This window comes from Ranitomeya imitator, chromosome 1, assembly GCF_032444005.1.
Source record: "Ranitomeya imitator isolate aRanImi1 chromosome 1, aRanImi1.pri, whole genome shotgun sequence".
Classification (NCBI taxonomy): Eukaryota; Metazoa; Chordata; class Amphibia; order Anura; family Dendrobatidae; genus Ranitomeya; species Ranitomeya imitator.
The window spans coordinates 586,621,979-586,766,157 of NC_091282.1; positions in this window are offsets into that span (position 1 = coordinate 586,621,979).

Consider the following 144,179-nt stretch of genomic DNA (forward strand, 5'->3'; position numbering starts at 1 on the left):
ATAGAGTGTAGGGTGTAGAGTGTATGGTATAGAGTGTATGGTATAGATTGTAGGGTATAGAGTGTAGGGTATAGAGTGTAGAGTGTAGGGTATAGAGTGTAGAGTGTAGGGTATAGAGTGTAGGGTATAGAGTGTAGAGTGTAGGGTATAGAGTGTAGGGTATAGAGTGTAGAGAGTGTGGTATAGAGTGCAGGGGATAGAGTGTAGAATGTGAGGTATAGAGTGTAGGGTATAGAGTGTATGGTATGGAGTGTATGGTATAGATTGTAGGGTATAGAGTGTAGGGTATAGAGTGCAGAGTGTAGGGTATAGAGTGTATGGTATAGAGTGTATGGTATAGATTGTAGGGTATAGAGTGTAGGGTATAGAGTGTAGAGTGTAGGGTATAGAGTGTAGAGTGTAGGGTATTGAGTGTAGGGTATAGAGTGTAGAGTGTATGGTATAGAGTGCAGGGGATAGAGTGTAGAGTGTGAGGTATAGAGTGTAGGGTATAGAGTGTATGGTATAGAGTGTATGGTATAGATTGTAGGGTATAGAGTGTAGGGTATAGACTGTAGAGTGTAGGGTATAGAGTGTAGAGTGTAGGGTTTAGAGTGTAGTTTATAGAGTGTAGGGTATAGAGTGTAGAGTGTAGGGTATAGAGTGTAGGGTGTAGAGTGTATGGTATAGAGTGTATGGTATAGATTGTAGGGTATAGAGTGTAGGGTATAGAGTGTAGAGTGTAGGGTATAGAGTGTAGAGTGTAGGGTATAGAGTGTAGGGTATAGAGTGTAGAGTGTGGATGCTGTGGTGGACAGGTTGCAGCAGATTTGGACTCATGTCATGTCTATTGTTGGTAAAATATTTGAAGGGTTTCTGAGGGATGTTATTCTGGATTATCTCAATGAGAATAACTGTTTAACTCCATATCAGCATGGGTTTATGAGAAATCGCTCCTGTCAAACCAATCTAATCAGTTTTTATGAAGAGGTAAGCTATCAGCTGGACCACGGTGAGTCATTGGACGTGGTATATCTCGATTTTTCCAAAGCGTTTGATACCGTGCCGCACAAGAGGTTGGTACACAAAATGAGAATGCTTGGTCTGGGGGAAAATGTGTGTAAATGGGTTAGTAACTGGCTTAGTGATAGAAAGCAGAGGGTGGTTATAAATGGTATAGTCTCTAACTGGGTCGCTGTGACCAGTGGGGTACCGCAGGGGTCAGTATTGGGACCTGTTCTCTTCAACATATTCATTAATGATCTGGTAGAAGGTTTACACAGTAAAATATGAATATTTGCAGATGATACAAAACTATTTAAAGCAGTTAATACAAGAGAAGATAGTATTCTGCTACAGATGGATCTGGATAAGTTGGAAACTTGGGCTGAAAGGTGGCAGATGAGGTTTAACAATGATAAATGTAAGGTTATACACATGGGAAGAAGGAATCAATATCACCATTACACACTGAATGGGAAACCACTGGGTAAATCTGACAGGGAGAAGGACTTGGGGATCCTAGTTAATGATAAACTTACCTGGAGCAGCCAGTGCCAGGCAGCAGCTGCCAAGGCAAACAGGATCATGGGGTGCATTAAAAGAGGTCTGGATACACATGATGAGAGCATTATACTGCCTCTGTACAAATACCTAGTTAGACCGCACATGGAGTACTGTGTCCAGTTTTGGGCACCGGTGCTCAGGAAGGATATAATGGAACTAGAGAGAGTACAAAGGAGGGCAACAAAATTAATAAAGGGGATGGGAGAACTACAATACCCAGATAGATTAGCGAAATTAGGATTATTTAGTCTAGAAAAAAGACGACTGAGGGGCGATCTAATAACCATGTATAAGTATATAAGGGGACAATACAAATATCTCGCTGAGGATCTGTTTATACCAAGGAAGGTGACGGGCACAAGGGGGCATTCTTTGCGTCTGGAGGAGAGAAGGTTTTTCCACCAACATAGAAGAGGATTCTTTACTGTTAGGGCAGTGAGAATCTGGAATTGCTTGCCTGAGGAGGTGGTGATGGCGAACTCAGTCGAGGGGTTCAAGAGAGGCCTGGATGTCTTCCTGGAGCAGAACAATATTGTATCATACAATTATTAGGTTCTGTAGAAGGACGTAGATCTCGGGATTTATTATGATGGAATATAGGCTGAACTGGATGGACAAATGTCTTTTTTCGGCCTTACTAACTATGTTACTATGTTACTATGTATAGAGTGTAGGGTATAGAGTGTAGAGTGTAGGGTATAGAGTGTAGGGTATAGAGTGTAGAGAGTGTGGTATAGAGTGCAGGGGATAGAGTGTAGAGTGTGAGGTATAGAGTGTAGGGTATAGAGTGTATGGTATGGAGTGTATGGTATAGATTGTAGGGTATAGAGTGTAGGGTATAGAGTGCAGAGTGTAGGGTATAGAGTGTATGGTATAGAGTGTATGGTATAGATTGTAGGGTATAGAGTGTAGGGTATAGAGTGTAGAATGTAGGGTATAGAGTGTAGAGTGTAGGGTATTGAGTGTAGGGTATAGAGTGTAGAGTGTATGGTATAGAGTGCAGGGGATAGAGTGTAGAGTGTGAGGTATAGAGTGTAGGGTATAGAGTGTATGGTATAGAGTGTATGGTATGGAGATTAGAGTGTAGGGCATAGAGTGTAGGGTATAGAGTGTATGGTATAGAGTGTAGGGTATAGAGTGTAGAGTGTAGGGTATAGAGTGTAGGGTATAGAGTGTAGGATATAGAGTGTATGGTATAGAGTGTAGGTTATAGAGTGTAGAGTGTAGGGTATAGAGTGTAGGGTAAAGAGTGTAAGGTATAGATTGTAAGGTATAGAATGTATAGCGTAGAGTATAGAGTGTAGGGTATAGTGTGTATGGTGTAGAGTGTAGGGTATAGAGTGTATAGTGTAGGGTATAGAGTGTAGGGTATAGAGTGTATAGTATAGAGTGTAGGGTATAGAGTGTAGGGTATAGAGTGTAGAGTGTGGGGTGTAGAGTGTATGGTATAGAGTGTATGGTGTAGAGTGTATGGTATAGAGTGTAGGGTATAGAGTGTATGGTATAGAGTGTAGGGTATAGAGTGTAGATTGTAGGGTATAGAGTGTAGGGTGTAGGGTATAGAGTGTAGGGTATAGATTGTAGGGTATAGAGTGTAGAGTGTAGGGTATAGAGTGTAGGGTATAGAGTGTATGGTATAGAGTGTAGAGTGTAGGGTATAGAGTGTATAGTGTAGGGTATAGAGTGTAGGGTATAGAGTGTATGGTATAGAGTGTAGGGAATAGAGTGTAGAGTGTATGGTATAGAGTGTAGGGTATAGAGTGTAGAGTGTAGGGTATAGAGTGTAGGGTATAGAGTGTAGGGTATAGAGTGTAGAGTGTAGGGTATAGAGTGTAGGGTATAGAGTGTAGGGTATAGAGTGTAGAGTGTAGGGATTAGAGTGTAGGGTATAAAGTGTAGGGTATAGAGTGTAGAATGTACGGTATAGAGTGTAGGGTATAGAGTATAGAGTGTAGGGTATAGAGTGTAAAGTGTAGAGTGTAGGGTATAGAGTGTAGAGTGTAGGGTATATAGTGTAGGGTATAGAGTGTATGAAATAGAGTGTTGGGTATAGAGTGTAGAGTGTAGGGTATAGAGTGTAGGGTATAGAGCGTAGGGTGTAGGGTATAGAGTGTAGGGTATAGAGTGTAGGGTATAGAGTGTAGAGTGTAGGGTATAGAGTGTATGGTATAGAGTGTAGGGTGTAGAGTGTAGGGTATAGAGTGTAGAGTGTAGGGTATAGAGTGTAGAGTGTAGGGTATAGAGTGTAGGGTATAGAGTGTAGAGTGTAGGGTATAGAAAGTAGGGTATAGAGTGTAAAGTGTATGGTATAGAGTGTAGGGGATAGAGTGTATGGTATAGAGTGTATGGTATAGAGTGTAGGGTAGAGAATGTAGGGTATAGAGTGTAGAGTGTAGGGTATATAGTGTAGGGTGTAGAGTGTAGGGTATAGAGTGTAGAGTGTATGGTATAGAGTGTATGGTGTAGAGTGTATGGTATAGAGTGTAGGGTATAGAGTGTATGGTATAGAGTGTAGGGTATAGAGTGTAGATTGTAGGGTATAGAGTGTAGGGTGTAGGGTATAGAGTGTAGGGTATAGATTGTAGGGTATAGAGTGTAGAGTGTAGGGTATAGAGTGTAGGGTATAGAGTGTATGGTATAGAGTGTAGAGTGTAGGGTATAGAGTGTATAGTGTAGGGTATAGAGTGTAGGGTATAGAGTGTATGGTATAGAGTGTAGGGAATAGAGTGTAGAGTGTATGGTATAGAGTGTAGGGTATAGAGTGTAGAGTGTAGGGTATAGAGTGTAGGGTATAGAGTGTAGGGTATAGAGTGTAGAATGTAGGGTATAGAGTGTAGGGTATAGAGTGTAGGGTATAGAGTGTAGAGTGTAGGGATTAGAGTGTAGGGTATAAAGTGTAGGGTATAGAGTGTAGAATGTATGGTATAGAGTGTAGGGTATAGAGTATAGAGTGTAGGGTATAGAGTGTAAAGTGTAGAGTGTAGGGTATAGAGTGTAGAGTGTAGGGTATAGAGTGTAGGGTATAGAGTGTATGGAATAGAGTGTTGGGTATAGAGTGTAGAGTGTAGGGTATAGAGTGTAGGGTATAGAGTGTAGAGTGTAGGGTATAGAGTGTATGGTATAGAGTGTAGGGTGTAGAGTGTAGGGTATAGAGTGTAGAGTGTAGGGTATAGAGTGTAGAGTGTAGGGTATAGAGTGTAGGGTATAGAGTGTAGAGTGTAGGGTATAGAAAGTAGGGTATAGAGTGTAAAGTGTATGGTATAGAGTGTAGGGGATAGAGTGTATGGTATAGAGTGTATGGTATAGAGTGTAGGGTAGAGAATGTAGGGTATAGAGTGTAGAGTGTAGGGTATATAGTGTAGGGTGTAGAGTGTAGGGTATAGAGTGTAGAGTGTATGGTATAGAGTGTAGGGGATAGAGTGTATGGTATAGAGTGTATGGTATAGAGTGTATGGTATAGATTGTAGGGTATAGAGTGTAGGGTATCGAGTGTAGAGTGTAGGGTATAGAGTGTAGGGTATAGAGTGTAGGGTATAGAGTGTAGGGTATAGAGTGTAGGGTGTTGAGTGTAGGGTATAGAGTGTAGGGTATAGGGTGTAGGGTATAAAGTGTAGGGTGTAGAGTGTAGGGTATAGAGTGTAGGGTATAGAGTGTAGGGTATAGAGTGTAGGGTATAGCGTGTATGGTATAGAGTGAAGGGTATAGAGTGTAGAGTGTAGGGTATAGAGTGTAGAGTGTAGGGTATAGAGTGTAGGGTATAGAGCGTAGGGTGTAGGGTATAGAGTGTAGGGTATAGAGTGTATGGAATAGAGTGTAGGGTATAGAGTGTAGAGTGTAGGGTATAGAGTGTAGGGTATAGAGTGTATGGAATAGAGTGTTGGGTATAGAGTGTAGAGTGTAGATTATAGAGTGTAGGGTATAGAGTGTATGGAATAGAGTGTTGGGTATAGAGTGTAGAGTGTAGGGTATAGAGTGTAGGGTATAGAGTGTAGGGTATAGAGTGTAGAGTGTAGGGTATAGAGTGTAGGGTATAGAGGGTATGGTATAGAGTGTATGGTATAGATTGTAGGGTATAGAGTGTAGGGTATAGAGTGTAGAGTGTAGGGTATAGAGTGTAGAGTGTAGGGTATAGAGTGTAGGGTATAGAGTGTAGAGTGTAGGGTATAGAGTGTAGGGTATAGAGTGTAGGATATAGAGTGTAGGGTATAGAGTGTAGAGTGTGTGGTATAGAGTGCAGGGGATAGAGTGTAGAGTGTGAGGTATAGAGTGTAGGGTATAGAGTGTATGGTATAGAGTGTATGGTATAGATTGTAGGGTATAGAGTGTAGGGTATAGAGTGTAAAGTGTAGGGTATAGAGTGTAGAGTGTAGGGTATAGAGTGTATGGTATAGAGTGTATGGTATAGATTGTAGGTTATAGAGTGTAGGGTATAGAGTGTAGAGTGTAGGGTATAGAGTGTAGAGTGTAGGGTATAGAGTGTAGGGTATAGAGTGTAGAGTGTAGGGTATAGAGTGTAGAGTATAGAGTGTAGAGTGTATGGTATAGAGTGCAGGGGATAGAGTGTAGAGTGTAGGGTATAGAGTGTAGGGTATAGAGTGTAGAGTGTAGGGTATAGAGTGTAGGGTTTAGAGAGTAGGGTATAGAGTGTAGAGTGTAGGGTATAGAGTGTAGGGTATAGAGTATAGGGTATAGAGTGTAGGGTATAGAGTGTAGGGTGTAGAGTGTAGGGTATAGAGTGTAGGGTATAGGGTGTAGGGTATGGAGTGTAGGGTGTAGAATGTAGGGTATAGAGTGTAGGGTATAGAGTGTAGGGTATAGAGTGTAGGGTATAGCGTGTAGGGTATATAGTGTAGGGTATAGAGTGTAGGGTATAGAGTGTAGGGGATAAAGTGTAGAGTGTAGGGTATAGAGTGTAGGGTATAGAGTGTAGAGTATAGAGTGTAAAGTGTAGAGTGTAGGGTGTAGAGTGTAGGGTATAGAGTGTAGAGTGTAGGGTATAGAGTGTAGGGTATAGAGTGTATGGTATAGAGTGTAGGGTATAGAGTGTAGAGTGTAGGGTATATAGTGTAGGGTATAATGTGTAGAGTGTAGGGTATAGAGTGTAAGGTATAGAGGGTAGGGTATAGAGTGTATGGTGTATGGTGTAGAGTGTAGGGTATAGAGTGTAGGGTATAGAGTGTAGGGTATAGAGTGAATGGTATAGAGTGTAGGGTATAGAGTGTAAGCTATAAAGTGTAGGGTGAAGAGTGTAGGGTATAGAGTGTAGGGTATAGAGTGTAGGGTATAGAATGTAGGGTATATAGTGTAGAGTTTAGGGTATAGAGTGTAGGGTATAGAGTGTAGAGTGTAGGGTATAGAGTGTAGGGTTTAAAGAGTAGGGTATAGAGTGTAGAGTGTAGGGTATAGAGTGTAGAGTGTAGGGTATAGAGTGTAGGGTATAGAGTGTAGAGTGTAGGGTATAGAGTGAAGGGTATAGAGTGTAGAGTGTAGGGTATAAAGTGTAGAGAGTAGGGTATAGAGTGTAGGGTATAGAGTGTAGGTTATATAGTGTAGGGTATAGAGTGTAGAGTGTAGGGTGTAGAGTATAGGGTATAGTGTGTAGGGTATAGAGTGTAGGTTATAGAGTGTAGGGTATAGAGTGTGGAGTGTAGGGTGTAGATTGTAGGTTATAGAGTGTAGAGTGTAAGGTATAAAGTGTAGAGAGTAGGGTATAGAGTGTAGGTTATATAGTGTAGGGTATAGAGTGTAGAGTGTAGGGTGTAGAGTATAGGGTATAGAGTGTAGGGTATAGAGTGTAGAGTGTAGGGTATAAAGTGTAGAGAGTAGGGTATAGAGTGTAGGGTATAGAGTGTAGGTTATAGAGTGTAGGGTATAGAGTGTGGAGTGTAGGGTGTAGATTGTAGGTTATAGAACGTAGATTGTAGGGTATAAAGTGTAGAGAGTAGGGTATAGAGTGTAGGGTATAGAGTGTAGGTTATAGAGTGTAGGGTATAGAGTGTAGAGTGTAGGGTGTAGATTGTAGGGTATAGAGTGTAAGGTATAGAGTGTAGGGTATAAAGTGTATGTTATAGAGTGTAGGGTATAGAGTGTAGAGTGTAGGGTATAGAGTGTAGGGTATAGAGTGTAGGGTATAGAGTGTATGGTATAGAGTGTAGGGTATAGATTGTAGATTGTAGGGTATAGAGTGTAGGGTGTAGGGTATACAGTGTAGGGTATAGATTGTAGGGTATAGAGTGTAGAGTGTAGGGTATAGAGTGTTTGGTATAGAGTGTAGAGTGTAGGGTATAGAGTGTATAGTGTAGGGAATAGAGTGTAGGGTATAGAGTGTATGGTATAGAGTGTAGAGTGTAGGGTATAGAGTGTAGGGTATAGAGTGTAGGGTATAGAGTGTAGAGTGTAGGGTATAGAGTGTAGGGTATAGAGTGTTGGGTATAGAGTGTAGAGTGTAGGGATTAGAGTGTAGGGTATAGAGTGTAGGGTATAGAGTTTAGAATGTACGGTATAGAGTGTAGGGTATAGAGTATAGAGTGTAGGGTATAGAGTGTAAAGTGTAGAGTGTAGGGTATAGAGTGTAGAGTGTAGGGTATAGAGTGTAGGGTATAGAGTGTATGGAATAGAGTGTTGGGTATAGAGTGTAGAGTGTAGGGTATAGAGTGTAGGGTATAGAGCGTAGGGTGTAGGGTATAGAGTGTAGGGTATAGAGTGTAGGGTATAGAGTGTAGAGTGTAGGGTATAGAGTGTATGGTATAGAGTGTAGGGTGTAGAGTGTAGGGTATAGAGTGTAGAGTGTAGGGTATAGAGTGTAGAGTGTAGGGTATAGAGTGTAGGGTATAGAGTGTAGAGCATAGGGTATAGAAAGTAGGGTATAGAGTGTAAAGTGTATGGTATAGAGTGTAGGGGATAGAGTGTATGGTATAGAGTGTATGGTATAGAGTGTAGGGTAGAGAATGTAGGGTATAGAGTGTAGAGTGTAGGGTATATAGTGTAGGGTGTAGAGTGTAGGGTATAGATTGTAGGGTATAGAGTGTAGGATATCGAGTGTAGAGTGTAGGGTATAGAGTGTAGGGTATAGAGTGTAGGGTATAGAGTGTAGGGTGTTGAGTGTAGGGTATAGAGTGTAGGGTATAGGGTGTAGGGTATAGAGTGTAGGGTGTAGAGTGTAGGGTATAGAGTGTAGGGTATAGAGTGTAGGGTATAGAGTGTATGGTATAGAGTGTATGGTATAGATTGTAGGGTATAGAGTGTAGGATATCGAGTGTAGAGTGTAGGGTATAGAGTGTAGGGTATAGAGTGTAGGGTATAGAGTGTAGGGTGTTGAGTGTAGGGTATAGAGTGTAGGGTATAGGGTGTAGGGTATAGAGTGTAGGGTGTAGAGTGTAGGGTATAGAGTGTAGGGTATAGAGTGTAGGGTATAGAGTGTAGGGTATAGCGTGTAGGGTATAGAGTGAAGGGTATAGAGTGTAGAGTGTAGGGTATAGAGTGTAGAGTGTAGGGTATAGAGTGTAGGGTATAGAGCGTAGGGTGTAGGGTATAGAGTGTAGTGTATAGAGTGTATGGAATAGAGTGTAGGGTATAGAGTGTAGAGTGTAGGGTATAGAGTGTAGGGTATAGAGGGTATGGAATAGAGTGTTGGGTATAGAGTGTAGAGTGTAGAGTATAGAGTGTAGGGTATAGAGTGTATGGAATAGAGTGTTGGGTATAGAGTGTAGAGTGTAGGGTATAGAGTGTAGGGTATAGAGTGTAGGGTATAGAGTGTAGAGTGTAGGGTATAGAGTGTAGGGTATAGAGTGTATGGTATAGAGTGTATGGTATAGATTGTAGGGTATAGAGTGTAGGGTATAGAGTGTAGAGTGTAGGGTATAGAGTGTAGAGTGTAGGGTATAGAGTGTAGGGTATAGAGTGTAGAGTGTAGGGTATAGAGTGTAGGGTATAGAGTGTAGAGTGTATGGTATAGAGTGCAGGGGATATAGTGTAGAGTGTGAGGTATAGAGTGTAGGGTACAGAGTGTATGGAATAAAGTGTAGGGTATAGAGTGTAGGGTACAGAGTGTAGTGTATAGAGTGTAGAGTGTAGGGTATAGAGTGTAGGGTGTAGAGTGTATGGTATACAGTGTAGGGTATAGAGTGTAGAGTGTAGGGTATAGAGTGTAGGGTATAGAGTGTAGAGTGTAGGATATAGAGTGTAGGGTATAGAGTGTAGAGTGTGTGGTATAGAGTGCAGGGGATAGAGTGTAGAGTGTGAGGTATAGAGTGTAGGGTATAGAGTGTATGGTATAGAGTGAATGGTATAGATTGTAGGGTATAGAGTGTAGGGTATAGAGTGTAGAGTGTAGGGTATAGAGTGTAGAGTGTAGGGTATAGAGTGTATGGTATAGAGTGTATGGTATAAATTGTAGGGTATAGAGTGTAGGGTATAGAGTGTAGAGTGTAGGGTATAGAGTGTAGAGTGTAGGGTATAGAGTGTAGGGTATAGAGTGTAGAGTGTAGGGTATAGAGTGTAGAGTATAGAGTGTAGAGTGTATGGTATAGAGTGCAGGGGATAGAGTGTAGAGTGTAGGGTATAGAGTGTAGGGTATAGAGTGTAGGGTTTAGAGAGTAGGGTATAGAGTGTAGAGTGTAGGGTATAGAGTGTAGAGTGTAGGGTATAGAGTGTAGGGTATAGAGTGTAGAGTGTAGGGTATAGAGTGTAGTGTTTAGAGAGTTGGGTATTGAGTGTAGAGTATAGAGTGTAGGGTATAGAGTGTAGGGTATAGAGTGTAGAGTGTAGGGTATAAAGTGTAGAGAGTAGGGTGTAGAGTGTAGGGTATAGAGTGTAGGTTATAGAGTGTAGGGTATAGATTGTAGATTGTAGGGTGTAGAGTGTAGGGTATAGAGTGTAAGGTATAGAGTGTAGGGTATAAAGTGTATGTTTTAGAGTGTAGGGTATAGAGTGTAGAGTGTAGGGTATAGAGTGTACGGTATAGAGTGTAGCGTATAGAGTGTTTGGTACAGTGTGTAGGGTAAAGAGTGTAGAGTGTAGGCTATAGAGTGTAGGGTATAGAGTGTAGGGTAAAGAGTGTATGGTATAGAGTGTAGAGTGTAGGGTATAGAGTGTATAGTGTAGGGTATAGAGTGTATAGTGTAGGGTATAGAGTGTAGGGTATAGAGTGTATGGTATAGAGTGTAGGGAATAGAGTGTAGGCTATAGAGTGTATGATATAGAGTGTAGGGTATAGAGTGTATGGTATAGAGTGTAGGGTATAGAGTGTAGGGTATAGAGTGTATGGTATAGAGTGTATGGTATAGATTGTAGGGTATAGAGTGTAGGGTATAGAGTGTAGAGTGTAGGGTATAGAGTGTAGGGTATAGAGTGTAGATTGTATGGTATAAAGTGCAGGGGATAGAGTGTAGAGTGTGAGGTATAGAGTGTAGGGTATAGAGTGTATGGTATAGAGTGTATGGTATAGATTGTAGGGTATAGAGTGTAGGGTATAGAGTGTAGAGTATAGAGTGTAGAGTGTAGGGTATAGAGTGTAGGGTATAGAGTGTAGGGTATAGAGTGTAGAGTGTAGGGTATAGAGTGTAGGGTATAGAGTGTATGGTATAGAGAGTATGGTATAGATTGTAGGGTATAAAGTGTAGGGTATAGAGTGTAGAGTGTAGGGTATAGAGTGTAGAGTGTAGGGTATAGAGTGTAGGGTATAGAGTGTAGAGTGTAGGGTATAGAGTGTAGGGAATAGAGTGTAGAGTGTATGGTATAGAATGCAGGGGATATAGTGTATAGTGTGAGGTATAGAGTGTAGGGTATAGAGTGTAGGGTATAGAGTGTAGGGTATAGAGTGTAGGGTATAGAGTGTAGAGTGTAGGGTATAGAGTGTAGGGTGTAGAGTGTATGGTATAGAGTGTATGGTATAGATTGTAGGGTATAGAGTGTAGGGTATAGAGTGTAGAGTGTAGGGTATAGAGTGTAGAGTGTAGGGTATAGAGTGTAGGGTATAGAGTGTAGAGTGTAGGGTATAGAGTGTAGGGTATAGAGTGTAGAGAGTGTGGTATAGAGTGCATGGGATAGAGTGTAGAGTGTGAGGTATAGAGTGTAGGGTATAGAGTGTATGGTATGGAGTGTATGGTATAGATTGTAGGGTATAGAGTGTAGGGTATAGAGTGCAGAGTGTAGGGTATAGAGTGTATGGTATAGAGTGTATGGTATAGATTGTAGGGTATAGAGTGTAGGGTATAGACTGTAGAGTGTAGGGTATAGAGTGTAGAGTGTAGGGTTTAGAGTGTAGTTTATAGAGTGTAGGGTATAGAGTGTAGAGTGTAGGGTATAGAGTGTAGGGTGTAGAGTGTATGGTATAGAGTGTATGGTATAGATTGTAGGGTATAGAGTGTAGGGTATAGAGTGTAGAGTGTAGGGTATAGAGTGTAGGGTATAGAGTGTAGAGTGTAGGGTATAGAGTGTAGGGTATAGAGTGTAGAGAGTGTGGTATAGAGTGCAGGGGATAGAGTGTAGAGTGTGAGGTATAGAGTGTAGGGTATAGAGTGTATGGTATGGAGTGTATGGTATAGATTGTAGGGTATAGAGTGTAGGGTATAGAGTGCAGAGTGTAGGGTATAGAGTGTATGGTATAGAGTGTATGGTATAGATTGTAGGGTATAGAGTGTAGGGTATAGAGTGTAGAGTGTAGGGTATAGAGTGTAGAGTGTAGGGTATTGAGTGTAGGGTATAGAGTGTAGAGTGTATGGTATAGAGTGCAGGGGATAGAGTGTAGAGTGTGAGGTATAGAGTGTAGGGTATAGAGTGTATGGTATAGAGTGTATGGTATAGATTGTAGGGTATAGAGTGTAGGGTATAGACTGTAGAGTGTAGGGTATAGAGTGTAGAGTGTAGGGTTTAGAGTGTAGTTTATAGAGTGTAGGGTATAGAGTGTAGAGTGTAGGGTATAGAGTGTAGGGTGTAGATTGTATGGTATAGAGTGTATGGTATAGATTGTAGGGTATAGAGTGTAGGGTATAGAGTGTAGAGTGTAGGGTATAGAGTGTAAAGTGTAGGGTATAGAGTGTAGAGTGTAGGGTATAGAGTGTAGGGAATAGAGTGTAGAGAGTGTGGTATAGAGTGCAGGGGATAGAGTGTAGAGTGTGAGGTATAGAGTGTAGGGTATAGAGTGTATGGTATGGAGTGTATGGTATAGATTGTAGGGTATAGAGTGTAGGGTATAGATTGCAGAGTGTAGGGTATAGAGTGTATGGTATAGAGTGTATGGTATAGATTGTAGGGTATAGAGTGTAGGGTATAGAGTGTAGAGTGTAGGGTATAGAGTGTAGAGTGTAGGGTATTGAGTGTAGGGTATAGAGTGTAGAGTGTATGGTATAGAGTGCAGGGGATAGAGTGTAGAGTGTGAGGTATAGAGTGTAGGGTATAGAGTGTATGGTATAGAGTGTATGGTATAGATTGTAGGGTATAGAGTGTAGGGTATAGACTGTAGAGTGTAGGGTATAGAGTGTAGAGTGTAGGGTATAGAGTGTAGGGTATAGAGTGTAGGGTATAGAGTGTAGAGTGTAGGGTATAGAGTGTAGGGTATAGAGTGTATGGTATAGAGTGTATGGTATAGATTGTAGGGTATAGAGTGTAGGGTATAGAGTGTAGAGTGTAGGGTATAGAGTGTAGAGTGTAGGGTATAGAGTGTAGGGTATAGAGTGTAGAGTGTAGGGTATAGAGTGTAGGGTATAGAGTGTAGAGTGTATGGTATAGAGTGCAGGGGATATAGTGTAGAGTGTGAGGTATAGAGTGTAGGGTACAGAGTGTATGGAATAAAGTGTAGGGTATAGAGTGTAGGGTACAGAGTGTAGTGTATAGAGTGTAGAGTGTAGGGTATAGAGTGTAGAGTGTAGGATATAGAGTGTAGGGTATAGAGTGTAGAGTGTGTGGTATAGAGTGCAGGGGATAGAGTGTAGAGTGTGAGGTATAGAGTGTAGGGTATAGAGTGTATGGTATAGAGTGAATGGTATAGATTGTAGGGTATATTGTGTAGGGTATAGAGTGTAGAGTGTAGGGTATAGAGTGTAGAGTGTAGGGTATAGAGTGTATGGTATAGAGTGTATGGTATAGATTGTAGGGTATAGAGTGTAGAGTGTAGGGTATAGAGTGTAGAGTGTAGGGTATAGAGTGTAGGGTATAGAGTGTAGAGTGTAGGGTATAGAGTGTAGAGTATAGAGTGTAGAGTGTATGGTATAGAGTGCAGGGGATAGAGTGTAGAGTGTAGGGTATAGAGTGTAGGGTATAGAGTGTAGAGTGTAGGGTATAGAGTGTAGGGTTTAGAGAGTAGGGTATAGAGTGTAGAGTGTAGGGTATAGAGTGTAGAGTGTAGGGTATAGAGTGTAGGGTATAGAGTGTAGAGTGTAGGGTATAGAGTGTAGTGTTTAGAGAGTTGGGTATTGAGTGTAGAGTATAGAGTGTAGGGTATAGAGTGTAGGGTATAGAGTGTAGAGTGTAGGGTATAAAGTGTAGAGAGTAGGGTGTAGAGTGTAGGGTATAGAGTGTAGGTTATAGAGTGTAGGGTATAGATTGTAGATTGTAGGGTGTAGAGTGTAGGGTATAGAGTGTAAGGTATAGAGTGTAGGGTATAAAGTGTATGTTTTAGAGTGTAGGGTATAGAGTTTAGAGTGTAGGGTATAAAGTGTACGGTATAGAGTGTAGCGTATAGAGTGTTTGGTACAGTGTGTAGGGTAAAGAGTGTAGAGTGTAGGCTATAGAGTGTAGGGTATAGAGTGTAGGGTAAAGAGTGTATGGTATAGAGTGTAGAGTGTAGGGTATAGAGTGTATAGTGTAGGGTATAGAGTGTATAGTGTAGGGTATAGAGTGTAGGGTATAGAGTGTATGGTATAGAGTGTAGGGAATAGAGTGTAGGCTATAGAGTGTATGATATAGAGTGTAGGGTATAGAGTGTATGGTATAGAGTGTAGGGTATAGAGTGTAGGGTATAGAGTGTATGGTATAGAGTGTATGGTATAGATTGTAGGGTATAGAGTGTAGGGTATAGAGTGCAGAGTGTAGGGTATAGAGTGTAGGGTATAGAGTGTAGAGTGTATGGTATAAAGTGCAGGGGATAGAGTGTAGAGTGTGAGGTATAGAGTGTAGGGTATAGAGTGTATGGTATAGAGTGTATGGTATAGATTGTAGGGTATAGAGTGTAGGGTATAGAGTGTAGAGTATAGAGTGTAGAGTGTAGGGTATAGAGTGTAGGGTATAGAGTGTAGGGTATAGAGTGTAGAGTGTAGGGTATAGAGTGTAGGGTATAGAGTGTATGGTATAGAGAGTATGGTATAGATTGTAGGGTATAAAGTGTAGGGTATAGAGTGTAGAGTGTAGGGTATAGAGTGTAGAGTGTAGGGTATAGAGTGTAGGGTATAGAGTGTAGAGTGTAGGGTATAGAGTGTAGGGAATAGAGTGTAGAGTGTATGGTATAGAATGCAGGGGATATAGTGTATAGTGTGAGGTATAGAGTGTAGGGTATAGAGTGTAGGGTATAGAGTGTAGGGTATAGAGTGTAGGGTGTAGAGTGTAGGGTATAGAGTGTAGGGTGTAGAGTGTATGGTATAGAGTGTATGGTATAGATTGTAGGGTATAGAGTGTAGGGTATAGAGTGTAGAGTGTAGGGTATAGAGTGTAGAGTGTAGGGTATAGAGTGTAGGGTATAGAGTGTAGAGTGTAGGGTATAGAGTGTAGGGTATAGAGTGTAGAGAGTGTGGTATAGAGTGCATGGGATAGAGTGTAGAGTGTGAGGTATAGAGTGTAGGGTATAGAGTGTATGGTATGGAGTGTATGGTATAGATTGTAGGGTATAGAGTGTAGGGTATAGAGTGCAGAGTGTAGGGTATAGAGTGTATGGTAAAGAGTGTATGGTATAGATTGTAGGGTATAGAGTGTAGGGTATAGACTGTAGAGTGTAGGGTATAGAGTGTAGAGTGTAGGGTTTAGAGTGTAGTTTATAGAGTGTAGGGTATAGAGTGTAGAGTGTAGGGTATAGAGTGTAGGGTGTAGAGTGTATGGTATAGAGTGTATGGTATAGATTGTAGGGTATAGAGTGTAGGGTATAGAGTGTAGAGTGTAGGGTATAGAGTGTAGAGTGTAGGGTATAGAGTGTAGGGTATAGAGTGTAGAGTGTAGGGTATAGAGTGTAGGGTATAGAGTGTAGAGAGTGTGGTATAGAGTGAAAGGGATAGAGTGTAGAGTGTGAGGTATAGAGTGTAGGGTATAGAGTGTATGGTATGGAGTGTATGGTATAGATTGTAGGGTATAGAGTGTAGGGTATAGAGTGCAGAGTGTAGGGTATAGAGTGTATGGTATAGAGTGTATGGTATAGATTGTAGGGTATAGAGTGTAGGGTATAGAATGTAGAGTGTAGGGTATAGAGTGTAGAGTGTAGGGTATTGAGTGTGGGGTATAGAGTGTAGAGTGTATGGTATAGAGTGCAGGGGATAGAGTGTAGAGTGTGAGGTATAGAGTGTAGGGTATAGAGTGTATGGTATAGAGTGTATGGTATAGATTGTAGGGTATAGAGTGTAGGGTATAGACTGTAGAGTGTAGGGTATAGAGTGTAGAGTGTAGGGTTTAGAGTGTAGTTTATAGAGTGTAGGGTATAGAGTGTAGAGTGTAGGGTATAGAATGTAGGGTGTAGAGTGTATGGTATAGAGTGTATGGTATAGATTGTAGGGTATAGAGTGTAGGGTATAGAGTGTAGAGTGTAGGGTATAGAGTGTAGAGTGTAGGGTATAGAGTGTAGGGTATAGAGTGTAGAGTGTAGGGTATAGAGTGTAGGGTATAGAGTGTAGAGAGTGTGGTATAGAGTGCAGGGGATAGAGTGTAGAGTGTGAGGTATAGAGTGTAGGGTATAGAGTGTATGGTATGGAGTGTATGGTATAGATTGTAGGGTATAGAGTGTAGGGTATAGAGTGCAGAGTGTAGGGTATAGAGTGTATGGTATAGAGTGTATGGTATAGATTGTAGGGTATAGAGTGTAGGGTATAGAGTGTAGAATGTAGGGTATAGAGTGTAGAGTGTAGGGTATTGAGTGTAGGGTATAGAGTGTAGAGTGTATGGTATAGAGTGCAGGGGATAGAGTGTAGAGTGTGAGGTATAGAGTGTAGGGTATAGAGTGTATGGTATAGAGTGTATGGTATAGATTGTAGGGTATAGAGTGTAGGGTATAGACTGTAGAGTGTAGGGTATAGAGTGTCGAGTGTAGGGTTTAGAGTGTAGTTTATAGAGTGTAGGGTATAGAGTGTAGAGTGTAGGGTATAGAGGGTAGGGTATAGAGTGTATGGTATAGAGTGTATGGTATAGATTGTAGGGTATAGAGTGTAGGGTATAGAGTGTAGAGTGTAGGGAATAGAGTGTAGAGTGTGAGGTATAGAGTGTAGGGTATAGAGTGTATGGTAAGGAGTGTATGGTATAGATTGTAGGGTATAGAGTGTAGGGTATAGAGTGTAGAGTGTAGGGTATAAAGTGTAGAGTGTAGGGTATAGAGTGTAGAGTGTAGGGTATAGAATGTAGGGTATATAGTGTAGAGTGTATGGTATAGAGTGCAGGGGATAGAGTGTAGAGTGTGAGGTATAGAGTGTATGGTATAGATTATAGGGAATAGAGTGTAGGGTATAGAGTGTAGATTGTAGGGTATAGAGTGTAGAGTGTAGGGTATAGAGTGTAGGGTATAGAGTGTAGGGTATAGAGTGTAGAGTGTAGGGTATAGAGGGTAGGGTATAGAGTGTATGGTATAGAGTGTATGGTATAGATTGTAGGGTATAGAGTGTAGGGTATAGAGTGTAGAGTGTAGGGTATAGAGTGTAGAGTGTATGGTATAGAGTGCAGGGGATAGAGTGTAGAGTGTGAGGTATAGAGTGTAGGGTATAGAGTGTATGGTATAGAGTGTAGGGTATAGAGTGTAGGGTATAGAGTGTAGGGTATAGAGTGTAGTGTGTAGAGTGTATGGTATAGAGTGTATGGTATAGATTGTAGGGTATAGAGTGTAGGGTATAGAGTGTAGAGTGTAGGGTGTAGAGTGTAGTGTATAGAGTGTAGGGTATAGAGTGTAGAGTGTAGGGTATAGAGTGTAGGGTATAGAGTGTAGGGTATAGAGTGTAGGGTGTAGAGTGTAGGGTATAGAGTGTAGGGTATAGAGTGTAGAGTGTAGGGTATAGAGTGTAGAGTGTAGGGTATAGAGTGTAGGGTATAGAGTGTAGAGTGTAGGGTATAGAGTGTAGGGTATAGAGTGTAGAGTGTATGGTATAGTGTGTATGGTATAGAGTGTATGATATAGATTGTAGGGTATAGAGTGTAGGGTATAGAGTGTAGGGTATAGAGTGTAGAGTGTAGGGTATAGAGTGTACGGTATAGAGTGTATGGTAAAGAGTGTAGGGTATAGAGTGTAGAGTGTAGGGTATAAAGTGTAGAGAGTAGGGTATAGAGTGTAGGGTATAGAGTGTAGGTTATATAGTGTAGGGTATAGAGTGTAGAGTGTAGGGTGTAGAGTATATGGGTATAGAGTGTAGGGTATAGAGTGTAGAGTGTAGGGTATAAAGTGTAGAGAGTAGGGTATAGAGTGTAGGGTATAGAGTGTAGGTTATAGAGTGTAGGGTATAGAGTGTGGAGTGTAGGGTGTAGATTGTAGGTTATAGAGTGTAGAGTGTAGGGTATAAAGTGTAGAGAGTAGGGTATAGAGTGTATGTTATATAGTGTAGGGTATAGAGTGTAGAGTGTAGGGTGTAGAGTATAGGGTATAGAATGTAGGGTATAGAGTGTAGAATGTAGGGTATAAAGTGTAGAGAGTAGGGTATAGAGTGTAGGGTATAGAGTGTAGGTTATAGAGTGTAGGGTATAGAGTGTGGAGTGTAGGGTGTAGATTGTAGGTTATAGAGTGTAGATTGTAGGGTATGAAGTGTAGAGAGTAGGGTATAGAGTGTAGGGTACAGAGTGTAGGTTATAGAGTGTAGGGTATAGAGTGTAGAGTGTAGGGTGTAGAGTGTAGGGTATAGAGTGTAAGGTATAGAGTGTAGGGTATAAAGTGTATGTTATAGAGTGTAGGGTATAGAGTGTAGAGTGTAGGGTATAGAGTGTAGGGTATAGAGTGTAGGCTATAGAGTGTATGGTATAGAGTGTAGGGTATAGAGTGTAGAGTGTATGGTATAGAGTGTAGGGTTTAGAGTGTAGGGTATGGAGTGTAGGGTATAGATTGTAGGGTATAGAGTGTAGAGTGTAGGGTATAGAGTGTAGGGTATAGAGTGTATGGTATAGAGTGTAGAGTGTAGGGTATAGAGTGTATATTGTAGGGTAAAAAGTGTAGGGTATAGAGAGTATGGTATAGAGTGTAGGGAATAGAGTGTAGAGTGTAGGGTATAGAGTGTAGAGTGTAGGGTATAGAGTGTAGGTTATAGAGTGTAGAGTGTAGGGTATAAAGTGTAGAGAGTAGGGTAAAGAGTGTAGGGTATAGAGTGTAGGTTATAGAGTGTAGGGTATAAAGTGTAGAGTGTAGGGTGTAGAGTGTAGGGTATAGAGTGTAAGGTATAGAGTGTAGGGTGTAAAGTGTATGTTATAGAGTGTAGGTTATAGAGTGTAGAGCGTAGGGTATAGAGTGTAGGGTATAAAGTGTAGGGTATAGAGTGTAGGGTATAAAGTGTAGGGTATAGAGTGTAGATTGTAGGGTATAGAGTCTATAGTATAGAGTGTAGAGTGTAGGGTATAGAGTGTATAGTGTAGGGTAAAGAGTGTAGGGTATAGAGTGTATGGTATAGAGTGTAGGGAATAGAGTGTAGAGTGTAGGGTATAGAGTGTATGGTATAGACTGTAGGGTATAGAGTCTAGAGTGTAGGGTATAGAGTGTAGGGTATAGAGTATAGGGTATAGAGTGTAGAGTGTAGGGATTAGAGTGTAGGGTATAGAGTGTAGGGTATAGAGTGTAGAATGTACGGTATAGAGTGTATGGTATAGAGTATAGAGTGTAGGGTATAGAGTATAGAGTGTAGGGTATAGAGTGTAGGGTATAGAGTGTAAAGTGTAGAGTGTAGGGTATAGAGTGTAAAGTGTAGAGTGTATGGTATAGAGTGTATGGTATAGATTGTAGGGTATAGAGTGTAGAGTGTAGGGTATAGAGTGTAGAGTGTAGGGTATAGAGTGTAGGGTATAGAGTGTAGAGTGTAGGGTATAGAGTGTAGAGTATAGAGTGTAGAGTGTATGGTATAGAGTGCAGGGGATAGAGTGTAGAGTGTAGGGTATAGAGTGTAGGGTATAGAGTGTAGAGTGTAGGGTATAGAGTGTAGGGTTTAGAGAGTAGGGTATAGAGTGTAGAGTGTAGGGTATAGAGTGTAGAGTGTAGGGTATAGAGTGTAGGGTATAGAGTGTAGAGTGTAGGGTATAGAGTGTAGTGTTTAGAGAGTTGGGTATTGAGTGTAGAGTATAGAGTGTAGGGTATAGAGTGTAGGGTATAGAGTGTAGAGTGTAGGGTATAAAGTGTAGAGAGTAGGGTAAAGAGTGTAGGGTATAGAGTGTAGGTTATAGAGTGTAGGGTATAAAGTGTAGAGTGTAGGGTGTAGAGTGTAGGGTATAGAGTGTAAGGTATAGAGTGTAGGGTGTAAAGTGTATGTTATAGAGTGTAGGTTATAGAGTGTAGAGCGTAGGGTATAGAGTGTAGGGTATAAAGTGTAGGGTATAGAGTGTAGGGTATAAAGTGTAGGGTATAGAGTGTAGATTGTAGGGTATAGAGTCTATAGTATAGAGTGTAGAGTGTAGGGTATAGAGTGTATAGTGTAGGGTAAAGAGTGTAGGGTATAGAGTGTATGGTATAGAGTGTAGGGAATAGAGTGTAGAGTGTAGGGTATAGAGTGTATGGTATAGACTGTAGGGTATAGAGTCTAGAGTGTAGGGTATAGAGTGTAGGGTATAGAGTATAGGGTATAGAGTGTAGAGTGTAGGGATTAGAGTGTAGGGTATAGAGTGTAGGGTATAGAGTGTAGAATGTACGGTATAGAGTGTATGGTATAGAGTATAGAGTGTAGGGTATAGAGTATAGAGTGTAGGGTATAGAGTGTAGGGTATAGAGTGTAAAGTGTAGAGTGTATGGTATAGAGTGTATGGTATAGATTGTAGGGTATAGAGTGTAGAGTGTAGGGTATAGAGTGTAGAGTGTAGGGTATAGAGTGTAGGGTATAGAGTGTAGAGTGTAGGGTATAGAGTGTAGAGTATAGAGTGTAGAGTGTATGGTATAGAGTGCAGGGGATAGAGTGTAGAGTGTAGGGTATAGAGTGTAGGGTATAGAGTGTAGAGTGTAGGGTATAGAGTGTAGGGTTTAGAGAGTAGGGTATAGAGTGTAGAGTGTAGGGTATAGAGTGTAGAGTGTAGGGTATAGAGTGTAGGGTATAGAGTGTAGAGTGTAGGGTATAGAGTGTAGTGTTTAGAGAGTTGGGTATTGAGTGTAGAGTATAGAGTGTAGGGTATAGAGTGTAGGGTATAGAGTGCAGAGTGTAGGGTATAAAGTGTAGAGAGTAGGGTGTAGAGTGTAGGGTATAGAGTGTAGGTTATAGAGTGTAGGGTATAGATTGTAGATTGTAGGGTGTAGAGTGTAGGGTATAGAGTGTAAGGTATAGAGTGTAGGGTATAAAGTGTATGTTTTAGAGTGTAGGGTATAGAGTGTAGAGTGTAGGGTACATCATGTGGCAAACCGGTGAGCATGTGGCTCTATTAGTATAGGAGATACCTGAAAACATATCACACTTTTCATCATAGTGCTTTTACCAATGCATAAAATGCATGGAGAAGTCATTTCGAATGACTGGTCCTCAGTGTTGTGAGAACGATGACTGGTTAAAATTTTTGGTGGTTTCTTGTTCAAGTCCATAGGCCTACATCATGTGGCAAACCGGTGAGCATGTGGCTCTATTAGTATAGGAGATACCTGAAAACATATCACACTTTTCATCATAGTGCTTTTACCAATGCATAAAATGCATGGAGAAGTCATTTCGAATGACTGGTCCTCAGTGTTGTGAGAACGATGACTGGTTAAAATTTTTGGTGGTTTCTTGTTCAGTCCATAGGCCTACATCATGTGGCAAACCGGTGAGCATGTGGCTCTATTAGTATAGGAGATACCTGAAAACATATCACACTTTTCATCATAGTGCTTTTACCAATGCATAAAATGCATGGAGAAGTCATTTCGAATGACTGGTCCTCAGTGTTGTGAGAACGATGACTGGTTAAAATTTTTGGTGGTTTCTTGTTCAGTCCATAGGCCTACATCATGTGGCAAACCGGTGAGCATGTGGCTCTATTAGTATAGGAGATACCTGAAAACATATCACACTTTTCATCATAGTGCTTTTACCAATGCATAAAATGCATGGAGAAGTCATTTCGAATGACTGGTCCTCAGTGTTGTGAGAACGATGACTGGTTAAAATTATTGGTGGTTTCTTGTTCAGTCCATAGGCCTACATCATGTGGCAAACCGGTGAGCATGTGGCTCTATTAGTATAGGAGATACCTGAAAACATATCACACTTTTCATCATAGTGCTTTTACCAATGCATAAAATGCATGGAGAAGTCATTTCAAATGACTGGTCCTCAGTGTTGTGAGAACGATGACTGGTTTAAAATTTTTGGTGGTTTCTTGTTCAGTCCATAGGCCTACATCATGTGGCAAACCGGTGAGCATGTGGCTCTATTAGTATAGGAGATACCTGAAAACATATCACACTTTTCATCATAGTGCTTTTACCAATGCATAAAATGCATGGAGAAGTCATTTCGAATGACTGGTCCTCAGTGTTGTGAGAACGATGGCTGGTTAAAATTTTTGGTGGTTTCTTGTTCAGTCCATAGGCCTACATCATGTGGCAAACCGGTGAGCATGTGGCTCTATTAGTATAGGAGATACCTGAAAACATATCACACTTTTCATCATAGTGCTTTTACCAATGCATAAAATGCATGGAGAAGTCATTTCAAATGACTGGTCCTCAGTGTTGTGAGAACGATGACTGGTTAAATTTTTGGTGGTTTCTTGTTCAGTCCATAGGCCTACATCATGTGGCAAACCGGTGAGCATGTGGCTCTATTAGTATAGGAGATACCTGAAAACATATCACACTTTTCATCATAGTGCTTTTACCAATGCATAAAATGCATGGAGAAGTCATTTCGAATGACTGGTCCTCAGTGTTGTGAGAACGATGACTGGTTAAAATTTTTGGTGGTTTCTTGTTCAGTCCATAGGCCTACATCATGTGGCAAACCGGTGAGCATGTGGCTCTATTAGTATAGGAGATACCTGAAAACATATCACACTTTTCATCATAGTGCTTTTACCAATGCATAAAATGCATGGAGAAGTCATTTCGAATGACTGGTCCTCAGTGTTGTGAGAACGATGACTGGTTAAAATTTTTGGTGGTTTCTTGTTCAGTCCATAGGCCTACATCATGTGGCAAACCGGTGAGCATGTGGCTCTATTAGTATAGGAGATACCTGAAAACATATCACACTTTTCATCATAGTGCTTTTACCAATGCATAAAATGCATGGAGAAGTCATTTCGAATGACTGGTCCTCAGTGTTGTGAGAACGATGACTGGTTAAAATTTTTGGTGGTTTCTTGTTCAGTCCATAGGCCTACATCATGTGGCAAACCGGTGAGCATGTGGCTCTATTAGTATAGGAGATACCTGAAAACATATCACACTTTTCATCATAGTGCTTTTACCAATGCATAAAATGCATGGAGAAGTCATTTCGAATGACTGGTCCTCAGTGTTGTGAGAACGATGACTGGTTAAAATTTTTGGTGGTTTCTTGTTCAGTCCATAGGCCTACATCATGTGGCAAACCGATGAGCATGTGGCTCTATTAGTATAGGAGATACCTGAAAACATATCACACTTTTCATCATAGTGCTTTTACCAATGCATAAAATGCATGGAGAAGTCATTTCGAATGACTGGTCCTCAGTGTTGTGAGAACGATGACTGGTTAAAATTTTTGGTGGTTTCTTGTTCAGTCCATAGGCCTACATCATGTGGCAAACCGGTGAGCATGTGGCTCTATTAGTATAGGAGATACCTGAAAACATATCACACTTTTCATCATAGTGCTTTTACCAATGCATAAAATGCATGGAGAAGTCATTTCGAATGACTGGTCCTCAGTGTTGTGAGAACGATGACTGGTTAAAATTTTTGGTGGTTTCTTGTTCAGTCCATAGGCCTACATCATGTGGCAAACCGGTGAGCATGTGGCTCTATTAGTATAGGAGATACCTGAAAACATATCACACTTTTCATCATAGTGCTTTTACCAATGCATAAAATGCATGGAGAAGTCATTTCGAATGACTGGTCCTCAGTGTTGTGAGAACGATGACTGGTTAAAATTTTTGGTGGTTTCTTGTTCAGTCCATAGGCCTACATCATGTGGCAAACCGGTGAGCATGTGGCTCTATTAGTATAGGAGATACCTGAAAACATATCACACTTTTCATCATAGTGCTTTTACCAATGCATAAAATGCATGGAGAAGTCATTTCGAATGACTGGTCCTCAGTGTTGTGAGAACGATGACTGGTTAAAATTTTTGGTGGTTTCTTGTTCAGTCCATAGGCCTACATCATGTGGCAAACCGGTGAGCATGTGGCTCTATTAGTATAGGAGATACCTGAAAACATATCACACTTTTCATCATAGTGCTTTTACCAATGCATAAAATGCATGGAGAAGTCATTTCGAATGACTGGTCCTCAGTGTTGTGAGAACGATGACTGGTTAAAATTTTTGGTGGTTTCTTGTTCAGTCCATAGGCCTACATCATGTGGCAAACCGGTGAGCATGTGGCTCTATTAGTATAGGAGATACCTGAAAACATATCACACTTTTCATCATAGTGCTTTTACCAATGCATAAAATGCATGGAGAAGTCATTTCGAATGACTGGTCCTCAGTGTTGTGAGAACGATGACTGGTTAAAATTTTTGGTGGTTTCTTGTTCAGTCCATAGGCCTACATCATGTGGCAAACCGGTGAGCATGTGGCTCTATTAGTATAGGAGATACCTGAAAACATATCACACTTTTCATCATAGTGCTTTTACCAATGCATAAAATGCATGGAGAAGTCATTTCGAATGACTGGTCCTCAGTGTTGTGAGAACGATGACTGGTTAAAATTTTTGGTGGTTTCTTGTTCAGTCCATAGGCCTACATCATGTGGCAAACCGGTGAGCATGTGGCTCTATTAGTATAGGAGATACCTGAAAACATATCACACTTTTCATCATAGTGCTTTTACCAATGCATAAAATGCATGGAGAAGTCATTTCGAATGACTGGTCCTCAGTGTTGTGAGAACGATGACTGGTTAAAATTTTTGGTGGTTTCTTGTTCAGTCCATAGGCCTACATCATGTGGCAAACCGGTGAGCATGTGGCTCTATTAGTATAGGAGATACCTGAAAACATATCACACTTTTCATCATAGTGCTTTTACCAATGCATAAAATGCATGGAGAAGTCATTTCGAATGACTGGTCCTCAGTGTTGTGAGAACGATGACTGGTTAAAATTTTTGGTGGTTTCTTGTTCAGTCCATAGGCCTACATCATGTGGCAAACCGGTGAGCATGGGGCTCTATCAGTATAGGAGATACCTGAAAACATATCACACTTTTCATCATAGTGCTTTTACCAATGCATAAAATGCATGGAGAAGTCATTTCGAATGACTGGTCCTCAGTGTTGTGAGAACGATGACTGGTTAAAATTTTTGGTGGTTTCTTGTTCAGTCCATAGGCCTACATCATGTGGCAAACCGGTGAAGCATGTGGCTCTATTAGTATAGGAGATACCTGAAAACATATCACACTTTTCATCATAGTGCTTTTACCAATGCATAAAATGCATGGAGAAGTCATTTCGAATGACTGGTCCTCAGTGTTGTGAGAACGATGACTGGTTAAAATTTTTGGTGGTTTCTTGTTCAGTCCATAGGCCTACATCATGTGGCAAACCGGTGAGCATGTGGCTCTATTAGTATAGGAGATACCTGAAAACATATCACACTTTTCATCATAGTGCTTTTACCAATGCATAAAATGCATGGAGAAGTCATTTCGAATGACTGGTCCTCAGTGTTGTGAGAACGATGACTGGTTAAAATTTTTGGTGGTTTCTTGTTCAGTCCATAGGCCTACATCATGTGGCAAACCGGTGAGCATGTGGCTCTATTAGTATAGGAGATACCTGAAAACATATCACACTTTTCATCATAGTGCTTTTACCAATGCATAAAATGCATGGAGAAGTCATTTCGAATGACTGGTCCTCAGTGTTGTGAGAACGATGACTGGTTAAAATTTTTGGTGGTTTCTTGTTCAGTCCATAGGCCTACATCATGTGGCAAACCGGTGAGCATGTGGCTCTATTAGTATAGGAGATACCTGAAAACATATCACACTTTTCATCATAGTGCTTTTACCAATGCATAAAATGCATGGAGAAGTCATTTCGAATGACTGGTCCTCAGTGTTGTGAGAACGATGACTGGTTAAAATTTTTGGTGGTTTCTTGTTCAGTCCATAGGCCTACATCATGTGGCAAACCGGTGAGCATGTGGCTCTATTAGTATAGGAGATACCTGAAAACATATCACACTTTTCATCATAGTGCTTTTACCAATGCATAAAATGCATGGAGAAGTCATTTCGAATGACTGGTCCTCAGTGTTGTGAGAACGATGACTGGTTAAAATTTTTGGTGGTTTCTTGTTCAGTCCATAGGCCTACATCATGTGGCAAACCGGTGAGCATGTGGCTCTATTAGTATAGGAGATACCTGAAAACATATCACACTTTTCATCATAGTGCTTTTACCAATGCATAAAATGCATGGAGAAGTCATTTCGAATGACTGGTCCTCAGTGTTGTGAGAACGATGACTGGTTAAAATTTTTGGTGGTTTCTTGTTCAGTCCATAGGCCTACATCATGTGGCAAACCGGTGAGCATGTGGCTCTATTAGTATAGGAGATACCTGAAAACATATCACACTTTTCATCATAGTGCTTTTACCAATGCATAAAATGCATGGAGAAGTCATTTCGAATGACTGGTCCTCAGTGTTGTGAGAACGATGACTGGTTAAAATTTTTGGTGGTTTCTTGTTCAGTCCATAGGCCTACATCATGTGGCAAACCGGTGAGCATGTGGCTCTATTAGTATAGGAGATACCTGAAAACATATCACACTTTTCATCATAGTGCTTTTACCAATGCATAAAATATGACTGGTCCTCAGTGTTGTGAGAACGATGACTGGTTAAAAATTTTTTGGTGGTTTCTTGTTCAGTCCATAGGCCCTACATCATGTGGCAAACCGGTGAGCATGTGGCTCTATTAGTATAGGAGATACCTGAAAACATATCACACTTTTCATCATAGTGCTTTTACCAATGCATAAAATGCATGGAGAAGTCATTTCGAATGACTGGTCCTCAGTGTTGTAGAGAACGATGACTGGTTAAAATTTTTGGTGGTTTCTTGTTCAGTCCATAGGCCTACATCATGTGGCAAACGCGGTGAGCATGTGGCTCTATTAGTATAGGAGATACCTGAAAACATATCACACTTTTCATCATAGTGCTTTTACCAATGCATAAAATGCATGGAGAAGTCATTTCGAATGACTGGTCCTCAGTGTTGTGAGAACGATGACTGGTTAAAATTTTTGGTGGTTTCATGTTCAGTCCATAGGCCCTACATCATGTGGCAAACCGGTGAGCATGTGGCTCTATTAGTATAGGAGGATACCTGAAAACATATCACACTTTACATCATAGTGCTTTTACCAATGCATAAAATGCATGGAGAAGTCATTTCGAATGACTGGTCCTCAGTGTTGTGAGGACGATGACTGGTTAAAATTTTTGGTGGTTTCTTGTTCAGTCCATAGGCCTACATCATGTGGCAAACCGCGTGAGCATGTGGCTCTATTAGTATAGGAGATACCTGAAAACATATCACACTTTTCATCATAGTGCTTTTTACCAATGCATAAAATGCATGGAGAAGTCATTTCGAATGACTGGTCCTCAGTGTTGTGAGAACGATGACTGGTTAAAATTTTTGGTGGTTTCTTGTTCAGTCCATAGGCCTACATCATGTGGCAAACCGGTGAGCATGTGGCTCTATTAGTATAGGAGATACCTGAAAACATATCACACTTTTCATCATAGTGCTTTTACCAATGCATAAAATGCATGGAGAAGTCATTTCGAATGACTGGTTCTCAGTGTTGTTGAGAACGATGACTGGTTAAAATTTTTTGGTGGTTTCTTGTTCAGTCCATAGGCCTACATCATGTGGCAAACCGGTGAGCATGTGGCTCTATTAGTATAGGAGATACCTGAAAACATATCACACTTTTCATCATAGTGCTTTTACCAATGCATAAAATGCATGGAGAAGTCATTTCGGAATGACTGGTCCTCAGTGTTGTGAGAACGATGACTGGTTAAAATTTTTGGTGGTTTCTTGTTCAGTCCATAGGCCTACATCATGTGGCAAACCGTGTGAGCATGTGGCTCTATTAGTATAGGAGATACCTGAAAACATATCACACTTTTTCATCATAGTGCTTTTACCAAGTATAGGAGATACCTGAAAACATATCACACTTTTCATCATAGTGCTTTTACCAATGCATAAAATGCATGGAGAAGTCATTTCGAATGACTGGTCCTCAGTGTTGTGAGAACGATGACTGGTTAAAATTTTTGGTGGTTTCTTGTTCAGTCCATAGGCCTACATCATGTGGCAAACCGGTGAGCATGTGGCTCTATTAGTATAGGAGATACCTGAAAACATATCACACTTTTCATCATAGTGCTTTTACCAATGCATAAAATGCATGGAGAAGTCATTTCGAATGACTGGTCCTCAGTGTTGTGAGAACGATGACTGGTTAAAATTTTTGGTGGTTTCTTGTTCAGTCCATAGGCCTACATCATGTGGCAAACCGGTGAGCATGTGGCTCTATTAGTATAGGAGATACCTGAAAACATATCACACTTTTCATCATAGTGCTTTTACCAATGCATAAAATGCATGGAGAAGTCATTTCGAATGACTGGTCCTCAGTGTTGTGAGAACGATGACTGGTTAAAATTTTTGGTGGTTTCTTGTTCAGTCCATAGGCCTACATCATGTGGCAAACCGGTGAGCATGTGGCTCTATTAGTATAGGAGATACCTGAAAACATATCACACTTTTCATCATAGTGCTTTTACCAATGCATAAAATGCATGGAGAAGTCATTTCGAATGACTGGTCCTCAGTGTTGTGAGAACGATGACTGGTTAAAATTTTTGGTGGTTTCTTGTTCAGTCCATAGGCCTACATCATGTGGCAAACCGGTGAGCATGTGGCTCTATTAGTATAGGAGATACCTGAAAACATATCACACTTTTCATCATAGTGCTTTTACCAATGCATAAAATGCATGGAGAAGTCATTTCGAATGACTGGTCCTCAGTGTTGTGAGAACGATGACTGGTTAAAATTTTTGGTGGTTTCTTGTTCAGTCCATAGGCCTACATCATGTGGCAAACCGGTGAGCATGTGGCTCTATTAGTATAGGAGATACCTGAAAACATATCACACTTTTCATCATAGTGCTTTTACCAATGCATAAAATGCATGGAGAAGTCATTTCGAATGACTGGTCCTCAGTGTTGTGAGAACGATGACTGGTTAAAATTTTTGGTGGTTTCTTGTTCAGTCCATAGGCCTACATCATGTGGCAAACCGGTGAGCATGTGGCTCTATTAGTATAGGAGATACCTGAAAACATATCACACTTTTCATCATAGTGCTTTTACCAATGCATAAAATGCATGGAGAAGTCATTTCGAATGACTGGTCCTCAGTGTTGTGAGAACGATGACTGGTTAAAATTTTTGGTGGTTTCTTGTTCAGTCCATAGGCCTACATCATGTGGCAAACCGGTGAGCATGTGGCTCTATTAGTATAGGAGATACCTGAAAACATATCACACTTTTCATCATAGTGCTTTTACCAATGCATAAAATGCATGGAGAAGTCATTTCGAATGACTGGTCCTCAGTGTTGTGAGAACGATGACTGGTTAAAATTTTTGGTGGTTTCTTGTTCAGTCCATAGGCCTACATCATGTGGCAAACCGGTGAGCATGTGGCTCTATTAGTATAGGAGATACCTGAAAACATATCACACTTTTCATCATAGTGCTTTTACCAATGCATAAAATGCATGGAGAAGTCATTTCGAATGACTGGTCCTCAGTGTTGTGAGAACGATGACTGGTTAAAATTTTTGGTGGTTTCTTGTTCAGTCCATAGGCCTACATCATGTGGCAAACCGGTGAGCATGTGGCTCTATTAGTATAGGAGATACCTGAAAACATATCACACTTTTCATCATAGTGCTTTTACCAATGCATAAAATGCATGGAGAAGTCATTTCGAATGACTGGTCCTCAGTGTTGTGAGAACGATGACTGGTTAAAATTTTTGGTGGTTTCTTGTTCAGTCCATAGGCCTACATCATGTGGCAAACCGGTGAGCATGTGGCTCTATTAGTATAGGAGATACCTGAAAACATATCACACTTTTCATCATAGTGCTTTTACCAATGCATAAAATGCATGGAGAAGTCATTTCGAATGACTGGTCCTCAGTGTTGTGAGAACGATGACTGGTTAAAATTTTTGGTGGTTTCTTGTTCAGTCCATAGGCCTACATCATGTGGCAAACCGGTGAGCATGTGGCTCTATTAGTATAGGAGATACCTGAAAACATATCACACTTTTCATCATAGTGCTTTTACCAATGCATAAAATGCATGGAGAAGTCATTTCGAATGACTGGTCCTCAGTGTTGTGAGAACGATGACTGGTTAAAATTTTTGGTGGTTTCTTGTTCAGTCCATAGGCCTACATCATGTGGCAAACCGGTGAGCATGTGGCTCTATTAGTATAGGAGATACCTGAAAACATATCACACTTTTCATCATAGTGCTTTTACCAATGCATAAAATGCATGGAGAAGTCATTTCGAATGACTGGTCCTCAGTGTTGTGAGAACGATGACTGGTTAAAATTTTTGGTGGTTTCTTGTTCAGTCCATAGGCCTACATCATGTGGCAAACCGGTGAGCATGTGGCTCTATTAGTATAGGAGATACCTGAAAACATATCACACTTTTCATCATAGTGCTTTTACCAATGCATAAAATGCATGGAGAAGTCATTTCGAATGACTGGTCCTCAGTGTTGTGAGAACGATGACTGGTTAAAATTTTTGGTGGTTTCTTGTTCAGTCCATAGGCCTACATCATGTGGCAAACCGGTGAGCATGTGGCTCTATTAGTATAGGAGATACCTGAAAACATATCACACTTTTCATCATAGTGCTTTTACCAATGCATAAAATGCATGGAGAAGTCATTTCGAATGACTGGTCCTCAGTGTTGTGAGAACGATGACTGGTTAAAATTTTTGGTGGTTTCTTGTTCAGTCCATAGGCCTACATCATGTGGCAAACCGGTGAGCATGTGGCTCTATTAGTATAGGAGATACCTGAAAACATATCACACTTTTCATCATAGTGCTTTTACCAATGCATAAAATGCATGGAGAAGTCATTTCGAATGACTGGTCCTCAGTGTTGTGAGAACGATGACTGGTTAAAATTTTTGGTGGTTTCTTGTTCAGTCCATAGGCCTACATCATGTGGCAAACCGGTGAGCATGTGGCTCTATTAGTATAGGAGATACCTGAAAACATATCACACTTTTCATCATAGTGCTTTTACCAATGCATAAAATGCATGGAGAAGTCATTTCGAATGACTGGTCCTCAGTGTTGTGAGAACGATGACTGGTTAAAATTTTTGGTGGTTTCTTGTTCAGTCCATAGGCCTACATCATGTGGCAAACCGGTGAGCATGTGGCTCTATTAGTATAGGAGATACCTGAAAACATATCACACTTTTCATCATAGTGCTTTTACCAATGCATAAAATGCATGGAGAAGTCATTTCGAATGACTGGTCCTCAGTGTTGTGAGAACGATGACTGGTTAAAATTTTTGGTGGTTTCTTGTTCAGTCCATAGGCCTACATCATGTGGCAAACCGGTGAGCATGTGGCTCTATTAGTATAGGAGATACCTGAAAACATATCACACTTTTCATCATAGTGCTTTTACCAATGCATAAAATGCATGGAGAAGTCATTTCGAATGACTGGTCCTCAGTGTTGTGAGAACGATGACTGGTTAAAATTTTTGGTGGTTTCTTGTTCAGTCCATAGGCCTACATCATGTGGCAAACCGGTGAGCATGTGGCTCTATTAGTATAGGAGATACCTGAAAACATATCACACTTTTCATCATAGTGCTTTTACCAATGCATAAAATGCATGGAGAAGTCATTTCGAATGACTGGTCCTCAGTGTTGTGAGAACGATGACTGGTTAAAATTTTTGGTGGTTTCTTGTTCAGTCCATAGGCCTACATCATGTGGCAAACCGGTGAGCATGTGGCTCTATTAGTATAGGAGATACCTGAAAACATATCACACTTTTCATCATAGTGCTTTTACCAATGCATAAAATGCATGGAGAAGTCATTTCGAATGACTGGTCCTCAGTGTTGTGAGAACGATGACTGGTTAAAATTTTTGGTGGTTTCTTGTTCAGTCCATAGGCCTACATCATGTGGCAAACCGGTGAGCATGTGGCTCTATTAGTCACACTTTCATCATAGTGCTTTTACCAATGCATAAAATGCATGGAGAAGTCATTTCTTAATGACTGGTCCTCAGTGTTGTGAGAACGATGACTGGTTAAAATTTTTGGTGGTTTCTTGTTCAGTCCATAGGCCTACATCATGTGGCAACCCGGTGAGCATGTGGGCTCTATTAGTATAGGAGATACCTGAAAAACATATCACACTTTTCATCATAGTGCTTTTACCAATGCATAAAATGCATGGAGAAGTCATTTTCGAATGACTGGTCCTCAGTGTTGTGAGAACGATGACTGGTTAAATTTTTGGTGGTTTCTTGTTCAGTCCAATAGGCCTACATCCATGTGGCAAATCCGGGTGAGCATGTGGCTCTATTAGTATAGGAGATACCTGAAAACATATCACACTTTTCATCATAGTGCTTTTACCAATGCATAAAATGCATGGAGAAGTCATTTCGATGACTGGTCCTCAGTGTTGTGAGAACGATGACTGGTTAAAATTTTTGGTGGTTTCCTTGTTCAGTCCATAGGCTACATCATGTGGCAAACCGGTGAGCATGTGGCTCTATTAGTATAGGAGATACCTGAAAACATATCACACTTTTCCATCATAGTGCTTTTACCAATGCATAAAATGCATGAGAAGTCATTTCGAATGACTGGTCCTCAGTGTTGTGAGAACGATGCTGGTTAAAATTTTGGTGGTTTCTTGTTCAGTCCATAGGCCTACATCATGTGGCAAACCGGTGAGCATGTGGCTCTATTAGTATAGGAGATACCTGAAAACATATCACACTTTTCATCATAGTGCTTTTACCAATGCATAAAATGCATGGAGAAGTCATTTCGAATGACTGGTCCTCAGTGTTGTGAGAACGATGACTGGTTAAAATTTTTGGTGGTTTCTTGTTCAGTCCATAGGCCTACATCATGTGGCAAACCGGTGAGCATGTGGCTCTAATAGTATAAGGAGATACCTGAAAAACATATCACACTTTTCATCATAGTGCTTTTACCAATGCATAAAATGCATGGAGAAGTCATTTCGAATGACTGGTCCTCAGTGTTGTGAGAAACGATGACTGGTTAAAATTTTTGGTGGTTTCTTGTTCAGTCCATAGGCCTACATCATGTGCAAACGGTGAGCATGTGGCTCTATTAGTATAGGAGATACCTGAAAACATATCACACTTTTCATCATAGTGCTTTTACCAATGCATAAAATGCATGGAGAAGTCATTTCGAATGACTGGTCCTCAGTGTTGTGGAGAACAGATGACTGGTTAAAATTTTTGGTGGTTTTCTTGTTCAGTCCCATAGGCCCTACATCATGTGGCAAACCGGTGAGCATGTGGCTCTATTAGTATAGGAGATACCTGAAAACATATCACACTTTTCATCATAGTGCTTTTACCAATGCATAAAATGCATGGAGAAGTCATTTCGAATGACTGGTCCTCAGTGTTGTGAGAACGATGACTGGTTAAAATTTTTGGTGGTTTCTTGTTCAGTCCATAGGCCCTACATCATGTGGCAAACCTGTGAGCATGTGGCTCTATTAGCTATAGGAGATACCTGAAAACATATCACACTTTTCATCATAGTGCTTTTACCAATGCATAAAATGCATGGAGAAGTCCATTTCGAATGACTGGTCCTCAGTGTTGTGAGAACGATGACTGGTTAAAATTTTTGGTGGTTTCTTGTTCAGTCCATAGGCCTACATCATGTGGCAAAACCGGTGAGCATGTGGCTCTTATTAGTATAGGAGATACCTGAAAACATATCACAACTTTTCATCATAGTGCTTTACCAATGCATAAAATGCATGGAGAAGTCATTTCGAATGACTGGTCCTCAGTGTTGTGAGAACGATGACTGGTTAAAATTTTTGGTGGTTTCTTGTTCAGTCCATAGGCCTACATCATGTGGCAAACCGGTGAGCATGTGGCTCTATTAGTATAGGAGATACCTGAAAACATATCACACTTTTCATCATAGTGCTTTTACCAATGCATAAAATGCATGGAGAAGTCATTTCGAATGACTGTCCTCAGTGTTGTGAGAACGATGACTGGTTAAAATTTTTGGTGGTTTCTTGTTCAGTCCATAGGCCTACATCATGTGGCAAACCGGTGAGCATGTGGCTCTATTAGTATAGGAGATACCTGAAAACATATCACACTTTTCATCATAGTGCTTTTACCAATGCATAAAATGCATGGAGAAGTCATTTCAAATGACTGGTCCTCAGTGTTGTGAGAACGATGACTGGTTAAATTTTTGGTGGTTTCTTGTTCAGTCCATAGGCCTACATCATGTGGCAAACCGGTGAGCATGTGGCTCTATTAGTATAGGAGATACCTGAAAACATATCACACTTTTTCATCATAGTGCTTTTACCAATGCATAAAATGCATGGAGAAGTCATTTCGAATGACTGGTCCTCAGTGTTGTGAGAACGATGACTGGTTAAAATTTTTGGTGGTTTCTTGTTCAGTCCATAGGCCTACATCATGTGGCAAACCTGTGAGCATGTGGCTCTATTAGTATAGGAGATACCTGAAAACATATCACACTTTTCATCATAGTGCTTTTACCAATGCATAAAATGCATGGAGAAGTCATTTCGAATGACTGGTCCTCAGTGTTGTGAGAACGATGACTGGTTTAAAATTTTGGTGGTTTCTTGTTCAGTCATAGGCCTACATCATGTGGCAAACCGGTGAGCATGTGGCTCTAATGTGGCTCTATTAGTATAGGAGATACCTGAAAACATATCACACTTTTCATCATAGTGCTTTTACCAATGCATAAAATGCATGGAGAAGTCATTTCGAATGACTGGTCCTCAGTGTTGTGAGAACGATGACTGGTTAAAATTTTTGGTGGTTTCTTGTTCAGTCCATAGGCCTACATCATGTGGCAAACCTGTGAGCATGTGGCTCTATTAGTATAGGAGATACCTGAAAACATATCACACTTTTCATCATAGTGCTTTTACCAATGCATAAAATGCATGGAGAAGTCATTTCGAATGACTGGTCCTCAGTGTTGTGAGAACGATGACTGGTTAAAATTTTTGGTGGTTTCTTGTTCAGTCCATAGGCCTACATCATGTGGCAAACCGGTGAGCATGTGGCTCTATTAGTATAGGAGATACCTGAAAACATATCACACTTTTCATCATAGTGCTTTTACCAATGCATAAAATGCATGGAGAAGTCATTTCGAATGACTGGTCCTCAGTGTTGTGAGAACGATGACTGGTTAAAATTTTTGGTGGTTTCTTGTTCAGTCCATAGGCCTACATCATGTGGCAAACCGGTGAGCATGTGGCTCTATTAGTATAGGAGATACCTGAAAACATATCACACTTTTCATCATAGTGCTTTTACCAATGCATAAAATGCATGGAGAAGTCATTTCAAATGACTGGTCCTCAGTGTTGTGAGAACGATGACTGGTTAAAATTTTTGGTGGTTTCTTGTTCAGTCCATAGGCCTACATCATGTGGCAAACCGGTGAGCATGTGGCTCTATTAGTATAGGAGATACCTGAAAACATATCACACTTTTCATCATAGTGCTTTTACCAATGCATAAAATGCATGGAGAAGTCATTTCGAATGACTGGTCCTCAGTGTTGTGAGAACGATGACTGGTTAAAATTTTTGGTGGTTTCTTGTTCAGTCCATAGGCCTACATCATGTGGCAAACCTGTGAGCATGTGGCTCTATTAGTATAGGAGATACCTGAAAACATATCACACTTTTCATCATAGTGCTTTTACCAATGCATAAAATGCATGGAGAAGTCATTTCGAATGACTGGTCCTCAGTGTTGTGAGAACGATGACTGGTTAAAATTTTTGGTGGTTTCTTGTTCAGTCCATAGGCCTACATCATGTGGCAAACCGGTGAGCATGTGGTTCTATTAGTATAGGAGATACCTGAAAACATATCACACTTTTCATCATAGTGCTTTTACCAATGCATAAAATGCATGGAGAAGTCATTTCGAATGACTGGTCCTCAGTGTTGTGAGAACGATGACTGGTTAAAATTTTTGGTGGTTTCTTGTTCAGTCCATAGGCCTACATCATGTGGCAAACCGGTGAGCATGTGGCTCTATTAGTATAGGAGATACCTGAAAACATATCACACTTTTCATCATAGTGCTTTTACCAATGCATAAAATGCATGGAGAAGTCATTTCGAATGACTGGTCCTCAGTGTTGTGAGAACGATGACTGGTTAAAATTTTTGGTGGTTTCTTGTTCAGTCCATAGGCCTACATCATGTGGCAAACCGGTGAGCATGTGGCTCTATTAGTATAGGAGATACCTGAAAACATATCACACTTTTCATCATAGTGCTTTTACCAATGCATAAAATGCATGGAGAAGTCATTTCGAATGACTGGTCCTCAGTGTTGTGAGAACGATGACTGGTTAAAATTTTTGGTGGTTTCTTGTTCAGTCCATAGGCCTACATCATGTGGCAAACCGGTGAGCATGTGGCTCTATTAGTATAGGAGATACCTGAAAACATATCACACTTTTCATCATAGTGCTTTTACCAATGCATAAAATGCATGGAGAAGTCATTTCAAATGACTGGTCCTCAGTGTTGTGAGAACGATGACTGGTTAAAATTTTTGGTGGTTTCTTGTTCAGTCCATAGGCCTACATCATGTGGCAAACCGGTGAGCATGTGGCTCTATTAGTATAGGAGATACCTGAAAACATATCACACTTTTCATCATAATGCTTTTACCAATGCATAAAATGCATGGAGAAGTCATTTCGAATGACTGGTCCTCAGTGTTGTGAGAACGATGACTGGTTAAAATTTTTGGTGGTTTCTTGTTCAGTCCATAGGCCTACATCATGTGGCAAACCGGTGAGCATGTGGCTCTATTAGTATAGGAGATACCTGAAAACATATCACACTTTTAATCGTAGTGCTTTTACCAATGCATAAAATGCATGGAGAAGTCATTTCGAATGACTGGTCCTCAGTGTTGTGAGAACGATGACTGGTTAAAATTTTTGGTGGTTTCTTGTTCAGTCCATAGGCCTACATCATGTGGCAAACCGGTGAGCATGTGGCTCTATTAGTATAGGAGATACCTGAAAACATATCACACTTTTCATCATAGTGCTTTTACCAATGCATAAAATGCATGGAGAAGTCATTTCGAATGACTGGTCCTCAGTGTTGTGAGAACGATAACTGGTTAAAATTTTTGGTGGTTTCTTGTTCAGTCCATAGGCCTACATCATGTGGCAAACCGGTGAGCATGTGGCTCTATTAGTATAGGAGATACCTGAAAACATATCACACTTTTCATCATAGTGCTTTTACCAATGCATAAAATGCATGGAGAAGTCATTTCGAATGACTGGTCCTCAGTGTTGTGAGAACGATGACTGGTTAAAATTTTTGGTGGTTTCTTGTTCAGTCCATAGGCCTACATCATATGGCAAACCGGTGAGCATGTGGCTCTATTAGTATAGGAGATACCTGAAAACATATCACACTTTTCATCATAGTGCTTTTACCAATGCATAAAATGCATGGAGAAGTCATTTCGAATGACTGGTCCTCAGTGTTGTGAGAACGATGACTGGTTAAAATTTTTGGTGGTTTCTTGTTCAGTCCATAGGCCTACATCATGTGGCAAACCGGTGAGCATGTGGCTCTATTAGTATAGGAGATACCTGAAAACATATCACACTTTTCATCATAGTGCTTTTACCAATGCATAAAATGCATGGAGAAGTCATTTCGAATGACTGGTCCTCAGTGTTGTGAGAACGATGACTGGTTAAAATTTTTGGTGGTTTCTTGTTCAGTCCATAGGCCTACATCATGTGGCAAACCGGTGAGCATGTGGCTCTATTAGTATAGGAGATACCTGAAAACATATCACACTTTTCATCATAGTGCTTTTACCAATGCATAAAATGCATGGAGAAGTCATTTCGAATGACTGGTCCTCAGTGTTGTGAGAACGATGACTGGTTAAAATTTTTGGTGGTTTCTTGTTCAGTCCATAGGCCTACATCATGTGGCAAACCGGTGAGCATGTGGCTCTATTAGTATAGGAGATACCTGAAAACATATCACAAGTTTCATCATAGTGCTTTTACCAATGCATAAAATGCATGGAGAAGTCATTTCGAATGACTGGTCCTCAGTGTTGTGAGAACGATGACTGGTTAAAATTTTTGGTGGTTTCTTGTTTAGTCCATAGGCCTACATCATGTGGCAAACCGGTGAGCATGTGGCTCTATTAGTATAGGAGATACCTGAAAACATATCACACTTTTCATCATAGTGCTTTTACCAATGCATAAAATGCATGGAGAAGTCATTTCGAATGACTAGTCCTCAGTGTTGTGAGAACGATGACTGGTTAAAATTTTTGGTGGTTTCTTGTTCAATCCATAGGCCTACATCATGTGGCAAACCGGTGAGCATGTGGCTCTTTAAGTATAGGAGATACCTGAAAACATATCACACGTTTCATCATAGTGCTTTTACCAATGCATAAAATGCATGGAGAAGTCATTTCGAATGACTGGTCCTCAGTGTTGTGAGAACGATGACTGGTTAAAATTTTTGGTGGTTTCTTGTTCAGTCCATAGGCCTACATCATGTGGCAAACCGGTGAGCATGTGGCTCTATTAGTATAGGAGATACCTGAAAACATATCACACGTTTCATCATAGTGCTTTTACCAATGCATAAAATGCATGGAGAAGTCATTTCGAATGACTGGTCCTCAGTGTTGTGAGAACGATGACTGGTTAAAATTTTTGGTGGTTTCTTGTTCAGTCCATAGGCCTACATCATGTGGCAAACCGGTGAGCATGTGGCTCTATTAGTATAGGAGATACCTGAAAACATATCACAAGTTTCATCATAGTGCTTTTACCAATGCATAAAATGCATGGAGAAGTCATTTCGAATGACTGGTCCTCAGTGTTGTGAGAACGATGACTGGTTAAAATTTTTGGTGGTTTCTTGTTTAGTCCATAGGCCTACATCATGTGGCAAACCGGTGAGCATGTGGCTCTATTAGTATAGGAGATACCTGAAAACATATCACACTTTTCATCATAGTGCTTTTACCAATGCATAAAATGCATGGAGAAGTCATTTCGAATGACTAGTCCTCAGTGTTGTGAGAACGATGACTGGTTAAAATTTTTCGTGGTTTCTTGTTCAGTCCATAGGCCTACATCATGTGGCAAACCGGTGAGCATGTGGCTCTATTAGTATAGGAGATACCTGAAAACATATCACACTTTTCATCATAGTGCTTTTACCAATGCATAAAATGCATGGAGAAGTCATTTCGAATGACTGGTCCTCAGTGTTGTGAGAACGATGACTGGTTAAAATTTTTGGTGGTTTCTTGTTCAATCCATAGGCCTACATCATGTGGCAAACCGGTGAGCATGTTTCTCTATAAGTATAGGAGATACCTGAAAACATATCACACGTTTCATCATAGTGCTTTTACCAATGCATAAAATGCATGGAGAAGTCATTTCGAATGACTGGTCCTCAGTGTTGTGAGAACGATGACTGGTTAAAATTTTTGGTGGTTTCTTGTTCAGTCCATAGGCCTACATCATGTGGCAAACCGGTGAGCATGTGGCTCTATTAGTATAGGAGATACCTGAAAACATATCACACGTTTCATCATAGTGCTTTTACCAATGCATAAAATGCATGGAGAAGTCATTTCGAATGACTGGTCCTCAGTGTTGTGAGAACGATGACTGGTTAAAATTTTTGGTGGTTTCTTGTTCAGTCCATAGGCCTACATCATGTGGCAAACCGGTGAGCATGTGGCTCTATTAATATAGGAGATACCTGAAAACATATCACACTTTTCATCATAGTGCTTTTACCAATGCATAAAATGCATGGAGAAGTCATTTCGAATGACTGGTCCTCAGTGTTGTGAGAACGATGACTGGTTAAAATTTTTGGTGGTTTCTTGTTCAGTCCATAGGCCTACATCATGTGGAAAACCGGTGAGCCTGTGGCTCTATTAGTATAGGAGATACCTGAAAACATATCACACTTTTCATCATAGTGCTTTTACCAATGCATAAAATGCATGGAGAAGTCATTTCGAATGACTGGTCCTCAGTGTTGTGAGAACGATGACTGGTTAAAATTTTTGGTGGTTTCTTGTTCAGTCCATAGGCCTACATCATGTGGCAAACCGGTGAGCATGTGGCTCTATTAGTATAGGAGATACCTGAAAACATATCACACTTTTCATCATAGTGCTTTTACCAATGCATAAAATGCATGGAGAAGTCATTTCGAATGACTGGTCCTCAGTGTTGTGAGAACGATGACTGGTTAAAATTTTTGGTGGTTTCTTGTTCAGTCCATAGGCCTACATCATGTGGCAAACCTGTGAGCATGTGGCTCTATTAGTATAGGAGATACCTGAAAACATATCACACTTTTCATCATAGTGCTTTTACCAATGCATAAAATGCATGGAGAAGTCATTTCGAATGACTGGTCCTCAGTGTTGTGAGAACGATGACTGGTTAAAATTTTTGGTGGTTTCTTGTTCAGTCCATAGGCCTACATCATGTGGCAAACCGGTGAGCATGTGGCTCTATTAGTATAGGAGATACCTGAAAACATATCACACTTTTCATCATAGTGCTTTTACCAATGCATAAAATGCATGGAGAAGTCATTTCGAATGACTGGTCCTCAGTGTTGTGAGAACGATGACTGGTTAAAATTTTTGGTGGTTTCTTGTTCAGTCCATAGGCCTACATCATGTGGCAAACCGGTGAGCATGTGGCTCTATTAGTATAGGAGATACCTGAAAACATATCACACTTTTCATCATAGTGCTTTTACCAATGCATAAAATGCATGGAGAAGTCATTTCGAATGACTGGTCCTCAGTGTTGTGAGAATGATGACTGGTTAAAATTTTTGGTGGTTTCTTGTTCAGTCCATAGGCCTACATCATGTGGCAAACCGGTGAGCATGTGGCTCTATTAGTATAGGAGATACCTGAAAACATATCACACTTTTCATCATAGTGCTTTTACCAATGCATAAAATGCATGGAGAAGTCATTTCAAATGACTGGTCCTCAGTGTTGTGAGAACGATGACTGGTTAAAATTTTTGGTGGTTTCTTGTTCAGTCCATAGGCCTACATCATGTGGCAAACCGGTGAGCATGTGGCTCTATTAGTATAGGAGATACCTGAAAACATATCACACTTTTCATCATAGTGCTTTTACCAATGCATAAAATGCATGGAGAAGTCATTTCGAATGACTGGTCCTCAGTGTTGTGAGAACGATGACTGGTTAAAATTTTTGGTGGTTTCTTGTTCAGTCCATAGGCCTACATCATGTGGCAAACCGGTGAGCATGTGGCTCTATTAGTATAGGAGATACCTGAAAACATATCACACTTTTCATCATAGTGCTTTTACCAATGCATAAAATGCATGGAGAAGTCATTTCGAATGACTGGTCCTCAGTGTTGTGAGAACGATGACTGGTTAAAATTTTTGGTGGTTTCTTGTTCAGTCCATAGGCCTACATCATGTGGCAAACCGGTGAGCATGTGGCTCTATTAGTATAGGAGATACCTGAAAACATATCACACTTTTCATCATAGTGCTTTTACCAATGCATAAAATGCATGGAGAAGTCATTTCGAATGACTGGTCCTCAGTGTTGTGAGAACGATGACTGGTTAAAATTTTTGGTGGTTTCTTGTTCAGTCCATAGGCCTACATCATGTGGCAAACCGGTGAGCATGTGGCTCTATTAGTATAGGAGATACCTGAAAACATATCACACTTTTCATCATAGTGCTTTTACCAATGCATAAAATGCATGGAGAAGTCATTTCGAATGACTGGTCCTCAGTGTTGTGAGAACGATGACTGGTTAAAATTTTTGGTGGTTTCTTGTTCAGTCCATAGGCCTACATCATGTGGCAAACCGGTGAGCATGTGGCTCTATTAGTATAGGAGATACCTGAAAACATATCACACTTTTCATCATAGTGCTTTTACCAATGCATAAAATGCATGGAGAAGTCATTTCGAATGACTGGTCCTCAGTGTTGTGAGAACGATGACTGGTTAAAATTTTTGGTGGTTTCTTGTTCAGTCCATAGGCCTACATCATGTGGCAAACCGGTGAGCATGTGGCTCTATTAGTATAGGAGATACCTGAAAACATATCACACTTTTCATCATAGTGCTTTTACCAATGCATAAAATGCATGGAGAAGTCATTTCGACTGACTGGTCCTCAGTGTTGTGAGAACGATGACTGGTTAAAATTTTTGGTGGTTTCTTGTTCAGTCCATAGGCCTACATCATGTGGCAAACCGGTGAGCATGTGGCTCTATTAGTATAGGAGATACCTGAAAACATATCACAAGTTTCATCATAGTGCTTTTACCAATGCATAAAATGCATGGAGAAGTCATTTCGAATGACTGGTCCTCAGTGTTGTGAGAACGATGACTGGTTAAAATTTTTGGTGGTTTCTTGTTTAGTCCATAGGCCTACATCATGTGGCAAACCGGTGAGCATGTGGCTCTATTAGTATAGGAGATACCTGAAAACATATCACACTTTTCATCATAGTGCTTTTACCAATGCATAAAATGCATGGAGAAGTCATTTCGAATGACTGGTCCTCAGTGTTGTGAGAACGATGACTGGTTAAAATTTTTGGTGGTTTCTTGTTCAGTCCATAGGCCTACATCATGTGGCAAACCGGTGAGCATGTGGCTCTATTAGTATAGGAGATACCTGAAAACATATCACACTTTTCATCATAGTGCTTTTACCAATGCATAAAATGCATGGAGAAGTCATTTCGAATGACTGGTCCTCAGTGTTGTGAGAACGATGACTGGTTAAAATTTTTGGTGGTTTCTTGTTCAGTCCATAGGCCTACATCATGTGGCAAACCGGTGAGCATGTGGCTCTATTAGTATAGGAGATACCTGAAAACATATCACACTTTTCATCATAGTGCTTTTACCAATGCATAAAATGCATGGAGAAGTCATTTCGAATGACTGGTCCTCAGTGTTGTGAGAACGATGACTGGTTAAAATTTTTGGTGGTTTCTTGTTCAGTCCATAGGCCTACATCATGTGGCAAACCGGTGAGCATGTGGCTCTATTAGTATAGGAGATACCTGAAAACATATCACACTTTTCATCATAGTGCTTTTACCAATGCATAAAATGCATGGAGAAGTCATTTCGAATGACTGGTCCTCAGTGTTGTGAGAACGATGACTGGTTAAAATTTTTGGTGGTTTCTTGTTCAGTCCATAGGCCTACATCATGTGGCAAACCGGTGAGCATGTGGCTCTATTAGTATAGGAGATACCTGAAAACATATCACACTTTTCATCATAGTGCTTTTACCAATGCATAAAATGCATGGAGAAGTCATTTCAAATGACTGGTCCTCAGTGTTGTGAGAACGATGACTGGTTAAAATTTTTGGTGGTTTCTTGTTCAGTCCATAGGCCTACATCATGTGGCAAACCGGTGAGCATGTGGCTCTATTAGTATAGGAGATACCTGAAAACATATCACACTTTTCATCATAGTGCTTTTACCAATGCATAAAATGCATGGAGAAGTCATTTCGAATGACTGGTCCTCAGTGTTGTGAGAACGATGACTGGTTAAAATTTTTGGTGGTTTCTTGTTCAGTCCATAGGCCTACATCATGTGGCAAACCGGTGAGCATGTGGCTCTATTAGTATAGGAGATACCTGAAAACATATCACACTTTTAATCATAGTGCTTTTACCAATGCATAAAATGCATGGAGAAGTCATTTCGAATGACTGGTCCTCAGTGTTGTGAGAACGATGACTGGTTAAAATTTTTGGTGGTTTCTTGTTCAGTCCATAGGCCTACATCATGTGGCAAACCGGTGAGCATGTGGCTCTATTAGTATAGGAGATACCTGAAAACATATCACACTTTTCATCATAGTGCTTTTACCAATGCATAAAATGCATGGAGAAGTCATTTCGAATGACTGGTCCTCAGTGTTGTGAGAACGATGACTGGTTAAAATTTTTGGTGGTTTCTTGTTCAGTCCATAGGCCTACATCATGTGGCAAACCGGTGAGCATGTGGCTCTATTAGTATAGGAGATACCTGAAAACATATCACACTTTTCATCATAGTGCTTTTACCAATGCATAAAATGCATGGAGAAGTCATTTCGAATGACTGGTCCTCAGTGTTGTGAGAACGATGACTGGTTAAAATTTTTGGTGGTTTCTTGTTCAGTCCATAGGCCTACATCATGTGGCAAACCGGTGAGCATGTGGCTCTATTAGTATAGGAGATACCTGAAAACATATCACACTTTTCATCATAGTGCTTTTACCAATGCATAAAATGCATGGAGAAGTCATTTCGAATGACTGGTCCTCAGTGTTGTGAGAACGATGACTGGTTAAAATTTTTGGTGGTTTCTTGTTCAGTCCATAGGCCTACATCATGTGGCAAACCGGTGAGCATGTGGCTCTATTAGTATAGGAGATACCTGAAAACATATCACACTTTTCATCATAGTGCTTTTACCAATGCATAAAATGCATGGAGAAGTCATTTCGAATGACTGGTCCTCAGTGTTGTGAGAACGATGACTGGTTAAAATTTTTGGTGGTTTCTTGTTCAGTCCATAGGCCTACATCATGTGGCAAACCGGTGAGCATGTGGCTCTATTAGTATAGGAGATACCTGAAAACATATCACACTTTTCATCATAGTGCTTTTACCAATGCATAAAATGCATGGAGAAGTCATTTCGAATGACTGGTCCTCAGTGTTGTGAGAACGATGACTGGTTAAAATTTTTGGTGGTTTCTTGTTCAGTCCATAGGCCTACATCATGTGGCAAACCGGTGAGCATGTGGCTCTATTAGTATAGGAGATACCTGAAAACATATCACAAGTTTCATCATAGTGCTTTTACCAATGCATAAAATGCATGGAGAAGTCATTTCGAATGACTGGTCCTCAGTGTTGTGATAACGATGACTGGTTAAAATTTTTGGTGGTTTCTTGTTTAGTCCATAGGCCTACATCATGTGGCAAACCGGTGAGCATGTGGCTCTATTAGTATAGGAGATACCTGAAAACATATCACACTTTTCATCATAGTGCTTTTACCAATGCATAAAATGCATGGAGAAGTCATTTCGAATGACTAGTCCTCAGTGTTGTGAGAACGATGACTGGTTAAAATTTTTGGTGGTTTCTTGTTCAATCCATAGGCCTACATCATGTGGCAAACCGGTGAGCATGTGGCTCTTTAAGTATAGGAGATACCTGAAAACATATCACACGTTTCATCATAGTGCTTTTACCAATGCATAAAATGCATGGAGAAGTCATTTCGAATGACTGGTCCTCAGTGTTGTGAGAACGATGACTGGTTAAAATTTTTGGTGGTTTCTTGTTCAGTCCATAGGCCTACATCATGTGGCAAACCGGTGAGCATGTGGCTCTATTAGTATAGGAGATACCTGAAAACATATCACACTTTTCATCATAGTGCTTTTACCAATGCATAAAATGCATGGAGAAGTCATTTCGAATGACTGGTCCTCAGTGTTGTGAGAACGATGACTGGTTAAAATTTTTGGTGGTTTCTTGTTCAGTCCATAGGCCTACATCATGTGGCAAACCGGTGAGCATGTGGCTCTATTAGTATAGGAGATACCTGAAAACATATCACACTTTTCATCATAGTGCTTTTACCAATGCATAAAATGCATGGAGAAGTCATTTCAAATGACTGGTCCTCAGTGTTGTGAGAACGATGACTGGTTAAAATTTTTGGTGGTTTCTTGTTCAGTCCATAGGCCTACATCATGTGGCAAACCGGTGAGCATGTGGCTCTATTAGTATAGGAGATACCTGAAAACATATCACACTTTTCATCATAGTGCTTTTACCAATGCATAAAATGCATGGAGAAGTCATTTCGAATGACTGGTCCTCAGTGTTGTGAGAACGATGACTGGTTAAAATTTTTGGTGGTTTCTTGTTCAGTCCATAGGCCTACATCATGTGGCAAACCGGTGAGCATGTGGCTCTATTAGTATAGGAGATACCTGAAAACATATCACACTTTTAATCATAGTGCTTTTACCAATGCATAAAATGCATGGAGAAGTCATTTCGAATGACTGGTCCTCAGTGTTGTGAGAACGATGACTGGTTAAAATTTTTGGTGGTTTCTTGTTCAGTCCATAGGCCTACATCATGTGGCAAACCGGTGAGCATGTGGCTCTATTAGTATAGGAGATACCTGAAAACATATCACACTTTTCATCATAGTGCTTTTACCAATGCATAAAATGCATGGAGAAGTCATTTCGAATGACTGGTCCTCAGTGTTGTGAGAACGATGACTGGTTAAAATTTTTGGTGGTTTCTTGTTCAGTCCATAGGCCTACATCATGTGGCAAACCGGTGAGCATGTGGCTCTATTAGTATAGGAGATACCTGAAAACATATCACACTTTTCATCATAGTGCTTTTACCAATGCATAAAATGCATGGAGAAGTCATTTCGAATGACTGGTCCTCAGTGTTGTGAGAACGATGACTGGTTAAAATTTTTGGTGGTTTCTTGTTCAGTCCATAGGCCTACATCATGTGGCAAACCGGTGAGCATGTGGCTCTATTAGTATAGGAGATACCTGAAAACATATCACACTTTTCATCATAGTGCTTTTACCAATGCATAAAATGCATGGAGAAGTCATTTCGAATGACTGGTCCTCAGTGTTGTGAGAACGATGACTGGTTAAAATTTTTGGTGGTTTCTTGTTCAGTCCATAGGCCTACATCATGTGGCAAACCGGTGAGCATGTGGCTCTATTAGTATAGGAGATACCTGAAAACATATCACACTTTTCATCATAGTGCTTTTACCAATGCATAAAATGCATGGAGAAGTCATTTCGAATGACTGGTCCTCAGTGTTGTGAGAACGATGACTGGTTAAAATTTTTGGTGGTTTCTTGTTCAGTCCATAGGCCTACATCATGTGGCAAACCGGTGAGCATGTGGCTCTATTAGTATAGGAGATACCTGAAAACATATCACACTTTTCATCATAGTGCTTTTACCAATGCATAAAATGCATGGAGAAGTCATTTCGAATGACTGGTCCTCAGTGTTGTGAGAACGATGACTGGTTAAAATTTTTGGTGGTTTCTTGTTCAGTCCATAGGCCTACATCATGTGGCAAACCGGTGAGCATGTGGCTCTATTAGTATAGGAGATACCTGAAAACATATCACAAGTTTCATCATAGTGCTTTTACCAATGCATAAAATGCATGGAGAAGTCATTTCGAATGACTGGTCCTCAGTGTTGTGATAACGATGACTGGTTAAAATTTTTGGTGGTTTCTTGTTTAGTCCATAGGCCTACATCATGTGGCAAACCGGTGAGCATGTGGCTCTATTAGTATAGGAGATACCTGAAAACATATCACACTTTTCATCATAGTGCTTTTACCAATGCATAAAATGCATGGAGAAGTCATTTCGAATGACTAGTCCTCAGTGTTGTGAGAACGATGACTGGTTAAAATTTTTGGTGGTTTCTTGTTCAATCCATAGGCCTACATCATGTGGCAAACCGGTGAGCATGTGGCTCTTTAAGTATAGGAGATACCTGAAAACATATCACACGTTTCATCATAGTGCTTTTACCAATGCATAAAATGCATGGAGAAGTCATTTCGAATGACTGGTCCTCAGTGTTGTGAGAACGATGACTGGTTAAAATTTTTGGTGGTTTCTTGTTCAGTCCATAGGCCTACATCATGTGGCAAACCGGTGAGCATGTGGCTCTATTAGTGTAGGAGATACCTGAAAACATATCACACGTTTCATCATAGTGCTTTTACCAATGCATAAAATGCATGGAGAAGTCATTTCGAATGACTGGTCCTCAGTGTTGTGAGAACGATGACTGGTTAAAATTTTTGGTGGTTTCTTGTTCAGTCCATAGGCCTACATCATGTGGCAAACCGGTGAGCATGTGGCTCTATTAGTATAGGAGATACCTGAAAACATATCACAAGTTTCATCATAGTGCTTTTACCAATGCATAAAATGCATGGAGAAGTCATTTCGAATGACTGGTCCTCAGTGTTGTGAGAACGATGACTGGTTAAAATTTTTGGTGGTTTCTTGTTTAGTCCATAGGCCTACATCATGTGGCAAACCGGTGAGCATGTGGCTCTATTAGTATAGGAGATACCTGAAAACATATCACACTTTTCATCATAGTGCTTTTACCAATGCATAAAATGCATGGAGAAGTCATTTCGAATGACTAGTCCTCAGTGTTGTGAGAACGATGACTGGTTAAAATTTTTCGTGGTTTCTTGTTCAGTCCATAGGCCTACATCATGTGGCAAACCGGTGAGCATGTGGCTCTATTAGTATAGGAGATACCTGAAAACATATCACACTTTTCATCATAGTGCTTTTACCAATGCATAAAATGCATGGAGAAGTCATTTCGAATGACTGGTCCTCAGTGTTGTGAGAACGATGACTGGTTAAAATTTTTGGTGGTTTCTTGTTCAGTCCATAGGCCTACATCATGTGGCAAACCGGTGAGCATGTGGCTCTATTAGTATAGGAGATACCTGAAAACATATCACACTTTTCATCATAGTGCTTTTACCAATGCATAAAATGCATGGAGAAGTCATTTCGAATGACTGGTCCTCAGTGTTGTGAGAACGATGACTGGTTAAAATTTTTGGTGGTTTCTTGTTCAATCCATAGGCCTACATCATGTGGCAAACCGGTGAGCATGTGGCTCTATAAGTATAGGAGATACCTGAAAACATATCACACGTTTCATCATAGTGCTTTTACCAATGCATAAAATGCATGGAGAAGTCATTTCGAATGACTGGTCCTCAGTGTTGTGAGAACGATGACTGGTTAAAATTTTTGGTGGTTTCTTGTTCAGTCCATAGGCCTACATCATGTGGCAAACCGGTGAGCATGTGGCTCTATTAGTATAGGAGATACCTGAAAACATATCACACGTTTCATCATAGTGCTTTTACCAATGCATAAAATGCATGGAGAAGTCATTTCGAATGACTGGTCCTCAGTGTTGTGAGAACGATGACTGGTTAAAATTTTTGGTGGTTTCTTGTTCAGTCCATAGGCCTACATCATGTGGCAAACCGGTGAGCATGTGGCTCTATTAATATAGGAGATACCTGAAAACATATCACACTTTTCATCATAGTGCTTTTACCAATGCATAAAATGCATGGAGAAGTCATTTCGAATGACTGGTCCTCAGTGTTGTGAGAACGATGACTGGTTAAAATTTTTGGTGGTTTCTTGTTCAGTCCATAGGCCTACATCATGTGGCAAACCGGTGAGCCTGTGGCTCTATTAGTATAGGAGATACCTGAAAACATATCACACTTTTCATCATAGTGCTTTTACCAATGCATAAAATGCATGGAGAAGTCATTTCGAATGACTGGTCCTCAGTGTTGTGAGAACGATGACTGGTTAAAATTTTTGGTGGTTTCTTGTTCAGTCCATAGGCCTACATCATGTGGCAAACCGGTGAGCATGTGGCTCTATTAGTATAGGAGATACCTGAAAACATATCACACTTTTCATCATAGTGCTTTTACCAATGCATAAAATGCATGGAGATGTCATTTCGAATGACTGGTCCTCAGTGTTGTGAGAACGATGACTGGTTAAAATTTTTGGTGGTTTCTTGTTCAGTCCATAGGCCTACATCATGTGGCAAACCTGTGAGCATGTGGCTCTATTAGTATAGGAGATACCTGAAAACATATCACACTTTTCATCATAGTGCTTTTACCAATGCATAAAATGCATGGAGAAGTCATTTCGAATGACTGGTCCTCAGTGTTGTGAGAACGATGACTGGTTAAAATTTTTGGTGGTTTCTTGTTCAGTCCATAGGCCTACATCATGTGGCAAACCGGTGAGCATGTGGCTCTATTAGTATAGGAGATACCTGAAAACATATCACACTTTTCATCATAGTGCTTTTACCAATGCATAAAATGCATGGAGAAGTCATTTCGAATGACTGGTCCTCAGTGTTGTGAGAACGATGACTGGTTAAAATTTTTGGTGGTTTCTTGTTCAGTCCATAGGCCTACATCATGTGGCAAACCGGTGAGCATGTGGCTCTATTAGTATAGGAGATACCTGAAAACATATCACACTTTTCATCATAGTGCTTTTACCAATGCATAAAATGCATGGAGAAGTCATTTCGAATGACTGGTCCTCAGTGTTGTGAGAACGATGACTGGTTAAAATTTTTGGTGGTTTCTTGTTCAGTCCATAGGCCTACATCATGTGGCAAACCGGTGAGCATGTGGCTCTATTAGTATAGGAGATACCTGAAAACATATCACACTTTTCATCATAGTGCTTTTACCAATGCATAAAATGCATGGAGAAGTCATTTCGAATGACTGGTCCTCAGTGTTGTGAGAACGATGACTGGTTAAAATTTTTGGTGGTTTCTTGTTCAGTCCATAGGCCTACATCATGTGGCAAACCGGTGAGCATGTGGCTCTATTAGTATAGGAGATACCTGAAAACATATCACACGTTTCATCATAGTGCTTTTACCAATGCATAAAATGCATGGAGAAGTCATTTCGAATGACTGGTCCTCAGTGTTGTGAGAACGATGACTGGTTAAAATTTTTGGTGGTTTCTTGTTCAGTCCATAGGCCTACATCATGTGGCAAACCGGTGAGCATGTGGCTCTATTAATATAGGAGATACCTGAAAACATATCACACTTTTCATCATAGTGCTTTTACCAATGCATAAAATGCATGGAGAAGTCATTTCGAATGACTGGTCCTCAGTGTTGTGAGAACGATGACTGGTTAAAATTTTTGGTGGTTTCTTGTTCAGTCCATAGGCCTACATCATGTGGCAAACCGGTGAGCCTGTGGCTCTATTAGTATAGGAGATACCTGAAAACATATCACACTTTTCATCATAGTGCTTTTACCAATGCATAAAATGCATGGAGAAGTCATTTCGAATGACTGGTCCTCAGTGTTGTGAGAACGATGACTGGTTAAAATTTTTGGTGGTTTCTTGTTCAGTCCATAGGCCTACATCATGTGGCAAACCGGTGAGCATGTGGCTCTATTAGTATAGGAGATACCTGAAAACATATCACACTTTTCATCATAGTGCTTTTACCAATGCATAAAATGCATGGAGATGTCATTTCGAATGACTGGTCCTCAGTGTTGTGAGAACGATGACTGGTTAAAATTTTTGGTGGTTTCTTGTTCAGTCCATAGGCCTACATCATGTGGCAAACCTGTGAGCATGTGGCTCTATTAGTATAGGAGATACCTGAAAACATATCACACTTTTCATCATAGTGCTTTTACCAATGCATAAAATGCATGGAGAAGTCATTTCGAATGACTGGTCCTCAGTGTTGTGAGAACGATGACTGGTTAAAATTTTTGGTGGTTTCTTGTTCAGTCCATAGGCCTACATCATGTGGCAAACCGGTGAGCATGTGGCTCTATTAGTATAGGAGATACCTGAAAACATATCACACTTTTCATCATAGTGCTTTTACCAATGCATAAAATGCATGGAGAAGTCATTTCGAATGACTGGTCCTCAGTGTTGTGAGAACGATGACTGGTTAAAATTTTTGGTGGTTTCTTGTTCAGTCCATAGGCCTACATCATGTGGCAAACCGGTGAGCATGTGGCTCTATTAGTATAGGAGATACCTGAAAACATATCACACTTTTCATCATAGTGCTTTTACCAATGCATAAAATGCATGGAGAAGTCATTTCGAATGACTGGTCCTCAGTGTTGTGAGAACGATGACTGGTTAAAATTTTTGGTGGTTTCTTGTTCAGTCCATAGGCCTACATCATGTGGCAAACCGGTGAGCATGTGGCTCTATTAGTATAGGAGATACCTGAAAACATATCACACTTTTCATCATAGTGCTTTTACCAATGCATAAAATGCATGGAGAAGTCATTTCGAATGACTGGTCCTCAGTGTTGTGAGAACGATGACTGGTTAAAATTTTTGGTGGTTTCTTGTTCAGTCCATAGGCCTACATCATGTGGCAAACCGGTGAGCATGTGGCTCTATTAGTATAGGAGATACCTGAAAACATATCACACTTTTCATCATAGTGCTTTTACCAATGCATAAAATGCATGGAGATGTCATTTCGAATGACTGGTCCTCAGTGTTGTGAGAACGATGACTGGTTAAAATTTTTGGTGGTTTCTTGTTCAGTCCATAGGCCTACATCATGTGGCAAACCTGTGAGCATGTGGCTCTATTAGTATAGGAGATACCTGAAAACATATCACACTTTTCATCATAGTGCTTTTACCAATGCATAAAATGCATGGAGAAGTCATTTCGAATGACTGGTCCTCAGTGTTGTGAGAACGATGACTGGTTAAAATTTTTGGTGGTTTCTTGTTCAGTCCATAGGCCTACATCATGTGGCAAACCGGTGAGCATGTGGCTCTATTAGTATAGGAGATACCTGAAAACATATCACACTTTTCATCATAGTGCTTTTACCAATGCATAAAATGCATGGAGAAGTCATTTCGAATGACTGGTCCTCAGTGTTGTGAGAACGATGACTGGTTAAAATTTTTGGTGGTTTCTTGTTCAGTCCATAGGCCTACATCATGTGGCAAACCTGTGAGCATGTGGCTCTATTAGTATAGGAGATACCTGAAAACATATCACACTTTTCATCATAGTGCTTTTACCAATGCATAAAATGCATGGAGAAGTCATTTCGAATGACTGGTCCTCAGTGTTGTGAGAACGATGACTGGTTAAAATTTTTGGTGGTTTCTTGTTCAGTCCATAGGCCTACATCATGTGGCAAACCGGTGAGCATGTGGCTCTATTAGTATAGGAGATACCTGAAAACATATCACACTTTTCATCATAGTGCTTTTACCAATGCATAAAATGCATGGAGAAGTCATTTCGAATGACTGGTCCTCAGTGTTGTGAGAACGATGACTGGTTAAAATTTTTGGTGGTTTCTTGTTCAGTCCATAGGCCTACATCATGTGGCAAACCGGTGAGCATGTGGCTCTATTAGTATAGGAGATACCTGAAAACATATCACACTTTTCATCATAGTGCTTTTACCAATGCATAAAATGCATGGAGAAGTCATTTCGAATGACTGGTCCTCAGTGTTGTGAGAACGATGACTGGTTAAAATTTTTGGTGGTTTCTTGTTCAGTCCATAGGCCTACATCATGTGGCAAACCGGTGAGCATGTGGCTCTATTAGTATAGGAGATACCTGAAAACATATCACACTTTTCATCATAGTGCTTTTACCAATGCATAAAATGCATGGAGAAGTCATTTCGAATGACTGGTCCTCAGTGTTGTGAGAACGATGACTGGTTAAAATTTTTGGTGGTTTCTTGTTCAGTCCATAGGCCTACATCATGTGGCAAACCGGTGAGCATGTGGCTCTATTAGTATAGGAGATACCTGAAAACATATCACACTTTTCATCATAGTGCTTTTACCAATGCATAAAATGCATGGAGAAGTCATTTCGAATGACTGGTCCTCAGTGTTGTGAGAACGATGACTGGTTAAAATTTTTGGTGGTTTCTTGTTCAGTCCATAGGCCTACATCATGTGGCAAACCGGTGAGCATGTGGCTCTATTAGTATAGGAGATACCTGAAAACATATCACACTTTTCATCATAGTGCTTTTACCAATGCATAAAATGCATGGAGAAGTCATTTCGAATGACTGGTCCTCAGTGTTGTGAGAACGATGACTGGTTAAAATTTTTGGTGGTTTCTTGTTCAGTCCATAGGCCTACATCATGTGGCAAACCGGTGAGCATATAGCTCTATTAGTATAGGAGATACCTGAAAACATATCACACTTTTCATCATAGTGCTTTTACCAATGCATAAAATGCATGGAGAAGTCATTTCGAATGACTGGTCCTCAGTGTTGTGAGAACGATGACTGGTTAAAATTTTTGGTGGTTTCTTGTTCAGTCCATAGGCCTACATCATGTGGCAAACCGGTGAGCATGTGGCTCTATTAGTATAGGAGATACCTGAAAACATATCACACTTTTCATCATAGTGCTTTTACCAATGCATAAAATGCATGGAGAAGTCATTTCGAATGACTGGTCCTCAGTGTTGTGAGAACAATGACTGGTTAAAATTTTTGGTGGTTTCTTGTTCAGTCCATAGGCCTACATCATGTGGCAAACCGGTGAGCATGTGGCTCTATTAGTATAGGAGATACCTGAAAACATATCACAAGTTTCATCATAGTGCTTTTACCAATGCATAAAATGCATGGAGAAGTCATTTCGAATGACTGGTCCTCAGTGTTGTGAGAACGATGACTGGTTAAAATTTTTGGTGGTTTCTTGTTTAGTCCATAGGCCTACATCATGTGGCAAACCGGTGAGCATGTGGCTCTATTAGTATAGGAGATACCTGAAAACATATCACACTTTTCATCATAGTGCTTTTACCAATGCATAAAATGCATGGAGAAGTCATTTCGAATGACTAGTCCTCAGTGTTGTGAGAACGATGACTGGTTAAAATTTTTCGTGGTTTCTTGTTCAGTCCATAGGCCTACATCATGTGGCAAACCGGTGAGCATGTGGCTCTATTAGTATAGGAGATACCTGAAAACATATCACACTTTTCATCATAGTGCTTTTACCAATGCATAAAATGCATGGAGAAGTCATTTCGAATGACTGGTCCTCAGTGTTGTGAGAACGATGACTGGTTAAAATTTTTGGTGGTTTCTTGTTCAGTCCATAGGCCTACATCATGTGGCAAACCGGTGAGCATGTGGCTCTGTTAGTATAGGAGATACCTGAAAACATATCACACTTTTCATCATAGTGCTTTTACCAATGCATAAAATGCATGGAGAAGTCATTTCGAATGACTGGTCCTCAGTGTTGTGAGAACGATGACTGGTTAAAATTTTTGGTGGTTTCTTGTTCAATCCATAGGCCTACATCATGTGGCAAACCGGTGAGCATGTGGCTCTATAAGTATAGGAGATACCTGAAAACATATCACACGTTTCATCATAGTGCTTTTACCAATGCATAAAATGCATGGAGAAGTCATTTCGAATGACTGGTCCTCAGTGTTGTGAGAACGATGACTGGTTAAAATTTTTGGTGGTTTCTTGTTCAGTCCATAGGCCTACATCATGTGGCAAACCGGTGAGCATGTGGCTCTATTAGTATAGGAGATACCTGAAAACATATCACACGTTTCATCATAGTGCTTTTACCAATGCATAAAATGCATGGAGAAGTCATTTCGAATGACTGGTCCTCAGTGTTGTGAGAACGATGACTGGTTAAAATTTTTGGTGGTTTCTTGTTCAGTCCATAGGCCTACATCATGTGGCAAACCGGTGAGCATGTGGCTCTATTAATATAGGAGATACCTGAAAACATATCACACTTTTCATCATAGTGCTTTTACCAATGCATAAAATGCATGGAGAAGTCATTTCGAATGACTGGTCCTCAGTGTTGTGAGAACGATGACTGGTTAAAATTTTTGGTGGTTTCTTGTTCAGTCCATAGGCCTACATCATGTGGCAAACCGGTGAGCCTGTGGCTCTATTAGTATAGGAGATACCTGAAAACATATCACACTTTTCATCATAGTGCTTTTACCAATGCATAAAATGCATGGAGAAGTCATTTCGAATGACTGGTCCTCAGTGTTGTGAGAACGATGACTGGTTAAAATTTTTGGTGGTTTCTTGTTCAGTCCATAGGCCTACATCATGTGGCAAACCGGTGAGCATGTGGCTCTATTAGTATAGGAGATACCTGAAAACATATCACACTTTTCATCATAGTGCTTTTACCAATGCATAAAATGCATGGAGAAGTCATTTCGAATGACTGGTCCTCAGTGTTGTGAGAACGATGACTGGTTAAAATTTTTGGTGGTTTCTTGTTCAGTCCATAGGCCTACATCATGTGGCAAACCTGTGAGCATGTGGCTCTATTAGTATAGGAGATACCTGAAAACATATCACACTTTTCATCATAGTGCTTTTACCAATGCATAAAATGCATGGAGAAGTCATTTCGAATGACTGGTCCTCAGTGTTGTGAGAACGATGACTGGTTAAAATTTTTGGTGGTTTCTTGTTCAGTCCATAGGCCTACATCATGTGGCAAACCGGTGAGCATGTGGCTCTACTAGTATAGGAGATACCTGAAAACATATCACACTTTTCATCATAGTGCTTTTACCAATGCATAAAATGCATGGAGAAGTCATTTCGAATGACTGGTCCTCAGTGTTGTGAGAACGATGACTGGTTAAAATTTTTGGTGGTTTCTTGTTCAGTCCATAGGCCTACATCATGTGGCAAACCGGTGAGCATGTGGCTCTATTAGTATAGGAGATACCTGAAAACATATCACACTTTTCATCATAGTGCTTTTACCAATGCATAAAATGCATGGAGAAGTCATTTCGAATGACTGGTCCTCAGTGTTGTGAGAACGATGACTGGTTAAAATTTTTGGTGGTTTCTTGTTCAGTCCATAGGCCTACATCATGTGGCAAACCGGTGAGCATGTGGCTCTATTAGTATAGGAGATACCTGAAAACATATCACACTTTTCATCATAGTGCTTTTACCAATGCATAAAATGCATGGAGAAGTCATTTCAAATGACTGGTCCTCAGTGTTGTGAGAACGATGACTGGTTAAAATTTTTGGTGGTTTCTTGTTCAGTCCATAGGCCTACATCATGTGGCAAACCGGTGAGCATGTGGCTCTATTAGTATAGGAGATACCTGAAAACATATCACACTTTTCATCATAGTGCTTTTACCAATGCATAAAATGCATGGAGAAGTCATTTCGAATGACTGGTCCTCAGTGTTGTGAGAACGATGACTGGTTAAAATTTTTGGTGGTTTCTTGTTCAGTCCATAGGCCTACATCATGTGGCAAACCGGTGAGCATGTGGCTCTATTAGTATAGGAGATACCTGAAAACATATCACACTTTTCATCATAGTGCTTTTACCAATGCATAAAATGCATGGAGAAGTCATTTCGAATGACTGGTCCTCAGTGTTGTGAGAACGATGACTGGTTAAAATTTTTGGTGGTTTCTTGTTCAGTCCATAGGCCTACATCATGTGGCAAACCGGTGAGCATGTGGCTCTATTAGTATAGGAGATACCTGAAAACATATCACACTTTTCATCATAGTGCTTTTACCAATGCATAAAATGCATGGAGAAGTCATTTCGAATGACTGGTCCTCAGTGTTGTGAGAACGATGACTGGTTAAAATTTTTGGTGGTTTCTTGTTCAGTCCATAGGCCTACATCATGTGGCAAACCGGTGAGCATGTGGCTCTATTAGTATAGGAGATACCTGAAAACATATCACACTTTTCATCATAGTGCTTTTACCAATGCATAAAATGCATGGAGAAGTCATTTCGAATGACTGGTCCTCAGTGTTGTGAGAACGATGACTGGTTAAAATTTTTGGTGGTTTCTTGTTCAGTCCATAGGCCTACATCATGTGGCAAACCGGTGAGCATGTGGCTCTATTAGTATAGGAGATACCTGAAAACATATCACACTTTTCATCATAGTGCTTTTACCAATGCATAAAATGCATGGAGAAGTCATTTCGAATGACTGGTCCTCAGTGTTGTGAGAACGATGACTGGTTAAAATTTTTGGTGGTTTCTTGTTCAGTCCATAGGCCTACATCATGTGGCAAACCGGTGAGCATGTGGCTCTATTAGTATAGGAGATACCTGAAAACATATCACACTTTTCATCATAGTGCTTTTACCAATGCATAAAATGCATGGAGAAGTCATTTCGACTGACTGGTCCTCAGTGTTGTGAGAACGATGACTGGTTAAAATTTTTGGTGGTTTCTTGTTCAGTCCATAGGCCTACATCATGTGGCAAACCGGTGAGCATGTGGCTCTATTAGTATAGGAGATACCTGAAAACATATCACAAGTTTCATCATAGTGCTTTTACCAATGCATAAAATGCATGGAGAAGTCATTTCGAATGACTGGTCCTCAGTGTTGTGAGAACGATGACTGGTTAAAATTTTTGGTGGTTTCTTGTTTAGTCCATAGGCCTACATCATGTGGCAAACCGGTGAGCATGTGGCTCTATTAGTATAGGAGATACCTGAAAACATATCACACTTTTCATCATAGTGCTTTTACCAATGCATAAAATGCATGGAGAAGTCATTTCGAATGACTGGTCCTCAGTGTTGTGAGAACGATGACTGGTTAAAATTTTTGGTGGTTTCTTGTTCAGTCCATAGGCCTACATCATGTGGCAAACCGGTGAGCATGTGGCTCTATTAGTATAGGAGATACCTGAAAACATATCACACTTTTCATCATAGTGCTTTTACCAATGCATAAAATGCATGGAGAAGTCATTTCGAATGACTGGTCCTCAGTGTTGTGAGAACGATGACTGGTTAAAATTTTTGGTGGTTTCTTGTTCAGTCCATAGGCCTACATCATGTGGCAAACCGGTGAGCATGTGGCTCTATTAGTATAGGAGATACCTGAAAACATATCACACTTTTCATCATAGTGCTTTTACCAATGCATAAAATGCATGGAGAAGTCATTTCGAATGACTGGTCCTCAGTGTTGTGAGAACGATGACTGGTTAAAATTTTTGGTGGTTTCTTGTTCAATCCATAGGCCTACATCATGTGGCAAACCGGTTAGCATGTGGCTCTATAAGTATAGGAGATACCTGAAAACATATCACACGTTTCATCATAGTGCTTTTACCAATGCATAAAATGCATGGAGAAGTCATTTCGAATGACTGGTCCTCAGTGTTGTGAGAACGATGACTGGTTAAAATTTTTGGTGGTTTCTTGTTCAGTCCATAGGCCTACATCATGTGGCAAACCGGTGAGCATGTGGCTCTATTAGTATAGGAGATACCTGAAAACATATCACACGTTTCATCATAGTGCTTTTACCAATGCATAAAATGCATGGAGAAGTCATTTCGAATGACTGGTCCTCAGTGTTGTGAGAACGATGACTGGTTAAAATTTTTGGTGGTTTCTTGTTCAGTCCATAGGCCTACATCATGTGGCAAACCGGTGAGCATGTGGCTCTATTAGTATAGGAGATACCTGAAAACATATCACAAGTTTCATCATAGTGCTTTTACCAATGCATAAAATGCATGGAGAAGTCATTTCGAATGACTGGTCCTCAGTGTTGTGAGAACGATGACTGGTTAAAATTTTTGGTGGTTTCTTGTTTAGTCCATAGGCCTACATCATGTGGCAAACCGGTGAGCATGTGGCTCTATTATTATAGGAGATACCTGAAAACATATCACACTTTTCATCATAGTGCTTTTACCAATGCATAAAATGCATGGAGAAGTCATTTCGAATGACTAGTCCTCAGTGTTGTGAGAACGATGACTGGTTAAAATTTTTGGTGGTTTCTTGTTCAGTCCATAGGCCTACATCATGTGGCAAACCGGTGAGCATGTGGCTCTATTAGTATAGGAGATACCTGAAAACATATCACACTTTTCATCATAGTGCTTTTACCAATGCATAAAATGCATGGAGAAGTCATTTCGAATGACTGGTCCTCAGTGTTGTGAGAACGATGACTGGTTAAAATTTTTGGTGGTTTCTTGTTCAGTCCATAGGCCTACATCATGTGGCAAACCGGTGAGCATGTGGCTCTATTAGTATAGGAGATACCTGAAAACATATCACACTTTTCATCATAGTGCTTTTACCAATGCATAAAATGCATGGAGAAGTCATTTCGAATGACTGGTCCTTAGTGTTGTGAGAACGATGACTGGTTAAAATTTTTGGTGGTTTCTTGTTCAATCCATAGGCCTACATCATGTGGCAAACCGGTGAGCATGTGGCTCTATAAGTATAGGAGATACCTGAGAACATATCACACGTTTCATCATAGTGCTTTTACCAATGCATAAAATGCATGGAGAAGTCATTTCGAATGACTGGTCCTCAGTGTTGTGAGAACGATGACTGGTTAAAATTTTTGGTGGTTTCTTGTTCAGTCCATAGGCCTACATCATGTGGCAAACCGGTGAGCATGTGGCTCTATTAGTATAGGAGATACCTGAAAACATATCACACGTTTCATCATAGTGCTTTTACCAATGCATAAAATGCATGGAGAAGTCATTTCGAATGACTGGTCCTCAGTGTTGTGAGAACGATGACTGGTTAAAATTTTTGGTGGTTTCTTGTTCAGTCCATAGGCCTACATCATGTGGCAAACCGGTGAGCATGTGGCTCTATTAGTATAGGAGATACCTGAAAACATATCACACTTTTCATCATAGTGCTTTTACCAATGCATAAAATGCATGGAGAAGTCATTTCGAATGACTGGTCCTCAGTGTTGTGAGAACGATGACTGGTTAAAATTTTTGGTGGTTTCTTGTTCAGTCCATAGGCCTACATCATGTGGCAAACCGGTGAGCCTGTGGCTCTATTAGTATAGGAGATACCTGAAAACATATCACACTTTTCATCATAGTGCTTTTACCAATGCATAAAATGCATGGAGAAGTCATTTCGAATGACTGGTCCTCAGTGTTGTGAGAACGATGACTGGTTAAAATTTTTGGTGGTTTCTTGTTCAGTCCATAGGCCTACATCATGTGGCAAACCGGTGAGCATGTGGCTCTATTAGTATAGGAGATACCTGAAAACATATCACACTTTTCATCATAGTGCTTTTACCAATGCATAAAATGCATGGAGAAGTCATTTCGAATGACTGGTCCTCAGTGTTGTGAGAACGATGACTGGTTAAAATTTTTGGTGGTTTCTTGTTCAGTCCATAGGCCTACATCATGTGGCAAACCGGTGAGCATGTGGCTCTATTAGTATAGGAGATACCTGAAAACATATCACACTTTTCATCATAGTGCTTTTACCAATGCATAAAATGCATGGAGAAGTCATTTCGAATGACTGGTCCTCAGTGTTGTGAGAACGATGACTGGTTAAAATTTTTGGTGGTTTCTTGTTCAGTCCATAGGCCTACATCATGTGGCAAACCGGTGAGCATGTGGCTCTATTAGTATAGGAGATACCTGAAAACATATCACACTTTTCATCATAGTGCTTTTACCAATGCATAAAATGCATGGAGAAGTCATTTCGAATGACTGGTCCTCAGTGTTGTGAGAACGATGACTGGTTAAAATTTTTGGTGGTTTCTTGTTCAGTCCATAGGCCTACATCATGTGGCAAACCGGTGAGCATGTGGCTCTATTAGTATAGGAGATACCTGAAAACATATCACACTTTTCATCATAGTGCTTTTACCAATGCATAAAATGCATGGAGAAGTCATTTCGAATGACTGGTCCTCAGTGTTGTGAGAACGATGACTGGTTAAAATTTTTGGTGGTTTCTTGTTCAGTCCATAGGCCTACATCATGTGGCAAACCGGTGAGCATGTGGCTCTATTAGTATAGGAGATACCTGAAAACATATCACACTTTTCATCATAGTGCTTTTACCAATGCATAAAATGCATGGAGAAGTCATTTCGAATGACTGGTCCTCAGTGTTGTGAGAACGATGACTGGTTAAAATTTTTGGTGGTTTCTTGTTCAGTCCATAGGCCTACATCATGTGGCAAACCGGTGAGCATGTGGCTCTATTAGTATAGGAGATACCTGAAAACATATCACACTTTTCATCATAGTGCTTTTACCAATGCATAAAATGCATGGAGAAGTCATTTCGAATGACTGGTCCTCAGTGTTGTGAGAACGATGACTGGTTAAAATTTTTGGTGGTTTCTTGTTCAGTCCATAGGCCTACATCATGTGGCAAACCGGTGAGCATGTGGCTCTATTAGTATAGGAGATACCTGAAAACATATCACACTTTTCATCATAGTGCTTTTACCAATGCATAAAATGCATGGAGAAGTCATTTCGAATGACTGGTCCTCAGTGTTGTGAGAACGATGACTGGTTAAAGTTTTTGGTGGTTTCTTGTTCAGTCCATAGGCCTACATCATGTGGCAAACCGGTGAGCATGTGGCTCTATTAGTATAGGAGATACCTGAAAACATATCACACTTTTCATCATAGTGCTTTTACCAATGCATAAAATGCATGGAGAAGTCATTTCGAATGACTGGTCCTCAGTGTTGTGAGAACGATGAATGGTTAAAATTTTTGGTGGTTTCTTGTTCAGTCCATAGGCCTACATCATGTGGCAAATCGGTGAGCATGTGGCTCTATTAGTATAGGAGATACCTGAAAACATATCACACTTTTCATCATAGTGCTTTTACCAATGCATAAAATGCATGGAGAAGTCATTTCGAATGACTGGTCCTCAGTGTTGTGAGAACGATGAGTGGTTAACATTTTTGGTGGTTTCTTGTTCAGTCCATAGGCCTACATCATGTGGCAAAGCGGTGAGCATGTGGCTCTATTAGTATAGGAGATACCTGAAAACATATCACACTTTTCATCATAGTGCTTTTACCAATGCATAAAATGCATGGAGAAGTCATTTCGAATGACTGGTCCTCAGTGTTGTGAGAACGATGACTGGTTAAAATTTTTGGTGGTTTCTTGTTCAGTCCATAGGCCTACATCATGTGGCAAACCGGTGAGCATGTGGCTCTATTAGTATAGGAGATACCTGAAAACATATCACACTTTTCATCATAGTGCTTTTACCAATGCATAAAATGCATGGAGAAGTCATTTCGAATGACTGGTCCTCAGTGTTGTGAGAACGATGACTGGTTAAAATTTTTGGTGGTTTCTTGTTCAGTCCATAGGCCTACATCATGTGGCAAACCGGTGAGCATGTGGCTCTATTAGTATAGGAGATACCTGAAAACATATCACACTTTTCATCATAGTGCTTTTACCAATGCATAAAATGCATGGAGAAGTCATTTCGAATGACTGGTCCTCAGTGTTGTGAGAACGATGACTGGTTAAAATTTTTGGTGGTTTCTTGTTCAATCCATAGGCCTACATCATGTGGCAAACCGGTGAGCATGTGGCTCTATAAGTATAGGAGATACCTGAAAACATATCACACGTTTCATCATAGTGCTTTTACCAATGCATAAAATGCATGGAGAAGTCATTTCGAATGACTGGTCCTCAGTGTTGTGAGAACGATGACTGGTTAAAATTTTTGGTGGTTTCTTGTTCAGTCCATAGGCCTACATCATGTGGCAAACCAGTGAGCATGTGGCTCTATTAGTATAGGAGATACCTGAAAACATATCACACTTTTCATCATAGTGCTTTTACCAATGCATAAAATGCATGGAGAAGTCATTTCGAATGACTGGTCCTCAGTGTTGTGAGAACGATGACTGGTTAAAATTTTTGGTGGTTTCTTGTTCAGTCCATAGGCCTACATCATGTGGCAAACCGGTGAGCATGTGGCTCTATTAGTATAGGAGATACCTGAAAACATATCACACTTTTCATCATAGTGCTTTTACCAATGCATAAAATGCATGGAGAAGTCATTTCGAATGACTGGTCCTCAGTGTTGTGAGAACGATGACTGGTTAAAGTTTTTGGTGGTTTCTTGTTCAGTCCATAGGCCTACATCATGTGGCAAACCGGTGAGCATGTGGCTCTATTAGTATAGGAGATACCTGAAAACATATCACACTTTTCATCATAGTGCTTTTACCAATGCATAAAATGCATGGAGAAGTCATTTCGAATGACTGGTCCTCAGTGTTGTGAGAACGATGAATGGTTAAAATTTTTGGTGGTTTCTTGTTCAGTCCATAGGCCTACATCATGTGGCAAACCGGTGAGCATGTGGCTCTATTAGTATAGGAGATACCTGAAAACATATCACACTTTTCATCATAGTGCTTTTACCAATGCATAAAATGCATGGAGAAGTCATTTCGAATGACTGGTCCTCAGTGTTGTGAGAACGATGAGTGGTTAACATTTTTGGTGGTTTCTTGTTCAGTCCATAGGCCTACATCATGTGGCAAAGCGGTGAGCATGTGGCTCTATTAGTATAGGAGATACCTGAAAACATATCACACTTTTCATCATAGTGCTTTTACCAATGCATAAAATGCATGGAGAAGTCATTTCGAATGACTGGTCCTCAGTGTTGTGAGAACGATGACTGGTTAAAATTTTTGGTGGTTTCTTGTTCAGTCCATAGGCCTACATCATGTGGCAAACCGGTGAGCATGTGGCTCTATTAGTATAGGAGATACCTGAAAACATATCACACTTTTCATCATAGTGCTTTTACCAATGCATAAAATGCATGGAGAAGTCATTTCGAATGACTGGTCCTCAGTGTTGTGAGAACTATGACGGGTTAAAATTTTTGGTGGTTTCTTGTTCAGTCCATAGACCTACATCATGTGGCAAACCGGTGAGCATGTGGCTCTATTAGTATAGGAGATACCTGAAAACATATCACACTTTTCATCATAGTGCTTTTACCAATGCATAAAATGCATGGAGAAGTCATTTCGAATGACTGGTCCTCAGTGTTGTGAGAACGATGACTGGTTAAAATTTTTGGTGGTTTCTTGTTCAGTCCATAGGCCTACATCATGTGGCAAACCGGTGAGCATGTGGCTCTATTAGTATAGGAGATACCTGAAAACATATCACACTTTTCATCATAGTGCTTTTACCAATGCATAAAATGCATGGAGAAGTCATTTCGAATGACTGGTCCTCAGTGTTGTGAGAACGATGACTGGTTAAAATTTTTGGTGGTTTCTTGTTCAGTCCATAGGCCTACATCATGTGGCAAACCGGTGAGCATGTGGCTCTATTAGTATAGGAGATACCTGAAAACATATCACACTTTTCATCATAGTGCTTTTACCAATGCATAAAATGCATGGAGAAGTCATTTCGAATGACTGGTCCTCAGTGTTGTGAGAACGATGACTGGTTAAAATTTTTGGTGGTTTCTTGTTCAGTCCATAGGCCTACATCATGTGGCAAACCGGTGAGCATGTGGCTCTATTAGTATAGGAGATACCTGAAAACATATCACACTTTTCATCATAGTGCTTTTACCAATGCATAAAATGCATGGAGAAGTCATTTCGAATGACTGGTCCTCAGTGTTGTGAGAACGATGACTGGTTAAAATTTTTGGTGGTTTCTTGTTCAGTCCATAGGCCTACATCATGTGGCAAACCGGTGAGCATGTGGCTCTATTAGTATAGGAGATACCTGAAAACATATCACACTTTTCATCATAGTGCTTTTACCAATGCATAAAATGCATGGAGAAGTCATTTCGAATGACTGGTCCTCAGTGTTGTGAGAACGATGACTGGTTAAAATTTTTGGTGGTTTCTTGTTCAGTCCATAGGCCTACATCATGTGGCAAACCAGTGAGCATGTGGCTCTATTAGTATAGGAGATACCTGAAAACATATCACACTTTTCATCATAGTGCTTTTACCAATGCATAAAATGCATGGAGAAGTCATTTCGAATGACTGGTCCTCAGTGTTGTGAGAACGATGACTGGTTAAGATTTTTGGTGGTTTCTTGTTCAGTCCATAGGCCTACATCATGTGGCAAACCGGTGAGCATATGGCTCTATTAGTATAGGAGATACCTGAAAACATATCACACTTTTCATCATAGTGCTTTTACCAATGCATAAAATGCATGGAGAAGTCATTTCGAATGACTGGTCCTCAGTGTTGTGAGAACGATGACTGGTTAAAATTTTTGGTGGTTTCTTGTTCAGTCCATAGGCCTACATCATGTGGCAAACCGGTGAGCATGTGGCTCTATTAGTATAGGAGATACCTGAAAACATATCACACTTTTCATCATAGTGCTTTTACCAATGCATAAAATGCATGGAGAAGTCATTTCGAATGACTGGTCCTCAGTGTTGTGAGAACGATGACTGGTTAAAATTTTTGGTGGTTTCTTGTTCAGTCCATAGGCCTACATCATGTGGCAAACCGGTGAGCATGTAGCTCTATTAGTATAGGAGATACCTGAAAACATATCACACTTTTCATCATAGTGCTTTTACCAATGCATAAAATGCATGGAGAAGTCATTTCGAATGACTGGTCCTCAGTGTTGTGAGAATGATGACTGGTTAAAATTTTTGGTGGTTTCTTGTTCAGTCCATAGGCCTACATCATGTGGCAAACCGGTGAGCATGTGGCTCTATTAGTATAGGAGATACCTGAAAACATATCACACTTTTCATCATAGTGCTTTTACCAATGCATAAAATGCATGGAGAAGTCATTTCGAATGACTGGTCCTCAGTGTTGTGAGACTGATGACTGGTTAAAATTTTTGGTGGTTTCTTGTTCAGTCCATATGCCTACATCATGTGGCAAACCGGTGAGCATGTGGCTCTATTAGTATAGGAGATACCTGAAAACATATCACACTTTTCATCATAGTGCTTTTACCAATGCATAAAATGCATGGAGAAGTCATTTCGAATGACTGGTCCTCAGTGTTGTGAGAACGATGACTGGTTAAAATTTTTGGTGGCTTCTTGTTCAGTCCATAGGCCTACATCATGTGGCAAACCGGTGAGCATGTGGCTCTATTAGTATAGGAGATACCTGATAACATATCACACTTTTCATCATAGTGCTTTTACCAATGTATAAAATGCATGGAGAAGTCATTTCGAATGACTGGTCCTCAGTGTTGTGAGAACGATGACTGGTTAAAATTTTTGGTGGTTTCTTGTTCAGTCTATAGGCCTACTTCATGTGGCAAACCGGTGAGCATGTGGCTCTATTAGTATAGGAGATACCTGAAAACATATCACACTTTTCATCATAGTGCTTTTACCAATGTATAAAATGCATGGAGAAGTCATTTCGAATGACTGGTCCTCAGTGTTGTGAGAACGATGACTGGTTAAAATTTTTGGTGGTTTCTTGTTCAGTCCATAGGCCTACATCATGTGGCAAACCGGTGAGCATGTGGCTCTATTAGTATAGGAGATACCTGATAACATATCACACTTTTCATCATAGTGCTTTTACCAATGCATAAAATGCATGGAGAAGTCATTTCGAATGACTGGTCCTCAGTGTTGTGAGAATGATGACTGGTTAAAATTTTTGGTGGTTTCTTGTTCAGTCCATAGGCCTACATCATGTGGCAAACCGGTGAGCATGTGGCTCTATTAGTATAGGAGATACCTGAAAACATATCACACTTTTCATCATAGTGCTTTTACCAATGCATAAAATGCATGGAGAAGTCATTTCGAATGACTGGTCCTCAGTGTTGTGAGAATGATGACTGGTTAAAATTTTTGGTGGTTTCTTGTTCAGTCCATAGGCCTACATCATGTGGCAAACCGGTGAGCATGTGGCTCTATTAGTATAGGAGATACCTGAAAACATATCACACTTTTCATCATAGTGCTTTTACCAATGCATAAAATGCATGGAGAAGTCATTTCGAATGACTGGTCCTCAGTGTTGTGAGAACTATGACGGGTTAAAATTTTTGGTGGTTTCTTGTTCAGTCCATAGACCTACATCATGTGGCAAACCGGTGAGCATGTGGCTCTATTAGTATAGGAGATACCTGAAAACATCACACTTTTCATCATAGTGCTTTTACCAATGCATAAAATGCATGGAGAAGTCATTTCGAATGACTGGTCCTCAGTGTTGTGAGAACGATGACTGGTTAAAATTTTTGGTGGTTTCTTGTTCAGTCCATAGGCCTACATCATGTGGCAAACCGGTGAGCATGTGGCTCTATTAGTATAGGAGATACCTGAAAACATATCACACTTTTCATCATAGTGCTTTTACCAATGCATAAAATGCATGGAGAAGTCATTTCGAATGACTGGTCCTCAGTGTTGTGAGAACGATGACTGGTTAAAATTTTTGGTGGTTTCTTGTTCAGTCCATAGGCCTACATCATGTGGCAAACCGGTGAGCATGTGGCTCTATTAGTATAGGAGATACCTGAAAACATATCACACTTTTCATCATAGTGCTTTTACCAATGCATAAAATGCATGGAGAAGTCATTTCGAATGACTGGTCCTCAGTGTTGTGAGAACGATGACTGGTTAAAATTTTTGGTGGTTTCTTGTTCAGTCCATAGGCCTACATCATGTGGCAAACCGGTGAGCATGTGGCTCTATTAGTATAGGAGATACCTGAAAACATATCACACTTTTCATCATAGTGCTTTTACCAATGCATAAAATGCATGGAGAAGTCATTTCGAAAGACTGGTCCTCAGTGTTGTGAGAACGATGACTGGTTAAAATTTTTGGTGGTTTCTTGTTGAGTCCATAGGCCTACATCATGTGGCAAACCAGTGAGCATGTGGCTCTATTAGTATAGGAGATACCTGAAAACATATCACACTTTTCATCATAGTGCTTTTACCAATGCATAAAATGCATGGAGAAGTCATTTCGAATGACTGGTCCTCAGTGTTGTGAGAACGATGACTGGTTAAGATTTTTGGTGGTTTCTTGTTCAGTCCATAGGCCTACATCATGTGGCAAACCGGTGAGCATGTGGCTCTATTAGTATAGGAGATACCTGAAAACATATCACACTTTTCATCATAGTGCTTTTACCAATGCATAAAATGCATGGAGAAGTCATTTCGAATGACTAGTCCTCAGTGTTGTGAGAATGATGACTGGTTAAAATTTTTGGTGGTTTCTTGTTCAGTCCATAGGCCTACATCATGTGGCAAACCGGTGAGCATGTGGCTCTATTAGTATAGGAGATACCTGAAAACATATCACACTTTTCATCATAGTGCTTTTACCAATGCATAAAATGCATGGAGAAGTCATTTCGAATGACTGGTCCTCAGTGTTGTGAGAACTATGACGGGTTAAAATTTTTGGTGGTTTCTTGTTCAGTCCATAGACCTACATCATGTGGCAAACCGGTGAGCATGTGGCTCTATTAGTATAGGAGATACCTGAAAACATATCACACTTTTCATCATAGTGCTTTTACCAATGCATAAAATGCATGGAGAAGTCATTTCGAATGACTGGTCCTCAGTGTTGTGAGAACGATGACTGGTTAAAATTTTTGGTGGTTTCTTGTTCAGTCCATAGGCCTACATCATGTGGCAAACCGGTGAGCATGTGGCTCTATTAGTATAGGAGATACCTGAAAACATATCACACTTTTCATCATAGTGCTTTTACCAATGCATAAAATGCATGGAGAAGTCATTTCGAATGACTGGTCCTCAGTGTTGTGAGAACGATGACTGGTTAAAATTTTTGGTGGTTTCTTGTTCAGTCCATAGGCCTACATCATGTGGCAAACCGGTGAGCATGTGGCTCTATTAGTATAGGAGATACCTGAAAACATATCACACTTTTCATCATAGTGCTTTTACCAATGCATAAAATGCATGGAGAAGTCATTTCGAAAGACTGGTCCTCAGTGTTGTGAGAACGATGACTGGTTAAAATTTTTGGTGGTTTCTTGTTGAGTCCATAGGCCTACATCATGTGGCAAACCAGTGAGCATGTGGCTCTATTAGTATAGGAGATACCTGAAAACATATCACACTTTTCATCATAGTGCTTTTACCAATGCATAAAATGCATGGAGAAGTCATTTCGAATGACTGGTCCTCAGTGTTGTGAGAACGATGACTGGTTAAGATTTTTGGTGGTTTCTTGTTCAGTCCATAGGCCTACATCATGTGGCAAACCGGTGAGCATGTGGCTCTATTAGTATAGGAGATACCTGAAAACATATCACACTTTTCATCATAGTGCTTTTACCAATGCATAAAATGCATGGAGAAGTCATTTCGAATGACTGGTCCTCAGTGTTGTGAGAATGATGACTGGTTAAAATTTTTGGTGGTTTCTTGTTCAGTCCATAGGCCTACATCATGTGGCAAACCGGTGAGCATGTGGCTCTATTAGTATAGGAGATACCTGAAAACATATCACACTTTTCATCATAGTGCTTTTACCAATGCATAAAATGCATGGAGAAGTCATTTCGAATGACTGGTCCTCAGTGTTGTGAGAACTATGACGGGTTAAAATTTTTGGTGGTTTCTTGTTCAGTCCATAGACCTACATCATGTGGCAAACCGGTGAGCATGTGGCTCTATTAGTATAGGAGATACCTGAAAACATATCACACTTTTCATCATAGTGCTTTTACCAATGCATAAAATGCATGGAGAAGTCATTTCGAATGACTGGTCCTCAGTGTTGTGAGAACGATGACTGGTTAAAATTTTTGGTGGTTTCTTGTTCAGTCCATAGGCCTACATCATGTGGCAAACCGGTGAGCATGTGGCTCTATTAGTATAGGAGATACCTGAAAACATATCACACTTTTCATCATAGTGCTTTTACCAATGCATAAAATGCATGGAGAAGTCATTTCGAATGACTGGTCCTCAGTGTTGTGAGAACGATGACTGGTTAAAATTTTTGGTGGTTTCTTGTTCAGTCCATAGGCCTACATCATGTGGCAAACCGGTGAGCATGTGGCTCTATTAGTATAGGAGATACCTGAAAACATATCACACTTTTCATCATAGTGCTTTTACCAATGCATAAAATGCATGGAGAAGTCATTTCGAATGACTGGTCCTCAGTGTTGTGAGAACGATGACTGGTTAAAATTTTTGGTGGTTTCTTGTTCAGTCCATAGGCCTACATCATGTGGCAAACCGGTGAGCATGTGGCTCTATTAGTATAGGAGATACCTGAAAACATATCACACTTTTCATCATAGTGCTTTTACCAATGCATAAAATGCATGGAGAAGTCATTTCGAAAGACTGGTCCTCAGTGTTGTGAGAACGATGACTGGTTAAAATTTTTGGTGGTTTCTTGTTCAGTCCATAGGCCTACATCATGTGGCAAACCGGTGAGCATGTGGCTCTATTAGTTTAGGAGATACCTGAAAACATATCACACTTTTCATCATAGTGCTTTTACCAATGCATAAAATGCATGGAGAAGTCATTTCGAATGACTGGTCCTCAGTGTTGTGAGAACGATGACTGGTTAAAATTTTTGGTGGTTTCTTGTTCAGTCCATAGGCCTACATCATGTGGCAAACCAGTGAGCATGTGGCTCTATTAGTATAGGAGATACCTGAAAACATATCACACTTTTCATCATAGTGCTTTTACCAATGCATAAAATGCATGGAGAAGTCATTTCGAATGACTGGTCCTCAGTGTTGTGAGAACGATGACTGGTTAAGATTTTTGGTGGTTTCTTGTTCAGTCCATAGGCCTACATCATGTGGCAAACCGGTGAGCATGTGGCTCTATTAGTATAGGAGATACCTGAAAACATATCACACTTTTCATCATAGTGCTTTTACCAATGCATAAAATGCATGGAGAAGTCATTTCGAATGACTGGTCCTCAGTGTTGTGAGAACGATGACTGGTTAAAATTTTTGGTGGTTTCTTGTTCAGTCCATAGGCCTACATCATGTGGCAAACCGGTGAGCATGTGGCTCTATTAGTATAGGAGATACCTGAAAACATATCGCACTTTTCATCATAGTGCTTTTACCAATGCATAAAATGCATGGAGAAGTCATTTCGAATGACTGGTCCTCAGTGTTGTGAGAACGATGACTGGTTAAAATTTTTGGTGGTTTCTTGTTCAGTCCATAGGTCTACATCATGTGGCAAACCGGTGAGCATGTGGCTCTATTAGTATAGGAGATACCTGAAAACATATCACACTTTTCATCATAGTGCTTTTACTAATGCATAAAATGCATGGAGAAGTCATTTCGAATGACTGGTCCTCAGTGTTGTGAGAACGATGACTGGTTAAAATTTTTGGTGGTTTCTTGTTCAGTCCATAGGCCTACATCATGTGGCAAACCGGTGAGCATGTGGCTCTATTAGTATAGGAGATACCTGAAAACATATCACACTTTTCATCATAGTGCTTTTACCAATGCATAAAATGCATGGAGAAGTCATTTCGAATGACTGGTCCTCAGTGTTGTGAGAACTATGACGGGTTAAAATTTTTGGTGGTTTCTTGTTCAGTCCATAGACCTACATCATGTGGCAAACCGGTGAGCATGTGGCTCTATTAGTATAGGAGATACCTGAAAACATATCACACTTTTCATCATAGTGCTTTTACCAATGCATAAAATGCATGGAGAAGTCATTTCGAATGACTGGTCCTCAGTGTTGTGAGAACGATGACTGGTTAAAATTTTTGGTGGTTTCTTGTTCAGTCCATAGGCCTACATCATGTGGCAAACCGGTGAGCATGTGGCTCTATTAGTATAGGAGATACCTGAAAACATATCACACTTTTCATCATAGTGCTTTTACCAATGCATAAAATGCATGGAGAAGTCATTTCGAATGACTGGTCCTCAGTGTTGTGAGAACGATGACTGGTTAAAATTTTTGGTGGTTTCTTGTTCAGTCCATAGGCCTACATCATGTGGCAAACCGGTGAGCATGTGGCTCTATTAGTATAGGAGATACCTGAAAACATATCACACTTTTCATCATAGTGCTTTTACCAATGCATAAAATGCATGGAGAAGTCATTTCGAATGACTGGTCCTCAGTGTTGTGAGAACGATGACTGGTTAAAATTTTTGGTGGTTTCTTGTTCAGTCCATAGGCCTACATCATGTGGCAAACCGGTGAGCATGTGGCTCTATTAGTATAGGAGATACCTGAAAACATATCACACTTTTCATCATAGTGCTTTTACCAATGCATAAAATGCATGGAGAAGTCATTTCGAAAGACTGGTCCTCAGTGTTGTGAGAACGATGACTGGTTAAAATTTTTGGTGGTTTCTTGTTCAGTCCATAGGCCTACATCATGTGGCAAACCGGTGAGCATGTGGCTCTATTAGTTTAGGAGATACCTGAAAACATATCACACTTTTCATCATAGTGCTTTTACCAATGCATAAAATGCATGGAGAAGTCATTTCGAATGACTGGTCCTCAGTGTTGTGAGAACGATGACTGGTTAAAATTTTTGGTGGTTTCTTGTTCAGTCCATAGGCCTACATCATGTGGCAAACCAGTGAGCATGTGGCTCTATTAGTATAGGAGATACCTGAAAACATATCACACTTTTCATCATAGTGCTTTTACCAATGCATAAAATGCATGGAGAAGTCATTTCGAATGACTGGTCCTCAGTGTTGTGAGAACGATGACTGGTTAAGATTTTTGGTGGTTTCTTGTTCAGTCCATAGGCCTACATCATGTGGCAAACCGGTGAGCATGTGGCTCTATTAGTATAGGAGATACCTGAAAACATATCACACTTTTCATCATAGTGCTTTTACCAATGCATAAAATGCATGGAGAAGTCATTTCGAATGACTGGTCCTCAGTGTTGTGAGAACGATGACTGGTTAAAATTTTTGGTGGTTTCTTGTTCAGTCCATAGGCCTACATCATGTGGCAAACCGGTGAGCATGTGGCTCTATTAGTATAGGAGATACCTGAAAACATATCACACTTTTCATCATAGTGCTTTTACCAATGCATAAAATGCATGGAGAAGTCATTTCGAATGACTGGTCCTCAGTGTTGTGAGAACGATGACTGGTTAAAATTTTTGGTGGTTTCTTGTTCAGTCCATAGGCCTACATCATGTGGCACACCGGTGAGCATGTGGCTCTATTAGTATAGGAGATACCTGAAAACATATCACACTTTTCATCATAGTGCTTTTACCAATGCATAAAATGCATGGAGAAGTCATTTCGAATGACTGGTCCTCAGTGTTGTGAGAACGATGACTGGTTAAAATTTTTGGTGGTTTCTTGTTCAGTCCATAGGCCTACATCATGTGGCAAACCGGTGAGCATGTGGCTCTATTAGTATAGGAGATACCTGAAAACATATCACACTTTTCATCATAGTGCTTTTACCAATGCATAAAATGCATGGAGAAGTCATTTCGAATGACTGGTCCTCAGTGTTGTGAGAACGATGACTGGTTAAAATTTTTGGTGGTTTCTTGTTCAGTCCATAGGCCTACATCATGTGGCAAACCGGTGAGCATGTGGCTCTATTAGTATAGGAGATACCTGAAAACATATCACACTTTTCATCATAGTGCTTTTACCAATGCATAAAATGCATGGAGAAGTCATTTCGAATGACTGGTCCTCAGTGTTGTGAGAACGATGACTGGTTAAAATTTTTGGTGGTTTCTTGTTCAGTCCATAGGCCTACATCATGTGGCAAACCAGTGAGCATGTGGCTCTATTAGTATAGGAGATACCTGAAAACATATCACACTTTTCATCATAGTGCTTTTACCAATGCATAAAATGCATGGAGAAGTCATTTCGAATGACTGGTCCTCAGTGTTGTGAGAACGATGACTGGTTAAGATTTTTGGTGGTTTCTTGTTCAGTCCATAGGCCTACATCATGTGGCAAACCGGTGAGCATGTGGCTCTATTAGTATAGGAGATACCTGAAAACATATCACACTTTTCATCATAGTGCTTTTACCAATGCATAAAATGCATGGAGAAGTCATTTCGAATGACTGGTCCTCAGTGTTGTGAGAACGATGACTGGTTAAAATTTTTGGTGGTTTCTTGTTCAGTCCATAGGCCTACATCATGTGGCAAACCGGTGAGCATGTGGCTCTATTAGTATAGGAGATACCTGAAAACATATCACACTTTTCATCATAGTGCTTTTACCAATGCATAAAATGCATGGAGAAGTCATTTCGAATGACTGGTCCTCAGTGTTGTGAGAACGATGACTGGTTAAAATTTTTGGTGGTTTCTTGTTCAGTCCATAGGCCTACATCATGTGGCAAACCGGTGAGCATGTAGCTCTATTAGTATAGGAGATACCTGAAAACATATCACACTTTTCATCATAGTGCTTTTACCAATGCATAAAATGCATGGAGAAGTCATTTCGAATGACTGGTCCTCAGTGTTGTGAGAATGATGACTGGTTAAAATTTTTGGTGGTTTCTTGTTCAGTCCATAGGCCTACATCATGTGGCAAACCGGTGAGCATGTGGCTCTATTAGTATAGGAGATACCTGAAAACATATCACACTTTTCATCATAGTGCTTTTACCAATGCATAAAATGCATGGAGAAGTCATTTCGAATGACTGGTCCTCAGTGTTGTGAGACTGATGACTGGTTAAAATTTTTGGTGGTTTCTTGTTCAGTCCATAGGCCTACATCATGTGGCAAACCGGTGAGCATGTGGCTCTATTAGTATAGGAGATACCTGAAAACATATCACACTTTTCATCATAGTGCTTTTACCAATGCATAAAATGCATGGAGAAGTCATTTCGAATGACTGGTCCTCAGTGTTGTGAGAACGATGACTGGTTAAAATTTTTGGTGGTTTCTTGTTCAGTCCATAGGCCTACATCATGTGGCAAACCGGTGAGCATGTGGCTCTATTAGTATAGGAGATACCTGATAACATATCACACTTTTCATCATAGTGCTTTTACCAATGTATAAAATGCATGGAGAAGTCATTTCGAATGACTGGTCCTCAGTGTTGTGAGAACGATGACTGGTTAAAATTTTTGGTGGTTTCTTGTTCAGTCTATAGGCCTACTTCATGTGGCAAACCGGTGAGCATGTGGCTCTATTAGTATAGGAGATACCTGAAAACATATCACACTTTTCATCATAGTGCTTTTACCAATGTATAAAATGCATGGAGAAGTCATTTCGAATGACTGGTCCTCAGTGTTGTGAGAACGATGACTGGTTAAAATTTTTGGTGGTTTCTTGTTCAGTCCATAGGCCTACATCATGTGGCAAACCGGTGAGCATGTGGCTCAATTAGTATAGGAGATACCTGATAACATATCACACTTTTCATCATAGTGCTTTTACCAATGCATAAAATGCATGGAGAAGTCATTTCGAATGACTGGTCCTCAGTGTTGTGAGAATGATGACTGGTTAAAATTTTTGGTGGTTTCTTGTTCAGTCCATAGGCCTACATCATGTGGCAAACCGGTGAGCATGTGGCTCTATTAGTATAGGAGATACCTGAAAACATATCACACTTTTCATCATAGTGCTTTTACCAATGCATAAAATGCATGGAGAAGTCATTTCGAATGACTGGTCCTCAGTGTTGTGAGAACTATGACGGGTTAAAATTTTTGGTGGTTTCTTGTTCAGTCCATAGACCTACATCATGTGGCAAACCGGTGAGCATGTGGCTCTATTAGTATAGGAGATACCTGAAAACATATCACACTTTTCATCATAGTGCTTTTACCAATGCATAAAATGCATGGAGAAGTCATTTCGAATGACTGGTCCTCAGTGTTGTGAGAACGATGACTGGTTAAGATTTTTGGTGGTTTCTTGTTCAGTCCATAGGCCTACATCATGTGGCAAACCGGTGAGCATGTGGCTCTATTAGTATAGGAGATACCTGAAAACATATCACACTTTTCATCATAGTGCTTTTACCAATGCATAAAATGCATGGAGAAGTCATTTCGAATGACTGGTCCTCAGTGTTGTGAGAACGATGACTGGTTAAAATTTTTGGTGGTTTCTTGTTCAGTCCATAGGCCTACATCATGTGGCAAACCGGTGAGCATGTGGCTCTATTAGTATAGGAGATACCTGAAAACATATCACACTTTTCATCATAGTGCTTTTACCAATGCATAAAATGCATGGAGAAGTCATTTCGAATGACTGGTCCTCAGTGTTGTGAGAATGATGACTGGTTAAAATTTTTGGTGGTTTCTTGTTCAGTCCATAGGCCTACATCATGTGGCAAACCGGTGAGCATGTGGCTCTATTAGTATAGGAGATACCTGAAAACATATCACACTTTTCATCATAGTGCTTTTACCAATGCATAAAATGCATGGAGAAGTCATTTCGAATGACTGGTCCTCAGTGTTGTGAGAACTATGACGGGTTAAAATTTTTGGTGGTTTCTTGTTCAGTCCATAGACCTACATCATGTGGCAAACCGGTGAGCATGTGGCTCTATTAGTATAGGAGATACCTGAAAACATATCACACTTTTCATCATAGTGCTTTTACCAATGCATAAAATGCATGGAGAAGTCATTTCGAATGACTGGTCCTCAGTGTTGTGAGAACGATGACTGGTTAAGATTTTTGGTGGTTTCTTGTTCAGTCCATAGGCCTACATCATGTGGCAAACCGGTGAGCATGTGGCTCTATTAGTATAGGAGATACCTGAAAACATATCACACTTTTCATCATAGTGCTTTTACCAATGCATAAAATGCATGGAGAAGTCATTTCGAATGACTGGTCCTCAGTGTTGTGAGAACGATGACTGGTTAAAATTTTTGGTGGTTTCTTGTTCAGTCCATAGGCCTACATCATGTGGCAAACCGGTGAGCATGTGGCTCTATTAGTATAGGAGATACCTGAAAACATATCACACTTTTCATCATAGTGCTTTTACCAATGCATAAAATGCATGGAGAAGTCATTTCGAATGACTGGTCCTCAGTGTTGTGAGAACGATGACTGGTTAAAATTTTTGGTGGTTTCTTGTTCAGTCCATAGGCCTACATCATGTGGCAAACCGGTGAGCATGTAGCTCTATTAGTATAGGAGATACCTGAAAACATATCACACTTTTCATCATAGTGCTTTTACCAATGCATAAAATGCATGGAGAAGTCATTTCGAATGACTGGTCCTCAGTGTTGTGAGAATGATGACTGGTTAAAATTTTTGGTGGTTTCTTGTTCAGTCCATAGGCCTACATCATGTGGCAAACCGGTGAGCATGTGGCTCTATTAGTATAGGAGATACCTGAAAACATATCACACTTTTCATCATAGTGCTTTTACCAATGCATAAAATGCATGGAGAAGTCATTTCGAATGACTGGTCCTCAGTGTTGTGAGACTGATGACTGGTTAAAATTTTTGGTGGTTTCTTGTTCAGTCCATAGGCCTACATCATGTGGCAAACCGGTGAGCATGTGGCTCTATTAGTATAGGAGATACCTGAAAACATATCACACTTTTCATCATAGTGCTTTTACCAATGCATAAAATGCATGGAGAAGTCATTTCGAATGACTGGTCCTCAGTGTTGTGAGAACGATGACTGGTTAAAATTTTTGGTGGTTTCTTGTTCAGTCCATAGGCCTACATCATGTGGCAAACCGGTGAGCATGTGGCTCTATTAGTATAGGAGATACCTGATAACATATCACACTTTTCATCATAGTGCTTTTACCAATGTATAAAATGCATGGAGAAGTCATTTCGAATGACTGGTCCTCAGTGTTGTGAGAACGATGACTGGTTAAAATTTTTGGTGGTTTCTTTTTCAGTCTATAGGCCTACTTCATGTGGCAAACCGGTGAGCATGTGGCTCTATTAGTATAGGAGATACCTGAAAACATATCACACTTTTCATCATAGTGCTTTTACCAATGTATAAAATGCATGGAGAAGTCATTTCGAATGACTGGTCCTCAGTGTTGTGAGAACGATGACTGGTTAAAATTTTTGGTGGTTTCTTGTTCAGTCCATAGGCCTACATCATGTGGCAAACCGGTGAGCATGTGGCTCAATTAGTATAGGAGATACCTGATAACATATCACACTTTTCATCATAGTGCTTTTACCAATGCATAAAATGCATGGAGAAGTCATTTCGAATGACTGGTCCTCAGTGTTGTGAGAATGATGACTGGTTAAAATTTTTGGTGGTTTCTTGTTCAGTCCATAGGCCTACATCATGTGGCAAACCGGTGAGCATGTGGCTCTATTAGTATAGGAGATACCTGAAAACATATCACACTTTTCATCATAGTGCTTTTACCAATGCATAAAATGCATGGAGAAGTCATTTCGAATGACTGGTCCTCAGTGTTGTGAGAACTATGACGGGTTAAAATTTTTGGTGGTTTCTTGTTCAGTCCATAGACCTACATCATGTGGCAAACCGGTGAGCATGTGGCTCTATTAGTATAGGAGATACCTGAAAACATATCACACTTTTCATCATAGTGCTTTTACCAATGCATAAAATGCATGGAGAAGTCATTTCGAATGACTGGTCCTCAGTGTTGTGAGAACGATGACTGGTTAAAATTTTTGGTGGTTTCTTGTTCAGTCCATAGGCCTACATCATGTGGCAAACCGGTGAGCATGTGGCTCTATTAGTATAGGAGATACCTGAAAACATATCACACTTTTCATCATAGTGCTTTTACCAATGCATAAAATGCATGGAGAAGTCATTTCGAATGACTGGTCCTCAGTGTTGTGAGAACGATGACTGGTTAAAATTTTTGGTGGTTTCTTGTTCAGTCCATAGGCCTACATCATGTGGCAAACCGGTGAGCATGTGGCTCTATTAGTATAGGAGATACCTGAAAACATATCACACTTTTCATCATAGTGCTTTTACCAATGCATAAAATGCATGGAGAAGTCATTTCGAATGACTGGTCCTCAGTGTTGTGAGAACGATGAGTGGTTAACATTTTTGGTGGTTTCTTGTTCAGTCCATAGGCCTACATCATGTGGCAAAGCGGTGAGCATGTGGCTCTATTAGTATAGGAGATACCTGAAAACATATCACACTTTTCATCATAGTGCTTTTACCAATGCATAAAATGCATGGAGAAGTCATTTCGAATGACTGGTCCTCAGTGTTGTGAGAACGATGACTGGTTAAAATTTTTGGTGGTTTCTTGTTCAGTCCATAGGCCTACATCATGTGGCAAACCGGTGAGCATGTGGCTCTATTAGTATAGGAGATACCTGAAAACATATCACACTTTTCATCATAGTGCTTTTACCAATGCATAAAATGCATGGAGAAGTCATTTCGAATGACTGGTCCTCAGTGTTGTGAGAACTATGACGGGTTAAAATTTTTGGTGGTTTCTTGTTCAGTCCATAGACCTACATCATGTGGCAAACCGGTGAGCATGTGGCTCTATTAGTATAGGAGATACCTGAAAACATATCACACTTTTCATCATAGTGCTTTTACCAATGCATAAAATGCATGGAGAAGTCATTTCGAATGACTGGTCCTCAGTGTTGTGAGAACGATGACTGGTTAAAATTTTTGGTGGTTTCTTGTTCAGTCCATAGGCCTACATCATGTGGCAAACCGGTGAGCATGTGGCTCTATTAGTATAGGAGATACCTGAAAACATATCACACTTTTCATCATAGTGCTTTTACCAATGCATAAAATGCATGGAGAAGTCATTTCGAATGACTGGTCCTCAGTGTTGTGAGAACGATGACTGGTTAAAATTTTTGGTGGTTTCTTGTTCAGTCCATAGGCCTACATCATGTGGCAAACCGGTGAGCATGTGGCTCTATTAGTATAGGAGATACCTGAAAACATATCACACTTTTCATCATAGTGCTTTTACCAATGCATAAAATGCATGGAGAAGTCATTTCGAATGACTGGTCCTCAGTGTTGTGAGAACGATGACTGGTTAAAATTTTTGGTGGTTTCTTGTTCAGTCCATAGGCCTACATCATGTGGCAAACCAGTGAGCATGTGGCTCTATTAGTATAGGAGATACCTGAAAACATATCACACTTTTCATCATAGTGCTTTTACCAATGCATAAAATGCATGGAGAAGTCATTTCGAATGACTGGTCCTCAGTGTTGTGAGAACGATGACTGGTTAAGATTTTTGGTGGTTTCTTGTTCAGTCCATAGGCCTACATCATGTGGCAAACCGGTGAGCATGTGGCTCTATTAGTATAGGAGATACCTGAAAACATATCACACTTTTCATCATAGTGCTTTTACCAATGCATAAAATGCATGGAGAAGTCATTTCGAATGACTGGTCCTCAGTGTTGTGAGAACGATGACTGGTTAAAATTTTTGGTGGTTTCTTGTTCAGTCCATAGGCCTACATCATGTGGCAAACCGGTGAGCATGTGGCTCTATTAGTATAGGAGATACCTGAAAACATATCACACTTTTCATCATAGTGCTTTTACCAATGCATAAAATGCATGGAGAAGTCATTTCGAATGACTGGTCCTCAGTGTTGTGAGAACGATGACTGGTTAAAATTTTTGGTGGTTTCTTGTTCAGTCCATAGGCCTACATCATGTGGCAAACCGGTGAGCATGTAGCTCTATTAGTATAGGAGATACCTGAAAACATATCACACTTTTCATCATAGTGCTTTTACCAATGCATAAAATGCATGGAGAAGTCATTTCGAATGACTGGTCCTCAGTGTTGTGAGAATGATGACTGGTTAAAATTTTTGGTGGTTTCTTGTTCAGTCCATAGGCCTACATCATGTGGCAAACCGGTGAGCATGTGGCTCTATTAGTATAGGAGATACCTGAAAACATATCACACTTTTCATCATAGTGCTTTTACCAATGCATAAAATGCATGGAGAAGTCATTTCGAATGACTGGTCCTCAGTGTTGTGAGACTGATGACTGGTTAAAATTTTTGGTGGTTTCTTGTTCAGTCCATAGGCCTACATCATGTGGCAAACCGGTGAGCATGTGGCTCTATTAGTATAGGAGATACCTGAAAACATATCACACTTTTCATCATAGTGCTTTTACCAATGCATAAAATGCATGGAGAAGTCATTTCGAATGACTGGTCCTCAGTGTTGTGAGAACGATGACTGGTTAAAATTTTTGGTGGTTTCTTGTTCAGTCCATAGGCCTACATCATGTGGCAAACCGGTGAGCATGTGGCTCTATTAGTATAGGAGATACCTGATAACATATCACACTTTTCATCATAGTGCTTTTACCAATGTATAAAAAGCATGGAGAAGTCATTTCGAATGACTGGTCCTCAGTGTTGTGAGAACGATGACTGGTTAAAATTTTTGGTGGTTTCTTGTTCAGTCTATAGGCCTACTTCATGTGGCAAACCGGTGAGCATGTGGCTCTATTAGTATAGGAGATACCTGAAAACATATCACACTTTTCATCATAGTGCTTTTACCAATGCATAAAATGCATGGAGAAGTCATTTCGAATGACTGGTCCTCAGTGTTGTGAGAATGATGACTGGTTAAAATTTTTGGTGGTTTCTTGTTCAGTCCATAGGCCTACATCATGTGGCAAACCGGTGAGCATGTGGCTCTATTAGTATAGGAGATACCTGAAAACATATCACACTTTTCATCATAGTGCTTTTACCAATGCATAAAATGCATGGAGAAGTCATTTCGAATGACTGGTCCTCAGTGTTGTGAGAACTATGACGGGTTAAAATTTTTGGTGGTTTCTTGTTCAGTCCATAGACCTACATCATGTGGCAAACCGGTGAGCATGTGGCTCTATTAGTATAGGAGATACCTGAAAACATATCACACTTTTCATCATAGTGCTTTTACCAATGCATAAAATTCATGGAGAAGTCATTTCGAATGACTGGTCCTCAGTGTTGTGAGAACGATGACTGGTTAAAATTTTTGGTGGTTTCTTGTTCAGTCCATAGGCCTACATCATGTGGCAAACCGGTGAGCATGTGGCTCTATTAGTATAGGAGATACCTGAAAACATATCACACTTTTCATCATAGTGCTTTTACCAATGCATAAAATGCATGGAGAAGTCATTTCGAATGACTGGTCCTCAGTGTTGTGAGAACGATGACTGGTTAAAATTTTTGGTGGTTTCTTGTTCAGTCCATAGGCCTACATCATGTGGCAAACCGGTGAGCATGTGGCTCTATTAGTATAGGAGATACCTGAAAACATATCACACTTTTCATCATAGTGCTTTTACCAATGCATAAAATGCATGGAGAAGTCATTTCGAATGACTGGTCCTCAGTGTTGTGAGAACGATGACTGGTTAAAATTTTTGGTGGTTTCTTGTTCAGTCCATAGGCCTACATCATGTGGCAAACCGGTGAGCATGTGGCTCTATTAGTATAGGAGATACCTGAAAACATATCACACTTTTCATCATAGTGCTTTTACCAATGCATAAAATGCATGGAGAAGTCATTTCGAAAGACTGGTCCTCAGTGTTGTGAGAACGATGACTGGTTAAAATTTTTGGTGGTTTCTTGTTCAGTCCATAGGCCTACATCATGTGGCAAACCGGTGAGCATGTGGCTCTATTAGTTTAGGAGATACCTGAAAACATATCACACTTTTCATCATAGTGCTTTTACCAATGCATAAAATGCATGGAGAAGTCATTTCGAATGACTGGTCCTCAGTGTTGTGAGAACGATGACTGGTTAAAATTTTTGGTGGTTTCTTGTTCAGTCCATAGGCCTACATCATGTGGCAAACCAGTGAGCATGTGGCTCTATTAGTATAGGAGATACCTGAAAACATATCACACTTTTCATCATAGTGCTTTTACCAATGCATAAAATGCATGGAGAAGTCATTTCGAATGACTGGTCCTCAGTGTTGTGAGAACGATGACTGGTTAAGATTTTTGGTGGTTTCTTGTTCAGTCCATAGGCCTACATCATGTGGCAAACCGGTGAGCATGTGGCTCTATTAGTATAGGAGATACCTGAAAACATATCACACTTTTCATCATAGTGCTTTTACCAATGCATAAAATGCATGGAGAAGTCATTTCGAATGACTGGTCCTCAGTGTTGTGAGAACGATGACTGGTTAAAATTTTTGGTGGTTTCTTGTTCAGTCCATAGGCCTACATCATGTGGCAAACCGGTGAGCATGTGGCTCTATTAGTATAGGAGATACCTGAAAACATATCACACTTTTCATCATAGTGCTTTTACCAATGCATAAAATGCATGGAGAAGTCATTTCGAATGACTGGTCCTCAGTGTTGTGAGAACGATGACTGGTTAAAATTTTTGGTGGTTTCTTGTTCAGTCCATAGGCCTACATCATGTGGCAAACCGGTGAGCATGTGGCTCTATTAGTATAGGAGATACCTGAAAACATATCACACTTTTCATCATAGTGCTTTTACCAATGCATAAAATGCATGGAGAAGTCATTTCGAATGACTGGTCCTCAGTGTTGTGAGAACGATGACTGGTTAAAATTTTTGGTGGTTTCTTGTTCAGTCCATAGGCCTACATCATGTGGCAAACCGGTGAGCATGTGGCTCTATTAGTATAGGAGATACCTGAAAACATATCACACTTTTCATCATAGTGCTTTTACCAATGCATAAAATGCATGGAGAAGTCATTTCGAATGACTGGTCCTCAGTGTTGTGAGAACGATGACTGGTTAAAATTTTTGGTGGTTTCTTGTTCTGTCCATAGGCCTACATCATGTGGCAAACCGGTGAGCATGTGGCTCTATTAGTATAGGAGATACCTGAAAACATATCACACTTTTCATCATAGTGCTTTTACCAATGCATAAAATGCATGGAGAAGTCATTTCGAATGACTGGTCCTCAGTGTTGTGAGAACGATGACTGGTTAAAATTTTTGGTGGTTTCTTGTTCAGTCCATAGGCCTACATCATGTGGCAAACCAGTGAGCATGTGGCTCTATTAGTATAGGAGATACCTGAAAACATATCACACTTTTCATCATAGTGCTTTAACCAATGCATAAAATGCATGGAGAAGTCATTTCGAATGACTGGTCCTCAGTGTTGTGAGAACGATGACTGGTTAAGATTTTTGGTGGTTTCTTGTTCAGTCCATAGGCCTACATCATGTGGCAAACCGGTGAGCATGTGGCTCTATTAGTATAGGAGATACCTGAAAACATATCACACTTTTCATCATAGTGCTTTTACCAATGCATAAAATGCATGGAGAAGTCATTTCGAATGACTGGTCCTCAGTGTTGTGAGAACGATGACTGGTTAAAATTTTTGGTGGTTTCTTGTTCAGTCCATAGGCCTACATCATGTGGCAAACCGGTGAGCATGTGGCTCTATTAGTATAGGAGATACCTGAAAACATATCACACTTTTCATCATAGTGCTTTTACCAATGCATAAAATGCATGGAGAAGTCATTTCGAATGACTGGTCCTCAGTGTTGTGAGAACGATGACTGGTTAAAATTTTTGGTGGTTTCTTGTTCAGTCCATAGGCCTACATCATGTGGCAAACCGGTGAGCATGTAGCTCTATTAGTATAGGAGATACCTGAAAACATATCACACTTTTCATCATAGTGCTTTTACCAATGCATAAAATGCATGGAGAAGTCATTTCGAATGACTGGTCCTCAGTGTTGTGAGAATGATGACTGGTTAAAATTTTTGGTGGTTTCTTGTTCAGTCCATAGGCCTACATCATGTGGCAAACCGGTGAGCATGTGGCTCTATTAGTATAGGAGATACCTGAAAACATATCACACTTTTCATCATAGTGCTTTTACCAATGCATAAAATGCATGGAGAAGTCATTTCGAATGACTGGTCCTCAGTGTTGTGAGACTGATGACTGGTTAAAATTTTTGGTGGTTTCTTGTTCAGTCCATAGGCCTACATCATGTGGCAAACCGGTGAGCATGTGGCTCTATTAGTATAGGAGATACCTGAAAACATATCACACTTTTCATCATAGTGCTTTTACCAATGCATAAAATGCATGGAGAAGTCATTTCGAATGACTGGTCCTCAGTGTTGTGAGAACGATGACTGGTTAAAATTTTTGGTGGTTTCTTGTTCAGTCCATAGGCCTACATCATGTGGCAAACCGGTGAGCATGTGGCTCTATTAGTATAGGAGATACCTGATAACATATCACACTTTTCATCATAGTGCTTTTACCAATGTATAAAATGCATGGAGAAGTCAATTCGAATGACTGGTCCTCAGTGTTGTGAGAACGATGACTGGTTAAAATTTTTGGTGGTTTCTTGTTCAGTCTATAGGCCTACTTCATGTGGCAAACCGGTGAGCATGTGGCTCTATTAGTATAGGAGATACCTGAAAGCATATCACACTTTTCATCATAGTGCTTTTACCAATGTATAAAATGCATGGAGAAGTCATTTCGAATGACTGGTCCTCAGTGTTGTGAGAACGATGACTGGTAAAATTTTTGGTGGTTTCTTGTTCAGTCCATAGGCCTACATCATGTGGCAAACCGGTGAGCATGTGGCTCTATTAGTATAGGAGATACCTGATAACAGATCACACTTTTCATCATAGTGCTTTTACCAATGCATAAAATGCATGGAGAAGTCATTTCGAATGACTGGTCCTCAGTGTTGTGAGAATGATGACTGGTTAAAATTTTTGGTGGTTTCTTGTTCAGTCCATAGGCCTACATCATGTGGCAAACCGGTGAGCATGTGGCTCTATTAGTATAGGAGATACCTGAAAACATATCACACTTTTCATCATAGTGCTTTTACCAATGCATAAAATGCATGGAGAAGTCATTTCGAATGACTGGTCCTCAGTGTTGTGAGAACTATGACGGGTTAAAATTTTTGGTGGTTTCTTGTTCAGTCCATAGACCTACATCATGTGGCAAACCGGTGAGCATGTGGCTCTATTAGTATAGGAGATACCTGAAAACATATCACACTTTTCATCATAGTGCTTTTACCAATGCATAAAATGCATGGAGAAGTCATTTCGAATGACTGGTCCTCAGTGTTGTGAGAACGATGACTGGTTAAAATTTTTGGTGGTTTCTTGTTCAGTCCATAGGCCTACATCATGTGGCAAACCGGTGAGCATGTGGCTCTATTAGTATAGGAGATACCTGAAAACATATCACACTTTTCATCATAGTGCTTTTACCAATGCATAAAATGCATGGAGAAGTCATTTCGAATGACTGGTCCTCAGTGTTGTGAGAACGATGACTGGTTAAAATTTTTGGTGGTTTCTTGTTCAGTCCATAGGCCTACATCATGTGGCAAACCGGTGAGCATGTGGCTCTATTAGTATAGGAGATACCTGAAAACATATCACACTTTTCATCATAGTGCTTTTACCAATGCATAAAATGCATGGAGAAGTCATTTCGAAAGACTGGTCCTCAGTGTTGTGAGAACGATGACTGGTTAAAATTTTTGGTGGTTTCTTGTTCAGTCCATAGGCCTACATCATGTGGCAAACCGGTGAGCATGTGGCTCTATTAGTTTAGGAGATACCTGAAAACATATCACACTTTTCATCATAGTGCTTTTACCAATGCATAAAATGCATGGAGAAGTCATTTCGAATGACTGGTCCTCAGTGTTGTGAGAACGATGACTGGTTAAAATTTTTGGTGGTTTCTTGTTCAGTCCATAGGCCTACATCATGTGGCAAACCAGTGAGCATGTGGCTCTATTAGTATAGGAGATACCTGAAAACATATCACACTTTTCATCATAGTGCTTTTACCAATGCATAAAATGCATGGAGAAGTCATTTCGAATGACTGGTCCTCAGTGTTGTGAGAACGATGACTGGTTAAGATTTTTGGTGGTTTCTTGTTCAGTCCATAGGCCTACATCATGTGGCAAACCGGTGAGCATGTGGCTCTATTAGTATAGGAGATACCTGAAAACATATCACACTTTTCATCATAGTGCTTTTACCAATGCATAAAATGCATGGAGAAGTCATTTCGAATGACTGGTCCTCAGTGTTGTGAGAACGATGACTGGTTAAAATTTTTGGTGGTTTCTTGTTCAGTCCATAGGCCTACATCATGTGGCAAACCGGTGAGCATGTGGCTCTATTAGTATAGGAGATACCTGAAAACATATCACACTTTTCATCATAGTGCTTTTACCAATGCATAAAATGCATGGAGAAGTCATTTCGAATGACTGGTCCTCAGTGTTGTGAGAACGATGACTGGTTAAAATTTTTGGTGGTTTCTTGTTCAGTCCATAGGCCTACATCATGTGGCAAACCGGTGAGCATGTGGCTCTATTAGTATAGGAGATACCTGAAAACATATCACACTTTTCATCATAGTGCTTTTACCAATGCATAAAATGCATGGAGAAGTCATTTCGAATGACTGGTCCTCAGTGTTGTGAGAACGATGACTGGTTAAAATTTTTGGTGGTTTCTTGTTCAGTCCATAGGCCTACATCATGTGGCAAACCGGTGAGCATGTGGCTCTATTAGTATAGGAGATACCTGAAAACATATCACACTTTTCATCATAGTGCTTTTACCAATGCATAAAATGCATGGAGAAGTCATTTCGAATGACTGGTCCTCAGTGTTGTGAGAACGATGACTGGTTAAAATTTTTGGTGGTTTCTTGTTCAGTCCATAGGCCTACATCATGTGGCAAACCGGTGAGCATGTGGCTCTATTAGTATAGGAGATACCTGATAACATATCACACTTTTCATCATAGTGCTTTTACCAATGCATAAAATGCATGGAGAAGTCATTTCGAATGACTGGTCCTCAGTGTTGTGAGAACGATGACTGGTTAAAATTTTTGGTGGTTTCTTGTTCAGTCCATAGGCCTACATCATGTGGCAAACCGGTGAGCATGTGGCTCTATTAGTATAGGAGATACCTGATAACATATCACACTTTTCATCATAGTGCTTTTACCAATGTATAAAATGCATGGAGAAGTCATTTCGAATGACTGGTCCTCAGTGTTGTGAGAACGATGACTGGTTAAAATTTTTGGTGGTTTCTTGTTCAGTCTATAGGCCTACTTCATGTGGCAAACCGGTGAGCATGTGGCTCTATTAGTATAGGAGATACCTGAAAACATATCACACTTTTCATCATAGTGCTTTTACCAATGTATAAAATGCATGGAGAAGTCATTTCGAATGACTGGTCCTCAGTGTTGTGAGAACGATGACTGGTTAAAATTTTTGGTGGTTTCTTGTTCAGTCCATAGGCCTACATCATGTGGCAAACCGGTGAGCATGTGGCTCTATTAGTATAGGAGATACCTGATAACATATCACACTTTTCATCATAGTGCTTTTACCAATGCATAAAATGCATGGAGAAGTCATTTCGAATGAATGGTCCTCAGTGTTGTGAGAATGATGACTGGTTAAAATTTTTGGTGGTTTCTTGTTCAGTCCATAGGCCTACATCATGTGGCAAACCGGTGAGCATGTGGCTCTATTAGTATAGGAGATACCTGAAAACATATCACACTTTTCATCATAGTGCTTTTACCAATGCATAAAATGCATGGAGAAGTCATTTCGAATGACTGGTCCTCAGTGTTGTGAGAACTATGACGGGTTAAAATTTTTGGTGGTTTCTTGTTCAGTCCATAGACCTACATCATGTGGCAAACCGGTGAGCATGTGGCTCTATTAGTATAGGAGATACCTGAAAACATATCACACTTTTCATCATAGTGCTTTTACCAATGCATAAAATGCATGGAGAAGTCATTTCGAATGACTGGTCCTCAGTGTTGTGAGAACGATGACTGGTTAAAATTTTTGGTGGTTTCTTGTTCAGTCCATAGGCCTACATCATGTGGCAAACCGGTGAGCATGTGGCTCTATTAGTATAGGAGATACCTGAAAACATATCACACTTTTCATCATAGTGCTTTTACCAATGCATAAAATGCATGGAGAAGTCATTTCGAATGACTGGTCCTCAGTGTTGTGAGAACGATGACTGGTTAAAATTTTTGGTGGTTTCTTGTTCAGTCCATAGGCCTACATCATGTGGCAAACCGGTGAGCATGTGGCTCTATTAGTATAGGAGATACCTGAAAACATATCACACTTTTCATCATAGTGCTTTTACCAATGCATAAAATGCATGGAGAAGTCATTTCGAAAGACTGGTCCTCAGTGTTGTGAGAACGATGACTGGTTAAAATTTTTGGTGGTTTCTTGTTCAGTCCATAGGCCTACATCATGTGGCAAACCGGTGAGCATGTGGCTCTATTAGTTTAGGAGATACCTGAAAACATATCACACTTTTCATCATAGTGCTTTTACCAATGCATAAAATGCATGGAGAAGTCATTTCGAATGACTGGTCCTCAGTGTTGTGAGAACGATGACTGGTTAAAATTTTTGGTGGTTTCTTGTTCAGTCCATAGGCCTACATCATGTGGCAAACCAGTGAGCATGTGGCTCTATTAGTATAGGAGATACCTGAAAACATATCACACTTTTCATCATAGTGCTTTTACCAATGCATAAAATGCATGGAGAAGTCATTTCGAATGACTGGTCCTCAGTGTTGTGAGAACGATGACTGGTTAAGATTTTTGGTGGTTTCTTGTTCAGTCCATAGGCCTACATCATGTGGCAAACCGGTGAGCATGTGGCTCTATTAGTATAGGAGATACCTGAAAACATATCACACTTTTCATCATAGTGCTTTTACCAATGCATAAAATGCATGGAGAAGTCATTTCGAATGACTGGTCCTCAGTGTTGTGAGAACGATGACTGGTTAAAATTTTTGGTGGTTTCTTGTTCAGTCCATAGGCCTACATCATGTGGCAAACCGGTGAGCATGTGGCTCTATTAGTATAGGAGATACCTGAAAACATATCACACTTTTCATCATAGTGCTTTTACCAATGCATAAAATGCATGGAGAAGTCATTTCGAATGACTGGTCCTCAGTGTTGTGAGAACGATGACTGGTTAAAATTTTTGGTGGTTTCTTGTTCAGTCCATAGGCCTACATCATGTGGCAAACCGGTGAGCATGTGGCTCTATTAGTATAGGAGATACCTGAAAACATATCACACTTTTCATCATAGTGCTTTTACCAATGCATAAAATGCATGGAGAAGTCATTTCGAATGACTGGTCCTCAGTGTTGTGAGAACGATGACTGGTTAAGATTTTTGGTGGTTTCTTGTTCAGTCCATAGGCCTACATCATGTGGCAAACCGGTGAGCATGTGGCTCTATTAGTATAGGAGATACCTGAAAACATATCACACTTTTCATCATAGTGCTTTTACCAATGCATAAAATGCATGGAGAAGTCATTTCGAATGACTGGTCCTCAGTGTTGTGAGAACGATGACTGGTTAAAATTTTTGGTGGTTTCTTGTTCAGTCCATAGGCCTACATCATGTGGCAAACCGGTGAGCATGTGGCTCTATTAGTATAGGAGATACCTGAAAACATATCACACTTTTCATCATAGTGCTTTTACCAATGCATAAAATGCATGGAGAAGTCATTTCGAATGACTGGTCCTCAGTGTTGTGAGAACGATGACTGGTTAAAATTTTTGGTGGTTTCTTGTTCAGTCCATAGGCCTACATCATGTGGCAAACCGGTGAGCATGTGGCTCTATTAGTATAGGAGATACCTGAAAACATATCACACTTTTCATCATAGTGCTTTTACCAATGCATAAAATGCATGGAGAAGTCATTTCGAATGACTGGTCCTCAGTGTTGTGAGAACGATGACTGGTTAAAATTTTTGGTGGTTTCTTGTTCAGTCCATAGGCCTACATCATGTGGCAAACCGGTGAGCATGTGGCTCTATTAGTATAGGAGATACCTGAAAACATATCACACTTTTCATCATAGTGCTTTTACCAATGCATAAAATGCATGGAGAAGTCATTTCGAATGACTGGTCCTCAGTGTTGTGAGAACGATGACTGGTTAAAATTTTTGGTGGTTTCTTGTTCAGTCCATAGGCCTACATCATGTGGCAAACCGGTGAGCATGTGGCTCTATTAGTATAGGAGATACCTGATAACATATCACACTTTTCATCATAGTGCTTTTACCAATGCATAAAATGCATGGAGAAGTCATTTCGAATGACTGGTCCTCAGTGTTGTGAGAATGATGACTGGTTAAAATTTTTGGTGGTTTCTTGTTCAGTCCATAGGCCTACATCATGTGGCAAACCGGTGAGCATGTGGCTCTATTAGTATAGGAGATACCTGAAAACATATCACACTTTTCATCATAGTGCTTTTACCAATGCATAAAATGCATGGAGAAGTCATTTCGAATGACTGGTCCTCAGTGTTGTGAGAATGATGACTGGTTAAAATTTTTGGTGGTTTCTTGTTCAGTCCATAGGCCTACATCATGTGGCAAACCGGTGAGCATGTGGCTCTATTAGTATAGGAGATACCTGAAAACATATCACACTTTTCATCATAGTGCTTTTACCAATGCATAAAATGCATGGAGAAGTCATTTCGAATGACTGGTCCTCAGTGTTGTGAGAACTATGACGGGTTAAAATTTTTGGTGGTTTCTTGTTCAGTCCATAGACCTACATCATGTGGCAAACCGGTGAGCATGTGGCTCTATTAGTATAGGAGATGCCTGAAAACATATCACACTTTTCATCATAGTGCTTTTACCAATGCATAAAATGCATGGAGAAGTCATTTCGAATGACTGGTCCTCAGTGTTGTGAGAACGATGACTGGTTAAAATTTTTGGTGGTTTCTTGTTCAGTCCATAGGCCTACATCATGTGGCAAACCGGTGAGCATGTGGCTCTATTAGTATAGGAGATACCTGAAAACATATCACACTTTTCATCATAGTGCTTTTACCAATGCATAAAATGCATGGAGAAGTCATTTCGAATGACTGGTCCTCAGTGTTGTGAGAACGATGACTGGTTAAAATTTTTGGTGGTTTCTTGTTCAGTCCATAGGCCTACATCATGTGGCAAACCGGTGAGCATGTGGCTCTATTAGTATAGGAGATACCTGAAAACATATCACACTTTTCATCATAGTGCTTTTACCAATGCATAAAATGCATGGAGAAGTCATTTCGAATGACTGGTCCTCAGTGTTGTGAGAACGATGACTGGTTAAAATTTTTGGTGGTTTCTTGTTCAGTCCATAGGCCTACATCATGTGGCAAACCGGTGAGCATGTGGCTCTATTAGTATAGGAGATACCTGAAAACATATCACACTTTTCATCATAGTGCTTTTACCAATGCATAAAATGCATGGAGAAGTCATTTCGAAAGACTGGTCCTCAGTGTTGTGAGAACGATGACTGGTTAAAATTTTTGGTGGTTTCTTGTTCAGTCCATAGGCCTACATCATGTGGCAAACCGGTGAGCATGTGGCTCTATTAGTTTAGGAGATACCTGAAAACATATCACACTTTTCATCATAGTGCTTTTACCAATGCATAAAATGCATGGAGAAGTCATTTCGAATGAATGGTCCTCAGTGTTGTGAGAACGATGACTGGTTAAGATTTTTGGTGGTTTCTTGTTCAGTCCATAGGCCTACATCATGTGGCAAACCGGTGAGCATGTGGCTCTATTAGTATAGGAGATACCTGAAAACATATCACACTTTTCATCATAGTGCTTTTACCAATGCATAAAATGCATGGAGAAGTCATTTCGAATGACTGGTCCTCAGTGTTGTGAGAACGATGACTGGTTAATATTTTTGGTGGTTTCTTGTTCAGTCCATAGGCCTACATCATGTGGCAAACCGGTGAGCATGTGGCTCTATTAGTATAGGAGATACCTGAAAACATATCACACTTTTCATCATAGTGCTTTTACCAATGCATAAAATGCATGGAGAAGTCATTTCGAATGACTGGTCCTCAGTGTTGTGAGAACGATGACTGGTTAAAATTTTTGGTGGTTTCTTGTTCAGTCCATAGGCCTACATCATGTGGCAAACCGGTGAGCATGTAGCTCTATTAGTATAGGAGATACCTGAAAACATATCACACTTTTCATCATAGTGCTTTTACCAATGCATAAAATGCATGGAGAAGTCATTTCGAATGACTGGTCCTCAGTGTTGTGAGAATGATGACTGGTTAAAATTTTTGGTGGTTTCTTGTTCAGTCCATAGGCCTACATCATGTGGCAAACCGGTGAGCATGTGGCTCTATTAGTATAGGAGATACCTGAAAACATATCACACTTTTCATCATAGTGCTTTTACCAATGCATAAAATGCATGGAGAAGTCATTTCGAATGACTGGTCCTCAGTGTTGTGAGACTGATGACTGGTTAAAATTTTTGGTGGTTTCTTGTTCAGTCCATAGGCCTACATCATGTGGCAAACCGTTGAGCATGTGGCTCTATTAGTATAGGAGATACCTGATAACATATCACACTTTTCATCATAGTGCTTTTACCAATGTATAAAATGCATGGAGAAGTCATTTCGAATGACTGGTCCTCAGTGTTGTGAGAACGATGACTGGTTAAAATTTTTGGTGGTTTCTTGTTCAGTCTATAGGCCTACTTCATGTGGCAAACCGGTGAGCATGTGGCTCTATTAGTATAGGAGATACCTGAAAACATATCACACTTTTCATCATAGTGCTTTTACCAATGTATAAAATGCATAGAGAAGTCATTTCGAATGACTGGTCCTCAGTGTTGTGAGAACGATGACTGGTTAAAATTTTTGGTGGTTTCTTGTTCAGTCCATAGGCCTACATCATGTGGCAAACCGGTGAGCATGTGGCTCTATTAGTATAGGAGATACCTGATAACATATCACACTTTTCATCATAGTGCTTTTACCAATGCATAAAATGCATGGAGAAGTCATTTCGAATGACTGGTCCTCAGTGTTGTGAGAATGATGACTGGTTAAAATTTTTGGTGGTTTCTTGTTCAGTCCATAGGCCTACATCATGTGGCAAACCGGTGAGCATGTGGCTCTATTAGTATAGGAGATACCTGAAAACATATCACACTTTTCATCATAGTGCTTTTACCAATGCATAAAATGCATGGAGAAGTCATTTCGAATGACTGGTCCTCAGTGTTGTGAGAACTATGACGGGTTAAAATTTTTGGTGGTTTCTTGTTCAGTCCATAGACCTACATCATGTGGCAAACCGGTGAGCATGTGGCTCTATTAGTATAGGAGATACCTGAAAACATATCACACTTTTCATCATAGTGCTTTTACCAATGCATAAAATGCATGGAGAAGTCATTTCGAATGACTGGTCCTCAGTGTTGTGAGAACGATGACTGGTTAAAATTTTTGGTGGTTTCTTGTTCAGTCCATAGGCCTACATCATGTGGCAAACCGGTGAGCATGTGGCTCTATTAGTATAGGAGATACCTGAAAACATATCACACTTTTCATCATAGTGCTTTTACCAATGCATAAAATGCATGGAGAAGTCATTTCGAATGACTGGTCCTCAGTGTTGTGAGAACGATGACTGGTTAAAATTTTTGGTGGTTTCTTGTTCAGTCCATAGGCCTACATCATGTGGCAAACCGGTGAGCATGTGGCTCTATTAGTATAGGAGATACCTGAAAACATATCACACTTTTCATCATAGTGCTTTTACCAATGCATAAAATGCATGGAGAAGTCATTTCGAATGACTGGTCCTCAGTGTTGTGAGAACGATGACTGGTTAAAATTTTTGGTGGTTTCTTGTTCAGTCCATAGGCCTACATCATGTGGCAAACCGGTGAGCATGTGGCTCTATTAGTATCGGAGATACCTGAAAACATATCACACTTTTCATCATAGTGCTTTTACCAATGCATAAAATGCATGGAGAAGTCATTTCGAATGACTGGTCCTCAGTGTTGTGAGAACGATGACTGGTTAAAATTTTTGGTGGTTTCTTGTTCAGTCCATAGGCCTACATCATGTGGCAAACCGGTGAGCATGTGGCTCTATTAGTATAGGAGATACCTGAAAACATATCACACTTTTCATCATAGTGCTTTTACCAATGCATAAAATGCATGGAGAAGTCATTTCGAATGACTGGTCCTCAGTGTTGTGAGAACGATGACTGGTGAAGATTTTTGGTGGTTTCTTGTTCAGTCCATAGGCCTACATCATGTGGCAAACCGGTGAGCATGTGGCTCTATTAGTATAGGAGATACCTGAAAACATATCACACTTTTCATCATAGTGCTTTTACCAATGCATAAAATGCATGGAGAAGTCATTTCGAATGACTGGTCCTCAGTGTTGTGAGAACGATGACTGGTTAAAATTTTTGGTGGTTTCTTGTTCAGTCCATAGGCCTACATCATGTGGCAAACCGGTGAGCATGTGGCTCTATTAGTATAGGAGATACCTGAAAACATATCACACTTTTCATCATAGTGCTTTTACCAATGCATAAAATGCATGGAGAAGTCATTTCGAATGACTGGTCCTCAGTGTTGTGAGAACGATGACTGGTTAAAATTTTTGGTGGTTTCTTGTTCAGTCCATAGGCCTACATCATGTGGCAAACCGGTGAGCATGTAGCTCTATTAGTATAGGAGATACCTGAAAACATATCACACTTTTCATCATAGTGCTTTTACCAATGCATAAAATGCATGGAGAAGTCATTTCGAATGACTGGTCCTCAGTGTTGTGAGAATGATGACTGGTTAAAATTTTTGGTGGTTTCTTGTTCAGTCCATAGGCCTACATCATGTGGCAAACCGGTGAGCATGTGGCTCTATTAGTATAGGAGATACCTGAAAACATATCACACTTTTCATCATAGTGCTTTTACCAATGCATAAAATGCATGGAGAAGTCATTTCGAATGACTGGTCCTCAGTGTTGTGAGACTGATGACTGGTTAAAATTTTTGGTGGTTTCTTGTTCAGTCCATAGGCCTACATCATGTGGCAAACCGGTGAGCATGTGGCTCTATTAGTATAGGAGATACCTGAAAACATATCACACTTTTCATCATAGTGCTTTTACCAATGCATAAAATGCATGGAGAAGTCATTTCGAATGACTGGTCCTCAGTGTTGTGAGAACGATGACTGGTTAAAATTTTTGGTGGTTTCTTGTTCAGTCCATAGGCCTACATCATGTGGCAAACCGGTGAGCATGTAGCTCTATTAGTATAGGAGATACCTGAAAACATATCACACTTTTCATCATAGTGCTTTTACCAATGCATAAAATGCATGGAGAAGTCATTTCGAATGACTGGTCCTCAGTGTTGTGAGAATGATGACTGGTTAAAATTTTTGGTGGTTTCTTGTTCAGTCCATAGGCCTACATCATGTGGCAAACCGGTGAGCATGTGGCTCTATTAGTATAGGAGATACCTGAAAACATATCACACTTTTCATCATAGTGCTTTTACCAATGCATAAAATGCATGGAGAAGTCATTTCGAATGACTGGTCCTCAGTGTTGTGAGACTGATGACTGGTTAAAATTTTTGGTGGTTTCTTGTTCAGTCCATAGGCCTACATCATGTGGCAAACCGGTGAGCATGTGGCTCTATTAGTATAGGAGATACCTGAAAACATATCACACTTTTCATCATAGTGCTTTTACCAATGCATAAAATGCATGGAGAAGTCATTTCGAATGACTGGTCCTCAGTGTTGTGAGAACGATGACTGGTTAAAATTTTTGGTGGTTTCTTGTTCAGTCCATAGGCCTACATCATGTGGCAAACCGGTGAGCATGTGGCTCTATTAGTATAGGAGATACCTGAAAACATATCACACTTTTCATCATAGTGCTTTTACCAATGCATAAAATGCATGGAGAAGTCATTTCGAATGACTGGTCCTCAGTGTTGTGAGAACTATGACGGGTTAAAATTTTTGGTGGTTTCTTGTTCAGTCCATAGACCTACATCATGTGGCAAACCGGTGAGCATGTGGCTCTATTAGTATAGGAGATACCTGAAAACATATCACACTTTTCATCATAGTGCTTTTACCAATGCATAAAATGCATGGAGAAGTCATTTCGAATGACTGGTCCTCAGTGTTGTGAGAACGATGACTGGTTAAAATTTTTGGTGGTTTCTTGTTCAGTCCATAGGCCTACATCATGTGGCAAACCGGTGAGCATGTGGCTCTATTAGTATAGGAGATACCTGAAAACATATCACACTTTTCATCATAGTGCTTTTACCAATGCATAAAATGCATGGAGAAGTCATTTCGAATGACTGGTCCTCAGTGTTGTGAGAACGATGACTGGTTAAAATTTTTGGTGGTTTCTTGTTCAGTCCATAGGCCTACATCATGTGGCAAACCGGTGAGCATGTGGCTCTATTAGTATAGGAGATACCTGAAAACATATCACACTTTTCATCATAGTGCTTTTACCAATGCATAAAATGCATGGAGAAGTCATTTCGAAAGACTGGTCCTCAGTGTTGTGAGAACGATGACTGGTTAAAATTTTTGGTGGTTTCTTGTTCAGTCCATAGGCCTACATCATGTGGCAAACCGGTGAGCATGTGGCTCTATTAGTTTAGGAGATACCTGAAAACATATCACACTTTTCATCATAGTGCTTTTACCAATGCATAAAATGCATGGAGAAGTCATTTCGAATGACTGGTCCTCAGTGTTGTGAGAACGATGACTGGTTAAAATTTTTGGTGGTTTCTTGTTCAGTCCATAGGCCTACATCATGTGGCAAACCGGTGAGCATGTGGCTCTATTAGTATAGGAGATACCTGAAAACATATCACACTTTTCATCATAGTGCTTTTACCAATGCATAAAATGCATGGAGAAGTCATTTCGAATGACTGGTCCTCAGTGTTGTGAGAATGATGACTGGTTAAAATTTTTGGTGGTTTCTTGTTCAGTCCATTAGCCTACATCATGTGGCAAACCGGTGAGCATGTGGCTCTATTAGTATAGGGGATACCTGAAAACATATCACACTTTTCATCATAGTGCTTTTACCAATGCATAAAATGCATGGAGAAGTCATTTCGAATGACTGGTCCTCAGTGTTGTGAGAACGATGACTGGTTAAAATTTTTGGTGGTTTCTTGTTCAGTCCATAGGCCTACATCATGTGGCAAACCGGTGAGCATGTGGCTCTATTAGTATAGGAGATACCTGAAAACATATCACACTTTTCATCATAGTGCTTTTACCAATGCATAAAATGCATGGAGAAGTCATTTCGAATGACTGGTCCTCAGTGTTGTGAGAACGATGACTGGTTAAAATTTTTGGTGGTTTCTTGTTCAGTCCATAGGCCTACATCATGTGGCAAACTGGTGAGCATGTGGCTTTATTAGTATAGGAGATACCTGAAAACATATCACACTTTTCATCATAGTGCTTTTACCAATGCATAAAATGCATGGAGAAGTCATTTCGAATGACTGGTCCTCAGTGTTGTGAGAACGATGACTGGTTAAAATTTTTGGTGGTTTCTTGTTCAGTCCATAGGCCTACATCATGTGGCAAACCGGTGAGCATGTGGCTCTATTAGTATAGGAGATACCTGAAAACATATCACACTTTTCATCATAGTGCTTTTACCAATGCATAAAATGCATGGAGAAGTCATTTCGAATGACTGGTCCTCAGTGTTGTGAGAACGATGACTGGTTAAAATTTTTGGTGGTTTCTTGTTCAGTCCATAGGCCTACATCATGTGGCAAACCGGTGAGCATGTGGCTCTATTAGTATAGGAGATACCTGAAAACATATCACACTTTTCATCATAGTGCTTTTACCAATGCATAAAATGCATGGAGAAGTCATTTCGAATGACTGGTCCTCAGTGTTGTGAGAACGATGACTGGTTAAAATTTTTGGTGGTTTCTTGTTCAGTCCATTAGCCTACATCATGTGGCAAACCGGTGAGCATGTGGCTCTATTAGTATAGGAGATACCTGAAAACATATCACACTTTTCATCATAGTGCTTTTACCAATGCATAAAATGCATGGAGAAGTCATTTCGAATGACTGGTCCTCAGTGTTGTGAGAACGATGACTGGTTAAAATTTTTGGTGGTTTCTTGTTCAGTCCATTAGCCTACATCATGTGGCAAACCGGTGAGCATGTGGCTCTATTAGTATAGGAGATACCTGAAAACATATCACACTTTTCATCATAGTGCTTTTACCAATGCATAAAATGCATGGAGAAGTCATTTCGAATGACTGTTCCTCAGTGTTGTGAGAACGATGACTGGTTAAAATTTTTGGTGGTTTCTTGTTCAGTCCATAGGCCTACAACATGTGGCAAACCGGTGAGCATGTGGCTCTATTAGTATAGGAGATACCTGAAAACATATCACACTTTTCATCATAGTGCTTTTACCAATGCATAAAATGCATGGAGAAGTCATTTCGAATGACTGGTCCTCAGTGTTGTGACAACGATGACTGGTTAAAATTTTTGGTGGTTTCTTGTTCAGTTCATAGGCCTACATCATGTGGCAAACCGGTGAGCATGTGGCTCTATTAGTATAGGAGATGCCTGAAAACATATCACACTTTTCATCATAGTGCTTTTACCAATGCATAAAATGCATGGAGAAGTCATTTCGAATGACTGGTCCTCAGTGTTGTGAGAACGATGACTGGTTAAAATTTTTGGTGGTTTCTTGTTCAGTCCATAGGCCTACATCATGTGGCAAACCGGTGAGCATGTGGCTCTATTAGTATAGGAGATACCTGAAAACATATCACACTTTTCATCATAGTGCTTTTACCAATGCATAAAATGCATGGAGAAGTCATTTCGAATGACTGTTCCTCAGTGTTGTGAGAACGATGACTGGTTAAAATTTTTGGTGGTTTCTTGTTCAGTCCATAGGCCTACAACATGTGGCAAACCGGTGAGCATGTGGCTCTATTAGTATAGGAGATACCTGAAAACATATCACACTTTTCATCATAGTGCTTTTACCAATGCATAAAATGCATGGAGAAGTCATTTCGCATGACTGGTCCTCAGTGTTGTGAGAACGATGACTGGTTAAAATTTTTGGTGGTTTCTTGTTCAGTTCATAGGCCTACATCATGTGGCAAACCGGTGAGCATGTGGCTCTATTAGTATAGGAGATGCCTGAAAACATATCACACTTTTCATCATAGTGCTTTTACCAATGCATAAAATGCATGGAGAAGTCATTTCGAATGACTGGTCCTCAGTGTTGTGAGAACGATGACTGGTTAAAATTTTTGGTGGTTTCTTGTTCAGTCCATAGGCCTACATCATGTGGCAAACCGGTGAGCATGTGGCTCTCTTAGTATAGGAGATACCTGAAAACATATCACACTTTTCATCATAGTGCTTTTACCAATGCATAAAATGCATGGAGAAGTCATTTCGAATGACTGGTCCTCAGTGTTGTGAGAATGATGACTGGTTAAAATTTTTGGTGGTTTCTTGTTCAGTCCATAGGCCGACATCATGTGGCAAACCGGTGAGCATGTGGCTCTATTAGTATAGGAGATACCTGAAAACATATCACACTTTTCATCATAGTGCTTTTACCAATGCATAAAATGCATGGAGAAGTCATTTCGAATGACTGGTCCTCAGTGTTGTGAGAACGATGACTGGTTAAAATTTTTGGTGGTTTCTTCTTCAGTCCATAGGCCTACATCATGTGGCAAACGGTGAGCATGTGGCTCTATTAGTATAGGAGATACCTGAAAATATATCACACTTTTCATCATAGTGCTTTTACCAATGCATAAAATGACTGGAGAAGTCATTTCGAATGACTGGTCCTCAGTGTTGTGAGAACGATGACTGGTTAAAATTTTTGGTGGTTTCTTGTTCAGTCCATAGGCCTACATCATGTGGCAAACCGGTGAGCATGTGGCTCTATTAGTATAGGAGATACCTGAAAACATATCACACTTTTCATCATAGTGCTTTTACCAATGCATAAAATGCATGGAGAAGTCATTTCGAATGACTGGTCCTCAGTGTTGTGAGAACGATGACTGGTTAAAATTTTTGGTGGTTTCTTGTTCAGTCCATAGGCCTACATCATGTGGCAAACCGGTGAGCATGTGGCTCTATTAGTATAGGAGATACCTGAAAACATATCACACTTTTCATCATAGTGCTTTTACCAATGCATAAAATGCATGGAGAAGTCATTTCGAATGACTGGTCCTCAGTGTTGTGAGAACGATGACTGGTTAAAATTTTTGGTGGTTTCTTGTTCAGTCCATAGGCCTACAACATGTGGCAAACCGGTGAGCATGTGGCTCTATTAGTATAGGAGATACCTGAAAACATATCACACTTTTCATCATAGTGCTTTTACCAATGCATAAAATGCATGGAGAAGTCATTTCGAATGACTGGTCCTCAGTGTTGTGAGAACGATGACTGGTTAAAATTTTTGGTGGTTTCTTGTTCAGTCCATAGGCCTACATCATGTGGCAAACCGGTGAGCATGTGGCTCTATTAGTATAGGAGATACCTGAAAACATATCACACTTTTCATCATAGTGCTTTTACCAATGCATAAAATGCATGGAGAAGTCATTTCGAATGACTGGTCCTCAGTGTTGTGAGAACGATGACTGGTTAAAATTTTTGGTGGTTTCTTGTTCAGTCCATAGGCCTACATCATGTGGCAAACCGGTGAGCATGTGGCTCTATTAGTATAGGAGATACCTGAAAACATATCACACTTTTCATCATAGTGCTTTTACCAATGCATAAAATGCATGGAGAAGTCATTTCGAATGACTGGTCCTCAGTGTTGTGAGAACGATGACTGGTTAAAATTTTTGGTGGTTTCTTGTTCAGTCCATTAGCCTACATCATGTGGCAAACCGGTGAGCATGTGGCTCTATTAGTATAGGAGATACCTGAAAACATATCACACTTTTCATCATAGTGCTTTTACCAATGCATAAAATGCATGGAGAAGTCATTTCGAATGACTGGTCCTCAGTGTTGTGAGAACGATGACTGGTTAAAATATTTGATGGTTTCTTGTTCAGTCCATAGGCCTACATCATGTGGCAAACCGGTGAGCATGTGGCTCTATTAGTATAGGAGATACCTGAAAACATATCACACTTTTCATCATAGTGATTTTACCAATGCATAAAATGCATGGAGAAGTCATTTCGAATGACTGGTCCTCAGTGTTGTGAGAACGATGACTGGTTAAAATTTTTGGTGGTTTCTTGTTCAGTCCATAGGCCTACAACATGTGGCAAACCGGTGAGCATGTGGCTCTATTAGTATAGGAGATACCTGAAAACATATCACACTTTTCATCATAGTGCTTTTACCAATGCATAAAATGCATGGAGAAGTCATTTCGAATGACTGGTCCTCAGTGTTGTGAGAATGATGACTGGTTAAAATTTTTGGTGGTTTCTTGTTCAGTCCATAGGCCTACATCATGTGGCAAACCAGTGAGCATGTGGCTCTATTAGTATAGGAGATGCCTGAAAACATATCACACTTTTCATCATTGTGCTTTTACCAATGCATAAAATGCATGGAGAAGTCATTTCGAATGACTGGTCCTCAGTGTTGTGAGAACGATGACTGGTTAAAATTTTTGGTGGTTTCTTGTTCAGTCCATAGGCCTACATCATGTGGCAAACCGGTGAGCATGTGGCTCTCTTTGTATAGGAGATACCTGAAAACATATCACACTTTTCATCATAGTGCTTTTACCAATGCATAAAATGCATGGAGAAGTCATTTCGAATGACTGGTCCTCAGTGTTGTGAGAACGATGACTGGTTAAAATTTTTGGTGGTTTCTTGTTCAGTCCATAGGCCGACATCATGTGGCAAACCGGTGAGCATGTGGCTCTATTAGTATAGGAGATACCTGAAAACATATCACACTTTTCATCATAGTGCTTTTACCAATGCATAAAATGCATGGAGAAGTCATTTCGAATGACTGGTCCTCAGTGTTGTGAGAACGATGACTGGTTAAAATTTTTGGTGGTTTCTTGTTCAGTCCATAGGCCTACATCATGTGGCAAACCGGTGAGCATGTGGCTCTATTAGTATAGGAGATACCTGAAAACATATCACACTTTTCATCATAGTGCTTTTACCAATGCATAAAATGCATGGAGAAGTCATTTCGAATGACTGGTCCTCAGTGTTGTGAGAACGATGACTGGTTAAAATTTTTGGTGGTTTCTTGTTCAGTCCATAGGCCTACATCATGTGGCAAACCGGTGAGCATGTGGCTCTATTAGTATAGGAGATACCTGAAAATATATCACACTTTTCATCATAGTGCTTTTACCAATGCATAAAATGACTGGAGAAGTCATTTCGAATGACTGGTCCTCAGTGTTGTGAGAACGATGACTGGTTAAAATTTTTGGTGGTTTCTTGTTCAGTCCATAGGCCTACATCATGTGGCAAACCGGTGAGCATGTGGCTCTATTAGTATAGGAGATACCTGAAAACATATCACACTTTTCATCATAGTGATTTTACCAATGCATAAAATGCATGGAGAAGTCATTTCGAATGACTGGTCCTCAGTGTTGTGAGAACGATGACTGGTTAAAATTTTTGGTGGTTTCTTGTTCAGTCCATAGGCCTACATCATGTGGCAAACCGGTGAGCATGTGGCTCTATTAGTATAGGAGATACCTGAAAACATATCACACTTTTCATCATAGTGCTTTTACCAATGCATAAAATGCATGGAGAAGTCATTTCGAATGACTGGTCCTCAGTGTTGTGAGAACGATGACTGGTTAGAATTTTTGGTGGTTTCTTGTTCAGTCCATAGGCCTACATCATGTGGCAAACCGGTGAGCATGTGGCTCTATTAGTATAGGAGATACCTGAAAACATATCACACTTTTCATCATAGTGCTTTTACCAATGCATAAAATGCATGGAGAAGTCATTTCGAATGACTGGTCCTCAGTGTTGTGAGAACGATGACTGGTTAAAATTTTTGGTGGTTTCTTGTTCAGTCCATAGGCCTACATCATGTGGGAAACCGGTGAGCATGTGGCTCTATTAGTATAGGAGATACCTGAAAACATATCACACTTTTCATCATAGTGCTTTTACCAATGCATAAAATGCCTGGAGAAGTCATTTCGAATGACTGGTCCTCAGTGTTGTGAGAACGATGACTGGTTAAAATTTTTGGTGGTTTCTTGTTCAGTCCATAGGCCTACATCATGTGGCAAACCGGTGAGCATGTGGCTCTATTAGTATAGGAGATACCTGAAAACATATCACACTTTTCATCATAGTGCTTTTACCAATGCATAAAATGCCTGGAGAAGTCATTTCGAATGACTGGTCCTCAGTGTTGTGAGAACGATGACTGGTTAAAATTTTTGGTGGTTTCTTGTTCAGTCCATAGGCCTACATCATGTGGCAAACCGGTGAGCATGTGGCTCTATTAGTATAGGAGATACCTGAAAACATATCACACTTTTCATCATAGTGCTTTTACCAATGCATAAAATGCATGGAGAAGTCATTTCGAATGACTGGTCCTCAGTGTTGTGAGAACGATGACTGGTTAAAATTTTTGGTGGTTTCTTGTTCAGTCCATAGGCCTACATCATGTGGCAAACCGGTGAGCATGTGGCTCTATTAGTATAGGAGATACCTGAAAATATATCACACTTTTCATCATAGTGCTTTTACCAATGCATAAAATGACTGGAGAAGTCATTTCGAATGACTGGTCCTCAGTGTTGTGAGAACGATGACTGGTTAAAAGTTTTGGTGGTTTCTTGTTCAGTCCATAGGCCTACATCATGTGGCAAACCGGTGAGCATGTGGCTCTATTAGTATAGGAGATACCTGAAAACATATCACACTTTTCATCATAGTGCTTTTACCAATGCATAAAATGCATGGAGAAGTCATTTCGAATGACTGGTCCTCAGTGTTGTGAGAACGATGACTGGTTAGAATTTTTGGTGGTTTCTTGTTCAGTCCATAGGCCTACATCATGTGGCAAACCGGTGAGCATGTGGCTCTATTAGTATAGGAGATACCTGAAAACATATCACACTTTTCATCATAGTGCTTTTACCAATGCATAAAATGCATGGAGAAGTCATTTCGAATGACTGGTCCTCAGTGTTGTGAGAACGATGACTGGTTAAAATTTTTGGTGGTTTCTTGTTCAGTCCATAGGCCTACATCATGTGGCAAACCGGTGAGCATGTGGCTCTATTAGTATAGGAGATACCTGAAAACATATCACACTTTTCATCATAGTGCTTTTACCAATGCATAAAATGCATGGAGAAGTCATTTCGAATGACTGGTCCTCAGTGTTGTGAGAACGATGACTGGTTAAAATTTTTGGTGGTTTCTTGTTCAGTCCATAGGCCTACATCATGTGGCAAACCGGTGAGCATGTGGCTCTATTAGTATAGGAGATACCTGAAAACATATCACACTTTTCATCATAGTGCTTTTACCAATGCATAAAATGCCTGGAGAAGTCATTTCGAATGACTGGTCCTCAGTGTTGTGAGAACGATGACTGGTTAAAATTTTTGGTGGTTTCTTGTTCAGTCCATAGGCCTACATCATGTGGCAAACCGGTGAGCATGTGGCTCTATTAGTATAGGAGATACCTGAAAACATATCACACTTTTCATCATAGTGCTTTTACCAATGCATAAAATGCATGGAGAAGTCATTTCGAATGACTGGTCCTCAGTGTTGTGAGAACGATGACTGGTTAAAATTTTTGGTGGTTTCTTGTTCAGTCCATAGGCCTACATCATGTGGCAAACCGGTGAGCATGTGGCTCTATTAGTATAGGAGATACCTGAAAACATATCACACTTTTCATCATAGTGCTTTTACCAATGCATAAAATGCATGGAGAAGTCATTTCGAATGACTGGTCCTCAGTGTTGTGAGAACGATGACTGGTTAAAATTTTTGGTGGTTTCTTGTTCAGTCCATTAGCCTACATCATGTGGCAAACCGGTGAGCATGTGGCTCTATTAGTATAGGAGATACCTGAAAACATATCACACTTTTCATCATAGTGCTTTTACCAATGCATAAAATGCATGGAGAAGTCATTTCGAATGACTGGTCCTCAGTGTTGTGAGAACGATGACTGGTTAGAATTTTTGGTGGTTTCTTGTTCAGTCCATAGGCCTACATCATGTGGCAAACCGGTGAGCATGTGGCTCTATTAGTATAGGAGATACCTGAAAACATATCACACTTTTCATCATAGTGCTTTTACCAATGCATAAAATGCATGGAGAAGTCATTTCGAATGACTGGTCCTCAGTGTTGTGAGAACGATGACTGGTTAAAATTTTTGGTGGTTTCTTGTTCAGTCCATAGGCCTACATCATGTGGCAAACCGGTGAGCATGTGGCTCTATTAGTATAGGAGATACCTGAAAACATATCACACTTTTCATCATAGTGCTTTTACCAATGCATAAAATGCATGGAGAAGTCATTTCGAATGACTGGTCCTCAGTGTTGTGAGAACGATGACTGGTTAAAATTTTTGGTGGTTTCTTGTTCAGTCCATAGGCCTACATCATGTGGCAAACCGGTGAGCATGTGGCTCTATTAGTATAGGAGATACCTGAAAACATATCACACTTTTCATCATAGTGCTTTTACCAATGCATAAAATGCATGGAGAAGTCATTTCGAATGACTGGTCCTCAGTGTTGTGAGAACGATGACTGGTTAAAATTTTTGGTGGTTTCTTGTTCAGTCCATAGGCCTACATCATGTGGGAAACCGGTGAGCATGTGGCTCTATTAGTATAGGAGATACCTGAAAACATATCACACTTTTCATCATAGTGCTTTTACCAATGCATAAAATGCCTGGAGAAGTCATTTCGAATGACTGGTCCTCAGTGTTGTGAGAACGATGACTGGTTAAAATTTTTGGTGGTTTCTTGTTCAGTCCATAGGCCTACATCATGTGGCAAACCGGTGAGCATGTGGCTCTATTAGTATAGGAGATACCTGAAAACATATCACACTTTTCATCATAGTGCTTTTACCAATGCATAAAATGCATGGAGAAGTCATTTCGAATGACTGGTCCTCAGTGTTGTGAGAACGATGACTGGTTAAAATTTTTGGTGGTTTCTTGTTCAGTCCATAGGCCTACATCATGTGGCAAACCGGTGAGCATGTGGCTCTATTAGTATAGGAGATACCTGAAAACATATCACACTTTTCATCATAGTGCTTTTACCAATGCATAAAATGCATGGAGAAGTCATTTCGAATGACTGGTCCTCAGTGTTGTGAGAACGATGACTGGTTAAAATTTTTGGTGGTTTCTTGTTCAGTCCATAGGCCTACATCATGTGGCAAACCGGTGAGCATGTGGCTCTATTAGTATAGGAGATACCTGAAAACATATCACACTTTTCATCATAGTGCTTTTACCAATGCATAAAATGCATGGAGAAGTCATTTCGAATGACTGGTCCTCAGTGTTGTGAGAACGATGACTGGTTAAAATTTTTGGTGGTTTCTTGTTCAGTCCATTAGCCTACATCATGTGGCAAACCGGTGAGCATGTGGCTCTATTAGTATAGGAGATACCTGAAAACATATCACACTTTTCATCATAGTGCTTTTACCAATGCATAAAATGCATGGAGAAGTCATTTCGAATGACTGGTCCTCAGTGTTGTGAGAACGATGACTGGTTAAAATTTTTGATGGTTTCTTGTTCAGTCCATAGGCCTACATCATGTGGCAAACCGGTGAGCATGTGGCTCTATTAGTATAGGAGATACCTGAAAACATATCACACTTTTCATCATAGTGCTTTTACCAATGCATAAAATGCATGGAGAAGTCATTTCGAATGACTGGTCCTCAGTGTTGTGAGAACGATGACTGGTTAAAATTTTTGGTGGTTTCTTGTTCAGTCCATAGGCCTACAACATGTGGCAAACCGGTGAGCATGTGGCTCTATTAGTATAGGAGATACCTGAAAACATATCACACTTTTCATCATAGTGCTTTTACCAATGCATAAAATGCATGGAGAAGTCATTTCGAATGACTGGTCCTCAGTGTTGTGAGAACGATGACTGGTTAAAACTTTTGGTGGTTTCTTGTTCTGTCCATAGGCCTACATCATGTGGCAAACCGGTGAGCATGTGGCTCTATTAGTATAGGAGATGCCTGAAAACATATCACACTTTTCATCATAGTGCTTTTACCAATGCATAAAATGCATGGAGAAGTCATTTCGAATGACTGGTCCTCAGTGTTGTGAGAACGATGACTGGTTAAAATTTTTGGTGGTTTCTTGTTCAGTCCATAGGCCTACATCATGTGGCAAACCGGTGAGCATGTGGCTCTCTTAGTATAGGAGATACCTGAAAACATATCACACTTTTCATCATAGTGCTTTTACCAATGCATAAAATGCATGGAGAAGTCATTTCGAATGACTGGTCCTCAGTGTTGTGAGAACGATGACTGGTTAAAATTTTTGGTGGTTTCTTGTTCAGTCCATAGGCCGACATCATGTGGCAAACCGGTGAGCATGTGGCTCTATTAGTATTGGAGATACCTGAAAACATATCACACTTTTTATCATAGTGCTTTTACCAATGCATAAAATGCATGGAGAAGTCATTTCGAATGACTGGTCCTCAGTGTTGTGAGAACGATGACTGGTTAAAATTTTTGGTGGTTTCTTGTTCAGTCCATAGGCCGACATCATGTGGCAAACCGGTGAGCATGTGGCTCTATTAGTATTGGAGATACCTGAAAACATATCACACTTTTCATCATAGTGCTTTTACCAATGCATAAAATGCATGGAGAAGTCATTTCGAATGACTGGTCCTCAGTGTTGTGAGAACGATGACTGGTTAAAATTTTTGGTGGTTTCTTGTTCAGTCCATAGGCCTACATCATGTGGCAAGCCGGTGAGCATGTGGCTCTATTAGTATAGGAGATACCTGAAAACATATCACACTTTTCATCATAGTGCTTTTACCAATGCATAAAATGCATGGAGAAGTCATTTCGAATGACTGGTCCTCAGTGTTGTGAGAACGATGACTGGTTAAAATTTTTGGTGGTTTCTTGTTCAGTCCATAGGCCTACATCATGTGGCAAACCGGTGAGCATGTGGCTCTATTAGTATAGGAGATACCTGAAAATATATCACACTTTTCATCATAGTGCTTTTACCAATGCATAAAATGACTGGAGAAGTCATTTCGAATGACTGGTCCTCAGTGTTGTGAGAACGATGACTGGTTAAAATTTTTGGTGGTTTCTTGTTCAGTCCATAGGCCTACATCATGTGGCAAACCGGTGAGCATGTGGCTCTATTAGTATAGGAGATACCTGAAAACATATCACACTTTTCATCATAGTGCTTTTACCAATGCATAAAATGCATGGAGAAGTCATTTCGAATGACTGGTCCTCAGTGTTGTGAGAACGATGACTGGTTAGAATTTTTGGTGGTTTCTTGTTCAGTCCATAGGCCTACATCATGTGGCAAACCGGTGAGCATGTGGCTCTATTAGTATAGGAGATGCCTGAAAACATATCACACTTTTCATCATAGTGCTTTTACCAATGCATAAAATGCATGGAGAAGTCATTTCGAATGACTGGTCCTCAGTGTTGTGAGAACGATGACTGGTTAAAATTTTTGGTGGTTTCTTGTTCAGTCCATAGGCCTACATCATGTGGCAAACCGGTGAGCATGTGGCTCTATTAGTATAGGAGATACCTGAAAACATATCACACTTTTCATCATAGTGCTTTTACCAATGCATAAAATGCATGGAGAAGTCATTTCGAATGACTGGTCCTCAGTGTTGTGAGAACGATGACTGGTTAAAATTTTTGGTGGTTTCTTGTTCAGTCCATAGGCCTACATCATGTGGCAAACCGGTGAGCATGTGGCTCTATTAGTATAGGAGATACCTGAAAACATATCACACTTTTCATCATAGTGCTTTTACCAATGCATAAAATGCATGGAGAAGTCATTTCGAATGACTGGTCCTCAGTGTTGTGAGAACGATGACTGGTTAAAATTTTTGGTGGTTTCTTGTTCAGTCCATAGGCCTACATCATGTGGGAAACCGGTGAGCATGTGGCTCTATTAGTATAGGAGATACCTGAAAACATATCACACTTTTCATCATAGTGCTTTTACCAATGCATAAAATGCCTGGAGAAGTCATTTCGAATGACTGGTCCTCAGTGTTGTGAGAACGATGACTGGTTAAAATTTTTGGTGGTTTCTTGTTCAGTCCATAGGCCTACATCATGTGGCAAACCGGTGAGCATGTGGCTCTATTAGTATAGGAGATACCTGAAAACATATCACACTTTTCATCATAGTGCTTTTACCAATGCATAAAATGCATGGAGAAGTCATTTCGAATGACTGGTCCTCAGTGTTGTGAGAACGATGACTGGTTAAAATTTTTGGTGGTTTCTTGTTCAGTCCATAGGCCTACATCATGTGGCAAACCGGTGAGCATGTGGCTCTATTAGTATAGGAGATACCTGAAAACATATCACACTTTTCATCAGTGCTTTTACCAATGCATAAAATGCATGGAGAAGTCATTTCGAATGACTGGTCCTCAGTGTTGTGAGAACGATGACTGGTTAAAATTTTTGGTGGTTTCTTGTTCAGTCCATAGGCCTAAATCATGTGGCAAACCGGTGAGCATGTGGCTCTATTAGTATAGGAGATACCTGAAAACATATCACACTTTTCATCATAGTGCTTTTACCAATGCATAAAATGCATGGAGAAGTCATTTCGAATGACTGGTCCTCAGTGTTGTGAGAACGATGACTGGTTAAAATTTTTGGTGGTTTCTTGTTCAGTCCATTAGCCTACATCATGTGGCAAACCGGTGAGCATGTGGCTCTATTAGTATAGGAGATACCTGAAAACATATCACACTTTTCATCATAGTGATTTTACCAATGCATAAAATGCATGGAGAAGTCATTTCGAATGACTGGTCCTCAGTGTTGTGAGAACGATGGCTGGTTAAAATTTTTGGTGGTTTCTTGTTCAGTCCATAGGCCTACATCATGTGGCAAACCGGTGAGCATGTGGCTCTATTAGTATAGGAGATACCTGAAAACATATCACACTTTTCATCATAGTGCTTTTACCAATGCATAAAATGCATGGAGAAGTCATTTCGAATGACTGGTCCTCAGTGTTGTGAGAACGATGACTGGTTAAAATTTTTGGTGGTTTCTTGTTCAGTCCATAGGCCTACATCATGTGGCAAACCGGTGAGCATGTGGCTCTATTAGTATATGAGATACCTGAAAATATATCACACTTTTCATCATAGTGCTTTTACCAATGCATAAAATGACTGGAGAAGTCATTTCGAATGACTGGTCCTCAGTGTTGTGAGAACGATGACTGGTTAAAATTTTTGGTGGTTTCTTGTTCAGTCCATAGGCCTACATCATGTGGCAAACCGGTGAGCATGTGGCTCTATTAGTATAGGAGATACCTGAAAACATATCACACTTTTCATCATAGTGCTTTTACCAATGCATAAAATGCATGGAGAAGTCATTTCGAATGACTGGTCCTAAGTGTTGTGAGAACGATGACTGGTTAGAATTTTTGGTGGTTTCTTGTTCAGTCCATAGGCCTACATCATGTGGCAAACCGGTGAGCATGTGGCTCTATTAGTATAGGAGATACCTGAAAACATATCACACTTTTCATCATAGTGCTTTTACCAATGCATAAAATGCATGGAGAAGTCATTTCGAATGACTGGTCCTCAGTGTTGTGAGAACGATGACTGGTTAAAATTTTTGGTGGTTTCTTGTTCAGTCCATAGGCCTACATCATGTGGCAAACCGGTGAGCATGTGGCTCTATTAGTATAGGAGATACCTGAAAACATATCACACTTTTCATCATAGTGCTTTTACCAATGCATAAAATGCATGGAGAAGTCATTTCGAATGACTGGTCCTCAGTGTTGTGAGAACGATGACTGGTTAAAATTTTTGGTGGTTTCTTGTTCAGTCCATAGGCCTACATCATGTGGCAAACCGGTGAGCATGTGATTCTATTAGTATAGGAGATACCTGAAAACATATCACACTTTTCATCATAGTGCTTTTACCAATGCATAAAATGCATGGAGAAGTCATTTCGAATGACTGGTCCTCAGTGTTGTGAGAACGATGACTGGTTAAAATTTTTGGTGGTTTCTTGTTCAGTCCATAGGCCTACATCATGTGGGAAACCGGTGAGCATGTGGCTCTATTAGTATAGGAGATACCTGAAAACATATCACACTTTTCATCATAGTGCTTTTACCAATGCATAAAATGCCTGGAGAAGTCATTTCGAATGACTGGTCCTCAGTGTTGTGAGAACGATGACTGGTTAAAATTTTTGATGGTTTCTTGTTCAGTCCATAGGCCTACATCATGTGGCAAACCGGTGAGCATGTGGCTCTATTAGTATAGGAGATACCTGAAAACATATCACACTTTTCATCATAGTGCTTTTACCAATGCATAAAATGCATGGAGAAGTCATTTCGAATGACTGGTCCTCAGTGTTGTGAGAACGATGACTGGTTAAAATTTTTGGTGGTTTCTTGTTCAGTCCATAGGCCTACATCATGTGGCAAACCGGTGAGCATGTGGCTCTATTAGTATAGGAGATACCTGAAAACATATCACACTTTTCATCATAGTGCTTTTACCAATGCATAAAATGCCTGGAGAAGTCATTTCGAATGACTGGTCCTCAGTGTTGTGAGAACGATGACTGGTTAAAATTTTTGGTGGTTTCTTGTTCAGTCCATAGGCCTACATCATGTGGGAAACCGGTGAGCATGTGGCTCTATTAGTATAGGAGATACCTGAAAACATATCACACTTTTCATCATAGTGCTTTTACCAATGCATAAAATGCCTGGAGAAGTCATTTCGAATGACTGGTCCTCAGTGTTGTGAGAACGATGACTGGTTAAAATTTTTGGTGGTTTCTTGTTCAGTCCATAGGCCTACATCATGTGGCAAACCGGTGAGCATGTGGCTCTATTAGTATAGGAGATACCTGAAAACATATCACACTTTTCATCATAGTGCTTTTACCAATGCATAAAATGCATGGAGAAGTCATTTCGAATGACTGGTCCTCAGTGTTGTGAGAACGATGACTGGTTAAAATTTTTGGTGGTTTCTTGTTCAGTCCATAGGCCTACATCATGTGGCAAACCGGTGAGCATGTGGCTCTATTAGTATAGGAGATACCTGAAAACATATCACACTTTTCATCAGTGCTTTTACCAATGCATAAAATGCATGGAGAAGTCATTTCGAATGACTGGTCCTCAGTGTTGTGAGAACGATGACTGGTTAAAATTTTTGGTGGTTTCTTGTTCAGTCCATAGGCCTACATCATGTGGCAAACCGGTGAGCATGTGGCTCTATTAGTATAGGAGATACCTGAAAACATATCACACTTTTCATCATAGTGCTTTTACCAATGCATAAAATGCATGGAGAAGTCATTTCGAATGACTGGTCCTCAGTGTTGTGAGAACGATGACTGGTTAAAATTTTTCGTGGTTTCTTGTTCAGTCCATTAGCCTACATCATGTGGCAAACCGGTGAGCATGTGGCTCTATTAGTATAGGAGATACCTGAAAACATATCACACTTTTCATCATAGTGCTTTTACCAATGCATAAAATGCATGGAGAAGTCATTTCGAATGACTGGTCCTCAGTGTTGTGAGAACGATGGCTGGTTAAAATTTTTGGTGGTTTCTTGTTCAGTCCATAGGCCTACATCATGTGGCAAACCGGTGAGCATGTGGCTCTATTAGTATAGGAGATACCTGAAAACATATCACACTTTTCATCATAGTGCTTTTACCAATGCATAAAATGCATGGAGAAGTCATTTCGAATGACTGGTCCTCAGTGTTGTGAGAACGATGACTGGTTAAAATTTTTGGTGGTTTCTTGTTCAGTCCATTAGCCTACATCATGTGGCAAACCGGTGAGCATGTGGCTCTATTAGTATAGGAGATACCTGAAAACATATCACACTTTTCATCATAGTGATTTTACCAATGCATAAAATGCATGGAGAAGTCATTTCGAATGACTGGTCCTCAGTGTTGTGAGAACGATGGCTGGTTAAAATTTTTGGTGGTTTCTTGTTCAGTCCATAGGCCTACATCATGTGGCAAACCGGTGAGCATGTGGCTCTATTAGTATAGGAGATACCTGAAAACATATCACACTTTTCATCATAGTGCTTTTACCAATGCATAAAATGCATGGAGAAGTCATTTCGAATGACTGGTCCTCAGTGTTGTGAGAACGATGACTGGTTAAAATTTTTGGTGGTTTCTTGTTCAGTCCATAGGCCTACATCATGTGGCAAACCGGTGAGCATGTGGCTCTATTAGTATAGGAGATACCTGAAAATATATCACACTATTCATCATAGTGCTTTTACCAATGCATAAAATGACTGGAGAAGTCATTTCGAATGACTGGTCCTCAGTGTTGTGAGAACGATGACTGGTTAAAATTTTTGGTGGTTTCTTGTTCAGTCCATAGGCCTACATCATGTGGCAAACCGGTGAGCATGTGGCTCTATTAGTATAGGAGATACCTGAAAACATATCACACTTTTCATCATAGTGCTTTTACCAATGCATAAAATGCATGGAGAAGTCATTTCGAATGACTGGTCCTAAGTGTTGTGAGAACGATGACTGGTTAGAATTTTTGGTGGTTTCTTGTTCAGTCCATAGGCCTACATCATGTGGCAAACCGGTGAGCATGTGGCTCTATTAGTATAGGAGATACCTGAAAACATATCACACTTTTCATCATAGTGCTTTTACCAATGCATAAAATGCATGGAGAAGTCATTTCGAATGACTGGTCCTCAGTGTTGTGAGAACGATGACTGGTTAAAATTTTTGGTGGTTTCTTGTTCAGTCCATAGGCCTACATCATGTGGCAAACCGGTGAGCATGTGGCTCTATTAGTATAGGAGATACCTGAAAACATATCACACTTTTCATCATAGTGCTTTTACCAATGCATAAAATGCATGGAGAAGTCATTTCGAATGACTGGTCCTCAGTGTTGTGAGAACGATGACTGGTTAAAATTTTTGGTGGTTTCTTGTTCAGTCCATAGGCCTACATCATGTGGCAAACCGGTGAGCATGTGATTCTATTAGTATAGGAGATACCTGAAAACATATCACACTTTTCATCATAGTGCTTTTACCAATGCATAAAATGCATGGAGAAGTCATTTCGAATGACTGGTCCTCAGTGTTGTGAGAACGATGACTGGTTAAAATTTTTGGTGGTTTCTTGTTCAGTCCATAGGCCTACATCATGTGGGAAACCGGTGAGCATGTGGCTCTATTAGTATAGGAGATACCTGAAAACATATCACACTTTTCATCATAGTGCTTTTACCAATGCATAAAATGCCTGGAGAAGTCATTTCGAATGACTGGTCCTCAGTGTTGTGAGAACGATGACTGGTTAAAATTTTTGATGGTTTCTTGTTCAGTCCATAGGCCTACATCATGTGGCAAACCGGTGAGCATGTGGCTCTATTAGTATAGGAGATACCTGAAAACATATCACACTTTTCATCATAGTGCTTTTACCAATGCATAAAATGCATGGAGAAGTCATTTCGAATGACTGGTCCTCAGTGTTGTGAGAACGATGACTGGTTAAAATTTTTGGTGGTTTCTTGTTGAGTCCATAGGCCTACATCATGTGGCAAACCGGTGAGCATGTGGCTCTATTAGTATAGGAGATACCTGAAAACATATCACACTTTTCATCATAGTGCTTTTACCAATGCATAAAATGCCTGGAGAAGTCATTTCGAATGACTGGTCCTCAGTGTTGTGAGAACGATGACTGGTTAAAATTTTTGGTGGTTTCTTGTTCAGTCCATAGGCCTACATCATGTGGGAAACCGGTGAGCATGTGGCTCTATTAGTATAGGAGATACCTGAAAACATATCACACTTTTCATCATAGTGCTTTTACCAATGCATAAAATGCCTGGAGAAGTCATTTCGAATGACTGGTCCTCAGTGTTGTGAGAACGATGACTGGTTAAAATTTTTGGTGGTTTCTTGTTCAGTCCATAGGCCTACATCATGTGGCAAACCGGTGAGCATGTGGCTCTATTAGTATAGGAGATACCTGAAAACATATCACACTTTTCATCATAGTGCTTTTACCAATGCATAAAATGCATGGAGAAGTCATTTCGAATGACTGGTCCTCAGTGTTGTGAGAACGATGACTGGTTAAAATTTTTGGTGGTTTCTTGTTCAGTCCATAGGCCTACATCATGTGGCAAACCGGTGAGCATGTGGCTCTATTAGTATAGGAGATACCTGAAAACATATCACACTTTTCATCAGTGCTTTTACCAATGCATAAAATGCATGGAGAAGTCATTTCGAATGACTGGTCCTCAGTGTTGTGAGAACGATGACTGGTTAAAATTTTTGGTGGTTTCTTGTTCAGTCCATAGGCCTACATCATGTGGCAAACCGGTGAGCATGTGGCTCTATTAGTATAGGAGATACCTGAAAACATATCACACTTTTCATCATAGTGCTTTTACCAATGCATAAAATGCATGGAGAAGTCATTTCGAATGACTGGTCCTCAGTGTTGTGAGAACGATGACTGGTTAAAATTTTTCGTGGTTTCTTGTTCAGTCCATTAGCCTACATCATGTGGCAAACCGGTGAGCATGTGGCTCTATTAGTATAGGAGATACCTGAAAACATATCACACTTTTCATCATAGTGCTTTTACCAATGCATAAAATGCATGGAGAAGTCATTTCGAATGACTGGTCCTCAGTGTTGTGAGAACGATGGCTGGTTAAAATTTTTGGTGGTTTCTTGTTCAGTCCATAGGCCTACATCATGTGGCAAACCGGTGAGCATGTGGCTCTATTAGTATAGGAGATACCTGAAAACATATCACACTTTTCATCATAGTGCTTTTACCAATGCATAAAATGCATGGAGAAGTCATTTCGAATGACTGGTCCTCAGTGTTGTGAGAACGATGACTGGTTAAAATTTTTCGTGGTTTCTTGTTCAGTCCATTAGCCTACATCATGTGGCAAACCGGTGAGCATGTGGCTCTATTAGTATAGGAGATACCTGAAAACATATCACACTTTTCATCATAGTGCTTTTACCAATGCATAAAATGCATGGAGAAGTCATTTTGAATGACTGGTCCTCAGTGTTGTGAGAACGATGACTGGTTAAAATTTTTGGTGGTTTCTTGTTCAGTCCATAGGCCTACATCATGTGGCAAACCGGTGAGCATGTGGCTCTATTAGTATAGGAGATACCTGAAAACATATCACACTTTTCATCATAGTGCTTTTACCAATGCATAAAATGCATGGAGAAATCATTTCGAATGACTGGTCCTCAGTGTTGTGAGAACGATGACTGGTTAAAATTTTTGGTGGTTTCTTGTTCAGTCCATAGGCCTACATCATGTGGCAAACCGGTGAGCATGTGGCTCTATTAGTATAGGAGATACCTGAAAACATATCACACTTTTCATCATAGTGCTTTTACCAATGCATAAAATGCATGGAGAAGTCATTTCGAATGACTGGTCCTCAGTGTTGTGAGAACGATGACTGGTTAAAATTTTTGGTGGTTTCTTGTTCAGTCCATAGGCCTAAATCATGTGGCAAACCGGTGAGCATGTGGCTCTATTAGTATAGGAGATACCTGAAAACATATCACACTTTTCATCATAGTGCTTTTACCAATGCATAAAATGCATGGAGAAGTCATTTCGAATGACTGGTCCTCAGTGTTGTGAGAACGATGACTGGTTAAAATTTTTGGTGGTTTCTTGTTCAGTCCATTAGCCTACATCATGTGGCAAACCGGTGAGCATGTGGCTCTATTAGTATAGGAGATACCTGAAAACATATCACACTTTTCATCATAGTGATTTTACCAATGCATAAAATGCATGGAGAAGTCATTTCGAATGACTGGTCCTCAGTGTTGTGAGAACGATGGCTGGTTAAAATTTTTGGTGGTTTCTTGTTCAGTCCATAGGCCTACATCATGTGGCAAACCGGTGAGCATGTGGCTCTATTAGTATAGGAGATACCTGAAAACATATCACACTTTTCATCATAGTGCTTTTACCAATGCATAAAATGCATGGAGAAGTCATTTCGAATGACTGGTCCTCAGTGTTGTGAGAACGATGACTGGTTAAAATTTTTGGTGGTTTCTTGTTCAGTCCATAGGCCTACATCATGTGGCAAACCGGTGAGCATGTGGCTCTATTAGTATAGGAGATACCTGAAAATATATCACACTTTTCATCATAGTGCTTTTACCAATGCATAAAATGACTGGAGAAGTCATTTCGAATGACTGGTCCTCAGTGTTGTGAGAACGATGACTGGTTAAAATTTTTGGTGGTTTCTTGTTCAGTCCATAGGCCTACATCATGTGGCAAACCGGTGAGCATGTGGCTCTATTAGTATAGGAGATACCTGAAAACATATCACACTTTTCATCATAGTGCTTTTACCAATGCATAAAATGCATGGAGAAGTCATTTCGAATGACTGGTCCTAAGTGTTGTGAGAACGATGACTGGTTAGAATTTTTGGTGGTTTCTTGTTCAGTCCATAGGCCTACATCATGTGGCAAACCGGTGAGCATGTGGCTCTATTAGTATAGGAGATACCTGAAAACATATCACACTTTTCATCATAGTGCTTTTACCAATGCATAAAATGCATGGAGAAGTCATTTCGAATGACTGGTCCTCAGTGTTGTGAGAACGATGACTGGTTAAAATTTTTGGTGGTTTCTTGTTCAGTCCATAGGCCTACATCATGTGGCAAACCGGTGAGCATGTGGCTCTATTAGTATAGGAGATACCTGAAAACATATCACACTTTTCATCATAGTGCTTTTACCAATGCATAAAATGCATGGAGAAGTCATTTCGAATGACTGGTCCTCAGTGTTGTGAGAACGATGACTGGTTAAAATTTTTGGTGGTTTCTTGTTCAGTCCATAGGCCTACATCATGTGGCAAACCGGTGAGCATGTGATTCTATTAGTATAGGAGATACCTAAAAACATATCACACTTTTCATCATAGTGCTTTTACCAATGCATAAAATGCATGGAGAAGTCATTTCGAATGACTGGTCCTCAGTGTTGTGAGAACGATGACTGGTTAAAATTTTTGATGGTTTCTTGTTCAGTCCATAGGCCTACATCATGTGGCAAACCGGTGAGCATGTGGCTCTATTAGTATAGGAGATACCTGAAAACATATCACACTTTTCATCATAGTGCTTTTACCAATGCATAAAATGCATGGAGAAGTCATTTCGAATGACTGGTCCTCAGTGTTGTGAGAACGATGACTGGTTAAAATTTTTGGTGGTTTCTTGTTCAGTCCATAGGCCTACATCATGTGGCAAACCGGTGAGCATGTGGCTCTATTAGTATAGGAGATACCTGAAAACATATCACACTTTTCATCATAGTGCTTTTACCAATGCATAAAATGCCTGGAGAAGTCATTTCGAATGACTGGTCCTCAGTGTTGTGAGAACGATGACTGGTTAAAATTTTTGGTGGTTTCTTGTTCAGTCCATAGGCCTACATCATGTGGGAAACCGGTGAGCATGTGGCTCTATTAGTATAGGAGATACCTGAAAACATATCACACTTTTCATCATAGTGCTTTTACCAATGCATAAAATGCCTGGAGAAGTCATTTCGAATGACTGGTCCTCAGTGTTGTGAGAACGATGACTGGTTAAAATTTTTGGTGGTTTCTTGTTCAGTCCATAGGCCTACATCATGTGGCAAACCGGTGAGCATGTGGCTCTATTAGTATAGGAGATACCTGAAAACATATCACACTTTTCATCATAGTGCTTTTACCAATGCATAAAATGCATGGAGAAATCATTTCGAATGACTGGTCCTCAGTGTTGTGAGAACGATGACTGGTTAAAATTTTTGGTGGTTTCTTGTTCAGTCCATAGGCCTACATCATGTGGCAAACCGGTGAGCATGTGGCTCTATTAGTATAGGAGATACCTGAAAACATATCACACTTTTCATCATAGTGCTTTTACCAATGCATAAAATGCATGGAGAAGTCATTTCGAATGACTGGTCCTCAGTGTTGTGAGAACGATGACTGGTTAAAATTTTTGGTGGTTTCTTGTTCAGTCCATAGGCCTACATCATGTGGCAAACCGGTGAGCATGTGGCTCTATTAGTATAGGAGATACCTGAAAACATATCACACTTTTCATCATAGTGCTTTTACCAATGCATAAAATGCATGGAGAAGTCATTTCGAATGACTGGTCCTCAGTGTTGTGAGAACGATGACTGGTTAGAATTTTTGGTGGTTTCTTGTTCAGTCCATAGGCCTACATCATGTGGCAAACCAGTGAGCATGTGGCTCTATTAGTATAGGAGATACCTGAAAACATATCACACTTTTCATCATAGTGCTTTTACCAATGCATAAAATGCATGGAGAAGTCATTTCGAATGACTGGTCCTCAGTGTTGTGAGAACGATGACTGGTTAAAATTTTTGGTGGTTTCTTGTTCAGTCCATAGGCCTACATCATGTGGGAAACCGGTGAGCATGTGGCTCTATTAGTATAGGAGATACCTGAAAACATATCACACTTTTCATCATTGTGCTTTTACCAATGCATAAAATGCCTGGAGAAGTCATTTCGAATGACTGGTCCTCAGTGTTGTGAGAACGATGACTGGTTAAAATTTTTGGTGGTTTCTTGTTCAGTCCATAGGCCTACATCATGTGGCAAACCGGTGAGCATGTGGCTCTATTAGTGTAGGAGATACCTGAAAACATATCACACTTTTCATCATAGTGCTTTTACCAATGCATAAAATGCATGGAGAAGTCATTTCGAATGACTGGTCCTCAGTGTTGTGAGAACGATGACTGGTTAAAATTTTTGGTGGTTTCTTGTTCAGTCCATAGGCCTACATCATGTGGCAAACCGGTGAGCATGTGGCTCTATTAGTATAGGAGATACCTGAAAACATATCACACTTTTCATCAGTGCTTTTACCAATGCATAAAATGCATGGAGAAGTCATTTCGAATGACTGGTCCTCAGTGTTGTGAGAACGATGACTGGTTAAAATTTTTGGTGGTTTCTTGTTCAGTCCATAGGCCTACATCATGTGGCAAACCGGTGAGCATGTGGCTCTATTAGTATAGGAGATACCTGAAAACATATCACACTTTTCATCATAGTGCTTTTACCAATGCATAAAATGCATGGAGAAGTCATTTCGAATGACTGGTCCTCAGTGTTGTGAGAACGATGACTGGTTAGAATTTTTGGTGGTTTCTTGTTCAGTCCATAGGCCTACATCATGTGGCAAACCGGTGAGCATGTGGCTCTATTAGTATAGGAGATACCTGAAAACATATCACACTTTTCATCATAGTGCTTTTACCAATGCATAAAATGCATGGAGAAGTCATTTCGAATGACTGGTCCTCAGTGTTGTGAGAACGATGACTGGTTAAAATTTTTGGTGGTTTCTTGTTCAGTCCATTAGCCTACATCATGTGGCAAACCAGTGAGCATGTGGCTCTATTAGTATAGGAGATACCTGAAAACATATCACACTTTTCATCATAGTGCTTTTACCAATGCATAAAATGCATGGAGAAGTCATTTCGAATGACTGGTCCTCAGTGTTGTGAGAACGATGGCTGGTTAAAATTTTTGGTGGTTTCTTGTTCAGTCCATAGGCCTACATCATGTGGCAAACCGGTGAGCATGTGGCTCTATTAGTATAGGAGATACCTGAAAACATATCACACTTTTCATCATAGTGCTTTTACCAATGCATAAAATGCATGGAGAAGTCATTTCGAATGACTGGTCCTCAGTGTTGTGAGAACGATGACTGGTTAAAATTTTTGGTGGTTTCTTGTTCAGTCCATAGGCCTACATCATGTGGCAAACCGGTGAGCATGTGGCTCTATTAGTATAGGAGATACCTGAAAATATATCACACTTTTCATCATAGTGCTTTTACCAATGCATAAAATGACTGGAGAAGTCATTTCGAATGACTGGTCCTCAGTGTTGTGAGAACGATGACTGGTTAAAATTTTTGGTGGTTTCTTGTTCAGTCCATAGGCCTACATCATGTGGCAAACCGGTGAGCATGTGGCTCTATTAGTATAGGAGATACCTGAAAACATATCACACTTTTCATCATAGTGCTTTTACCAATGCATAAAATGCATGGAGAAGTCATTTCGAATGACTGGTCCTCAGTGTTGTGAGAACGATGACTGGTTAGAATTTTTGGTGGTTTCTTGTTCAGTCCATAGGCCTACATCATGTGGCAAACCGGTGAGCATGTGGCTCTATTAGTATAGGAGATACCTGAAAACATATCACACTTTTCATCATAGTGCTTTTACCAATGCATAAAATGCATGGAGAAGTCATTTCGAATGACTGGTCCTCAGTGTTGTGAGAACGATGACTGGTTAAAATTTTTGGTGGTTTCTTGTTCAGTCCATAGGCCTACATCATGTGGCAAACCGGTGAGCATGTGGCTCTATTAGTATAGGAGATACCTGAAAACATATCACACTTTTCATCATAGTGCTTTTACCAATGCATAAAATGCATGGAGAAGTCATTTCGAATGACTGGTCCTCAGTGTTGTGAGAACGATGACTGGTTAAAATTTTTGGTGGTTTCTTGTTCAGTCCATAGGCCTACATCATGTGGCAAACCGGTGAGCATGTGGCTCTATTAGTATAGGAGATACCTGAAAACATATCACACTTTTCATCATAGTGCTTTTACCAATGCATAAAATGCATGGAGAAGTCATTTCGAATGACTGGTCCTCAGTGTTGTGAGAACGATGACTGGTTAAAATTTTTGGTGGTTTCTTGTTCAGTCCATAGGCCTACATCATGTGGCAAACCGGTGAGCATGTGGCTCTATTAGTATAGGAGATACCTGAAAACATATCACACTTTTCATCATAGTGCTTTTACCAATGCATAAAATGCATGGAGAAGTCATTTCGAATGACTGGTCCTCAGTGTTGTGAGAACGATGACTGGTTAGAATTTTTGGTGGTTTCTTGTTCAGTCCATAGGCCTACATCATGTGGCAAACCAGTGAGCATGTGGCTCTATTAGTATAGGAGATACCTGAAAACATATCACACTTTTCATCATAGTGCTTTTACCAATGCATAAAATGCATGGAGAAGTCATTTCGAATGACTGGTCCTCAGTGTTGTGAGAACGATGACTGGTTAAAATTTTTGGTGGTTTCTTGTTCAGTCCATAGGCCTACATCATGTGGGAAACCGGTGAGCATGTGGCTCTATTAGTATAGGAGATACCTGAAAACATATCACACTTTTCATCATTGTGCTTTTACCAATGCATAAAATGCCTGGAGAAGTCATTTCGAATGACTGGTCCTCAGTGTTGTGAGAACGATGACTGGTTAAAATTTTTGGTGGTTTCTTGTTCAGTCCATAGGCCTACATCATGTGGCAAACCGGTGAGCATGTGGCTCTATTAGTGTAGGAGATACCTGAAAACATATCACACTTTTCATCATAGTGCTTTTACCAATGCATAAAATGCATGGAGAAGTCATTTCGAATGACTGGTCCTCAGTGTTGTGAGAACGATGACTGGTTAAAATTTTTGGTGGTTTCTTGTTCAGTCCATAGGCCTACATCATGTGGCAAACCGGTGAGCATGTGGCTCTATTAGTATAGGAGATACCTGAAAACATATCACACTTTTCATCAGTGCTTTTACCAATGCATAAAATGCATGGAGAAGTCATTTCGAATGACTGGTCCTCAGTGTTGTGAGAACGATGACTGGTTAAAATTTTTGGTGGTTTCTTGTTCAGTCCATAGGCCTACATCATGTGGCAAACCGGTGAGCATGTGGCTCTATTAGTATAGGAGATACCTGAAAACATATCACACTTTTCATCATAGTGCTTTTACCAATGCATAAAATGCATGGAGAAGTCATTTCGAATGACTGGTCCTCAGTGTTGTGAGAACGATGACTGGTTAGAATTTTTGGTGGTTTCTTGTTCAGTCCATAGGCCTACATCATGTGGCAAACCGGTGAGCATGTGGCTCTATTAGTATAGGAGATACCTGAAAACATATCACACTTTTCATCATAGTGCTTTTACCAATGCATAAAATGCATGGAGAAGTCATTTCGAATGACTGGTCCTCAGTGTTGTGAGAACGATGACTGGTTAAAATTTTTGGTGGTTTCTTGTTCAGTCCATTAGCCTACATCATGTGGCAAACCAGTGAGCATGTGGCTCTATTAGTATAGGAGATACCTGAAAACATATCACACTTTTCATCATAGTGCTTTTACCAATGCATAAAATGCATGGAGAAGTCATTTCGAATGACTGGTCCTCAGTGTTGTGAGAACGATGGCTGGTTAAAATTTTTGGTGGTTTCTTGTTCAGTCCATAGGCCTACATCATGTGGCAAACCGGTGAGCATGTGGCTCTATTAGTATAGGAGATACCTGAAAACATATCACACTTTTCATCATAGTGCTTTTACCAATGCATAAAATGCATGGAGAAGTCATTTCGAATGACTGGTCCTCAGTGTTGTGAGAACGATGACTGGTTAAAATTTTTGGTGGTTTCTTGTTCAGTCCATAGGCCTACATCATGTGGCAAACCGGTGAGCATGTGGCTCTATTAGTATAGGAGATACCTGAAAATATATCACACTTTTCATCATAGTGCTTTTACCAATGCATAAAATGACTGGAGAAGTCATTTCGAATGACTGGTCCTCAGTGTTGTGAGAACGATGACTGGTTAAAATTTTTGGTGGTTTCTTGTTCAGTCCATAGGCCTACATCATGTGGCAAACCGGTGAGCATGTGGCTCTATTAGTATAGGAGATACCTGAAAACATATCACACTTTTCATCATAGTGCTTTTACCAATGCATAAAATGCATGGAGAAGTCATTTCGAATGACTGGTCCTCAGTGTTGTGAGAACGATGACTGGTTAGAATTTTTGGTGGTTTCTTGTTCAGTCCATAGGCCTACATCATGTGGCAAACCGGTGAGCATGTGGCTCTATTAGTATAGGAGATACCTGAAAACATATCACACTTTTCATCATAGTGCTTTTACCAATGCATAAAATGCATGGAGAAGTCATTTCGAATGACTGGTCCTCAGTGTTGTGAGAACGATGACTGGTTAAAATTTTTGGTGGTTTCTTGTTCAGTCCATAGGCCTACATCATGTGGCAAACCGGTGAGCATGTGGCTCTATTAGTATAGGAGATACCTGAAAACATATCACACTTTTCATCATAGTGCTTTTACCAATGCATAAAATGCATGGAGAAGTCATTTCGAATGACTGGTCCTCAGTGTTGTGAGAACGATGACTGGTTAAAATTTTTGGTGGTTTCTTGTTCAGTCCATAGGCCTACATCATGTGGCAAACCGGTGAGCATGTGGCTCTATTAGTATAGGAGATACCTGAAAACATATCACACTTTTCATCATAGTGCTTTTACCAATGAATAAAATGCATGGAGAAGTCATTTCGAATGACTGGTCCTCAGTGTTGTGAGAACGATGACTGGTTAAAATTTTTGGTGGTTTCTTGTTCAGTCCATAGGCCTACATCATGTGGGAAACCGGTGAGCATGTGGCTCTATTAGTATAGGAGATACTTGAAAACATATCACACTTTTCATCATAGTGCTTTTACCAATGCATAAAATGCCTGGAGAAGTCATTTCGAATGACTGGTCCTCAGTGTTGTGAGAACGATGACTGGTTAAAATTTTTGGTGGTTTCTTGTTCAGTCCATAGGCCTACATCATGTGGCAAACCGGTGAGCATGTGGCTCTATTAGTATAGGAGATACCTGAAAACATATCACACTTTTCATCATAGTGCTTTTACCAATGCATAAAATGCATGGAGAAGTCATTTCGAATGACTGGTCCTCAGTGTTGTGAGAACGATGACTGGTTAAAATTTTTGGTGGTTTCTTGTTCAGTCCATAGGCCTACATCATGTGGCAAACCGGTGAGCATGTGGCTCTATTAGTATAGGAGATACCTGAAAACATATCACACTTTTCATCATAGTGCTTTTACCAATGCATAAAATGCATGGAGAAGTCATTTCGAATGACTGGTCCTCAGTGTTGTGAGAACGATGACTGGTTAAAATTTTTGGTGGTTTCTTGTTCAGTCCATAGGCCTACATCATGTGGCAAACCGGTGAGCATGTGGCTCTATTAGTATAGGAGATACCTGAAAACATATCACACTTTTCATCATAGTGCTTTTACCAATGCATAAAATGCCTGGAGAAGTCATTTCGAATGACTGGTCCTCAGTGTTGTGAGAACGATGACTGGTTAAAATTTTTGGTGGTTTCTTGTTCAGTCCATAGGCCTACATCATGTGGCAAACCGGTGAGCATGTGGCTCTATTAGTATAGGAGATACCTGAAAACATATCACACTTTTCATCATAGTGCTTTTACCAATGCATAAAATGCATGGAGATGTCATTTCGAATGACTGGTCCTCAGTGTTGTGAGAACGATGACTGGTTAAAATTTTTGGTGGTTTCTTGTTCAGTCCATAGGCCTACATCATGTGGCAAACCGGTGAGCATGTGGCTCTATTAGTATAGGAGATACCTGAAAACATATCACACTTTTCATCAGTGCTTTTACCAATGCATAAAATGCATGGAGAAGTCATTTCGAATGACTGGTCCTCAGTGTTGTGAGAACGATGACTGGTTAAAATTTTTGGTGGTTTCTTGTTCAGTCCATAGGCCTACATCATGTGGCAAACCGGTGAGCATGTGGCTCTATTAGTATAGGAGATACCTGAAAACATATCACACTTTTCATCATAGTGCTTTTACCAATGCATAAAATGCATGGAGTAGTCATTTCGAATTACTGGTCCTCAGTGTTGTGAGAACGATGACTGGTTAAAATTTTTGGTGGTTTCTTGTTCAGTCCATAGGCCTACATCATGTGGCAAACCGGTGAGCATGTGGCTCTATTAGTATAGGAGATACCTGAAAACATATCACACTTTTCATCATAGTGCTTTTACCAATGCATAAAATGCATGGAGAAGTCATTTCGAATGACTGGTCCTCAGTGTTGTGAGAACGATGACTGGTTAAAATTTTTGGTGGTTTCTTGTTCAGTCCATTAGCCTACATCATGTGGCAAACCGGTGAGCATGTGGCTCTATTAGTATAGGAGATACCTGAAAACATATCACACTTTTCATCATAGTGCTTTTACCAATGCATAAAATGCATGGAGAAGTCATTTCGAATGACTGGTCCTCAGTGTTGTGAGAACGATGGCTGGTTAAAATTTTTGGTGGTTTCTTGTTCAGTCCATAGGCCTACATCATGTGGCAAACCGGTGAGCATGTGGCTCTATTAGTATAGGAGATACCTGAAAACATATCACACGTTTCATCATAGTGCTTTTACCAATGCATAAAATGCATGGAGAAGTCATTTCGAATGACTGGCCCTCAGTGTTGTGAGAACGATGACTGGTTAAAATTTTTGGTGGTTTCTTGTTCAGTCCATTAGCCTACATCATGTGGCAAACCGGTGAGCATGTGGCTCTATTAGTATAGGAGATACCTGAAAACATATCACACTTTTCATCATAGTGCTTTTACCAATGCATAAAATGCATGGAGAAGTCATTTCGAATGACTGGTCCTCAGTGTTGTGAGAACGATGACTGGTTAAAATTTTTGGTGGTTTCTTGTTCAGTCCATAGGCCTACATCATGTGGCAAACCGGTGAGCATGTGGCTCTATTAATATAGGAGATACCTGAAAACATATCACACTTTTCATCATAGTGCTTTTATCAATGCATAAAATGCATGGAGAAGTCATTTCGAATGACTGGTCCTCAGTGTTGTGAGAACGATGACTGGTTAAAATTTTTGGTGGTTTCTTGTTCAGTCCATAGGCCTACATCATGTGGCAAACCGGTGAGCATGTGGCTCTATTAGTATAGGAGATACCTGAAAACATATCACACTTTTCATCATAGTGCTTTTACCAATGCATAAAATGCCTGGAGAAGTCATTTCGAATGACTGGTCCTCAGTGTTGTGAGAACGATGACTGGTTAAAATTTTTGGTGGTTTCTTGTTCAGTCCATAGGCCTACATCATGTGGCAAACCGGTGAGCATGTGGCTCTATTAGTATAGGAGATACCTGAAAACATATCACACTTTTCATCATAGTGCTTTTACCAATGCATAAAATGCATGGAGAAGTCATTTCGAATGACTGGTCCTCAGTGTTGTGAGAACGATGACTGGTTAAAATTTTTGGTGGTTTCTTGTTCAGTCCATAGGCCTACATCATGTGGCAAACCGGTGAGCATGTGGCTCTATTAGTATAGGAGATACCTGAAAACATATCACACTTTTCATCAGTGCTTTTACCAATGCATAAAATGCATGGAGAAGTCATTTCGAATGACTGGTCCTCAGTGTTGTGAGAACGATGACTGGTTAAAATTTTTGGTGGTTTCTTGTTCAGTCCATAGGCCTACATCATGTGGCAAACCGGTGAGCATGTGGCTCTATTAGTATAGGAGATACCTGAAAACATATCACACTTTTCATCATAGTGCTTTTACCAATGCATAAAATGCATGGAGAAGTCATTTCGAATTACTGGTCCTCAGTGTTGTGAGAACGATGACTGGTTAAAATTTTTGGTGGTTTCTTGTTCAGTCCATAGGCCTACATCATGTGGCAAACCGGTGAGCATGTGGCTCTATTAGTATAGGAGATACCTGAAAACATATCACACTTTTCATCATAGTGCTTTTACCAATGCATAAAATGCATGGAGAAGTCATTTCGAATGACTGGTCCTCAGTGTTGTGAGAACGATGACTGGTTAAAATTTTTGGTGGTTTCTTGTTCAGTCCATTAGCCTACATCATGTGGCTAACCGGTGAGCATGTGGCTCTATTAGTATAGGAGATACCTGAAAACATATCACACTTTTCATCATAGTGCTTTTACCAATGCATAAAATGCATGGAGAAGTCATTTCGAATGACTGGTCCTCAGTGTTGTGAGAACGATGGCTGGTTAAAATTTTTGGTGGTTTCTTGTTCAGTCCATAGGCCTACATCATGTGGCAAACCGGTGAGCATGTGGCTCTATTAGTATAGGAGATACCTGAAAACATATCACACGTTTCATCATAGTGCTTTTACCAATGCATAAAATGCATGGAGAAGTCATTTCGAATGACTGGCCCTCAGTGTTGTGAGAACGATGACTGGTTAAAATTTTTGGTGGTTTCTTGTTCAGTCCATTAGCCTACATCATGTGGCAAACCGGTGAGCATGTGGCTCTATTAGTATAGGAGATACCTGAAAACATATCACACTTTTCATCATAGTGCTTTTACCAATGCATAAAATGCATGGAGAAGTCATTTCGAATGACTGGTCCTCAGTGTTGTGAGAACGATGACTGGTTAAAATTTTTGGTGGTTTCTTGTTCAGTCCATAGGCCTACATCATGTGGCAAACCGGTGAGCATGTGGCTCTATTAATATAGGAGATACCTGAAAACATATCACACTTTTCATCTTAGTGCTTTTATCAATGCATAAAATGCATGGAGAAGTCATTTCGAATGACTGGTCCTCAGTGTTGTGAGAACGATGACTGGTTAAAATTTTTGGTGGTTTCTTGTTCAGTCCATAGGCCTACATCATGTGGCAAACCGGTGAGCATGTGGCTCTATTAGTATAAGAGATACCTGAAAATATATCACACTTTTCATCATAGTGCTTTTACCAATGCATAATATGACTGGAGAAGTCATTTCGAATGACTGGTCCTCAGTGTTGTGAGAACGATGACTGGTTAAAATTTTTGGTGGTTTCTTGTTCAGTCCATAGGCCTACATCATGTGGCAAACCGGTGAGCATGTGGCTCTATTAGTATAGGAGATACCTGAAAACATATCACACTTTTCATCATAGTGCTTTTACCAATGCATAAAATGCATGGAGAAGTCATTTCGAATGACTGGTCCTCAGTGTTGTGAGAACGATGACTGGTTAAAATTTTTGGTGGTTTCTTGTTCAGTCCATAGGCCTACATCATGTGGCAAACCGGTGAGCATGTGGCTCTATTAGTATAGGAGATACCTGAAAACATATCATACTTTTCATGATAGTGCTTTTACCAATGCATAAAATGCATGGAGAAGTCATTTCGAATGACTGGTCCTCAGTGTTGTGAGAACGATGACTGGTTAAAATTTTTGGTGGTTTCTTGTTCAGTCCATAGGCCTACATCATGTGGCAAACCGGTGAGCATGTGGCTCTATTAGTATAGGAGATACCTGAAAACATATCACACTTTTCATCGTGCTTTTACCAATGCATAAAATGCATGGAGAAGTCATTTCGAATGACTGGTCCTCAGTGTTGTGAGAACGATGACTGGTTAAAATTTTTGGTGGTTTCTTGTTCAGTCCATAGGCCTACATCATGTGGCAAACCGGTGAGCATGTGGCTCTATTAGTATAGGAAATACCTGAAAACATATCACACTTTTCATCATAGTGCTTTTACCAATGCATAAAATGCATGGAGAAGTCATTTCGAATGACTGGTCCTCAGTGTTGTGAGAACGATGACTGGTTAAAATTTTTGGTGGTTTCTTGTTCAGTCCATAGGCCTACATCATGTGGCAAACCGGTGAGCATGTGGCTCTATTAGTATAGGAGATACCTGAAAACATATCACACTTTTCATCATAGTGCTTTTACCAATGCATAAAATGCATGGAGAAGTCATTTCGAATGACTGGTCCTCAGTGTTGTGAGAACGATGACTGGTTAAAATTTTTGGTGGTTTCTTGTTCAGTCCATAGGCCTACATCATGTGGCAAACCGGTGAGCATGTGGCTCTATTAGTATAGGAGATACCTGAAAACATATCACACTTTTCATCATAGTGCTTTTACCAATGCATAAAATGCATGGAGAAGTCATTTCGAATGACTGGTCCTCAGTGTTGTGAGAACGATGACTGGTTAAAATTTTTGGTGGTTTCTTGTTCAGTCCATTAGCCTACATCATGTGGCAAACCGGTGAGCATGTGGCTCTATTAGTATAGGAGATACCTGAAAACATATCACACTTTTCATCATAGTGCTTTTACCAATGCATAAAATGCATGGAGAAGTCATTTCGAATGACTGGTCCTCAGTGTTGTGAGAACGATGGCTGGTTAAAATTTTTGGTGGTTTCTTGTTCAGTCCATAGGCCTACATCATGTGGCAAACCAGTGAGCATGTGGCTCTATTAGTATAGGAGATACCTGAAAACATATCACACTTTTCATCATAGTGCTTTTACCAATGCATAAAATGCATGGAGAAGTCATTTCGAATGACTGGTCCTCAGTGTTGTGAGAACGATGACTGGTTAGAATTTTTGGTGGTTTCTTGTTCAGTCCATAGGCCTACATCATGTGGCAAACCGGTGAGCATGTGGCTCTATTAGTATAGGAGATACCTGAAAACATATCACACTTTTCATCATAGTGCTTTTACCAATGCATAAAATGCATGGAGAAGTCATTTCGAATGACTGGTCCTCAGTGTTGTGAGAACGATGACTGGTTAAAATTTTTGGTGGTTTCTTGTTCAGTCCATAGGCCTACATCATGTGGCAAACCGGTGAGCATGTGGCTCTATTAGTATAGGAGATACCTGAAAACATATCACACTTTTCATCATAGTGCTTTTACCAATGCATAAAATGCATGGAGAAGTCATTTCGAATGACTGGTCCTCAGTGTTGTGAGAACGATGACTGGTTAAAATTTTTGGTGGTTTCTTGTTCAGTCCATAGGCCTACATCATGTGGCAAACCGGTGAGCATGTGGCTCTATTAGTATAGGAGATACCTGAAAACATATCACACTTTTCATCAGTGCTTTTACCAATGCATAAAATGCATGGAGAAGTCATTTCGAATGACTGGTCCTCAGTGTTGTGAGAACGATGACTGGTTAAAATTTTTGGTGGTTTCTTGTTTAGTCCATAGGCCTACATCATGTGGCAAACCGGTGAGCATGTGGCTCTATTAGTATAGGAGATACCTGAAAACATATCACACTTTTCATCATAGTGCTTTTACCAATGCATAAAATGCATGGAGAAGTCATTTCGAATGACTGGTCCTCAGTGTTGTGAGAACGATGACTGGTTAAAATTTTTGGTGGTTTCTTGTTCAGTCCATAGGCCTACATCATGTGGCAAACCGGTGAGCATGTGGCTCTATTAGTATAGGAGATACCTGAAAACATATCACACTTTTCATCATAGTGCTTTTACCAATGCATAAAATGCATGGAGAAGTCATTTCGAATGACTGGTCCTCAGTGTTGTGAGAACGATGACTGGTTAAAATTTTTGGTGGTTTCTTGTTCAGTCCATTAGCCTACATCATTTGGCAAACCGGTGAGCATGTGGCTCTATTAGTATAGGAGATACCTGAAAACATATCACACTTTTCATCATAGTGCTTTTACCAATGCATAAAATGCATGGAGAAGTCAGTTTGAATGACTGGTCCTCAGTGTTGTGAGAACGATGACTGGTTAAAATTTTTGGTGGTTTCTTGTTCAGTCCATTAGCCTACATCATGTGGCAAACCGGTGAGCATGTGACTCTATTAGTATAGGAGATACCTGAAAACATATCACACTTTTCATCATAGTGCTTTTACCAATGCATAAAATGCATGGAGAAGTCATTTCGAATGACTGGCCCTCAGTGTTGTGAGAACGATGACTGGTTAATATTTTTGGTGGTTTCTTGTTCAGTCCATAGGCCTACATCATGTGGCAAACCGGTGAGCATGTGGCTCTATTAGTATAGGAGATACCTGAAAACATATCACACTTTTCATCATAGTGCTTTTACCAATGCATAAAATGCATGGAGAAGTCATTTCGAATGACTGGTCCTCAGTGTTGTGAGAACGATGACTGGTTAGAATTTTTGGTGGTTTCTTGTTCAGTCCATAGGCCTACATCATGTGGCAAACCGGTGAGCATGTGGCTCTATTAGTATAGGAGATACCTGAAAACATATCACACTTTTCATCATAGTGCTTTTACCAATGCATAAAATGCATGGAGAAGTCATTTCGAATGACTGGTCCTCAGTGTTGTGAGAACGATGACTGGTTAAAATTTTTGGTGGTTTCTTGTTCAGTCCATAGGCCTACATCATGTGGCAAACCGGTGAGCATGTGGCTCTATTAGTATAGGAGATACCTGAAAACATATCACACTTTTCATCATAGTGCTTTTACCAATGCATAAAATGCATGGAGAAGTCATTTCGAATGACTGGTCCTCAGTGTTGTGAGAACGATGACTGGTTAAAATTTTTGGTGGTTTCTTGTTCAGTCCATAGGCCTACATCATGTGGCAAACCGGTGAGCATGTGGCTCTATTAGTATAGGAGATACCTGAAAACATATCACACTTTTCATCAGTGCTTTTACCAATGCATAAAATGCATGGAGAAGTCATTTCGAATGACTGGTCCTCAGTGTTGTGAGAACGATGACTGGTTAAAATTTTTGGTGGTTTCTTGTTTAGTCCATAGGCCTACATCATGTGGCAAACCGGTGAGCATGTGGCTCTATTAGTATAGGAGATACCTGAAAACATATCACACTTTTCATCATAGTGCTTTTACCAATGCATAAAATGCATGGAGAAGTCATTTCGAATGACTGGTCCTCAGTGTTGTGAGAACGATGACTGGTTAAAATTTTTGGTGGTTTCTTGTTCAGTCCATAGGCCTACATCATGTGGCAAACCGGTGAGCATGTGGCTCTATTAGTATAGGAGATACCTGAAAACATATCACACTTTTCATCATAGTGCTTTTACCAATGCATAAAATGCATGGAGAAGTCATTTCGAATGACTGGTCCTCAGTGTTGTGAGAACGATGACTGGTTAAAATTTTTGGTGGTTTCTTGTTCAGTCCATTAGCCTACATCATTTGGCAAACCGGTGAGCATGTGGCTCTATTAGTATAGGAGATACCTGAAAACATATCACACTTTTCATCATAGTGCTTTTACCAATGCATAAAATGCATGGAGAAGTCAGTTTGAATGACTGGTCCTCAGTGTTGTGAGAACGATGACTGGTTAAAATTTTTGGTGGTTTCTTGTTCAGTCCATTAGCCTACATCATGTGGCAAACCGGTGAGCATGTGACTCTATTAGTATAGGAGATACCTGAAAACATATCACACTTTTCATCATAGTGCTTTTACCAATGCATAAAATGCATGGAGAAGTCATTTCGAATGACTGGTCCTCAGTGTTGTGAGAACGATGGCTGGTTAAAATTTTTGGTGGTTTCTTGTTCAGTCCATAGGCCTACATCATGTGGCAAACCGGTGAGCATGTGGCTCTATTAGTATAGGAGATACCTGAAAACATATCACACTTTTCATCATAGTGCTTTTACCAATGCATAAAATGCATGGAGAAGTCATTTCGAATGACTGGCCCTCAGTGTTGTGAGAACGATGACTGGTTAAAATTTTTGGTGGTTTCTTGTTCAGTCCATTAGCCTACATCATGTGGCAAACCGGTGAGCATGTGGCTCTATTAGTATAGGAGATACCTGAAAACATATCACACTTTTCATCATAGTGCTTTTACCAATGCATAAAATGCATGGAGAAGTCATTTCGAATGACTGGTCCTCAGTGTTGTGAGAACGATGACTGGTTAAAATTTTTGGTGGTTTCTTGTTCAGTCCATAGGCCTACATCATGTGGCAAACCGGTGAGCATGTGGCTCTATTAATATAGGAGATACCTGAAAACATATCACACTTTTCATCATAGTGCTTTTATCAATGCATAAAATGCATGGAGAAGTCATTTCGAATGACTGGTCCTCAGTGTTGTGAGAACGATGACTGGTTAAAATTTTTGGTGGTTTCTTGTTCAGTCCATAGGCCTACATCATGTGGCAAACCGGTGAGCATGTGGCTCTATTAGTATAAGAGATACCTGAAAATATATCACACTTTTCATCATAGTGCTTTTACCAATGCATAAAATGACTGGAGAAGTCATTTTGAATGACTGGTCCTCAGTGTTGTGAGAACGATGACTGGTTAAAATTTTTGGTGGTTTCTTGTTCAGTCCATAGGCCTACATCATGTGGCAAACCGGTGAGCATGTGGCTCTATTAGTATAGGAGATACCTGAAAACATATCACACTTTTCATCATAATGCTTTTACCAATGCATAAAATGCATGGAGAAGTCATTTCGAATGACTGGTCCTCAGTGTTGTGAGAACGATGACTGGTTAAAATTTTTGGTGGTTTCTTGTTCAGTCCATAGGCCTACATCATGTGGCAAACCGGTGAGCATGTGGCTCTATTAGTATAGGAGATACCTGAAAACATATCACACTTTTCATCAGTGCTTTTACCAATGCATGAAATGCATGGAGAAGTCATTTCGAATAACTGGTCCTCAGTGTTGTGAGAACGATGACTGGTTAAAATTTTTGGTGGTTTCTTGTTTAGTCCATAGGCCTACATCATGTGGCAAACCGGTGAGCATGTGGCTCTATTAGTATAGGAGATACCTGAAAACATATCACACTTTTCATCATAGTGCTTTTACCAATGCATAAAATGCATGGAGAAGTCATTTCGAATGACTGGTCCTCAGTGTTGTGAGAACGATGACTGGTTAAAATTTTTGGTGGTTTCTTGTTCAGTCCATAGGCCTACATCATGTGGCAAACCGGTGAGCATGTGGCTCTATTAGTATAGGAGATACCTGAAAACATATCACACTTTTCATCATAGTGCTTTTACCAATGCATAAAATGCATGGAGAAGTCATTTCGAATGACTGGTCCTCAGTGTTGTGAGAACGATGACTGGTTAAAATTTTTGGTGGTTTCTTGTTCAGTCCATTAGCCTACATCATGTGGCAAACCGGTGAGCATGTGGCTCTATTAGTATAGGAGATACCTGAAAACATATCACACTTTTCATCATAGTGCTTTTACCAATGCATAAAATGCATGGAGAAGTCAGTTTGAATGACTGGTCCTCAGTGTTGTGAGAATGATGACTGGTTAAAATTTTTGGTGGTTTCTTGTTCAGTCCATTAGCCTACATCATGTGGCAAACCGGTGAGCATGTGACTCTATTAGTATAGGAGATACCTGAAAACATATCACACTTTTCATCATAGTGCTTTTACCAATGCATAAAATGCATGGAGAAGTCATTTCGAATGACTGGTCCTCAGTGTTGTGAGAACGATGACTGGTTAAAATTTTTGATGGTTTCTTGTTCAGTCCATAGGCCTACATCATGTGGCAAACCGGTGAGCATGTGGCTCTATTAGTATAGGAGATACCTGAAAACATATCACACTTTTCATCATAGTGCTTTTACCAATGCATAAAATGCATGGAGAAGTCATTTCGAATGACTGGTCCTCAGTGTTGTGAGAACGATGACTGGTTAAAATTTTTGGTGGTTTCTTGTTCAGTCCATAGGTCTACATCATGTGGCAAACCGGTGAGCATGTGGCTCTATTAGTATAGGAGATACCTGAAAATATATCACACTTTTCATCATAGTGCTTTTACCAATGCATAAAATGACTGGAGAAGTCATTTCGAATGACTGGTCCTCAGTGTTGTGAGAACGATGACTGGTTAAAATTTTTGGTGGTTTCTTGTTCAGTCCATAGGCCTACATCATGTGGCAAACCGGTGAGCATGTGGCTCTATTAGTATAGGAGATACCTGAAAACATATCACACTTTTCATCATAGTGCTTTTACCAATGCATAAAATGCATGGAGAAGTCATTTCGAATGACTGGTCCTCAGTGTTGTGAGAACGATGACTGGTTAAAATTTTTGGTGGTTTCTTGTTCAGTCCATAGGCCTACATCATGTGGCAAACCGGTGAGCATGTGGCTCTATTAGTATAGGAGATACCTGAAAACATATCACACTTTTCATCATAGTGCTTTTACCAATGCATAAAATGCATGGAGAAGTCATTTCGAATGACTGGTCCTCAGTGTTGTGAGAACGATGACTGGTTAGAATTTTTGGTGGTTTCTTGTTCAGTCCATAGGCCTACATCATGTGGCAAACCAGTGAGCATGTGGCTCTATTAGTATAGGAGATACCTGAAAACATATCACACTTTTCATCATAGTGCTTTTACCAATGCATAAAATGCATGGAGAAGTCATTTCGAATGACTGGTCCTCAGTGTTGTGAGAACGATGACTGGTTAAAATTTTTGGTGGTTTCTTGTTCAGTCCATAGGCCTACATCATGTGGCAAACCGGTGAGCATGTGGCTCTATTAGTATAGGAGATACCTGAAAACATATCACACTTTTCATCATAGTGCTTTTACCAATGCATAAAATGCATGGAGAAGTCATTTCGAATGACTGGTCCTCAGTGTTGTGAGAACGATGACTGGTTAAAATTTTTGGTGGTTTCTTGTTCAGTCCATAGGCCTACATCATGTGGCAAACCGGTGAGCATGTGGCTCTATTAGTATAGGAGATACCTGAAAACATATCACACTTTTCATCATAGTGCTTTTACCAATGCATAAAATGCATGGAGAAGTCATTTCGAATGACTGGTCCTCAGTGTTGTGAGAACGATGACTGGTTAGAATTTTTGGTGGTTTCTTGTTCAGTCCATAGGCCTACATCATGTGGCAAACCAGTGAGCATGTGGCTCTATTAGTATAGGAGATACCTGAAAACATATCACACTTTTCATCATAGTGCTTTTACCAATGCATAAAATGCATGGAGAAGTCATTTCGAATGACTGGTCCTCAGTGTTGTGAGAACGATGACTGGTTAAAATTTTTGGTGGTTTCTTGTTCAGTCCATAGGCCTACATCATGTGGCAAACCGGTGAGCATGTGGCTCTATTAGTATAGGAGATACCTGAAAACATATCACACTTTTCATCATAGTGCTTTTACCAATGCATAAAATGCATGGAGAAGTCATTTCGAATGACTGGTCCTCAGTGTTGTGAGAACGATGACTGGTTAAAATTTTTGGTGGTTTCTTGTTCAGTCCATTAGCCTACATCATGTGGCAAACCGGTGAGCATGTGGCTCTATTAGTATAGGAGATACCTGAAAACATATCACACTTTTCATCATAGTGCTTTTACCAATGCATAAAATGCATGGAGAAGTCATTTCGAATGACTGGTCCTCAGTGTTGTGATAACGATGACTGGTTAAAATATTTGATGGTTTCTTGTTCAGTCCATAGGCCTACATCATGTGGCAAACCGGTGAGCATGTGGCTCTATTAGTATAGGAGATACCTGAAAACATATCACACTTTTCATCATAGTGCTTTTACCAATGCATAAAATGCATGGAGAAGTCATTTCGAATGACTGGTCCTCAGTGTTGTGAGAACGATGACTGGTTAAAATTTTTGGTGGTTTCTTGTTCAGTCCATAGGTCTACATCATGTGGCAAACCGGTGAGCATGTGGCTCTATTAGTATAGGAGATACCTGAAAATATATCACACTTTTCATCATAGTGCTTTTACCAATGCATAAAATGACTGGAGAAGTCATTTCGAATGACTGGTCCTCAGTGTTGTGAGAACGATGACTGGTTAAAATTTTTGGTGGTTTCTTGTTCAGTCCATAGGCCTACATCATGTGGCAAACCGGTGAGCATGTGGCTCTATTAGTATAGGAGATACCTGAAAACATATCACACTTTTCATCATAGTGCTTTTACCAATGCATAAAATGCATGGAGAAGTCATTTCGAATGACTGGTCCTCAGTGTTGTGAGAACGATGACTGGTTAAAATATTTGATGGTTTCTTGTTCAGTCCATAGGCCTACATCATGTGGCAAACCGGTGAGCATGTGGCTCTATTAGTATAGGAGATACCTGAAAACATATCACACTTTTCATCATAGTGCTTTTAACAATGCATAAAATGCATGGAGAAGTCATTTCGAATGACTGGTCCTCAGTGTTGTGAGAACGATGACTGGTTAAAATTTTTGGTGGTTTCTTGTTCAGTCCATAGGCCTACATCATGTGGCAAACCGGTGAGCATGTGGCTCTATTAGTATAGGAGATACCTGAAAACATATCACACTTTTCATCATAGTGCTTTTACCAATGCATAAAATGCATGGAGAAGTCATTTCGAATGACTGGTCCTCAGTGTTGTGAGAACGATGACTGGTTAGAATTTTTGGTGGTTTCTTGTTCAGTCCATAGGCCTACATCATGTGGCAAACCGGGGAGCATGTGGCTCTATTAATATAGGAGATACCTGAAAACATATCACACTTTTCATCATAGTGCTTTTACCAATGCATAAAATGCATGGAGAAGTCATTTCGAATGACTGGTCCTCAGTGTTGTGAGAACGATGACTGGTTAAAATTTTTGGTGGTTTCTTGTTCAGTCCATAGGCCTACATCATGTGGCAAACCGGTGAGCATGTGGCTCTATTAGTATAGGAGATACCTGAAAACATATCACACTTTTCATCATAGTGCTTTTACCAATGCATAAAATGCATGGAGAAGTCATTTCGAATGACTGGCCCTCAGTGTTGTGAGAACGATGACTGGTTAAAATTTTTGGTGGTTTCTTGTTCAGTCCATTAGCCTACATCATGTGGCAAACCGGTGAGCATGTGGCTCTATTTGTATAGGAGATACCTGAAAACATATCACACTTTTCATCATAGTGCTTTTACCAATGCATAAAATGCATGGAGAAGTCATTTCGAATGACTGGTCCTCAGTGTTGTGAGAACGATGACTGGTTAAAATTTTTGGTGGTTTCTTGTTCAGTCCATAGGCCTACATCATGTGGCAAACCGGTGAGCATGTGGCTCTATTAGTATAGGAGATACCTGAAAACATATCACACTTTTCATCATAGTGCTTTTACCAATGCATAAAATGCATGGAGAAGTCATTTCGAATGACTGGTCCTCAGTGTTGTGAGAACGATGACTGGTTAGAATTTTTGGTGGTTTCTTGTTCAGTCCATAGGCCTACATCATGTGGCAAACCGGTGAGCATGTGGCTCTATTAGTATAGGAGATACCTGAAAACATATCACACTTTTCATCATAGTGCTTTTACCAATGCATAAAATGCATGGAGAAGTCATTTCGAATGACTGGTCCTCAGTGTTGTGAGAACGATGACTGGTTAAAATTTTTGGTGGTTTCTTGTTCAGTCCATAGGCCTACATCATGTGGCAAACCGGTGAGCATGTGGCTCTATTAGTATAGGAGATACCTGAAAACATATCACACTTTTCATCATAGTGCTTTTACCAATGCATAAAATGCATGGAGAAGTCATTTCGAATGACTGGTCCTCAGTGTTGTGAGAACGATGACTGGTTAGAATTTTTGGTGGTTTCTTGTTCAGTCCATAGGCCTACATCATGTGGCAAACCGGTGAGCATGTGGCTCTATTAGTATAGGAGATACCTGAAAACATATCACACTTTTCATCATAGTGCTTTTACCAATGCATAAAATGCATGGAGAAGTCATTTCGAATGACTGGTCCTCAGTGTTGTGAGAACGATGACTGGTTAAAATTTTTGGTGGTTTCTTGTTCAGTCCATAGGCCTACATCATGTGGCAAACCGGTGAGCATGTGGCTCTATTAGTATAGGAGATACCTGAAAACATATCACACTTTTCATCATAGTGCTTTTACCAATGCATAAAATGCATGGAGAAGTCATTTCGAATGACTGGTCCTCAGTGTTGTGAGAACGATGACTGGTTAAAATTTTTGGTGGTTTCTTGTTCAGTCCATAGGTCTACATCATGTGGCAAACCGGTGAGCATGTGGCTCTATTAGTATAGGAGATACCTGAAAATATATCACACTTTTCATCATAGTGCTTTTACCAATGCATAAAATGCATGGAGAAGTCATTTCGAATGACTGGTCCTCAGTGTTGTGAGAACGATGACTGGTTAAAATTTTTGGTGGTTTCTTGTTCAGTCCATAGGCCTACATCATGTGGCAAACCGGTGAGCATGTGGCTCTATTAGTATAGGAGATACCTGAAAACATATCACACTTTTCATCATAGTGCTTTTACCAATGCATAAAATGCATGGAGAAGTCATTTCGAATGACTGGTCCTCAGTGTTGTGAGAACGATGACTGGTTAGAATTTTTGGTGGTTTCTTGTTCAGTCCATAGGCCTACATCATGTGGCAAACCGGTGAGCATGTGGCTCTATTAGTATAGGAGATACCTGAAAACATATCACACTTTTCATCATAGTGCTTTTACCAATGCATAAAATGCATGGAGAAGTCATTTCGAATGACTGGTCCTCAGTGTTGTGAGAACGATGACTGGTTAAAATTTTTGGTGGTTTCTTGTTCAGTCCATAGGCCTACATCATGTGGCAAACCGGTGAGCATGTGGCTCTATTAGTATAGGAGATACCTGAAAACATATCACACTTTTCATCATAGTGCTTTTACCAATGCATAAAATGCATGGAGAAGTCATTTCGAATGACTGGTCCTCAGTGTTGTGAGAACGATGACTGGTTAGAATTTTTGGTGGTTTCTTGTTCAGTCCATAGGCCTACATCATGTGGCAAACCGGTGAGCATGTGGCTCTATTAGTATAGGAGATACCTGAAAACATATCACACTTTTCATCATAGTGCTTTTACCAATGCATAAAATGCATGGAGAAGTCATTTCGAATGACTGGTCCTCAGTGTTGTGAGAACGATGACTGGTTAAAATTTTTGGTGGTTTCTTGTTCAGTCCATAGGCCTACATCATGTGGCAAACCGGTGAGCATGTGGCTCTATTAGTATAGGAGATACCTGAAAACATATCACACTTTTCATCATAGTGCTTTTACCAATGCATAAAATGCATGGAGAAGTCATTTCGAATGACTGGTCCTCAGTGTTGTGAGAACGATGCCTGGTTAAAATTTTTGGTGGTTTCTTGTTCAGTCCATAGGCCTACATCATGTGGCAAACCGGTGAGCATGTGGCTCTATTAGTATAGGAGATACCTGAAAACATATCACACTTTTCATCATAGTGCTTTTACCAATGCATAAAATGCATGGAGAAGTCAGTTTGAATGACTGGTCCTCAGTGTTGTGAGAACGATGACTGGTTAAAATTTTTGGTGGTTTCTTGTTCAGTCCATTAGCCTACATCATGTGGCAAACCGGTGAGCATGTGACTCTATTAGTATAGGAGATACCTGAAAACATATCACACTTTTCATCATAGTGCTTTTACCAATGCATAAAATGCATGGAGAAGTCATTTCGAATGACTGGTCCTCAGTGTTGTGAGAACGATGACTGGTTAAAATTTTTGATGGTTTCTTGTTCAGTCCATAGGCCTACATCATGTGGCAAACCGGTGAGCATGTGGCTCTATTAGTATAGGAGATACCTGAAAACATATCACACTTTTCATCATAGTGCTTTTACCAATGCATAAAATGCATGGAGAAGTCATTTCGAATGACTGGTCCTCAGTGTTGTGAGAACGATGACTGGTTAAAATTTTTGTTGGTTTCTTGTTCAGTCCATAGGCCTACATCATGTGGCAA